This window comes from Diceros bicornis, chromosome 27 (assembly GCF_020826845.1).
Source record: "Diceros bicornis minor isolate mBicDic1 chromosome 27, mDicBic1.mat.cur, whole genome shotgun sequence".
Lineage (NCBI taxonomy): Eukaryota > Metazoa > Chordata > Mammalia > Perissodactyla > Rhinocerotidae > Diceros > Diceros bicornis.
The window spans coordinates 40888373-41028491 of NC_080766.1; the positions used below are offsets into that span (position 1 = coordinate 40888373).

The following is a 140119-nucleotide window of genomic DNA, read 5'->3' on the forward strand; positions in this document are numbered from 1 at the left end:
ATGATGGGCATTCGATAAGTATTTGAATGAGTCAATCACCAACCAATGGCATGGCTGACCTGGACAAGCTAAGAACTGAGCAGACCAAAACCTCCCAACTCTGCCTATTTAGCCTCAGAATTAATCCAATGCTGATTTTCACTGTAGTCATTTTGTACATCCCTACATATTATGTCTTACACACACACGCGCGCGCACACACACACAGACACCCTTCAGCAAAAGCCCTACTCACCCATTTCTTGAATTACAGGCAGTGAAAGTGCAGGAAAGGGCATGGGCGTGGGGGTGAGAAATTCCTCCATAAACGCCAACTCCTTCCCATTCCCATACTGCCACCTGCAAGCATCTCATGGGGGAAAAAAGAAATTTACAATTGTGTCTGCATATGGAACCTCTCAAAACTGAAGAGGGAAAACAAGGTTTTTTTCTCTATATATATTTTGAAATTGGCTCAGAAAGAAGTTTGAGAAAAATCTCTGTCCATCTGCTGCCCGGCCTTCACGCAGCCGCACGTTGCTCAGTCAGGGGGCGTGAAGCTGGGAAATAATGGAAATGCACAGAAAACCTCACCCCAACCCACGCTGCTGATCATTTTCCAAAACAGCGTTCTTGCCAAATGGGCTTTTGGCTTTAGCCACTCGAACGACTTTCTTGCTCACTGCTTAGAAGAGGCGTTTTGGCAGGGAAAGGGATCCATGGTGTGAGTCTGACGTGACGTTTCCATTTTGATGGAGAGAGTGGGGCAGGAAACAAAATTGTGACGCAGGTAGAGTTCACCTAGCGTTCTCTCTGCAAGGCGTTTCTACCCCAAATGCCTGTCCTCTGTCACCCAGGCAGCCAGGCCGCTGCCTCTCGGCCCCACGCTGCCCACAGCCAGCCGCTTGCTGTATATACTCATTTCACAAACTTGAGTGTTTAGAGCTACAGTTGGCCTGGCACTGTTCTAAGTGCCTCATGTATGGGAACTGTATAGAGCCTGTAAGGTTGATATTATTATTATGTCCATTCTACAGATAAGGAGTCTGAGGCTCGAGTTAAGGAATTCGCCCAAGGCCACACAGCTGGCAGACAGCAGAGCCAGGATTCCTGTGAGACCTCTGCTCCAGATCCGTCCACATGCTCCACCCAACATGGAGCTCTCTCAACCTCGAGGTGCACCAGCCTGGATCTCATCCATCCAGGGCCCAAAGTGGCCAAGGACCTGATCTGATCACCCTTCTGCTGATGGAAGGGAGTTAGAAGATAGTCTCCAGAAGCTTCTGCACCTAGGGCCTTCCAGAACTGACTCTCTTCCATTCATCCTGTAAACTGGGGGGCAGGGCTGCCAGAGGGAGATTTTTCTGGCTGCTTTAAACCAACAAACATATGTCAAGGGCCACTGTGTGCCAGGTTCTACCACACAAGTCATTCTAGAAAATCCAAGACAACTCTCCCCTCCTTGCTTTGTTCTGAAGACCATTTGACACACTAGCCTGGAGTGGGATTTGTGCATTTGGGAACAAGCAAGGTTTTCCCAGCACACTTTGAACTCTAAAGGCTGGCAGTGGGTCGTGTACTGAACATCAGGAAGGCACGGTCTCCAATGACCTTGGTCTTACCGCTATTAGTCACCACTAACATTTGCTTTGTGGATAATTTCAATATTTATTTGGTTATAAATGCCTGCCTGTTTCCCACATAGCTAGCTGTCAGGCCCAGGGCACCGTGACCTTAGAAAATTGATGCAGAAAAACAAACCAGGGAAGACGGTTGGCTATGTCTTCATTCGGAGAAAAGAGAAGAAGAGTTGGTAGTACAGATGTATCCAAGGCACTTCTGGAAACAAAGGGGGATGGGAAAGAGAGAGAGCTCCAAGTCTGGAAAATAAGCATGGCCTCACGCTCAGAAGGGCGGAGGGCTGTCCAGTACTACCTCTGCCCACTGGGGCAGGCCTCTGCCAGGACAAGCAGCCCAGGATGAAAGGAGAGAGCCCTGAACGACAAGCCGAGAGACAGATAGCAATGTGACCTGGGTGGCTTGGATCAATTGTGTACAAATTTTTTCCACCACAGAATCTTTTCTTCCAAAGAAATCTTACTGGGAAGCCTACCTAGACCAGCCAGCATGAGGAGGGATTTCCCTCGCTGATCCAGAAGTTTCAGGACCAGGAGCCACACACAGTGCTCAGCCTCTGCCATACGGGGTGTTTTCTGGCCCAGCAGCCCAGGAACCCCTGTCTCACCCAGATGCTGGGGTCAGTTGATCAAGGGGCAGGAGCGTGTTACACAGTCTTGGCACCAGTGTCCGTGGCCTGAGGCAATGGCCAGGCTGGCCCTGCTTCAAGGCGGTACAGGGTCATTATGCTTTCTCAGCACAGAAATGAGGGCCCAGAACTGAGCCTCAGGCATGATTCTTGTATGAGTGTTCTAGGGGTGCCATAACAAAGCACCACAAATGAGTGGCTTAAACAACAGAAATGTATTGTCTCACGGTTCTGGAGGCCAGAAGTTCAAGATCAAGGTTCAAGATCAAGGCTGGTTCCTTCTGAGGGCTGTGAGGGACAATCTGCCCCAGGCTTCTCCCCAAGCTTCTGGGTTTGCTGGCCGTCTTTGGTGTTCCTTGACTTGTAGAAGCATCACCCCAATCTCTGCCTCCATCTGCACACGACCTTCTCCCTGTGTGTATGTCTGTGCCCATTTCTCCTTATTATAAGAACACTAGTTGTATTGGTTTAGGTGCCACCCTAATGACCTGATCTCAACTAATTATATCTGCAAAGACCGTATTGCCAAACAAGGTCACATTCACTGGTACAGAGGGTTAGGCCTTCAACACAGAGATTTGGCAGGAGATACAATTCAACTCATAACAATTCTTTTTATTTTCTTTTCTTTTATTTTTTTATTTATTGAGGTCATGTTGGTTTAAAATATTGTGTAATTTCAAGTGTACATTATTATATATCAGTTTCTGCATAGACTGCATTGTGCTTACCACATATAGTCTAGTTTTTATCTGTCACCATATACATGCACCCCTTTACCCTTTTCCCCCACTCCTCACCCCTCTCCCCCTCTAGTAACCATTAATCTGTTCTCTTTTTCCATGTGTTTGTTTATCTCCCACATATGAGTGAAATCATACAGTGTTTGTCTTTCTCTGTCTGGCTTATTTCACTTAACATAATACCCTCAAGGTCCATCCATGTTGTTGCAAATGGGACGATTTTGTCTTTTCTTGTGGCTGAGTAGTATTCCATTGTATACATATACCACATCTTCTTTATCCGTTCATCAGTCGATGGGCACTTGGGTTGCTTCCACGTCTTGGCTATTGTGAATAATGCTGCAATGAACATAGGGGTGCATGTATCTTTACGCATTGATGTTTTCATGTTCTTTGGATAAATACCCAGCACTGGAATGGCTGGGTCATATGATATTTCTATTTTTAATTTTCTGAGAAATCTCCATACTGTTTTCCACAGTGGCTGTACCAGTTTGCACTCCCACCAGCAGTGTGTGAGCAACTCAGAACAATTCTTACTCAACATTAGGGCAGGTATAACTGAGGCATTCGATCCCAACTTTCTTACCTCATATCAGGAGCACAAGGGGCAAGGGCTTCTTTCCCTCTTCTTTAATGTATATTAAAAAAGCAAGAAGATTAATTTCTAGATAAAGAAGGATCCCCCAGTTCCTCCCAGCTGAGACTGGAACACACAGACTTTCACGGTAGCTTTATTGAGAACAATAGTCATTGTCACAGCCTCACTTCACCTCCTTCCACCGAGAAAGTGAAATGATGGCATGTTGAGTGTGCAGGGCTCTCAAGCCCTCCAGGAGAATTTGGCCAAGGATCTTTCTTTAAAAGGCCAATGTGGGAAACTGATAAAAGGGGAAGGTCCCTGGGGTAGGAGGGAGTGGGCAGCTGGAATATTTCACTGTGGAATAATCCGTTGCCTCCCACGCCAGCGGCTTGTAAACTTCCCTAGGCCCCTAGGAGTAAATGTGGGCATCATTGTCTGTAAGGTCCCTCTAGTTGAAGCATCAGTGTCAGGCCATCACACACACAGTCCGGCCACCTGCAGATGGAGTATAAGGGTTTCACTGGGTTCCTTCAGGGATGGAGGGCACTGCTTCAACAGAGGCAGGCCCAACTCCCTTGGTGCCCGCACCCATCCTGGGCTGCCCTGGAGCCACAGCACAGCCTCTCCCATCATCGCCTTCACCCCAAGTCCCATTGCAGACTCCACCAGGCAGCTGCAGAGATGCACTGCAGGGACAGCCACGGCTGTAAGAGCCTGGCCACAAACGCAGCCACCTGTCCTGAAGTGAGCAAGCCTTGTGGTGATCTCACCTGTGTAATTGGCTGAAGGGCTTTACCTAGTGTTTGACAAGTCATCCCAGCTGCGTGACTTGGAGGCACGTAATGCCTTCTATGAATATCACAGTCTGAGAGGTTATACAAAGCACTTGCAGGTCCTGAGGAAGGTGTTCCGTGTGTGTACATTAGGAAAGCTCAGATGTGTATTAACTACCTGGGGCCACAAGGGTCCCATCATCTGCCCGAAAATTGTTCATCAAATCACAATACTGGGAATTACACCGCCAACATCCTCTGACAAAACTGACTTCAGAACAGAGGGCCGAATGCCTTTCCGGTGTTGGCATAAACGGACAGCAGTGAAACGGTTGTCCAAAGAGCTTCATCTGTGGGTGCTGAGATCTGGTCTAGAGCCTTCCAGCCCCCGGGCTTGCATCGGCTCCACCTCCTAGCACTGAACACCAGCAGTCTCCCAGTCAGTGTAGCTTGGCACTTTGGAGAAGAATCCATCAGATGTTTCATTAAATATCCAGATTTCTCCCCTTCCATTTAACCACAGTAATGACCATGGCATTCGACCCACCCAGAATTTCAGTCTAAAAGCAAAGGTTTTCTGAATTTTCCCTGTTGCACACAAGGAAACACAGAGGGGACCTGTGTTCTGAGTTTAGTCATGTTGGTATTGCCATTTTTAAATGAGTGAGAGAATAAATTGTGTGTTTCGTCAGTGTCCTTGGGCCTCCGGCTAACGTGGTGGGAAGAGGGGGCGGAGGAAGCGAGGTCGCGTTGGAGGAGCCCTCGTGCTGGGCCCCGTGTGCCACGCTTCCTGGGGACAGCATCTTGCGTCTTGCTGTTCTGCAAGGAGAGGACTATTGCATCGAATCACAGAGGAGGAAACTGAGGGCCAGAGAGGGTGAGAAACTACCCAAAGTCCCTCAGCTAAGGAGTGGTGGCATCACCATGGCTCTGAGGCTTGTTTGGTTTCCAAGTCTGTGCCCTTTCTGGGACAGCAGACTGCCATTTATAACTCGATGCTGAATGCATTTGCTCCTCCAGACCTTTGTAAACACTAAGTCAGCAAACCAGCGGTGCCTCCAGAAAGCAGGGCTCACTCTTCACATCTAACTAGGCAGGAATGGGAGCAAACTCACGCAGGGCATCGTGATGAAATGCAAGTTAATTCTTCATGGATAAATGTGACTGTGGGGTCATTATGTGGAAAAACAACAGTGGACATCTGGGTTTTAAAAAAACAAAAACCCTAGTGAATGCAGTTTGAAGATTGATGATGTAAAGGAAGCTGGGACGATGATCAGGACCAGGTAACAATGGTACTGCAGGGAGGACACCAAGAAACGTGACAGCGAGGGCCTGCTGCTGGTGCCAGGGGAGCGGCCAGCTTGGGCAGGGGGCAGGTGACATAGATGTTTCCGGTAGCAAAGCTTTCAGAGATCACTTAGAAAAGAACAGAGAAGAAAGTATATCCAGTCACAAAACTGGTTTTTCTGGGTTTTCCTTACATCTCCATGGGAGCTCAGGAGCCTGGGGACAAAGCAGGCCTTCCACCCTAATCCAGCAGGGACCAGTTAACAAGATGACCCCACTCGTCACCAGCTGGTCCTCCCCTAGGACTCTTGCTGAAGTCCCTTCCTTATTTTCCACAATTTTCCCTCACTCCTTCCCCAATCCTGGGTGTGTCTCAGATCCAACAGCCATCACTCCCGTTTTCACCTTCAGTTCTTACCTGAGCTGACCTGCTGGACTCCTGAGCACGGATGCATCTCTTCAGGACCCCACACAGGTTCCTGGGCTCGCTGGGGTCCCCCCTCTGCTGAGCTGCGGTGGGCAAGCACACCCCGAGGGCCCTGTTCCTCTACCAGGAGCTCACAGCACACAGGGCTCTGTGACACACTGGGGGGACAGGACGTCAAGGTCACTGTCCAGTAAAAGGGGCCGTATTGCTGAGACAATCCCCCCGCGAGGGCTTCAGGTAGGAAAACAGTCACAGTGATTCCCTCCTGTTATTCCGTTAGGCTTAAATCACCAAATTATGTGACTGCTCCCATTTACTCTTCAGGAAAATCATCCAGAAAGCCTCTTTTCCCAGGTCATGAGGCGAGTCCAGCCAGGCCACTTTCTTCCACCAGCTTTGTCCCCAGGGCCACATCAGGGACAGCAGAGCCACCTGAGACTGTGTGTGTCAATGTATCAGCTTCCATGGAACAAACTGGAGAAAAGAGCATGCAACGCTAGTGCAAGGGGTGTGCTGAGTGTCAGAGAGGGTCTTGTGTCCCACGGGACATCTGAAAAACAGTCTCTCAATGGCTGCATCTGGTGGTGGGAGAATGGACGCATGTGCACAGGCATTTGTTTTCTTGTATCTATATCCAGAAACCATAATTTTAGGAAAGAAATTGAAGTCTATAGTAGAAAAAGTCAGACAATCTAAAATCGAATTCTAGTGGTGCTGTGTACGAGTTATTTGTGACTCCAAACAAATCATTTAGCTTACATAAGTCTCAGTTTCCTCAATATATAAACTAGAGATAATAATCCTTGCTCCTCCCTACCTCGAAAGATTGCTGAGACAATCCAATTACATTGTGAGTTGAATGTGGGTTTTTTTTAAATATAAAACACTGTAAAAATGCAAGGTATCTATTCTCGCCCTGCAGTAAAGAGAAAACGAGAGTGATTGGTGTTATTAGATTCACATTCTACTCTTAGGTTTTGTGATGGTAAAGATATAGTATGGGTTATATAATCCCCCCAAAAAGCTTTATTGTATTTTGATCAACAACAAAGAAATCTTTTTTCAAATATGTGAGGTCTGAAAAAAGCAAAATGTTTACTAAAACCTAATAAGTGCACCTTTAGTAAAATAATCCAGGGTCTGCCCATTTTCACGGGGCTGTTGTGAGGAGCAAAGGACATGGTGAAGCCAAAACCTTCTTGGAGCTCTGAAAAGCGATTCCTGTATCGGTTGTCGTTGCTGTCATTTGTGGTGTCAGCTGGGAGGCAGCGCTGTGGCGGGTTCTGATTACCTCCAGAGGGAGGTTAAAAACCACTGGAGGCTGAGGAAAGACGAGCTGTGAGGAGAAGGGATGACAACCTTGAGAGGGAGGAAGGCAGAAAAGAATGAAGGGGGACAGAGTGCACAGAGGTTCCCTGGACAGGACAGGGACCCTCCCTGGAGCCTGATGGATACCATTACCCTCACTCCAAGGATTGGACTCCAGGGCGCACCTGAGCGGGGCACCTCCCCGGGCAGAGGACAGGAGCATCGTAACCTCTGGCCCAGCGAAGGTCATGAAAGACAAGGAGTTCTGAGACACCTGTCCTACCTCAGCGAACACTGTCAAGCCATTAGGTCAAAATCCTAAAACGAGGTATGTGACCCCATTACTTCCTGATCTTTGAGACTGCAGCTGCCAAAACGCATCATCCTTCTCGTTATTGTTTTCAATGGATCCGACTCAGCTAGATAAGTGCAATTACAGTGTCACCCTTATGTTCCGGAACACCCCGCCAGGAGGGGATAATGAAGGGGGTGACACCTGAGAGGGTTGCCGGGCCAGCTGACATGGTCCCAGGAGCTGAGGACTGGGACAGATTCCTGAGGTGGGGGCAGATTGGGCTGCTGGGCTTCTCTGAGGGGCTGTGTCTTCTGAAAGCACCTTTATTCTCCCCCAGGGTCCTGCTGGGCAGGGAGGTCAAAGCTTCCTACTCCAAAAGGTCAATGGATCGTTAATTAATTAGCATGATAAAACTGGTATTTCGATATGGCTCTGAGCCAGGAGTTAAACAAAGCAGATGAAGCCTCCAAGGAGCAGGATGTGGACTGCGTGATCCCAAGGTCCCCATTTCAATGGACTGTGCTAGGAATGGGGGCGCCTAGGGTTGTCCAGTCCCAACAGGCTTGTGGGGGATCAGAATTGGCCATCCCAAAATGTGTCTCTTGGCCTGGGCTTGATTATTTTTAAGATTCTGAAAGAAACTTTGGCCTTCCCCCTACCTGCCTAAAAGAATTTAAGATAAAAGGCCTGTCCCCAGGACCAGACATCACCATAGATAACTCTGAGTATTGATAGACTGGGAGAGTCCTTGCTCAGCCCATTCTTATCAAAGTTCTGTCAACCAAACATTTGCTTTCCCATCTCCACATGAATTGTCTTCCTGCCCTTTGAAGTCCCAAACCACTACCCCCAACATCCTTCTTTGTCTTTAGCTCAAGAGTATATTTAAGATGAGATCCTCCGCCATTTTGTTGAGTTGCTCAGTTTTCCTGAGTTTCTTCCATGTATACATGTTATAAAGCTTTGTTTGATTTTCTCCTGTTATTCTGTCTCATGTCATTTTAATTCATAGCCCAGCCAGAATTTAATTCTAGCCCAGCTAGAGTGGATAGAGGATATATCTTCCTCCCCTACAGTCTCCATCCTGAGCTGGGTCTGGAAGTTTGGCTCCTACAGGCTCAGGTGGCTCAGGATGGAGAATGACCCTGTGCCTGTTAGTGGGGAGTTTGGTGGGTCTCTGCTGGGGGAGGAAGGAAAATAAGCAGTTTAGTAGGAGACATGGAATAAGGTTTATTCATCTCAACTCTGTTCTCCAAGTTCACATTCTTCGGCCACTTTCTTTTGGGAATTTCCTCACTTGTCTGGAAATACTCGGTCTCTGTTGTTCCTTGAAAACAAAGAATAGCAACACAAGAAACATCCTTTCGTTACCTGGTACAGTGCTACACACGGACACAAGAAAGGGGGAGATGAAAGCCGGGGCTTGTAGCAGAGCACAAAGCTGGATTCATTGACTCTGCTGAAAGAAATGCACACAGCACAAACCAACGTATGCTTATTTTTTTTTTTTCCAAAATATTCTAGCCAGGAAAAAAGAAGTTTAATTCAGAGGGAGGAAAAAATCAGTCAGGGACTGAACATATTCAAACTGATCTGATATCTGCATCCATGTTTTAAAAGGACCCCCATGCATACTCCCCTTGCCTGAGGAAACTGGAGACCCTGGAGAAAGTGAACTTGCCACAAAAGGGATTTCCCAAGATGGACCTGCTTATAAACTGGCCCAAGTGTCATTTGAGGTATCTTCAACTGTTTCTACAGTTCCGAAGGGGGATTGCAGACAAGAACCCGAGACCGTTCAGCAGTGGAGACCAAACCTACAAGCCAAAGAGAAAGTGCCAGAAGAACTGCTCAACTGGCCAGCTCTTCCAAGCCCCTTGTCAATTCAGTGTTTGGGAAACGGAGATAAATATTTGCAGACAAAATGTGGTGCAGGGTTTATACATTCTTATCGTGGGTAGATTCATCTTGGCTAAACAAACACTGTTAATTTTCCGTGTACACAAGGCATTTCATGCAAGTTAAATGAAGAGCTGCTATTGCTGTAATGGGGCACATGGGGGGTGGGACTGGCAGAGGGCTGCAGATTATCAGTGTGGGGGCGTGACTGAACCCCTCTCTGCAGGGCAAATGGGGCAGCTTCTCGGGTCAGTTCCTATCCCCAGGGCGACCCTGCAGTGTCCTGTGTTCCAAACCACGACCCCAAGTGCCCAGAGGAAGTCAGAGCAATCGTCTCTGCTGATGCTTTCAGCAGAATTGTCTTTCTTTTTATTCTAGAGGCACCTGTCCAAGTCAGAGTATAGGGCAGGGCCAAGCAAAAACCTGTGCCAACACTCTGAGAGCAGATGCCAACGGCTTATGGCTTATAATCCATCAATAGATTGTTTGCTCATGTATGTGTATGTGTGTGTGTATGTGTGGTGTGTGTGGTAGGTATGAGTGTGTGGGTGTGTGTGTGATATGGTGTGTGTTCTGTGGTGTGTGTGTGTGCTGCGGTATGTGTGTATATGTGGTGTGTGTGGTAGGTATGAGTGTGTGGTGTGTGGGTGTGTATGTGACGTGTGTGTAGTGTGGTGTGTGTATTCATGTGGTGTGTACATATTTGTGTGGTGTGTGTGTGGTGGGTGTGAGTGTGTGGTGTGTGTGTGTGTGTATGATGGAGGTGGGCAGAGGTCACTGTGGACTGGGGTGGTTGCCCCCCGCCCCCCGAGTGCATTAGGACATGGTAGGCCTCAAACAGGATGGACAGAGCCCTGTTTGAACCGCTATTGGGTGAAACACAGCCCAGTTCACTTTCAGCAACCAGATGGAGAGCCGTGAGTCCGGGTCAGCAGGAGCTGAGGACAGCCCTGCAGAAGTAACCAGGCTCTAGAGCCCGGGTCTCCTCACCTGTAAGGCAGCGAAGAGGAAGGGACCTTCGGCTGTTGTGGGAGTTAGGATGCATCTAAAGCTCCTGTTACATAGTGAGAGCTCCAGAGATTTGTCAGTGAAGCCTTTAATGATATAGTTAATCGTGCCCTACAATATTGCTTCTTTAATATTGTAAAATATTCATGCAGCAAATATTTTTTCAGGCATTGAAATAATCTATTCTTCCTACCCTCTGGAAATGCACACGTAACAAAGCTCTGATGCTTTCTTTAAGTCTGTATAGGATACCACATTTTGCAAAATACTCTCATATACAAAATCATCTCTTACCCGTTACCTACCTACCACTTACTTTCCAGGCTACTTCCTAACCCTTTTGCACCCTAGTTTCCTCTTCTATGAAATGGGGTTGATGGTCATGAATGTCTTAATGAAGGTCAAGTATCTAAATCTGTGTATACAGTGAGTGCCCAATAAATGCTAGCCAGCCTCCCAAGCTGGTCTCCATTGGGCATTGGGCAGGTTCTCTGTTCTACCTGAGATGCTTGGTCCTGAGGTTCTGGTCCTGGTTGATAGAAGACATCCATGAAAGTGAAACTCAGAAAGTGAGAAGGATAAAAAGGAAGAAGGAAGGGAGGAACGGAGGTTGGGAGGGAGGGAGGAGGAAGGAGGAAATACTGGAAGAAAAAAAAGCAGAGGAGGATGAGGGTCGGGGAGCGCCCTGGGCCAGGGTGGGGAGAAAGGGAGCTGGCTGCAATTAGAAATAGAGAGAGACTCTCTGAGCAAGGGCTTGAAGGAAGTGAGAGAGTACAGTTCTGTCCAGAGGGAGAGCATTCCAGATGGAGAACACTCCAGAGGGAACGCTCGAGAGGGAAGCACCGGCAGCAAAGAGGCCCTAAGGGTGCAGTGCACCTGAGCATTCCCTGGAATATCAATGAGGCTGCATGCCTGAGAGGTCGGAGAGGGCGGCTGCAGGGACCACAGAGGGCCTGGCAGGTCACCATAGGACGTGGGTCCTGTGGGAACCATTGCAGGGTTTGAACGGAGGAGAGACACAATGAGACATATTTTAACAGAATCACTGTGGCAACTGGGCAGAGAACAGACCGTGAGGACAGGAGTGGCAGCCAGGTTACCAGCCAGGAGGCTAGGGCAGGTGGGAGATGACGGTGGCTCAGACCAGGTGGCAGAGGAGGAATAAATAGTGAGTGGTCAGTTTCTGGTACATTTCGAAGGTAGAGCCAGAGGATTCCTGATGATTAGATACAGGGTGTGAAGGAAAGAAGAGTCCAGGATGCCTCCTCCACTTGTGGTCTGAATAACTACAAGGACAGGTGCGATATTAAATGAGGTGGAGGAGACAGCAGGCAGAAGATTTGGGGAGAGGAGGAGGATGATAAAGCAGAAGTTCCATTTTGATCGTGTTGAATTCGAGATGTCTATTAGAAATCCCCGCAGACTGTCAATGGCGCAGAGGGCATACAGTCACAGCGTGGGGATGCAGAGGGCATGTAGTTGCAGTGTGGGGCGATGAGGATAGGGCTGAGCTGGTACTATAAACTGGTGTGATATTTCAAACCACAGTTCTTGGTGAGACCAGACAGGGCACAGGAAAGGACCAAGGACTTCTCCCCGGCATCTCTAACACTAAGGGGTAGAGGATGGAGGAACCAGAACCTGAGATGGAGAGACCCAAGAGGAAGGAGGAAAACTAAGAGAGAGAGGTGGCTGAGCAATCAGGAGAAAAGGGAATGAAGGCGAACGGCCAGCCCTGGATACACTGCTGCTCAGGTCAGATGGAACTGAGAACTCGCCGACTCCACTCTGGGGCTCAGAGCCAAATATTATTTTCATGCCCTTGATTGTCCTTCCTTGGGTTGTGCAAGCTCATCCCCAGGGTTCACACTTGGTTTCCATCAAGGGACTCCGTCAAGTTCAACGTCCAGTGTGGTGACAGCAGAGACTCAAGGGTATGAGTTTATTTATTTAGCATCAAGCTTTGAGTACAAAACTCCCCAGCCCAAGGTTATCACAAGCAGTTAGAAAAATAAAAACACTGCAGCCATCACATTCCCGGGCAGAGAGAAAGGCAGGTTCACCACCGAATTGCCACATTCATAAATAGAAAGCAGCAGTCTTCAAGAACTGAGACAGCAAGGTTGTTTCCATTTCATGGGAGGAATGTTACTGTTCCACACCCTTATAATGTAAGGATGTATTAGACTATTGTCTTTCAAAACCAAATTAAAGTCTCACATAAATGGGAATAACCTAAAAATAGCAAGGAAGGGAAAACCTAAAGAAATATGTTGCCCGCAAATTCTTCCTGAAGTTACGGGGTGGATCTATTACTCCAGCGCTGGGGTCCAGTATCTCCTCTACCTACAATGGGGCAGGCTCCTTAACTTCTCCAGGTCAGTGGCCTCCTGTGTAGATTGGGGCTGATAATGCCCACTGCCCACAGTTCTTTAAGGATTAAATGAGATCAAGTATGTAAGAGCCTGGCATATGGTGGCTGATTAATCGCAACCATTATAATGGTGATTGTCTGGCTTTAAACATACTTCACAAGAAGATAAATTTCTACCAGAGGTCCTCCTCCCTCAACCCCAGGAAGCCCCAAAGGCCAGTCCCGAGAGCACCCCCCTGCCCTCTCTGATCAACACCCCCACGGTCCCTCGTGACTCTTAAGAGAGGGCTACCCCCAAGAGAGCACCTGGCACGGGATTTTATGAGAGAGACTACTGGGGACATTTTCTCCTCATCATACAAGGAAGTACAGCCCTTTGGAGGGCTGAAGTGAGCTACTAAGTACACTGTAGGCTTGTGATTCAAATCCCATGGCAGCGGTTTAAAGCTAACAGCTGCCACCCCACTGTGTACACAGGTCTACATCCTGCTCTTTGCCCCGAGGGAGAATTGTAAGGTGGTGACTTTCTTTGTCAGGTGCTTCATTGTTAGCTCTGGACCACGTCCCCACCCATCCGAGGGGGTGAAGCCCCAACCTCCTAGGAACAGCAAACAAACTCCACCCTCCAAACCCAACCCAGATCACGTCAGTGAGGTGCCATTTGCATTGCTTACTCAGGGACAGGACATACCCTGCAGGTCTTTACATGGAGTCCACAGGACTCCATGGAGGCACAGGCTTGTCACTGGGGTGGAGAACATCAAAATTCCAAACCCAGAACAGCGCATTGAAAGGGTTTCTGTAAGTTTTTATAACGGCTTAACTGAAGTCCTAGGGTTTTTTGTTTTTTGTTTTGTTTTCTTTTTTGCTGAGGAAGGGTCTCCCTGAGCTAACATCTGTTGCCAACCTTCCTCTTTTCTTTTGCTGGAGGAAGATTGTCCCTGAGCTAACATCTGTGCTAATCTTCCTCTATTTTGTGTGTGAGTCGCCACCACAGTACAGCCACTGACGAGTGGTGTAGGTCTGTGCCTGGGAACCAAACCTGTTCCCCAAAGCAGAGTGTGCTGAAGTTAACCACTAGACCACAGGGCAGGCCCCCTAGGTTTTTAAATTAAAAAAAAAAATTAAAATATAGTTGAACCTATATTTTCCTATCACCATCAATAATAATAATAATTGTTATTAGTTAAAATAATAGTTGGTGACTACGAAGCGCTTAAAACATGCCAGCTCTGTATGGGGTGGTCGGCATGTATTATGTCTTAATTTCACAATAATCAATGAAGTAAGTTTTATCTCCCATTTTACAGAGGAGGAAGCTAAGGCAGTGTGAAGAGGTGAAACAGCAGGGGAATCCTGCGTCAGGACCTGATCCTTGTTGTGGGACCTGCAGTGTCTCCTCTCCCTCTTCAAATAACCCCGAACCCACCCCCCTCTCATCATCCCAATCCAGCCCCATCCTCACCCAGGGGAGACTTGTGTGGACTCTCCTTCTTCCTCCTTGTTCCCACCCTGCCCCTCCCAGCCCGCCTGAAAGAGCTTGGCGAAATAATCTGGAATTGTGGTTCTCGGTTGTTACGTGGTTTTATTTTTTTACATCTTGCCTCCTCTGTTTCAAGAATCTTTTCTTAACAATGGCGTGAAGTTTTTCAGTCATATTATCCACAATCATCTAGATTCAATTCTAAGTTTTCTTTGTATCATTGCTCACTGTTTTTTATAGATTGCATCTTCCTTTTTCTTGAATTCCCCTTCTGATTCATTTTGTTTATTTGGTCGGAGTATTTCATGAGTAAGATCCTCTTCAGAAACGGCACGTGAAGGTGCACCATACTTTCTCCCCTTCCCTCCCACAGGAAAAACAGAATTCTGGGACCTCGGATAGACTGTTCTGTCTTCTGCCATTTGGTCTTCAAGAGACACTCCTGAGCCAGCCGGACACACAGTTTAAACAATTTTCCCTTTATCTTTGGAATTCTAAGTGTCTTTTTAGATAATTTCACCCTGCATTTGGGGAGCATTTTTTTTTTTTTTGTGAGGAAGATCAGCCCTGAGCTAACATCCATGCTAATCCTCTTTTTGCTAAGGAAGACGAACTCTGAGCTAACATCTATTGCCCATCCTCCTCCTTTTTTTTTTCCCTCCCCAAAGCCCCAGTAGGTAGTTGTATGTCATAGTTGCACATCCTTCTAGTTGCTGTATGTGGGACGCGGCCTCAGCATGGCCGGAGAAGCGGTGCTTCGGTGCGCACCCGGGATCTGAACCTGGGCCGCCAGCAGCGGAGCGCGCGCACTTAACCGCTAAGCCACGGGGCCGGCCCTTGGGGAGCATTTTTGACCCAACATTCTTCAGCTCAAAGAAAACTTCTTGTTTCTTCCATCATCGCTTCTCCCCCACCATTTCCATTCTCCCTCCCTGGAACCTGACGTGATGTGAAAGGAGAGATCTCCTGCATTTCCCTTCATCATAAATAGTGCTTTTCATGGTTGTCGCCTCTTTGTCTGTCTGCTCTGGGGGTGCAGCAATTCCTTAAACCACATCGAGCTGCTAATTCGTCACATCAGATTTGAGCTCTGTCCCTTCTGCCATTTACTGCTTCCACTGAGTTTTTCTTTTATTCTCAAAAATTATGTTTTTATCTCCAAGAATTCTTTTCTGAGCTCCAATTGTTCATTTTTTTAACAGTAAAAGCTCTTATTTCCTTCATCTAATAGCTTCTGAAATTTCCCTGAGGAAAAAAATTTTAGAATTATATGTTAAGTCTTCCACTGCCCTCCCAGCACAGTGACCCTCCTTAAGCTGCTGATTCTCCTCACGTGTCTGGGAATTTCTCATGATCTGCACATATTTATAAGTAAAAGCTAAGACTGATGGATTTGGTAGCTAGTGTGGGCTTTCTCTGTCAATAGGTTAGCAGGAATCTTTGGGAGAGAGTCAAGAGAACAGAATTGGGGGCCGGAGTCAGCAGACATGCTTCCGCTTGGGGATGGTGCAGAGGCAGGATCGGGGGGCAGGTGGGCAAGGGCTAAGAACCAGCTCGCAGGGCGTGGCTGCCATTTGAGCCAGATGGGTGTCTATGGGCCCTTAGTCTGCAGGCAGAGGCTGATAGTCACCCTGTGTGTGACAGTTTGGTGGAATTTCTGAGATTTTAATGAATTCTACCACAACTGCTCCAGGTTCGCCCACCTACCCTTCCAGCCTCTTTCTGCTGGTGGGATTTTAGTGGTGTCTCCCAGGGGTCAAGGAAAAGGCAGGGAAGCTCATGGCAGAGGCTGGCCATGCTTGGGTATTCACAGCTGCCCGGAGCCCTCGTCCCTACCTTTTTTATAATGGCATCCTAAAAGATGCCCTGCCCTCTCCCCTCTGGGTCCCTGCTATCTGCTAAGGGTCTTGCCAGACCAGATGTCCCACATCACTCAGCAGGCAGCGCACGGGGGTAACATGAGGTCAAATGCCACGGTTGGCTGCTTTATGTATAGGGAGGGCCCTGCCTGGTCTATTTGTCATTTGAGGTCCTTTGCCTTCCCATCCCCCTATCCCATCCCCACCTAGATGACCCACTAGGGGCTGCTGCACCCTGAGTTTGGGGCGGAGGGGTGTGAGGAGGAGGTTCTGTGCCCTGAGCTTGAAGGAGAGGATGGTTTCTGGGGCCACACTGCTTCTCTCTCCCATGGGAGATGAATCTGATCTGATTTAAACCGGACCAGCCAGGGGCTTTGAGACTCTGCTGGGCACAGAAATCTCCTGGGAGGCAGTGGGCCAGTGCAGATCCCCAGCTGTCCCCCGCTGCAGGCTGACTTGCATTTTCTCCTGCCCTCTCTTCCCTATTTTTTCTCCTTCACACCCTCCCTTCTTCACTTTTTTACTTTTTTCCTCCAACAAACTCATAAATCCACACAAAGGACAGGCCCATTCTCTAAATGGCCCCTGTCAAAACAGACGCTTTTGCAGGTGCTAGCTTGAAATTTGTCTTCCTCCAGACTTCTACCAGAAAAGGGAAGTGATTGAGACTTTCAGAAGGTGACCAAAATATATACAGCACATTAAGAAGACGTTTGTGCAGCCGAATGAGTCGGTCTGCGGCTGGCACCTCACATCTGATTTCCCCACTCATGGACTCTGCCTGCATTGGCACGAATATTAATTAATTATGATGATGCAAAAGTCACAGAATGAGAGAGAGCTGTGAACTCCAGAAGGATGCTAACTGTGCTAAAGAGGATCCCACTCTCTCATCTGTGGGATCATAACCAAACGACTCCCCATCTCTAGAAGGAGAAGCTGTTCCTAGTGCAATGGGAAGTTGGAAAAGCCCAGTTACAGAGTGAGAAAGAGGCTTCAGACCAAGCCCTAGAAACAAGTAATAAGGAAGGACTACAGTGGATACAGACACCCCAAAATCCCAGTCAACATAGCCAAGGGGTCAAGTCTTAAAATCCAGAACAACATTTTCAGGGGCGGAAAACTAGTATTTATCGCGCGACTGCTATGTAACAAATACTTCCACATGAGTTGCCCTATTTCACCAACTCTAATCATGGTAAGATATGCGTCTCAGCAGAAAGAACCATTACCTCATGTACCACTAAGAAGAAAAATGCTACCATTAAACCATGACATGATAATGATACTTTCTTATCACTTAAGATTTTTGTTTTATGTCTGTGAAAAGAGGTTTTTAACCCAATTTGACGTTCCAGTATAAGTGAAATAAACTGGTAAGTTATTCCTAAAATTTTCACACTCCCCAACTCTTCAAATGATTTTTGGACTCAGAGTCATCAATATCCATGCTTTTCCATACAATATCATCCTCTGTGCCATTAAAGTAAGATGATAGAGTTTCCTATGAGTGGTGTATTAGTTTCTTGTTGCTGCTGTAACAAATTACTACAAACTTAGTGGCTGAAAACACATGAATTTTATTTTCTTACACCTCTATAGTTTAGAGGTCTGACTCGGGTCTCACAGGGCTAAAATCAAGGTGCTGGCAGGGCTGCTTTCCTTTCTGGGGCTGTCGGGGAGAGGCAGTTCCCTTGCCTTCACAAGTTGCTCAGGTCACCTGCATTCCTTGGCTGGTGGCCCCTTCCTCCCTCTTCAAAGCCAGCAACATTGCATCTCTCTGACTGTTCTTCTATAATCATGGCTCCCTCTGACTTCAGCTGAGAAAGGCTCTCTGATTTTAAGGATGTACGTGATTAGATTGGGCCCACCCGGATAATCTGGGATAATCTCACCGTCTCAAGGGCCTTACTTAATCACATCTGCCAAGTCCCTTCTGCCATATAAGGAAACTTACTCACAAGTTCTTGGGATTTGGATGTGGCCATCTTTAGGAAACCATTATCCTGCCTAACACAAGTAGTTTCCTAGTGATGTCTCCAGGATACTCCCAACCTGTCACCTTCTTGCAAGCATTTATGCTGGGCTTTCTTGACATTACCTGACAGCATCAACAGAAAGTTTTAGACAATCCTCAAGGCTCATACACCTTTCTCAAACGATCCTTAAATGGTTTGATAAGTGAAATGTCGAGGGGAGTGGTTTTCCATCACGGCATCAGGAGTAACACCAACACACGGCCTCACAGGGTACTGCGTCTGTGTCCTGGCTTTGGAGAGGTTAAAGTGTGAACAAATAGAATCGAGGGACCATGGAATATAATTTAATCCTAACGAGGAGTCTGCTAAAGCAAGTAAATAAGCCACACTGATACACAACTTCAGGAGGTGCCCTTCATGCTGAGTCCAGGAGAACAGGCAGTAGACACACAAATAGGGAAACCAAGGCTCAGAGAGCGGAAGAAAGTTGCCTGGAGACCCTCCACTGGTCTGAGGCAGAATCAGAAAAGCTGGTCCCAGGTCTCTGAGCTCAGAGCCTAAGTGCCTTCCATTGGCTGTTACCTCCAAACTCATTGAAAGAGCAGGGTCGGTGCTAGACAGACACTTGGAAACCTACATGATTACGGCAGCCCCTCTCTAGGGAGAGCCTTGCCCAGGGGGCCCCGCTGATGTCATATAACACTGACGGGCCTTATTTATCCAACCAACGTGCTCCTGAAAGTGTACATGGCTTTTTGTAAGCAGGCACCTATATTAAATGCCTAAGCGCAAGTTAGTATTTAAAGGAAGTCTGAGGTGTATCCTTACTTCCCTCCATCCCAAAACATGCCTCAATAGTCATTTTAAGAAGGCAACATGGCTTAGAAAGAACATAGGCTTCGGCACTGACTGACCGAGTTTGAATTCAGTTCCTCATTGACTTGCTGTGATCTTAGGCAGACTGTCAACTCTCTGTGCCTCGGTGTTCTCCCCTGTGACATGGGCACATGATGCCTACCTGGGAGCGCAGAGGATAAGGGATAGAGGATGTGAAGCAATTAGCATCCAGGATGTGGTGGGAGCTCAGTGCTCCTGTCCCTCAATGTCCCTCATAAATGGAGATATCTGCCATCCCTATTCCACTGTTTGAGGATTAAGATGAGGCAGGATTAGTGACATTGCTCTGAAAACTCACCAGCACTGGCACCATGCAAACAGAGGGAATTTTGATGCACACATGTTGTGAAGATTTAATCTCTCAACACTAAATGCTAACTTCTCACTCTCTGTGCCCATTGCTACCACCCTCGTGGATTCTGGCAGTGGCCTCCCAACTGCTTTCCCGGTCTCCAGGCTCGCCAACCCCCAACTTTCCTCCCCCCCAGAAGCTGGAGTGGTGTTTCCAAAAAGGAAATGTATTTACGGTCTGTCTCCCACTAAACTGTGATTTCTGTTGGAAGGGGCTGTCTGGCGCTACTCGCCCACATGGCTCCGGCTCTAACGTGGTACATGGCACAGAGGAGGGCTCAACGTATGTCTGTTAAACGAGCAATGTGGATACTGTCTGTAGGGTCAACCTAGCCCGTTTCACCTTCTGTACGCTCCCCAAGCAGGTGTGCATCTGCAGGTTCTCTTCAGCTTGACCGTTCTGTGATCCTCAGAAAGGCCCCATCACAGGGGGTGGGCCCAGCCCTGTGGTGAAGAGCATAGGCTCTGAGATCAGACCCCAGAATCTGAATCCCATTCCCAGCAGTCAAGTATCGACTCTGTGCCTTGGTTTCTCATCTGTAAAATAGGAATAATAATGATGCCTGCTGATAGGGTTATTGTTAGGATTACACATTTCCCTGAGAACATTGACTGGCACATTCCCCCACCAACCCACATTATTTTGAAATAAATCTCATTTCATTCATAAACATTACAACACATATCTCCACTAGATAAGAACTCTTACACACACACATTCCATACCATTATTATATCTAAAAATAGCACCAATAATTCCATAACATCATCCAACCAGTGTTGAAATTTCTCTAATTGTCTTATAAGTAATTTTTTCATTTTGTTCAAATTAGGATCCAAATAAGGTCTCTATATTGTAATTGACTGATAAGGGTCTTGGGACTCTTTTGATTTAGAGCAGGAGTTGACAAACTGTCTGTAAAGGGTTGGACAGCAAATATTTTATGTTTTGAGGGCCATATATTCTCTGTTGTAACTACTTAAGCAAATGAGCATGGCTGTGTTTCAATAAAGCCTTATTTACAAAAACAGGCAGCGGGCCAGATTTGGCCCCCAGGATGTGGTTTGCCCACCCGTGATGTAGAGGCTTAGTCAGATTCAGGTTTGATTTTTTGGCAAGAACATGGCACAGGCATTATTGTGGACTTCCATCAGGAGGCACAGAACACTGGGTAGTCTCTCTGTTTTTGTGTGTGATGTTAGCAGCTGTGTATGCTCAATGCCCAGATCCAGTAACTCTTTAGAGCTGAGAAACCAGTGTCGAATGCGCCAAGGGGGGTGGGTAAGGATACAGATGGAGAAATGTCTACATGGCCTGTCAATTCCTGAGTGGAGCTTTGTAAGGTGAGGAGTGAGTCAAGGAGCAGGAAATTGAGATAAGGAGAGCGGGCAGCACTTTCAAGAAGTGAGGTTGGGGTCGGCCCTGTGGCGCAGCAGTTAAATGAGCGCACTCCGCTGCTGGCGGTCTGGGGTTCGGATCCCGGGCGTGCACTGAGGCACGGCTTGTCAAGCCATGCTGTGGCAGCGTCCCACATAAAGTGGAGGAAGATAGGCACAGATGTTAGGCCAGGGCCAATCTTCCTCAGCAAAAAAAGAGGAGGATTGGCGTGGACATTAGCTCAGCGCTGATCTTCCTCACAAAACAAAAACAAAAACAAAACAAAATAAAACAAAAGAAGTGAGGCTATAAGGGGAGGGAGACTTGGAGCAGTCACCTGCAGCAGGGTAGGATCAAGACAGGTTTTAAAATAGATGGGCCGGCCCTGTGGCTTAGCGGTTAGGTGCTCATGCTCCGCTGCTGGCGGCCCGGGTTCGGATCCCGGGCATGCACCAATGCACCACTTCTCCGGCCATGCTGGGGCCGCGTCCCACATACAGCAACTGGAAGGCTGTGCAACTATGACATACAACTATCTACTGGGGCTTTTGGGGAAAAAATAAATAAATAAATAAGTAAGTAAATAAATAAATAAATAAATAAATAAATAAATAAATAAAAAGACAGGTTTTAAAATAGAGAGAGAGAAGTGGGAGCTTAAAGCATGTTTATAAGTTGCTGAGAAGGAGCCAGGGGGCAGGCAGAAAATGAAGCTACCGGAGAATGAAGAGACGGGTTGAAAAGCTTCCACTGGGCTGCAAGTGGCTGGTGTCTTCCTCTTGCGAAGTCTGGGAGGTGCTTCGATAGACAAAGAAAGGCGCTCCTTGACCTAGTCTGCAAACCTAAGGACCATCTCCTATTTCGCCTTTTCCTCCCAGTTGATGACACAGTGCCTGATACGCAAGACTCCTTATATGTTGAAAATGACTTAAGACGCAAACCAAAGAAAGATGGTGGTCTGACCCTTTCGGGGGTCTTTTAGCTCAAAACAATTTTTATGATAATCTTAGAATGTTATTTGCCTTTTTCACAGTCATTCTCTCCTGCGTGTTGGGTAGAATTTTCCAGGGGCTTCCTGACAGACTGAATGCAGAGGCAGAGAGAGAATTCAGCTGCCTTCTATTAAGCCAGATAGAGATCTGCAAAAATGTAAAATAACATCATTCTTCTCACTAATTTTTTTGAAAATTATAGTTAGTTTTCATTAAAATGTTATTTGTGTTGCTGTGTAATGGGTTTATTATTGTCATTTTTAAATAAGTTATTACATATTGTTAAAATTTCTCAGTTTTGGGGGCCGGCCCGGTGGCGCAAGCAGGTTAAGTGCGTGCTCTCCGCTGCGGCGGCCCAGGGTTCGCTGGTTCGGATCCCGGGCGCGCACCAACTGCTTGGTAAGCCATGCTGTGGCGGCGTCCCATATAAAGTGGAGGAAGATAGGCACAGATGTTAGCCCAGGGCCGTCTTCCTCAGCAAAAAAAAGAGGAGGATTGGCGGATGTTAGCTCAGGGCTGATCTCCTCACAAAAAAAAAAAAAAAAAAAAAAAAATTTCTCAGTTTTATTTCCTAATTTGGTAACTATTGATTGATATGATTCACATAAACAAAAGCTCCTGGAGGTCCCCAGTTTTTAAGAGTGTAAAGGGGTCCTGAGACCAAAAAGTCTGCAAACTATTCATGTAAAAGGAACTCAGAGCTAGCAGCAAGAGCCAGTCAACACTGATGACAATCTTTCTGGCCAAGTACCACGTATTCCTGGAAGGAATCCCTGGTTATCTTCTTGGGCTGGAGGGTGAGACCCTTCCTTACCTTCTACTGTCCAGGAACTGCTAATGATGATCTCTGCTCTTTCCAAGGAAGCAGGGCCCATCTCACTGTAGGGTGTGGTTTCCCTGAGTGGACCAAGGAAGTGTGGGCTGAAAATGGAGGCTCTCACTGAGGCTGGAGGGAGCAGGAGGAAGAGGAAGGCGGAGAGAAGGAAGGGTGGAAGCTACGGGTGCAGTGAGGGAGAAAGGGCCAGTCTGAAGAGAATGTGGGGGTGCTATCGGCAAGCGAGGGGTTCACCTTCTCCTCCCTCCCCTTCTGCATTGCTCACCAATACCAGGGGAAGTGGCTTCTTTCTTGAAGAAGTTCTTTAAGGATGATATAAAAGAAAAACGATGCTACCCCGTCAGAGGATGGCCACATATGATTTCAATTAAAACACCGGGAAGGTAAAACTATTGTTTCCCAAATCCAGCCAGCACCATAGCTCTGAGTAGGGATCAAGCACTCTAAAACCATTCATAAAAATAGAGACAACCAAGGGGACAGTCAGATGCTGTCACTTCAGCCTGCATTATTTTCTGATGAGACAGCTCTGCCATCCATTAAAACTGCACGAGCTCCTCTGCAACTAGATCTTAATTCATCTGTTTACCCACAAACTTAAACTAGCCCTCCGAAAATGAAAAGCTCATAAATGCTCAAACTAGATGGAGTTAGGAGTTTCATGAAGGACAAACTTTCATTAGACTTGACTTTTTAAAATTTCCCTTGTGGTTTTTAATTATTAGAGAGAGCAAACATCTTTAATGTTGAACTTATGAGTCACGTAGCCCCTATGTCAATGTCCTTAATAAATTCCGTATGCTTTTTACAAGGTTACATTCTTCTGGGAGCTGTCTGAATATCTTTTTGAACCCCTCAAGACTGGACATTGAGGAGTATAAATAATAATTTTTTAAAAATTACACTTCCTCTACAACCTTGAATTTGAATGTGAATATAGGAATGTAATAGCTCTGGAATAACTATGCAGATTTATGGGGAATATCAATTTAGATTATACCACAGGATCCAGCTTGGCTTTCTTTGTGCGCCTGAGGATTTGTTAAAGTTGGGACACAGTTTGGGGAAAATGTGATTTATAGTTAAAGTCATCAAAAAATCAATACAGCTGAAGATCTCTGACAAAAGGGTCCCTTGCAGAGCTAGACCTGATTCTAAAATTGAGAAGACAGAAATAAAAATCAAATCTTGAGTACAGATAGCTGGAAATTGCACAGAGGAGCCAAGCTTTGCACCGACCTCCCCATTGTTTGAAGATGGGCTTGCATGTTTTTTAAAACAGTCAACATAATTCAGCTGGAGGAGGTAGACAGATTTTTCTACTCCGTGTTTCAGTGGAAATCGATGGACTTGAGGTGTATAATTGTCCCCCCTGCGTTTAGTACCTGAAATAAAATAACCCTCATTGCTTGCATTACTGAACGCATTTCTGAGGTCTTGGTGTCTAGGGCTAAACAAGTATTAATTAGATAATCCGCCAGGAGCCGGCAGGGGGAGGAAGGGGAGGGATGGAGGGCAGCGGTGCAGACTTGGCGGCCCTGATTCTGCATCCTAACACCAACTTGCCAGGTAGACTGAAGGAGTCCTGGGTGAGGTGAGGGGCAGCTCCCAGCAGCATCGTATCTGCAATACGGACCAGCGTGGGGCGGAGAAGCCCAGGCTCAGAGTCCACTGCAGACGCCACCTCCTCAGCGGGAAACGGTGGGCTCAGTCAGGCTGCAACAGCAGCCAACACATCCCCCCCCCCGCCCCCACCCCGCCCAGGATTTCTAGTGAGAAGTCCCCAAAGCTCTCACCTGCCTCCCCCAACCCTTAACCCTCCCAGCCTCCACTCAGACCTCTTCAAAATCACTCAGGGGTGGAAGTGGGAATGAGGAAGGGGGAATGGGCAGGAATGGGGGCGGGCGGGGGCTGGCAGCGCACGGGAAATGCCCCGAGAAGCAGCCAGACCCGGGCGCGCTGAAGTGAGGTAGGGATGTACTTGGCGACTGGAGGCGCAGACTCGCTGACTCCTCCAGATGCTCACAGCTCTTTTACGATTCTCTCCTCTCCTCTCTGACCCCCAAGTCACTGCTGGCAGTCCCCGCCGCTGCGGGACGATGGGCCAGTTCAGTCCTTCGCTGCCCCTTTAAGGGTTCCCGAAACTTTCCCCCTGGTATCAGATGAGCCTCGTCACATCCGTTGGCCGAGGCCGCCAGGGCGCGTTCCGAGGAAATTCGGGACTCGAGTTTCCCCGGGAAGAGGCGCGGCCCGAGACGAGCGAGGGTGGACAGGGCGGGTCCGGGGGGACCCCGGCGGACCCCGAACCCCGCTTTGACCTTGGCGGCGGAGGAGGGGCTCGGCCCTTGCGGGGCAGCCGCCGCCCGCCAGAGGGGGCAGCGGCGACCAACTTGCTCAACTTGGCGGCGCGGGCTGGGGCGGCTCCGGCGCCTCCTCCTCCTCCTCTTCCCCCGAGCCTCCTCCCCCGGTCCTCCTCCCATCCGCCGCCGCCGGCCCCGGTGCGCGCCCAGCCCTGCCCCACAGCCCCGCGCGCCGCCGAGTCGCTGAGCCGCCGCCGCCGGACGGGACAGGACGGGCCGGGCCGGGCACGCTCCCCGGGCCCCGCCGCGGGCATGGGCGCGCCGCCCCGGGCGCTGCTGCTGCCGCTGCTGGCCCAGTGGCTCCTGCGCGCGGCCCCGGCTCTGGCCCCCGCGCCTCTCACGCTGCCCCTCCGGGTGGCCGCGGCCACTAGCCGCGGAGCTGCACCCACCCCCAGGCCCGGGACCCCCTCCGAGCCCCGCGCCGTGCCCGGCGCAGACGGCCTGGCGTTCGCCCTGGAGCCCGCCGGGGGCGCGGCCAACTTCTTGGCCATGGTTGACAACCTACAGGGGGACTCTGGCCGCGGCTACTACCTGGAAATGTTGATCGGGACCCCCCCGCAGAAGGTAGGTCAGTGGGCGTCTGCTCGCCCACCCACCAGACCCGCCGACTCTGTCGTCCCCCCGGCTGCAGCCGAGGGCTTTTGGGGGGCTCGTGGGGGGAGCCCAGCGATGCCTCCGCGCGGCTTGGCGTTGCCCCCAAAGCAGCAGCTGTCCCCAGTCTCCGGAGAGCACATTGGAGTGACACCGAGGGGCTCCGCTGGGCCGGGAGCGGGGGCGCGCGCACTCGGGACGCGGAGCGATGGCAGCCCTGCCCGGTGCGCAGCCAAGGGGTGTGTGCAAGTGTTTCAGAACTTGTTAGCTCTCCCCCTCCTGGGGCTGGCGGCTGAGGAGAACTGTAACTTGCCTCTAAAATAGGATTTCCTTCTGGCTAGAGACACCTTCCAGCGGGGAGACTGTGGGCCTGGGGCGCGATGCTGTTATTACTGGGGAATCGCTTTGGGTTAATATTCTCCCTTCACTGCCCACCCTCCCCCTCCCCCCCATGCTGTCTCATTGCTAAGGAGGCTCTTGGCCGGCCTCCAAAGGCGCAGCACCCTTGAAAAGGGATTTTATACGTGAGCTCGGCTCAAAGCGACCGTGTCCGAGGAGGCTCGCTCGCCGCCCGCCGAGGGAGCCCCGTTTCCGGGCGCCGCTTCCCTCGCTCTGAGTTGGCTTGGCAGCCTCCTCCTGGCGGGTCCAGCTGCCCAGCCCCTCTGCACGGAGCGAAGCTTCTGCACACGTGTGTGTGGAAAGTAGTAAGTGCTGTAAAGATACTGGGAAAAAATAGGGGCTGAGCTAGGCTTCCGGGGACCAAGTGGTCTCTCAATGACAAAATGAAAATAAAGTCAAACAGCTTTCTTTTTCTCTTATTCTGATTTTCATTTATTAGCACTTTTTGTAGCAAGAAATAAATGCCCCCAGGCTTGGTAATCTTAAGAAAACAAAACCCCAGGAGTTGATTTGGCCTCCTCCTCCTTCCAAATTACCTGATCTGAGTATGATTTGAAGTCAAGTTTTCCTTATCAATTGAATACACTGTCTGAGGATACTTTATTTTTATTTTTAACATTGTCATTTGGGTTTTAATTCAGCTATGATTCCCCCATAAATAGAACATACTCATGACTGTGGTGTAATTCTAATTAAATTATTCAAGACTTTCTTAAGAGGAAAGACATGCCATGCTAATTCTTTTAAAAAAAGAAACTCTACTGAATAACTTCTATATTTGTTTAATTAGTTTTTTTGAAAACCTTCAAAAAATGTGTTCTGCTGAAAACCTTGATTCTAGCTGCCTTTCATCTAAGTGTGGTCTTTGCCATCTCCCAGGGGGCATGGTGGCTGGAGGGCAGCAGGAGGGGATGGGAAAGAGTCAGCTGAGGAAGCTTATCGCTACCACAAGATCTCTGTGCTGGTAAAAGCCACCACGTGGAAACATGTGCTGGTGGTGAGAACCTCATGCAATTTGCCTTTCACAAGATTCCTTTCATAAGATTTCACAAGATATTGAGGATGAAGCTCTTTTGTGGCCTCAGGATAATCTTTTGGAACAGGCCCTAAATGACTCACCATTAGGGAAATGGATGCCTGGACGAAAAAAAGCTCATGTAGATTTTGGAGTGGAAAAGAATTCTCTCTACTAACGTAAATTTGGGCAGTTTGGGTGCTGTGATGAAAGGATGCCCATCTCCATCCAGAGAAGAAGGGAAGGGAAAAAAAGCCTCGAGAAGAACTAAAAAATATTTCTCTTGGGCTCTCAAAAACAACAACAAAAAAGAAAGCTTGCATAATGATAGCTTGTCTTTATTAATTGATCCAATGACCTTTACTTTAAAATGATGAAGTTTAATTGATGAATAGGAATGTGTTGAGTTCCTTTGCTTATATATTTACCTTGGCCGAGGAAGTGGTTCATTCAAGGTTATTTCTCAGTTAAACATTTGAATGTTTCCAGGGAGGGCTGTTTTTAACAATCCAGATTTAATTTTTACATTTGGTGAGGAATGAAATATTCTGTGCCTCCTTCCTGGCCTGATTTAGTAATAAGTTGCTTTATAGCAAAATCCATGTGTACGATATTTCCAAATGCTTACTGTAAACTCTTGGTGTTACTGACAAGTGCATCAGGATTCTTTTCTTCTCTCTGAAATGTCTCCCTCTGCACTGTCTCTGTCCACCAGCAGGGTGTTTGCAGCAGGCTAGAGGGGGCAGCCGTGGGGTGACTTCTGAACCCGGAGTGAGCTTTCCTGCTCTGTTAATGGCCAAGAGTCATGCATTTATTCTCTGCTGATTCTCCAAAGCCTAAAATAAAACTTGCTTAGGTGGAGAGAAAAATGGAATTATAAATTCAGGCAGTAAATAACCAAGAATTTTTTGAGAATTAAGTACTAGTCATAGATGGTGTGAAGGGCTCCTCTTGTTAGCAGGCACTGTGTTGTGTGTTTTGTGTGTGCCATCTTGGGGATCCTCACAACCACCTCACTCACAGTTCTTATACCCATTTAGCAGATGGGAACACTGAAGCTTGGAGAGGTTGAATGACTTGCCCAGGGCAACAGGGCAAGAAAAGAAAGGAGAGCCAGCAATCGAACCCAGGTTCTGAACCACCAGGCAGATGCCTGCTCCCTTCCCTGCCTGCCTCCTGATTTCTTTTCTTTGATGTTTGGCTTCAAAGTATCCTTTCCAGCCAGAGATCTCTGAACCTTATACCCCAAGGCATTAGGGACTTAATGTATGACCCAAACTGGACTGTCCCACTCCCTGCTGTCCCCTCATCTCCTCCCCGTCCTTCAGGGCAATGCTTAAGGCATGACATAATGAATATATAGTTGGATCCAGGTATGCATGGGAAAGAAAGAGAGAGAGAAGATTCTTCAGCAGGACCTAGATCTCCACAGATCCCCACTCTCCCATGGGAAAGCCAACCGTTGGACATGTGCTCACTCCCTGAACGCTTTCATTAAGAATGGAGGTCCCTTGTTCTGTCTGACACTCTTCAAGACATCACAGTCATCTGCCCGAAGCCCGTGTGAGAGCCCGACCACGTTGGCATGGAGATGAGAGCCCGGTGTTTGATAGCATTATGTGACTTCTTTCTAACAGTAGAGAACCAGCATCTGCTTGAGCCATGCAATTTGGTCTTGTTAATAATAATAATGGTGTTCTAAAGTAATTATAATTACAGCAATTTCCATTTTTTTTTTAAAAAAAGGACTTTCATGCTAACACAATAAATCGTGGAAAATGCTCAAGTTCTGCAGTGCATACCTTGTAATGGCTTCAAAAAGGGTTTTGGGGTTTCCGTTGAAAGATTTTTTGTCATCTCCACTAATATGGATGAAACAGACAGCAAAACGATTTTCCTATTTAAACATTTGAAGGTAAAGAGCTAAGAAATTATTTTAGGGACTTGCGTTTTAATCATGGCACATTGGCTGAACGATCGCTTCTCGGTACGCAACTTTTTGGAAGACCTTGGATCGAAACTAGGTACCAAGCATATGCAGCTTAGGAGTTTGTCTTTTTCAGAATGAGCCATCCAGTGTCCCCAAATTACATTACGCTTACTGCAGAGGAGGTGGAAAAAAGGATGGCCAGCAAAAGACGTCTGATGGAACAAGGTGGTAAACTGATAAGAACGAGGAAAAAAGTGATTACTGGGGTTACAAGAACTAGCAGGTAAAAGCTACGTTCTCACCAGCTCCTTTGGGGGAAAGGTGGCAGCTCCTACGCTTTGGAGAAAGAATTCACCCTCAAAGACCCTGTGACAGAGGACCGTGCACGGCCAAGCCAAGGCATTGCTCAGAACAGCTTGGAGGGGCCGTCTAAGAAATCGTTAACAACCGTAATATTAATAACTAACGTTTATTTCAGGTTTATTGGGTGTTGGGCACCATGCCAAGCATTTTGCACATAGCACCTCATTTAATCCTCGAAAGAGCCCCATGAAGTACGGACAATTATTTGGCTTAATTTTCAGATGGGGAAACAGAGTCAGAGAGGCCAAGTAATTTGTCCACGGCTATGCTGGTGAGTGGCTAAGCTGGAATATCAATTGGGTCTGCCCAGCCTGAGCTGTTCACAGTCTGAGCGCTCCACAGTCCAAGCACTTCACCACTGCTCCGCGTGTGCATGCAGGCTTCCGAACAATAACCGTCTTCATTTATCTATGAATGATTTGGGTGTGGTGGGAATCATCCTGGACTGATTACACACGTGACCGTGGACAGGTCATCAACCTCCCTGTGCTTCCTTCTCCTCATCGATGGATGATTAAGTTCTTAGTTTTCTACGGCTGCTGTAATACATCACCACAAACAAGGTGACTTAAAACAATAGAAATGTATTCTCTCGCAGTTGGAGGCCAGAAGTCCAAAATCAAGGTGTGGGCAGGGCTGTGCTCCCTCTAGGCTCTAGGAGAGGATCGTTCCTGCCTCCTCCAGCTCCTGGTGGCTGCCTGCAGTCTGCCGTGTTCTTGGCTCTTAGCTGCATCACTGCAATCTCTGCTTCTGTCTTCATATGACATTCTCCCCCCCCCCGTGTGTCTCTGTGTCCAAATTTGCCTCTTCTTCTGAGGACACCAGTCATTGGATTAGGGCCCACCCTGATCCAGTCTGACCTCCTCTTAGCTTGCATCTATAAAGACAGGCACAGGGGTATAATTTTATAAGATTTTAACATATCTCTTTGTAGGGACATAATTTGACCCACAACAAGCTCATTCTAAGTTTATCATTCTATGGATATTTTTTTCTTTCATTCTATCCCATCTTTTAATTGCCAATAATTTTAATTTGGAATTTAAGTATAATTTTCATTAAAGGCAGTAGCAAATGGTGGTTTTGGTGTTGTATTAACATGGAGTCTGTGACAGGATAGTGTACTAGAAGACAGGGTGGAAGGAGGGGAGGGGAGGGTTTCAGATTCATTTCTGTATTTCTGGGTTGGTTTCCTCACTAGATAATAACTGCTTAAATGTCTTAACTGCTTAAATAACTTTAAATGTCTTTTGTCATGTTGTACCAATTCTACAATTGCTGGAATTCTTGTGTAACATGGGAAAAGCCCACTTGTGTGAGCTCAGATCACCAGTATTTAAATGCCTATGACTCACAAATACTCATGTTGGTAACAACTCAGAAATAGACGGCTTCAAAGCTTGGATTTCATGTTTTAAAGACCTTGTAAGGCGTCTTTTTTTAATCAGATCTATTTGATGTGAAATCCATACCTTTTCCCCTCAAGTACCTCTTCCCACCATGCCCCGCCCTTTCTAGACTTCTCTCCGATTTCCTTTGTTGTAGGTAGATGGGTGTAACCTCCTCTGGGGCTCCACCTTCCTCCTATGATGATTGCTGACAGCTTCTAACTGAAAGCCAAAAGGGAAAGGTTACTGATGGCCAATTCTTGCCATGAGTGATGTCTCCTCTGGGTAGGACACGGCTGTGTGGCACCTGTGGAGAGGAATTTAGAGACAGTGTTTTCCCTTCCCCATGGTGTCTGGCAGCATGCCATGGGGTTTATTTTATATCTCAGACACTGGATGGAGCAAGTCAAGCCCTTGGCCCCTGGATTCAGAGTGCACCTAGGCAGAGGGTGGAGGTGGGTGGCTGCTGACTCTTCCCCCAGCTCCATGCAGAGTGCAGCAGGAGGAGGTGGGTCCTGGGTGATGGAGACACTTCTCCCTTCAACCTAGGTAAGAGCCTCCTCTACAACTAACAACGGGCCTTCTGCTTACACTTGGCTCCATTGCCATCTGTCACAGATTCCTCCAAGCTGTCACTCTGTTCTGCTTGCCCAGCATCAGCTAAAAGTTGATGTTGGGGCTCATTGTACATTAGTGACCACAGACACCACCTGGGAAAACAGAACACACCTGTGAGGCAGGTGGACCGCCCACCTTCTGCATACGTATTTCTGGTGGAATGTGAGCAAAGGTGTGTGTTCCATATTCTGGGTGAGTTTCCCAGACTGTAGAGAATTGGTGTGTGATACACAGTTGGATTGGCTGTCACTTGGCTCCCCTTTGCCCTCTCCTGGCCGAAATGAACGATTTGATTTTTTTTTTTTGCCTATTGCTACTCAATAAAAAATGGTTGCTTTTTTGCTCTTGGGATTCTCAAAGAGGAAAAAATACTCTTGGTGTGCTGACATAACCGCACTAAGGAAGCAAAACTAGTAGGTTTGCTTTTGAGTTAATGCTTGCTACCCAACCCAGGTCTCAGGTTGGACGTTTTGGGATTTTTTTCATATGGCACATCATATACCTGTACCTAGAAACACACATTCTCAGCGCTGCCGTTTTAGGAAGATGACGAGGACTGTCTGAAGACAGTACAGCCTGTGACGCCCTGGGCCAGCTTCATCATTCCATGGAGTCATAAAGGGCGGTGGGAGACCTCGCTCCTTCCATTTCACATTAGACTGGGAATGGCAGAGGAGGAGAATTTATACCTGGCCTCGCTAAGGACAGCCTCGTCCCCCACTGCTGACCTCCAGCCCCTCGAATACACGCACTGGATAAATGGCCTTATTTAAATGGACTTACTGGCAGTGAGTGGGGACCTACTTCAGTTTGTCAGCCATGCAACCCCCTCCCCCACCTGCCAGAAAACAACCCACAAAGCAGCCCCCTCAGAAGGCAGTGCCATGGGGAAAAAAGGTGGAAAGTATGGGGAGCAGAGAGGTCGGGATAATCTGGTCTGACCTGTTTTCAAGGCGAGGCTAGAACAGAAACTGCTTCTTGGTGAAGGTGGGCGTGGATTCCAGAAGCCGCAGTGGGGCATTCAGAGCCCTTCCTGCTACATCAGGCTCTCTCCTAGGAAATGGGACAAGCCACGGGGAAGCTGGCAGAACTGAGTGGCTTGCAGTCATTTGGGAATTAGGCATTTTGGATGCTGATCCCAGATGTGCTGCTTGCCAAAGTCTTGGTGTGGGACAGCAAGTTCTTCAACCTCTCCAAGCCTCAGTTTTCTCACCTGTAAATGAGGGGATTTGACCAGGTGACCTGAGATCCCTTCTAGAAGCTCTAATCCTCGATGATTATAATCTATTTTACTTGTGAGAGCTTTCCATCGCTCTCATGTTCATCGGCTGTCTGCAGGTAAGCCACCTGGGGATGTGCTCCTGGCTCTCAGGCCACAACTGGGGTCCTTGCTTCCCAAACCCAGCTGGCCCCAGGAAGGACTAAGAATGCATGATAGATTTGGTTAAAAATAGAGATTCCTGGGACCCAGTCCAGACTTACTGGGTGAGACTCTCTGCACTGGGACCTGAGAATCTGCACTTTATCATGTCTCCAAGTCCTCCTTAAGCAGCCAGCCCTTGGATGCGATTTGGAGGCTGCCACAGAGGCCAGATTCTCCTCTGTACCGTGGTTTCCTGGAATGGGTAGGTTCTTTCATCTTCCTAAATGCTGTTGTTTGGTTACATGTTTCCTCTGCCCGTTTAGAAAATCTCCACCTCAAGCAGATTGTGTTCCAAAAGCATCCTCGTGTTTGGCAGGTTGGAAACGTGGGCTTCCTCCGGGGAAAGCTCTCTCAAGCAGGGCTGTTCAAAGTCTCCGTGCTGACTGCGTCCTTTTTGAATTTCCAGTCCGTCGTGGAGCAATAATTTGTAAATCAATAAAAATGAATTACTAGGAAAACAAAATGAAAAAAAAGACATATAAATACAAGGGCCACTTTTTAAATTATTAGATTCAGCAGACATCCCATTTCTCTCCTGCGCTGATCTCAGTTTCTGGGGCTTCCTCTCCTGTGGTTACCTTGTACTAACTTGTAACCATTTGTTTGTAGATTAGTGCTGTCAGCTGAGCACTCACGGGGAGCATGGCTCTAAAAAGTATACTTGTTCAATAAGAGGCAGGGCAAATTAGAAGTTGTTACAATGTTTCCAGTAACAAATTTGTTTTGCTGTCTCCTACCTTTAGTGGGACAGTGGTTATTTTTGCTAAAGCAAAAGGAAATGTGATAGCTTTGAGTTCTCTGCTTCCTAGCCCTCTGAAGAGGGGATGGGAATAGAGCCCACCGCAGGGATGGCAAATAGGTTTACCTCGGTGGTTCTCAACCCTGAGAAATTGTGCCCTCCAGGGGATATTTGGCACTGTCCGGAGACATTTTTGTTTGTTACAACTGGCATGTAGTGGATGGAGGCTAGGGATGCTGCTCAACATCCTACAATGCACAAGACAGCCCTCCGCCCCCAACAAAAGATTACCTGCCCCCAAATGTCAACAGTGTCAAGGGGGAGAAATCCTGGTAACTCAACATGTCAACTCAGCTGGGCTGGGAGCAGCTGCCCAGATCGGTGAGGGGAGCATGTCCATCTGCTGTGGGCACGAGTGGGGAATGGCAGCGTGCAGACATCTGTTGATCTCTGATCTTTACAGTCCTGTCTTATTCCTGACGTCATGGTGCTTAGTGCCAGATGCGATATGGCATTGGAAGAGTTAAAGATCACCTCTAACTGGAGTGATTGGGGATTAAAGAGATGAACTAGAATCAAAGGATGAGCATGCTTTATTCCTTCATTCAGCGTATTTATGAAGCACTTACTGTACGCCAGGCCCTCTGCTAAGCCCTGAGATGCAACGGTCCACTAGACAAAGATGATCCTTGCTTTTGTAGAACCTCTGTGCTTGTTGGGAAGACAGATCGTAAAGATAAGTACTGTGAGACAGTACAACCTGGTAATGGGCATGGGGAAAAAGGCTGCTTTAGAGAGGGAGGTTCCAGAAGACCTCTTTGAGGAGGTGCAGTTTGGGCTCTGGCCAGCAGGATGAGAGGACCCAGCATTGAGAAGCTGAGGGAACCAGGTTCCAGGTGAGGCCAGGCAGGTGAGGGCTCTACCTGGGAGGGCACACAGCGTGAGGGCACATGCGCCCTGGGGAGAACCTCCCACGTGCCCCACTTCTGGAACAGCTCTGCTTTCATCTGTTTTGAAAGTGTGCTTTGGGATTAGGTTTTATTAGAAAAAGGCCTTGCAAAGAGTGTGAAAACATCATACCACGCTGCGTATAGGCAGTGTGTTTATAGGGAGGGAGGGAGAGGTTGGGGGACGGGAGGGTAGTTAAACATGGTTTGCCAGGAGAGTCTCTGAAATTAAAAAGGAAAATTAAACTCAGAGATCCTGGGGCAGGTGGGGTGCAGGAGACCACTTAGACTATTGCCTATGTTTTCCAACAGTGTCTTCGGTTGGGTTCCTCCAGAAACAGACTGAAACAAGTATGTGAGTATGGGCAGTTTATTTGGCAGAGGATCCCAGGAATCATGGGTAGAGGGTGGGGAGGTGTGTGTGATGGAGAAGTTACAGGTGAGGGCAGTGGGGCTCAAGCCCTGGGGATCTCTGAGAATGTCGGAAAGACTCAGCTGTCCCAACGGAGGGGCAAGGGAGCTGGGCATCTGTCACCCAGTCCTGTCAGTCTTGGGCTGAGGGCTGCTCCCAGGGGCACTAACTCTTCAGCATTGTGGTTCTGCAGCTGGCCAGAGAAAGGCATCAGGCATAGTCACAGGTACATGCATGTGGAGGCTTCAGGGTCAGGTGCACAGAATTGTTGAGGTCCCCACAGAGTCTGCTGCGGCCACTGCATCCCTCCTACCTGGAAGTGTGGCTGGCACAGCTTACGCTAATATTTGAGGAATAAAAAAATGGATACCCTCTGCCACTGAATGTATTTGAGAGCATCATTTCAGCCCAGGAATCACAAACAGAGTTTTAAAGCTCTCCTTTAAAATCCTGACTTCCTAAAGTGATCTAGAATAACTCACGGAAGCCTCCGTGAGTTAGTCTGGATTGTGCCTCTTATTGTTGTGTGTACTTTGACCTTTCTTCTGGAAGATGTGATGTGTAGGCACTGGGCAAGGGAAATGGTTAGGGGGCAAAGGGAGATGATGTTTGAGGTTAAAAGCAACCGCAGAACCTTTTTTGAAGATGGAATGCTCTGAGCATAGGACTTTCAAAACTTTTCGAATGGCTGGCACCTTGAAATGCCAAATAGCAGTTAGGTTACAAAATAGCAAAGGTTACAAAACACTGCCAAGTTCCTGAGCCACTGACACTGACATGTAATCCATCATTAAGTTTACCAAGTGTGGCTCCCATAGCTTTTGTGTGCATGAGAATTTATTATCTAATAGTTTGCACATATTCTAAATAACTTCAATTCTTAAGTATACACAAATTTCAAAAATATATAAAATATTTTTTCTCATCCTTCAATCAGTAAATGTATGTACATTTTGGCTCATTAACCCTGCAGGACATGGGCAACTTCTATTACCCCACCTTCTTGCTCGCTCCACCCAAATAGGAGGGACTACAGTGCCCACTGGGCTGCTCAGGATGCAGGCCACATGCTGGGCTGTTTATAGAGGGTGGAGTCCCTGTGTGCCCCAAGACGATCCTCGCCCTCCCCTCCATGTCTGAGCTGTGCTTCACTTGGAGCGTTCTCATCTCGGTCTCTATTGACGCACAACTCATTCTTCTGGGTTTGAACCATGAGGCTGGCCGGAGAATTGAAAAATTCCAATATTTGTGTTTCAGACTCTGGGAGGCAAGGACCTGCTAAACCTCAGATCTAAGCCTCATGCTCCAGCCCAGCTTCGCCAGAGCTCTTCGCTGGGCTCCTGGGGGTTGGCACAGCTGATGGTGCACTGGTACACTTTCCCACTTCCTGTGGCCCCTTAGGTCTGCATTACCTCGGATCCCTACCCCGTGAGTTAGTGGAGACAGGGAAGCCCGGCAGTCCTGGCTTCTCTGTCCAAACAGCATCTCCACATACCCCTCAGAGTCTTGAAGCTATGTTTACCTTATCTTCTATATTGATGCTGTTGGTAAGCCCAATGCAGTTGTGATTTCTAATTCTTTAAATATGAACTTTGAATATATACAAGATATTGAGATACATGAGATATTGTGTATGCAATATTCTTAGACCTGTATTCTGAAATCTCCTGACAGTGCATTTTAGTATGGGTCTTTTCTTTTTATGCTGGGCACTTAACGAGCCTTTTCAGTCTAGAAGCTCATGACGTTAGGTTCTGAGACATTTTCTAGCAGTTGTCTTTTCTCTCTATGGGCCTCCTGTCATCCAGATGTTGGGCCTTCTAGCATAGTCACCCCCGTTTCCCACCTCTTTGTCATTGGTTCTGCTCTCTGTATTCCTTTCTGCCATCTTCATTTTAATTTTCAAGAGCACTTTCTTTTTCTCTGAATGTTCCTTTTTTTTGTTGTATCTTATTCTTGTTTCAGAGTGGCATATCTTCTATTTCTTTGAGGACATTAATTATCATTTTCTTTGAAGTTTTCTTTCTGCTTCCTGCCTTTTCTCTGTTTCCTCTGAGTTCCTTTTCTCGGGGCATTTGTCATGGTCTCTGTCTCATGCTAGTGGTTTTCCTCAAATATATGGTGATTCCTGCCTGTTCCTATTCAGAAGAGAAGCAGTAAAAGGCTGATTGGAAGTCCATGGCTGTGCATAGGCAGGGTGTGGAATATATTTTTATGCTTTATATCTATGTCTAGTTTGAGTCTGTTACCTGACCTGTGGCAGATAGTATCAATTGGGTGATCAAATTAAGACACCTTCCCAATCTCTTCTCTCTGGCCTGAAGCTTTGTGACTCTACAGCTGTGGACAGTGGGACCTGAATGTGGGTCTCCTGGAGGATTTCAGGGAAAGCTTATGGTTTCCTGATAAAAAGTGGCAGGTGTTGGGGCCGGCCCAGTGGCATAGCAATTAAGTTTTCGAGCTCTGCTTTGGCAGCCTGGGGTTCATGGGTTCAGATCCCAGGCGCAGACCTACGCACCTGGATTTGAACTATGAGGCTGGCCAGAGAATTGGCTGCTCATCATGTATGTGGTGGCGTACCATATACAAAATAGTGGAAGATGGGCACAGATGCTAGCTCAGGGCTAATCTTCCTCACCAAAAAAAAAAGTGGCAGGTGTTGCTGGGATTACAGTTTCTCCTCCTTCCTGCCTTTGATGAAAATGCAAAGCCTTCAACAGGGACGGCCAACTTCTGACCTTGAGTGAGAGTTCTGGGATTTTCTTGTCAATGTTGATCTAATATCAACTATCTCTAGAGACTTCTTGATATGGAGAAAAATAAACCCCTACTTGTTTAACACTGAATCTATAGTTCTCTGTTTACTTGCAGCCAAAAACATTCCAAATGATGCACCATCACAACTTGTTGGGAGTTTGGAGATGTCTAGGCAAATTACATATGCATTTATCCTTTGACTCAGAAATCCGCTTCTAGGAGTTTACACAAAAGTTAAATAGGGCAAAAATATGAAAAGCAATTCACAAAGCTATTCTTCGTAATGCTACTTGTAATAGCAATTGATTGGAAACAACCTAAATGTTATTGAAAGAGGACTGGTTGAGTAAACGATGGTACTTCTACACTGTGGAACACGATGCAACTGAAATGAATGAGGAATATCTTTAAAAACTTCAAGTGAGGAAAGCAAGATGGAGAAACGAGAGGATATATGTGTCTAAGAAAGTGGATACAGGGAGCTGGCCTGGTGGCCTAGTGGTTAAGTTTGGACACTCTGCTTTGGTGGCCCAGGGTTTGCAGGTTAGGATCCCAGGTGCAGACCTACAGAGTGCTTATCAAGCCATGCTGTGGCAGGTGCCCCACATATAAAATAGAGGGAGATAAGCATGGATGTTAGCTCAGGGCTAATCTTCCTCACCAAAAAAAAAAAAAAAAAAAAAAGAAAGAAAGTGGATACTGCCTCTGTCTCGAGATTGTCCAGGACAAACGTCTCTGAAGTTGGAGTGATTCTGCAGCTCAGCGAGCACGCCCTCTGCTCGCTCACATGTTCCTTTGCTTACAGCTGTCACAGCCATTTGCAGGCTTCAGAACATCATTGGTCTGGTTTGTTTTAAAAAACAAGACCTCTAGAGATGAGTTGCGTGCTTTCATTTCCCAGAAAGCCAGAGTTCCACATTTGCTGACTATTACTGTGATTATAAGTGGCTGGCAGCAGTATGCTACCTATTAGATACTGAAAAAAATAACACAAACATGTCCCTTTAAGGTGATATTTTAACAGAGTTAGAAACTGCTTTTTCAGAAGGAACTCCTGCTATGGAGAGAGTTTTTTGAAGATGATGTCTTTAAATGTTTCCATCGTTATTTGATTTCTACTACTAAAAATGATATGTTTGCTACCTACAAAAACACTTTTGAACCCTTAACCTGCAAACAGAATTTCCTGCCTGTGTAAAAATCTTCTAAAGAATTTAAGTTAAGAAAAAAAAATAACACACTATAGATAAATAGTACCTTCTGGTTAGTTTGCTAGAGGTACTGATTGACATTAGGGAAGATGGAAGTTTACCATACACTATCCCCATTTTACAGATGAGGAAACTGAGGTACAGATTGGCACATTGCTGAGGCAATATAACTCATGAGAGCAGAGCCAGAATTTGAAAACAAGTGGGCTGGTCCCAGACCATGCGCTCTGAGCTACCGCACTGAGCTGCCTGGTAGCCCCTAAGTTATGGATACATATGCATATAGGGGTTGAGTACTCAGAAATATTTTTCTTGATGGGGCAGTTTATCCAAAAATGTTCAGAGTCACTGTGTGTGAGAATTCAGGAGGCTTGTAAGGAATGGTGGGCCTGGTTTGATTGGAGAGAAGCTGCCCATTGTTGACCTGAGTCTGGTGTCTTGGTGCTCAGGCCAGTTCTTGGAAGAGCACAGATGCTGAGTAAACAGTCATCCGTTTGTTTGTTTGCCTGTCTGTTCCTGACACTTGGCCTTCTGGGGAATACACCGGCTGCCTTCTTTAATAAGCTCCTCTACCAGAGCAGTCCCAGAATAGAACTGAACAATTGAAAGCTTTATCTCAACCATAAATATCAACTCCCAACAGAGATGGCCATGCAGAGCGTGCGTGTGGCTACTTCACCCCTCTTTCCGATTAGCTGATGTGGATCACACCCCCTTGAATTTTAGCCCACTTTTTTTTATAAGAACAATCTCAGAAGTCAGGGTGTGGCTTGGAATCTGCTGCTCTTTTTCTGCCTGTGTATGTGGGCGGGCGGGTTGGCTGCCCCAGCTTCCAGCTCCTTCCTCCTGCCGCCATTATTGCCCTCTTCCCCACCATCTTCTGGTGGAAGCCAGAAGGAGGAGGAGAAGGGGGAGGACGCCAGGAGCAAGGTGCTCGGGACCCCTCTGGGGGTGGTAGGGGGGCCCTGCCCAGTGCCCAGCAGGAGGCATCTGATCTGGGTGCCGGGTGACAATGGCACAGCCTGGGGTCTCAAGCAGTAGGGAGTTTTCCTGAGACAGGTCCTTCTGTCCTATGTCAAGGCAGCCAACTCCCATGAACTGTACCCCACAGGCTCCTTTTTCTCCTGGCTTCGAATTGGGCTCAGCAGGGCAAGAGTTAGGACATGTGGTTTTCACAGGGCTGCATTCCCCTCCACCACCACAGCTTCTGACCCGGGTCCGCTTTCCAGCTCCTGCTCCCACGCTGCCCCTTTGAGCTGGGATGGGAAGGTTCCCACCGCTGCGGTCCTGGACACCTCAGCCTGTGCCATCCTTACCCCTCCCACGTGTCCGTGCACAGCTCTCCATCAACCCTGTGCCGTGAACTTCGGGGTAGGACCCCCTCTTCTGCCAGGCCCTGCTTAGTTCCCTGCTTAGTGCAGCTGGTGATGGTGACAGCGAGCAAAACTGTGTTTAGTTGTGAGTCTGTCCAAATCTTTTGAGGGTTAAATTCAGGCCTCAGTTTATCTCATTTGTAAAGGTAAAAACATAAAAATATTTTTTGTAAATATAAACTTTTTATTTTATTCAATATTTATTGTAAAATATAATTTTATTTTAAAATTTATATTTATTTATAAATTTATATTTAAAATATAAACATAAAATATATAAATATGTAAAGTGTATATTATAAAATATATAAATATTAAAGATATAAATATAAAGTTATATAGAGATATCTTATAAAATTATTCTAGTTTTATAATTTTATTATTTTATTTAATATTCATTTAAAAACATTATTAAAAATATGCTGAGCTGGAGAAACTCAGAGAAGCAGAGAAGCTAGGGTAGTTACCGAATCCATCGTCACCGCCTTCGCCTCTTAACTCTGGATTTGACGGCAGTGTTTTCGTACCCACAGGGTCTTGGATTGAAACCGTGTGATCTGCGGGGTCTCAGGGCCTTATCCCTGTACTGTGCTGGCCCGGCCCCCTGTTGTGGGCTGAATTGTGTTCCCCCAAAATTCGTACGTTGAAGCCCTAACCCCCAGCACCTCAGAATGTGACTGCATTTGGAGATACAGCCTTTAAAGAGAAATTAAGGTAAAATGAGGCCACCAGGATAGGCCCTAATCCTTTGTGACTGGAGTCCTCATAAGAAGAGGAGATGAGGACACCCAGAGAGACACCAGGGGTGCACGTGCACAGAGGGGTGACCACATGAAGAGGCAGCAAGGGAGCTGATGTCTGCAAGCCGAGGAGAGAGGCCACAGTAGAAACCAACCCTGCTGCCATCTTGGAGCTCCAGGCTCCAGAACTGTGAGAAAATGAATTCCTGTTGTTTAAGCCACCCAGTCTGTGGTATTTTGTTGTGGCAGCCCCAGCTAACTAATATACTCGGCTTACGCCCCAGCTCCTGAGCAGGTCCTAATGTATATGACCATTCTGGCTCTGGCCTCCCACCCCTCACTCAGATTCCATGGCTGGCATCCCAGGTGCCCATCCCTCCCCTCCCATCATCGCTGACCATCGTCATGACCATTTCATGTTGGCAAGAATGAGAACGGGGAATTATCTCTATGCTATAATATCCCTCCTGGCCTTACTTCTGAACCATACAAAATATTTGTCTTATTAAGTCTTTTGTTCTTCAATGAGTGAATGTTAATATAACAGACATAATACTGAGCACTGACTATGTGCCAGAAACCCCTCCACTCTTCCCACACTGAAGGAAGACTAAGGAGAAACACATTTAATAGAGTTAGGTTTATTTGTTTTTCACAAATCAAGACACAGCCACTTGGTGCAAAATCGTGACATTCAGGTGAATCGGAAAATTATGGTTTCTTTTAGAGCCAGTTATCCCAGGGCCAAGACCATCTAGCAGCCTGCCCCTCCGAGCACTTGAAACAAAAAGGATCGGAATGTTTTGTACAAAACCTGGCACTTAAGGCTATGAGGCTTTCAGCTGTGACTCTTATGGTCTCGTCTCCGTCTCAGCAGTTCATTGATCTCCAGACCTGGCAGCCTCCTCCGGGGAGAGAAGATTTAAGGCCGAGCAGCGGCTCAAATCTCCATTTTGTCCAGGAACGAAGAGGTGTGGCGGACGGGCTAGTTAGGAGTGTATTAACGCTCTGTAGTGAGGCTGCAAGACTCTCCTCATATCAATCAGAGTTCAGGAAATTGTGTGGTGAAATGTTGTTTCTAAAGTCTGCACTCAGACTCATTTCTGAGGGAAATCTGTTTTGGCAGTGAAGGAGCTAAAGTTTGAGTTAATGGTGGCAGTTTCAAACAGTAATCAATATTTGCCAAACCAGCAAACCCAGCATTTTTTAGGATCATTGTCCGTGATTAAAACTAAAACTTGATTGTTTTAAAACTTCAGTTGGATGCTAACAGTTAGAGGCCCTGATGGAACGGGGCAGGGTTTATTGGAGCTCTAAAAAATCTTTATCAAGTGCAAATCCCATCTTTGTCTGATGTCGGCTTTTATATACTTTTTAATGTTTTAGGGAATTATGAAATCATGTAATACAATTTTTACTCTGAATTATTTTCACAGGTCTTTGTGCTAAATGAGCAGGTGTGACTGCAATCTGATGTTTGTTGTGTATATCATGGAATGGATAATGTTTAGTGGAAAAGTAGGGAAATTAATAATTAGATGTTTGATTAGTGGGTTGTTGGAAGGTGATATGAAGGCTCGATATTGACTTAAATGGGATCCTGAGAAGCTCCATGATGGGAAGGAGCAGGAATCATGTCACATGACCGTGGCTTGGAGGATTCCAAGGAGATGTACATCCTGCCCACACCCTGAGGAGGGACTCCATGGGCTCATGGGTGGGTACATTCTGTCTCATTTCAAATAGTCAATGAGCTGCCTCGTGGAAGAGGGCATTCTGCAGAGGCCAGGTGGAGGGCTGCTGGGAAGCAGTGGGGGCTGTGAACGATTTAGCCAACTGGAAGCTCCCTGAGGACCATTCATCCCAGGATGGAGCATTGTGCCTGGCACAGGGTAGGTCCTCCATAGATATTTGTTGATTAAACCAAGAAGGAAGAACGTTCTAAAATGGATACCCTGAACTTGTAACAAGTTAAGACATAAGGTAATGAGCTTCCCATCACTGAGGCATCCTGCAGAAACTTGACCACCTGTTGGGGTGACTATAGACTGCATTGCTGCATTACCACGAGGTCAGACTGGATAAGTGGTCCCCACACCTGGCTGATCATCAGTCACCTGGGACCTTGTTAAAAGTACAGATTCCAGGCTCCATTCTCTGTGTTGGAGATTCCATATATATGTATTTTTAATTCCTGGGGTGATTCTAATGGACAAAACAATGACCCCTAAAATTCATTTCAACTCTTCAATTTTTGCGTCTTTTAATAAAATCTATTCTAGTGGCTGAGTTTGGTTATTATTTTGTTAAGGCAATTACTGTAATTTACATGTGACTAAATACATCCAACAAATATTTGATGTGCACTTAATACTTTCCTGGCCCCATTCTAGGCACGGAGGAGGCAGCAGTGAGCCACAGTAACAAAAACATCTGACCTTCTTGGATCTTCCATTTTAGTGGGAAGAGACGGACAAATCAAGTAAATATATTGTATTTGGATGGTAGAAGATGCTATGAAAAACATTAAAACATGGGCAAAGGTATGCAGGGCATGAGGAAGTGCTAGTAATTTATGTAGGATGGCTAGGGAAGGTGTCCTAATGAGGGAGCACTGGAGCAGAAACCTGAAGAAAGAGGGAGTGAAGTATGTGGGGAAGGGTGTTCCAGGCAGAAGGAACAACCAGTGTAAAGGGCCTGAGAAGGTCGTGTGCTTGCATATTGAACGAACACCAAGGAGGCCCCAGTCAGGAGTACAGAGGGTGAGTTGTGGGAGAGGAGGTGAGAGAAAAGGGGCGTGGGATGGCTGTTGATGAGAGTTATGTTATATGGCTGAGAAAGTAAATTAGGAGTTTAGTTTTGGAAATGCCAAATTGAGATGCCTTTTATAACATCCAAGATGAGTGGTCCAGTAGCAGTTGAATATGCGTCTGGAGTTCAAATAAGAGCTCCCAGATGGACACCTAAATTTGACAGTCAACTGTGCAGAGGAGACGTGGAAAGCCATGAGATTAGATGCAATCCCCCATGGACTCAGTCTAGACAGAGGAGTGAGCTCCAAGGATGGGCCCTGAGTTACCTCAAAACTTAGAGGTTAGAGAGGTGAGGAGGAATGAGCTCAAGGCTCTGAGAAGGAGCAGCCAGAGAGATGGGAGGTCTAGAAGATGGTAGCATCTCAGAAGCTGAGGAAAGTAGAGAGTCATAAACGGTGCCAAGTCCCATGATGGACCCACAGAGAGAAGGTCTAATGATTAGCTTTGGCCCATGAGGGTCATGGTTGATGTGGACAAGAGCTATTTCCATGGGGTGGTGGGTTCAAGTGAGAAAAGGAAGAGAGGATTTGGAGACCATGAGGGGATTTTTTGTAAAAGGCATGCAGAGAAGTGGAGCCATGGTTGGAGGAAGCTGTGGGGTGAAGAAGGTTGTGTGTTGTTGTCTTTCTTAAGATGTAAAATATAACAGCCTGTTTGTAAGCAGGAGGGATCCTGGTGGAGGAGGAAAAAATTGATGATGCAGAATAGAGATGGGGGAATTGAGGGCATGCTGTCCTGAGCGGATGATGCAGTGGGTCCAATGCCTATGGCGAGAGGCTGGAATTAGGAGGACGTGGATGATATCTGTCTCTACTTTTGCTGCATCAAATGTATTTAATGATGATACAGAGGAGCTCTCACATGTATGTTGGAGATTTTGCCAAAGTTAATATGTTGAAATTTTTTTGCCAAGTCTTAGTTTCTCCCATCTCTAGAATGTTCTGTAAGATTTCTGTGTGACTGTTCTATACCCTAATGAGGAAAACATCGGTATTTCACTGGCATAGAAGCAGAAGAGGGATGCATCCATCATTTCCCTTCTGGGTTAGCATTCTTTCAAAATATCTGGACACCATAAAAATGTGGATCAATGGAGATTTAAGGTCTTTCCTGGGAGGAATTTACTTGGAAGGGCTTTAAAAAAATCTTTCTAGCAGAAAATGATATCTTTGATCACCATATGCCTATTAAAATACCTTTTTTTTTCTCATGGGTTTAACAAGAAAAAAATATCAAAGCCTTTTACAAACCACATAGAAATAGCCCATTTCTTAAATGGCTGGCCTGAAATTAGCAAAGCGTAGCAAACCTGAAAACAATGGCCTTTTTGTGTTACACATTCCAAGTTTGGGCCGATCAGATCAGCATGCCAAGAGGTTATGTAAAATGGAGATAACATTTTAGATTTTAAGAAGATGTCATTGTAAAGACTAGGTCACAGCATTCCACATTGAGATGAAGATGAGGAATCTTAGATTATCAGTCCTTACCATTAACATATTCATGTGTTGTCAACATTGCTAGAAGGCCTTTGTATCTTTGTGGCACTTAGAACTTAAATTGCATTTTCTGCTTTCAAAGCACTTAATGATAGTATTGTACGTGTGTTTTCATAGATAAACTGTGATAGGCTAACCAAGCAAGGCTGGTTGGCAAGCCAGTTCTAAAACAATTCAACAGAGACTGGAAACCACTGTAAAAAAGAAGGCTGGTCTTTTGTCTGAGCTTCAAGTGGTGAATTCCACAAGGGGCATGTCTCCATCTTCTTTGTCTCCTTGGCCCAGGCACATGGTAAATATTCCTCATTAAATATTTATTGAAAAAAAAAAATCTTCCCAAAAGACTTGAAACAGGATTTCCAAGAGATATTTGTACACCCCTATGTTCATAGCAGCATTCTTCACAGTAGTCAAAAGGTGGAAGCAACCCAAGTGTCCATTGATGGATGAATGGATAAGAAAAAATGTGGTGCATACATACAGTGGATTATTATTCAGCCTTAAAAAGGAAGGAAATTCTGACACCTGCTGCAACATGGATGAACCTTGAGGACATTATGCCAAGTGAAATAAGCCAGTCACAAAAGACAAATAGTGTATGATTCCACTTATATGTGGTACCTAGAGTGGTCAAATTCATAGAGACAGAAAGTAGAACGGTGGTTGCCAGGGGCTGGGGGAGGGGAACGGGGAGTTAGTGTTTAATGGGGACAGAGTTTCAGTTTTGCAAGATGCAAAAGTTCTGAAGATGGATGATGGCAATAGTTGCACAATAATGTGAATGTACTTAACACCACTGAACTGTGCACTGAAAAGGTGGGAAGCTGGCCTGGTGGCATAGTGGTTAAGTTCACATGCTCCGTTTTGACAGCCTAGGGTTTGCGGGTTCGGATCCCAAGCGTGGACCTGCGCACCGCTCATCAAGCCATGCTGTGGCGGTGTCCCATATACAAAATAGAGGAAGGTAGGCACAGATGTTAGCTCATGGCCAATCTTCCTCAGCAAAAAGAGGAGGATTGGCTACAAATGTTAGCTTAGGCCGGCCAATCTTCCTCAAAAAAAAAAAAAAAAGTTAAGATGGTAAATTTTATGTTACATGTGTATTTTACCAAAATTTTTAAAAAAAGAATCTTAATACCTAGAACAATAGTGAAGAGTAACCCTTTTACAATAATCATAACTTGAAAATCTTGCCTGTTGTTGCAGCAAGTATAAGCACTTAATCTTTCTTTTTTTCTAATTTGCTAGAAAACAACATGATGTGAATGTTGGGAACCAGGGTGAAGTTAATCCCATGTCTTTTTTCTGAAAATTCAGATCTGAAATGGCTTTTCAATTGCAATCATCAATTCTTGAGCAAAAGGGAACGTTTAGTGAAACTCCAGAAATATCTTGAGAGTTAAGACATTACGCATTTGATGAGAATCTGTTTCAACTCCTTTGGAAAATGTGCAGAAAGAGCTGATTTTTAGCTAAAGTGACATCTCCTAAAATCCCTGGAAATGTGTCCTGGGTTTTGGGAAGTGGCTTTAGTTGTCTCTTTGGGAAGGAAAAGGCTAACTTGCCCTCTGTAGAAGAGTCCCTCCTTGGCCCCCTCCCCCCGTGATCACCAAAATATGGAGACAAAGCTTCTTTTGTCCTTTTAATAGTGCTTTCTTGAAAGAAGTTTAGTGGGAATTTTCTTTTCTGTGGGAAAAAAGATTGTTATTTTTATTGGCATCAGTGAATGAGGTCCAGCCTTGTGATTTTCATACATGACTGTTTAAATATCCGCCTTCATTCCTCAAGCAGTGGGATTGCATCCTGCCAGTAGGTAGATTGTGTAACCTCAGAGGCTGAGGGAAACTCCACAGCCCAGGGAGGTCCTGGGGGCTGTGACATCCTCTACAGAAAGGGCACCCCTTATGCTCTTTATCCTGCCCCCCCGCCGAGTTTGTCTACAGAGAGAGGGAGGGCTGGTCAGCAAATGGAAGCATCCAGCCCACCCATCACCCTATATCTCCTTGCAAACAAATAAGCACTCTCTGGCTTCCAGCTCTTACGTCCAGAGGCTTGGTTGACATGAGGCTGCTTACGGTGGCTCCCTTCTTCGTCCATGCTTGGCTTCTGCATCCCAGGTGCAGAGAACCAGGCCCTGGACTGTCGTGATCCCTGGAGATAATGCCACCATGTGCAGCCTCTTCGCCAACAGCCAGATGCCTTCTTCAGGTGTGATGCTCTCTGCCGTTAGGTGTGACGCCTGCTGCTCCATGAGCTCTGAGCCCAGTGGTGAATTGGCTCCTGGTTCTGGCCCTGGCTCTGCCGGTCACCGGTCTAGGGGCCAGACCTGGATACTTGATCACACCCCTAGGACTTGCATGCAATGACGATTCCGAGTCTCAGCAGCCTGAAAGATGGATGGAGCCTTAGAATATTAAGTGAAACAAGCCAGGAGTCAGCACTCACATGTGAGGATGAGACTGAGCGCTGGAAATCCAACAGACATAGCTCCATTAGGGCTGTGGATTGAGAGGATTATTTTCTCTGCTTTTCCAAGTGTACACTAATGCCATTGCTACACGCTGTTAAAAATTGTCCTTGGAGCCCAGGAGGCCAATGCTCAGTTTGGGCTGCCAGGGGCTGACCCTTATGCCAACTCTGCCTGGAGGAAGTCTGCCCGGCCTTGTGGGGTGTCCCTGCATATTGGGGGAGACCCACACTCCAAATGGCTTCCTTGTCTGAACTCTTTGGACAACTAAACTTAGACACACTGATTTTAAAGACTGACATGATTCTTTCCATTTTATAGATGAGCAAATTGAGGCCAAAAGATGATTGTCCAGCCAACTGGTGGCAGAGTGGAGACCAGATCTGACTGGGGCCTCCATCCCTGGCCGGTGAAAGATGGGTGGACACCTGGCTGGTCTGCTTTGGGAGAGCGGCTCAGACCTCTCTCCTTTGGAGACATACCAGTTAAGAACCAGGCTCAGACATCTAATAAGGTGGTGTTCAGAGGGGCGAGCTTTGAGAAGTGGTCATTCAGCATTTGTTCTGCAGAGAGGGGAGTCGTGGGTTGGGCTTCCCGGGAGCAGGCTCTGAGCAGAGTGTAGCTGCAGGGTGTTCATGGTGTGCTCTGGGGACCCACATCTGTGCAAGCGGGTGAGGAAGCAGGAGTGGGCAAAGAGGGATCGAGCTGTGCTGAAGCCCAAAGACAGCTTCGGCCACCTCACAGGGCGCTCGGAAGCTAGTAGGGCCCTGTAGAGTCGTCTTGAGTTGGGGGGTGATGGCCAGGCCTTTATTCTCCAATACTGATCAGTCATGACATGTGGCTGTCCCCAGGAAGGGCGAGACTTTGGACAACGGGGCCAGCTGACCTCTCTCCCACAGCTGGGCAGCTCAGCCTGTGCTGAAGGGGGTCTGGGCAGTGCATACGGGATCTGTCTTCCACAGTGGTGAAAAGGGTATCTAACATCTCAGATGCCCAGATGGCTCTCTTACCTTCTGGGATTTGGGGTAGGGTGTGTGTAATTCCCATCAGTGGGAAAATACATCTTTCTGCCGCTCTCCTGCACTCCCAGGAGCTGGTTGAGAGGAGATGTGAGGAGGGAAAAACTTAAAACTTCAGAGTCGTCCAGGCTGTTCACCAGGACAGGCCCTGAATAGTCCCACGTTTGCTCGGCAGAGACAGTAAGAGGATGCGGAGCTACTGCAGTGTGCGGGAGCTGAGAGGCAGGGCGGGGAGAGGAGGGCAGCAAGGCTGTGGCTGGCAGGCTGCTAAGGACAGGGGCATTGGACACCCCGCCCACCACTCCTAGTCTCTGCCTGGGTAACCCTAACTCTAACCCTAACCCTAGCCCTAACCCTAACCCATCACTGAAAGGATGTGAGTTCCATGCTGAGGTGGCCCCGAAGGGAAAGGAACAGCCGCTGGAAGGGCCACGCCAGAGAAATTGATAGCTCAGCGGAAGCTGATCCCCAGAGCCAGAAGAGTCACTGCGCTTGGGAGAGCCTGAACTCGCCAAAACCCCGGGAGGGCATCAGACCCTGGAAAAACCCGTCCAGAGAGCTCAAACTAACTGGATTTGAGTCTCTTCGGATGGGAGGGCCTCAGTGATGTGTGGGCACCATTCATTCATTCATTCAACAAACCTTTATTGAGCACTTACCGGGTGCCAGGCACTGTGCTCAGATCTAGGGACAGGAAGCCACTGGAGTGATCCAAGGAGGTGGAAGGGGAGAAAGAGGAAAACGAACAGCTTCAGGAAAGATGCCGGAAGTAGAAGAGACAGGACACTGGGACTTTATGGAAGTATAGCAGAGGGAAAGGGAAGGGAGGAGCTTGGGCTCCTTGGAAAGGAGACGGAGGGCTGCTCACTAGGGTGGCAAGAAGAGGCAGGCAGAGCGAAAGCAGTATTGGTGGCCCCGGGATCAAGGCGTTCCTGGATGGCACTCTGCCTTGTTCCAGCCAAGTGCAGGTGCTGCGGACACACGGGTCGCTCCCAGATGTTTCGTCCGTGCTCACATCCCTCTCAGCATCACCGGCTGCAGGACCAGCCGCTGTGCACCGGGGGAGGACTGCTGAATACAGCATGCCGGTTCTGGGGCTTACCATGCCACTTCCGGTCTGTGTCCAGACCAGCCACAGAGCGGAGACTCGGAGTGAAAAGGCTGCTGGGTAATTTGGCAAGTCATGTTCCAAGTCCTGTTCCACACAGTGATAGAAGTCAGCAGCCCTGTAACAAGAGGAAAAATAAAGCCACGCCAGCCCTCTTTGAGAAATTAAAACATCCCCATGTCCAGGCACTATTCTGGGTGTGTCACACATGTTATTTTTTGTCTGCTCAGATCAACACTCTTTATCATCCCACCTTAGAGATGAAGACACCAAGGCTCAGGGAGAGTGTGTAATTTTCCTGAGGCTCCACAGCCAATAGGAGGCTAGGCCAGGGCTCAAATCCAGGTCTAAGAGACCCTGAAGCTGGTACTTTTTCCTGCTGTTCTGCTTTAGAGAGAGTGCAGGGTGTATTCTGGAACCATAGGAAGAAGATGAACTTGAAGCCAGCATCTTATGAATGGACGTAATTGCCAGCACGTTGAAGGGCATTGCTATGGTGTGTGATAAAAGCTCCCCCCATCTTAGAATTCCAGCCATCTCACTCTTCCTAACAGGGATGGGTTGTTTGAAAAGTTTGAAAACTCAGTCGGGGAGCTCCCCACTCCCTCTGGTAACCACCTCACCACCCCAGGGAGAGGTTTCAGCTGCAGAAGTATCGGTAGCTCCCATGTCCAGAAGGCTTCTGATTTTGGGATGACTCTTAGGCTCTTAAAATGGGGACCCCCACGCCAACCCTAGATTCTGCTCTCTCAACCTCAACCTCCGCAGCCCGTCTTACCCTGCCAAGCCCTAAGTATCCATGGAAAACTTCACCACGTTCCTGCATCAGGCAGGTGAGCCCGTGCCCCTCCCACCATCCACCTGGCAGTCGTGGTTTTCCCAGAAAGAGCCAGGGAATCAGCACGGAGAAGGAGCCACTGCTGCAATGGTGAAAGTGCTCGCACGGGCGCGCGCGCGCGCGCGCGCGCACATACACTCACAGCCGGAATAAACCGGATAATCAAGCTGCTCTTAGCTAAGTTCTGTAACATCTGTTTGTGTTAAGGGGAGCCCTTTGAAAATGATTTTTTCCCCTTGTTTATAACAACAACTTTAATTTTAGATTGTGGAGAAATGGCGTGTGGCAATTATTTTTGCTTTCTTCAGCAAGACGTGTTTAAGTAAATGAGACTCATTTCCAGAATTGAAGAGCTGAAAGAACCTGATTAACAAGATCAGCGCCTACAATCGCACAGAGTGACTGTGAACAAACAGCCCCGGGGAGCCGGGCCGGGAAGATTCCCCGGCTGTGGGTTCTGCTCGCCTGCTGGCCGGCAGACATCAGCAGATGGGCTGCTAATGTAATTAGGAATCGTTGTGTTAAATGAGCCATTATTTAAATTATCTGCTAATTTTCCTATCTGTTAACCTGCTGAAAAAGAGACAGTGATATCTGAGAAATCTCAGGCTAAGCACCAACTAGATGCTTAACCCAGTTCTTCCCTTCACTGCAACATTGGACCTTATGGCAGCAGTTAGCAAATGGCTTTCTGTAGGGTTTTTGCCCGATGCATCAGCAGATTAAGGAGGGACAGTAGGAGACGTGCGCAGTCTGTATGTGGGTTTCCACCGGGTGGTAGAACCATCAGATGGTCCTTTGCCCTGGGAGGCTCTTAGCTCTCCTGACCACTTCTGTTTGTTTGCTGCTCAAGGACTCTAAATTAAAGGGTATTTGGTATTTGGGGCGCATAAGGCAAGGTTAGCCTGAGTCGACCCTCTCTTGTTTCTGCCTACCCTGAGACACTGGTGGCGGACAGGGAAGTGAGGGGCAGGAGGGAGGACAAGGTTAAAACGGGGCACACGGAGGAGCAGGTTACAGCAGTGGGCTCAGTCCTACCGGGACTTCTGGGAGGTGGCCCAGGGCACACTCGGAGCTGCCCACCCGAGGAGCAAGCAAGTGGAGGTCTCAACCCACCAGCTGTTGTGTATTTTGAGTTGGGGGCTGCTCCTGGGAGCGTTCACTTCCTAGCATGTCAGGCCTGCCCTGGACGCTGCGGGGGGAGCTTGCTCCTGCAGTTAGAGAAAGCCCCAGAAGCTGGAGTGAGTACCGGGGCATGTGGTGGGCACCAACAACCTCTGCTATCTCCTCGCTTCTAACTTTGCTTATCCTTGGATATTTAAGAGGTAAGTGCAAGATTATTTTATAGAACAGCTGGAAAGTTAAGTTAGCCACTCTAGCCAATTCTAGAAAATCTAAATAAATTCTTTGCACAGGTGTATCAGGAGTTTGGCCTAGCGAACTCTCTCTGGCTTCCTTCAGCTTCTTGGCAGGTTTGCCTCCTTCTCTGCTTTCTCTCCACTCCCCAGTGGAGCTCATGCATATTTCTTCTTCATCTTATGGGTCAGGTGATTAGCGAATTCCTATTAGTTGTCGTCATTCTGGAGATCATCAAAAAGAGACTAAGAAAAAGGGTTTTGCCCTCAAGCAACTTAGAAGCTCATTGAGAGAAAAGATATGCAAGGTGGAGAAATGAGAGGCCAAAAAAAGACACCAGATAACCAAGGGGCCAAAATCAGGGACAGGGGCTATCAGGGGAGAGAGGAATGCATCATGTTGCAATGGGGAGGCCTTTTGGAGGATGTGGGACAGCTTGGGTCTCACAGACACCACCTGAGTGTGGTTTGTAGTTTACTCTTGGCCGGGTGGCAGAGAAGGTGAGGGGTGGCTTTTAATCGAATCAAGGAGGAAAATAAAACCCCACAAAATGCACCACTTTAAAAACAAGCTTTGTCTAGGCAGAGCAAGGCATGGTGATAAAGTCCTGACTGTCCCTGAGAACATTCCTAAAGGAATGTTCCTGGAGAATCTGTTAGATTCAAATCGCTCTGGAACAAGCCCTTGACCAGAGGTTCCTTGGGATGTCATGGAGTTTGTGTTGACGGCCACCAATGACTGACCTCAGTCTTCCCACCTCCTGCCAAAAATTTCACATGTAATCAATGCTAGCATTTATTGCTCACCCTCAAGAGCCTGCACCATGTGAGCACTTAACTCACATGCATTTACCCCTCACAAGTGCCCCAGGAGAGCAGTGATCGCCCTCTCCCCAGATGAGGGAGCAGAAGAAGGAACTGCCCAGGCACAGGCACGTGAGTGGTGGAGCGCCACTTGATCCCAGCTGCTGACTTCCACACCCTGCGTGCTCTGTCACTCATGGCCCAGCAAAGTGAAGGGCCATGTTGACATAAAGACAAGACTGCCCTCTCCACATGGGAGAAAAAACTGTTGACATTAGAAACGTCGTGTCCAGTTTCCACTCACCAGTAACTTGTGTGTAATGGTTGTCCCTGTTTCCTGATTATTTTGTAAAATCTCATTACGCAAATTTGGGTGGGAGTGCTAGAACTGGAGAACACTGTCAAGGAAGCATGCTGCAAAGGAGAAAGTTTTCATTCGGGAGTACTAGAATTTTCACGTCTTCTTTCTTGTCTTCTAGAATAGGTCATCTAAGACCTTTTGGCCTCTCAACATTTTGTGTGTAATGGGTAGGCATGCAATACACATTTGTTTGTATAAATGAATAAACACGTTCCTGTTGCCTGGAATATCTGTCTCTCCTACTTAGTCTTCACTCAGTGAAAGTCTCTCTGTCTCCACTCTTGTTCTGTTATGTAACATCTGTTGATCGAGCACCTACTGAGCCCTGGGCACTGTCCAGGGTACTGAGGATAAAGAGATGACCCACATGTGGGTCCCCCTCTCCTGGAGAGTGCCCTGTGCTGAGGATGTTATCTGGAGAAGACAGGTAGACTCCTACATGAAAACGATGCGTCAGGGCCTGGTGACACAGAATTCTCGGGAACGACGTGTAAGATGTTTCCAAGAGCACAGGAAGGAGGTATCTGTGACACAGACTGAGAGGGGAGGGCCATGGCGGGAAAAGCAGGAGGTGGTGTTTCCAAAGCTTCAAGGAGGGACTGGTCGGTAGTGGCCAGTGGTGTTTGCAGGCCGGGCGAGTAAGTGGAGAGCTGGGAGGTGGCCGTGGATTTAGAGTACGGAGGTCATTGGTGGGTTTGACCAGCACTGCAGCAGTGAGGCAGAAGCCCCATTTCAGTAGGTTGTGGAAAGACAGGGAAGTGGAGAATTGAAACAGGAGCTAACCCACTGGTGCTCAGCTGTGAAGGGGATGAAAGGCAGGAGCTCCAGGGAGCGTGTTTTGGGTTTTGCTGTCTTTAAGAAGTGGACAAAAAAGTTGCCCTGTCAACTCCCGCAGCTCCGAACCTTCCTAGGTCTCATCTCACGACTTGGACCACAGGCAGCTTTGGAGGGCAGGCCCACGGACACTTTGTTCTATCCCGATGGATGCTAAACTCTGCAGGGGCCGGGATCACGTGTCCGTCACCTCTGCTGATCTTGCTCACTGCAGGCCGGCACAGGGAGGACCCGCTTCTGCCCTGCAAGGGCCCCTGGGACCCTGATGCCGCAAAGGGCTCTGAGTCGTGAAAAGCCAGTGACCATTGGAATACAGGCCCTCGGCTCCTCATGGAAGCAGATTTTTGTCACTTGGTACTATTTTTTGGAAGAAATGGAATGTGAGTTCTACAGGAGGCTGCTCCATGTCGGGAAGGAAGTGGTGACTCCCAGGGTCTGGTCTGGGACATTCCACCTTTGGCAGCGTTTCTGCATTCCTCGTTGCAAAGCCGTGGTACTGTCTTTCTTACATGCATCTGAGTCATTTTCTGTTGTGCTTTGAAAGGTCAGAACGTTCTCCGAATTTGAGACTACGTGTGTATTTTCCATGTCCCTTTATGGGGCTGAATGACATGTCCTGGGGTTAGACTGTCGTGTGTGCGTGGAGTTGAACCCAAGGAGGCAGGAAATAATTTAGGAAATTCCCAGGATAAAGGAAGCAGGAGAGGATGGTGTGTGGAGTGGAGGGAGGCGTCCAGAAGAAACCTGCACCCTGACCCTTTGAGTGTCAGTCATTTTAGAGTGGATCATGTAGAATTTATAGGACAAGCGGCATTATTTTTTTTCCTTTGCGGTTGAGACTTCTTGTGAAAAGGGCGTCATGGCCTTGGCGAGAAATCAACGTGAGAAATGTCCATTTTCAGCGTCATCACACAGAAAAAGGTGTTGGCTTCTTTGTGGCTCAGAAACATTACTTGACAACCCAGAGTGTTTACTGCTCCCTGGATATCCATCCCTTCCTGACTCTGTAGCTGCCTCGTTTAGTGGGGCAATTTCTCTCCTCAAATCATATATTCTAGGAGCGACCGAGGCGGCAACCAGCTTTGCAGAGCTGTGACTCCAAATTGAATTTTCTTGAAAGCTGGCTTCTGCTGAAACAGCTGGGGGAGATATGGTCCTACCAAATGCCTGGGAAATTAGAAGAAGTCACTGTGTGAAATAATGCCATCTATGTTTTGGTGTAACTTGCTCCGCTTTTGTGTCCCCTGCCTCTGCAAAGCGGGGACAATGTGCATCGTGGCAGAAGTGAGGACGGGGGTGTGGAAGAGGACTCGATTCTGATACGATGTGGAGGCTGTGGGTAGAATTCCACACCCAGGAAAGAAGAGTGAAATGTCGACCAAGATAGTCCCACGTCACTGGGGCCATTATGCCAAGGACAATAGTCTTGTGTCTGCTTTGACCGTGCCTGGTTTCGCAGGAGCGTTGGGTGCGGATGTGGAATGCCAGTCTGAGAACCAGGCTGCTGGGGGCCTGGCCTTTCCACACGTCCTCCTGGGCTGTTGGGTGTGTGTTTGCCAGCGAGACCCAGGAAAGGCTTGTAAAGATGGCGCTTTCCTGACTGACCAGGACCATGGGGAGGAAGGATGGCATTGTGCAATAATCTATAGGCTTTATTATTCGTGACCTTTAATGACCGAGAAAAAGTATTTCTCACTGTTATGCAATTGTTTTTTCTTTTTTTCCTTAAGATGATTGAAGTGTCTTGCCTAACTCCACACTCTTCTTTTAAAAGCCGGAAATTCCCTTACTTGCCTCCTAAAGGAATTCTATTGTTTTCTTTCTCCTTCACTTCTGCTGCTTTCTTTCACCCAACAACTTTAAAAGCTTATCTTGCCTCCAGGAGCCATTTACATCTACCTCGAGGAGACAGTGATGAGGACTCAGGGCCCCGTGGGTCACACAGATTAGCTTATGCCAGCTGGGACCCCGAGCGTCCGCTGTTAGAACATAGCCTTGGTCCTTGACAAGTTGCATGTTGGGGCTTCATTCCAGTGACGGGCAAGGTCCCGGGTGGTGCTGCTTTCACACTGACGTCTGTGATACTGTGATTTATAAGAAGAAATATGTATTTGGTCTTCCCAGTTCCCAGCACAGAGCTCCTGAAACTCTTGGACGTTCCTAAGTGATTAGAGTGACAAAGGTGTCTTTTGTTACTCATAACGAGCCCCTTTCAACCACTGTGTTATGTTAATGAGCTGGCTTTGGGAAAGCACCTAAGGATGGGGAACCAACCCTGTACTCAGAGGGTTGGAACTTTCAGCCTCACCTCTGGGGAGGGGAGAAGGGTTAGAGGTTGAATAAACTACCAGTGGCTAACAATTTAATCAATCATGCCTAGTGATGGGGCCTCCATAAAAATCCTAAATAACGGGATTAAAACAGAAAATGTGTCATAGGAAGTGATAGAATTAAGAAAAATGAGTATAATTGAATGTAAATGGTCTAAACTCATCTCTTTTTTTTTAATTTTATTTATTTATTTTTTCCCCCAAAGACCCAGTAGATAGTTGTATGTCATAGTTGCACAGCCTTCTAGTTGCTGTACGTGGGACACGGCTTCAACATGGCCGGAGAAGTGGTGCGTCGGTGCGCGCCCGGGATCCGAACCCGGGCCACCAGCAGCGGAGCGCGTGCACTTAACCACTAAGCCACGAGGCCGGCCATAAACTCATCTCTTAAAAGAATTGCAGTTGAGGGATTTTTCAAAAGAAAACAAAATCAGAGATTCTGATATGCCTACCCCCTTCGAGAATCGTGTTGTGGGGAGCCACTGAAAATGCGAGTGTTTGGGAGCAGAGAGAGACAACTCCATCTATATTCCTGTAGGAATATTGAGCCCAGCGGGACTGACCGACAGACCATCCCCTCCTCCTGTTTTTACCTGTTGGCGACCTTTCCATCTGTCGACTGACGAAAAATCACTACAGTTTAAACAGCGATATTTATTCGAGTAACTAGAATTGCAATTCAGGGAGCACAGATTCAGGTAGAAACCCAAAACGTGTTCCAATTACAGGAGAGGGGCTCAGGGTTTTTATGGGAAAAGGGAAGAAGATGAGGTGAGTTGTATTAAGGAAGAGTTCATTGGTGCCAGATGAGACGAGGCTGGGTTTGTACTTCATTGATTGGTTAGCGCTTTGGTCATCAACAAAGTCCAGTTTTATCAGTCTTTACAGACAGGATATTCTTGTCCTCCTGACTTCTTGGAATGTGGGTGGTTTGGTCCAGTTTGGAAGATAAAGAAAACAAGGCACACAAGTCCATTCCTCTGGAGTGACTTCTCTGGTTCTACAAGGCTCCACTCATGTCTTCTTTCATAGAACCATGTGAGAATTCCTAGACATCACCAATTCCTCTCCAGTAAAATCCAAGTACACGCAGATAAACATTTATGATAAATTCAGATAAGATTCAATCCCAGTTGTGGGATTGGGGACTTGAGCTGTTGGGCATCAAATATTTGAATGGAGAACCAGATAATAGATGTCTTTAAATTGCATTCTATCTAAAATCAATCCAACATCTCTGAAGGGGAGCGAGACCCTGCAAATTTTCTAGTGACTGTGTGTTAGTAAGTGGAAATTAAGGGGAGAGGATTCATTTCCTAAAGTAGAGATACATAAAGTGACATTTATAGTCTCTAGGTATGTCATCACCATCCTTTTAGATATACTTCAGGCCTGAGTCCTGAAGTGGAGCAGAATTTGATACCCCAAAATATGCCTCCTTTCATAGGATTATTTTCGGCTGATTATCTTTAAGAAACTGCAGATACAGGAGAAGCTCTGAAAACGGATAAGTTACTCTTTTGTAAGAAAAATTAATATGTATAAGGGAAATCCCTATTTGTAAGGGTGTCTCCCTCACTGTACCAGGAAGAGGGAGATGACTCAGTCTCTAGAAACTAACTTATCACTGGAGAAGGCAAGGACTTAAATCTGCATAACCACCTTACCCTTGTTTACTGTGCTTTTCCTGGTCACCTGCCATAACTGACCCCTCACCCCCAATGTCTTTTTTCTGTGGCTGAAGAAGGTATTTGGGTGATGGCTTGGGTCATTTCAGTGAGTTATTCAGTTTTCCTGGGTCTCTCCTGTGTTTACAGGAGGTGTACATATTATTAAACTTCTGATGTTAATCTTTCTTTATTTTCAGAGTCTCAGCCAAGAACCTACAAGGGTAGAGGGGAAATTATCGTTCTTTCCCGACAGGCCCCAGATCTGTCTCTCAGCCGTTCCTGCAGAGTTGTCATGGACATGACCTTCAGCGGTGGGGAGGGAATTCTCTAAAGTAGATTCTGGTTTGAGAAAACGTGGGCATCGCATTTGTTGTGTCCACAGCCCCAGGCAGGTGCTCCCAGGATAATTGTTCGTTATTCTTCACTATTTCCAGAGCCTACTGTGGGGAAAGGCCTCACACTTAGTAGAGGAGGGGAGCTCTGTCTGGAGGGAAGCAGGAACCTGCTGTGGTATTTAGCGAGCAGCCCAAACACTGTGCCTCTGTGGAACCTACACGCAGCGGGTTCAGGTGCATGGACTGTGTCTCCTTTGTTTGTTTTTTCCTGAATCTGTATTTTCTTTGTATCAAGGGCCAAGTTAGTGTCTTTGACTTTACCTTGGAGAATAATTTAGTTGTTCATTCAACAAATATCTGAGCGCCTACTCTGTGCCTGGCCCTGTTCCAGGCACTGGGGACAGAGTGGTGAAGAACATGGCAACAGTCCTTGCCTTCTCGAGTGTTCATGCTAGTGGATGAAGGGCAGTGGGTAAGGTAATGAGCGAGTAAATTGTAGGATAGCTCACAGAGCCCGGGGAGTGGTCATGAGGGGTTAAGAGAATGCATTTGGAGTAAGACAACCTCAATTTGAGGCCCAGCTCCGCCACCCGCCACTGCATGAGCGGACAGGTCAACCTCTCTGCACCTCAGTTTCCCCATCTGTGAAATGAGTTGATGATGCTGCTGTCCTCAGAGGACCGTTGTAAGGATTAAATAAGTTAATATATATGAAGCAGTTCCAGGAGGCCCTGGCAAATAGTAGGTGCTGTTAGATGGCTGCCATGCTGTAATTGTGCCAGAGGTGGTGAGGGTTATGGGAGCAAAGGGAGGAAGGGAAGGGGGTGCCAGCTGGGACTGGGAACTGCAGGTCAAAAGGGATGATCAGGGGCCGGCCCCGTGGCTTAGCAGTTAAGTGTGCGCGCTCCGCTGCTGGCGGCCCGGGTTCGGATCCCGGGCGTGCACTGATGCACCACTTCTCCGGCCATGCTGAGGCTGCGTCCCACATACAGCAACTAGAAGGATGTGCAACTATGACATACAACTATCTACTAGGGCTTTGGGGGAAAAATAAATAAATAAATAAAATTATTAAAAAAAAAAAAAGGGATGATCAGGGTCGGCTTCACTGAGAAGTTCTCATTGACTAAAGCCTTGGAGGAAGTGGTGGAGTGTGCCACGTGGGTATCTGGTAGGAGCACTCTGCATCCGCAAAGGCAGCTGGTGGAAAGACCCCAGGGGAGAGCATCTGGCATGCTCATGGAACAGCGTGGCAGTCAGCAGGGACTGACCTCACTCCAGGCCATAGGGCAGGGATAGAGTGAGGTCAGGGAACAGGCAACAGACTTGGCAGCCAGTCTAAGGACTTGGGCTGTTACGCTGAGAGACATCTGGGGCCGTGGGAGGGCACAGGATGGCAAACTCTGAATTATACTTTAATAGGGTCATGGTGGCTGTGGAGAGACTGATTAGGGTAAGATGATGGTTCCATTGACCACACTGGTGGAGGTGATGAGAAGAGCTCAGGTGCCTAATAAACCTGAAGGTAGAGCCAACATGATTTCCTGACATGACTGGATGTGGGGCATGAGGGAGAGAGGGGCATTAAGGATGACTCTGAGCTGTTTTGCCTGAGCCGACATGACAGAGCCACCAATGACTGACGTGGCGAAGTCTGTGGCTACAGCAGATTTGGGGGACCTAGGGGTTCAGTTCTGAACATGTCAGACTTGAGATGGTATATTTGTTTCCTGGGGCTGCCATAACAAAGTACCACACACTATGTGGTCTAAAACAACAGAAATTTATTCTGTCACAGTTCTAGATGCCAGAAGTCCGAAATCAAGGTGTCAGCAGGTCCATGATCACTCTGAGATCTGATTAGAATCCTTCCTTGCCTCTTCCAGCTTCTGGTGTTCGCCGGCACTCCTTGGCATTCCTTGGCTTGCAGCCGCATCACTCCAGTCTCTGCCTCTCTTGTCACATGGCTGACATGGTTCTCCCTGTGTGTCTGTGTCTTCACATGGCGCTCTCCTCTTCCTATAAGGACACCAGTCATATTGGAGTAGGGCCCACTCTAATGACCTCATCTTAACTTGATTACGTCTGCAAAGACCCTATTTCCAAATAAGGTCCCATTTGCAGGTACCAGGTGTTAGGACTTCAAAGTATCTGTTTGGGGGACATAATTCAACCCCTGACAGATGGCTGTTAGACGTCCAGGTGGAGGTGTGGAGTAAGTAAAGCCTGGAGCTCAGGGAGAGGCCTGGGTTGGAGATGGAGTTGGGGAATCATCAGCACTCGGGAGGCATTTAACGCTGTGAGACTTGATGGGGTCACCACGGGGGTGAGTGTGGATGGAGCCCAGAAGTGGTTCCAGAGCTGGGAACCCTGGGAAACTCCAGCACACTGGGGAGATGAGAAGCGCCCAGCAATGGGACTGAGATGGGTAGTCAGAAAAGGAGGAGGAAAATGAGGAGAGTGTAGTGTCCTTGAATCCAAAGGGAAGAACTATTTCCAGGAGGAGGGAGTGACTGAGTCAGAGTCTCCCAATGGGTCAGTAAGAGGAGGACCGAAAACACTGGATTTAGCAAAACCGTGGGTTTTGACAAGAGCAACAGCACGATCGGTGATGAGATAATCTAGGTAAACTCTTACCAACTTGGATTTCCTTATCTATAGTTTTTTAAACTTGATTCTCAATATTTGGGGTTATATCTACATATTCTGTTTATTTCTAAAAGATGTCTTCATTCTGTAAGGAGTTGGCTATGTGTCTGTACTTGGGATAGATGCTGGGCATAAAAAGATGGATATCATATACTTCCAACCCTTGGGTATCATTGTCTACGAGGGGAAACGATGAAGCAACTAAAATACAGCGCAGTAGCTCAATATCCTTGGTCACTGGGGAAATACAAATTTAAACCACAGTGAGATATACCATTGCACACCCACTAGAATGGCCATAATAAAAAAGACCAACACCACCAAATCTAGAGAGGAAGTGGAGCAAATGAACCAGATGGACCACTGATACATTGTTTGTGGGAGTGTAACTTGTCTTATCTACTTTGGAGAACTATTCAGCAGTTTTTTAAAAAATATTAAAAATATATCTATCGTATGACCCAACAACTTTCACTCCTGGGTCTTTACCGAAGAGAATGGAAACATAGGTCCACAGAATGACTTATACAAGGATGTCCATAGCAGCCTTCTTCGTAATAGCCTAAAACTGGAAACAACCCAAATGTCCATCAAGAGGAATATAGATAAGTTGTGATATATCTGTGCAAAGGAATACTACTCAACAGTAAAAAGAAGCAAAGTACCGATACACACAACAATACGAGAGAAGCTCAAAAACAGTTTGAGCAGAAGAAACCAGACTCAAGAAAACCCCCCACGATTACATTTAGATAATGTCCAGGAACCAGGGAAACCGATCCATGGTGACAGAAGTCAGAAAGTGGTTGCCTGTGAGGACCAGGAGGGATTGCCTGCAAAGGAGTGTAAAGGGACGTTTCAGGAATAATAGAAATTTCTGTGTCTTGGTTTGGGCCCATACCTTGTCAAAGCTCACCAGTCAAAAATCTAAGATCCTGCATTTTTATTGCATGTAAATTACACCTCATGAAAACTAAAAAAGAATACCTGTGACAGGTGTTCTCAGGGCTATGCGGCAGAGATGAGGGAATCCCAACCGCCAGGAGGAGGCCAGGGAGGCATCCTGGAGAGGGGAGGCCCCGCTGGATCAGGATTTCCAAGTGAGATTGGAAAGACAGAAAGAGGGCTATCCCAGCCAGGTGACCCACCTGGCCAACAGCCCAGGGTGAGGAAGGGCTCCACCTTGTTAGCAAGTACCGATGGCTTAAAAAGGAAATTCCAGTTATTTCACTGAATTTATTTTTTTTAAGGCATGTATGTATCTTGGGCAAAACTGTTTCCCCCTTCTGCTGCAAGCTTCTTACTGGACTATGTTCAAATTTCAATTTTGTAACAGCGTTTTTAAAATTTCTAATCAATATAAGTTTTTTCCAAGTAACAAATTGTTCTTAGTACTTACCTTTGAAAAGAATTATTTAAGAATGTTACCTGATTCAAGTAACCTGATGGTTTTTATTTTTTCCCCTTAAAAGCTGCAGATTCTCGTTGACACTGGAAGCAGCAACTTCGCTGTGGCGGGTGCCCCGCATCCCTACATAGACTCTTACTTTGATGCCAAGAGGTGAGTGATGAGTCCGTGGCTGGGCATGGCCAGGTTTGGGAGTGTCACACAAATACCTCAAAATATGCTGGAACAAAACAGCCAGAAGTCCATTTCATTTTAAGGGGGATATATGTATGTATATATTTTGTGTGTTTATGTGTGTATTCGTATGTATATGTATATATTTGCGTGTACGTGGATATGTGTATATGTGTATATTTGTGTGTATATGTAGATATTTGTGTGTATGTGTAGATATTTGTGTGTATGTGTAGTATATGTTTGTGAGTATGTGTATACCTTTGTGAGTATATCTGTGTGTAATATATATATATATACACACATGTGTATGTTTTCATTCCAGGGAAATCTATAAGGGGATTCTCCTGATAGCCTTGGCGCAGTCTCGTGAGATTCACTTTATAAAAATTCAAGTCAGACAGAAGTTTTGTGGTTGTACCTGAGTTGCAGAGAGCGCTGATCCTTTGATGTTATTCAGGCCCTCTTGTCCTAAAGTGGAGGTGGCCTCAAGCAGAGAGAGGAGCTTGGGGGTGAGTGTGAGACTGTTCTGGGCGAGGCCCTGGGGTCGCTTGGAAAGCCACCTTTGCTGTGGCCCTGAAGTTCAGCAGAGGTTAAGGTGTGGCTCATGGAAATCATTCCTGTGCAGGGAGGTGTTTCTGGGTGAGAGATGTCCATGCCTTGTTAGGAAAGGATAAGTGTTGTAAGCACAAAGCCTTTAGGCCTAAGACCAGGGCTCCAAGCTAGCCGTTGTGGGGTGGGGTTATGAGAAAAGATGGGAGCCAGATGGAGGTCTCCGGAATAAAGCCAGCTCTGCGCCCTCCGTGCCCTCTGCCCTGCAGAGCAGCCCTGGTGGTGGTCCAGGGAGAGTTGGGGCCTCTTGTCACCGTTCAGCTCCAGAGGAGCCCGTGGGGTCCCGGAGCTGCTCTCATGCTGTGCACGTTTTGATCTCACATCTGTTTTTGGGACCCTAAAATTTAAACTCAACAGATAAAACAAGTAGGCTGACATGTGGTGGGCTTTTAGGTTCTTGAACTGGCGACAGACTCAGAACTGTCCCATCAGATTTCCCTCCTGTAAGTCCTCTTCGTGTTTTCCATTCTCACTTTCCTCAGCCGCAGTGTTTTGTTCCCAGGAATAAACCTAGCTAGGGGAAAAAAGGAGGGAAAAATGGAAGTGGGGGGGATAACAGAAGTTTCTGAAAATACCAGCCTATTTCAATAGGCAGAAGGCTTTGCCGTGTGTAAAAGTAGTGCTTATCTGCTTTCTGCCGGTACCATATCTCGGTCTCCCATTGTGGTGGCACAAAGAGGTGTGGTCTCCTGTGTGTACAGCTGGAGGGGAGTGGGAGAGAGTGCTATACAGAGATAGCTAGTTGGCCCCTCCTTCAAGGAACTTATAGTTCAGTTTATGACTCAGTGTATTGATAATCTTTCCTCATTGATATTCCAGGATGAAACTCCTGGCCGCTGGTGGCTTTGTGATCAAGGAGACTAACATGTGCCCTGAAGCTGTGGCTGTAACCACAAATACATGTCAAGTGGGGGAAGGATATTTCTCTGTGTGTGCAGGCAGGGGAGGGGGTGGGCTTATGATGCATGGGCACCCCTTTGCCCTTTCCTATTCAGATTGGTGGTTCGTCCAGATCCTCTGCCCTAACCAGCCCCCACCCCCAACTGCTCACTCTGGCCTGCTTCGTTGTAGAACAGAACTTCGAGTTGGTCCAGACCTCTTGTTTTCCCTCATGTAGCACAAGAGATCGAGGAGGCCAAGAGATTTGCTGAGGTTCAAGCTTTTAGGTCAGCGGTTCCCAAACCTTCAGCCCCATCACCCCTTTTTGATAATGAGTGCTTTCTGATGCCCTGAAATGAAATGCAAAGGTATCATAAATCACCCACATACATGACTCTAAATGCCCCAGTGTGATATAGGGAGAGTAAGAGGTAATTGATAGAAAGGTGATCAGTACCTCAATATGTAAATACTCTGGGTCGACTGTAGTGGAGACATGTGAAGCCGGAGTATGCACGAGGCTGTGAGCATCACCGCGAGCGTGTGGCACCCAGTGTAGACTAACAATGGTGGTTTATTAGTTTTTTGAAATAGACTCAGACACCCAGAGCAGCTTGGGTTGGTGATATGGTTTTCCAAGTAGGTGAAGAATCTTGGTAAAACTCCCCCCAAAGTATCACCTTCCCCCCAATTTATAAAGTATTTGCAGTCCTTGAAAATGCAACGTATATCGAAACTACGTAAAAAATGTTTATCTCGGTGACAAAGCAATCCTAGCCCTATATCTTTTCCACTAGGAGGCTGTAGTCTCTACATTTACCCAGGTTCCCCACGCCTACCGCAGGGCTCAGAACACACGGACCTGGAGCTGAGTTCCATGCCATGCTAGCAGGTTTCCTCCCCCTGGAGTAATTTTGGTTTTCATCATGCATCTATAGACACATGATACAACAGAAAAAAAAAAAAGAAAGTACAGCCTAGTAAAGCCAAAGTTAGAGTGATGTGTATAGTTCCCTTATAGATTTAAATGTGCAAATTTGCCACCATGGATGGTTATTTCCTTCCCAGTAGGTAAATGGTAGTTCTTTGGCAGCTGCCCATAGCCAGGGTTTGATAGAGGTCAAAGTGCACTTTTCAAGCCAGACACCCTTTTGCAGATGCAACTACTGAAACATTCAAGGGTCAATAATAGTCAACAGTACAAATACTGTGTACAATGCCATCTAATACGTGTACAGTATTTAATCAACTATAGACAACTGGTGTCTTTCTCATTTACCTTCCACTTTGTTCACTGTTTGGTTGGACCATGGTTCTCTTTCAGGCTTTGGTAGGACACATCTTTCTAACTTACCTGCTAACCTTGCTAACTAGGTTTGTGTTCAGGTAGCAGATGTCCTTCTTTTTCATACTTAAATATGGAACTTCTCTGGCTTCTTTGCACCTGACTTAAGGTGGAAACACCTGAGAACATCCATAGCTCCCCAGATGGCTAGGCCTTCCCTCCTGCTAACCCCACAAGAGAATTTAGGGCTCCCTTCAGCTTTCTGGGCACTCAAGGTTCTCATCTGTTTCTCCTTTCACTGACAAACAGAGAAATAACAGAAGCCACCGATGTGCAGGGGAAGCCCAGATGTCCCCTCCGTTGTCAGTGTCATCCACTGGCACTTCCATCATTCAGACTTCAGCTGGCCCTCCTTATTTGCAAGTGTTGCTGAAATTTACTTGGTACCTGTAGAACATCGCCCACATTTTGGGCCTCTAGCCCTAATACTGCCTTTCTTTTAGAGAGAACCATTCTTCGACGGCCTGTCATGTTTCTTCTTAGCTGAATCAGATGTGAAGTGTCACATTTCGGGGTTTTGGGCAAATTCTGTTCCATCAACTGCACCCCTACTAACATGCGTGTTTTGCAGGTTAAGTACCTGCTTAGATTGGTGTTCTAAACCTTCTTTTTTCTCCTTTCCTCTGTTTTTTTCCCCATACTTCTCATAGACTTATGTATTTATTATTGTAAAGATATGAACTAGGAACATAATGTAAATTATGTATGATTAATTTGTCTAATGCTTTCAGCTAACTTTAGAGTTGGCCTAAGGTACACTTTCCACCATCATATTTGATGGAAGCCAAGAGAATGTTCTTACTTCCTCAATTTTTAACAAAGCCTTCTTTTCTGAGATGTGGCTTCCTGCCCTATGATGTTTCTGTATTTGCTTGTCCCTCTGATCTCCCTTAGTTATAATAAGGTTTAGGTTGGGTTTGTCACCCTCTGATTCAAGTCCCCCAGTCTTTGGATATTCAGGTTTAATGCTTCCTGAAACATTTCCCAGTAATTGGAGATTTGGCTTGGGGTTCTTTGACAAGATCTCTTTGATTTATGGAATGAGATGTCAGGCTACTGTTAGTCATTTTTGTAGCTTGTTCCCATCAGAAGCCCGCTTTTCATGGCGGTGAATGTTCCAGTGAATTACTATATAGCAAAAAGACAATGGTGTGGTTTTTTAGATACACTTCTTTTTTAGCCAGTAAAATAGCCTCCAGCCAGTCAGCTTGATGAGATGTCCAGTATACTCGTCCATCTGACCTTCTCCTAATCTATTGAGTAAATTAAGTATAGTTCCTTTAAAGTATTCCTTCTCCCATACTCCATCTGGGGTGAAGCCCACAGAGTGTGGTTGTGGCAAGGGAGCAATTTCTTTTCCTCAACTGATGCGTGTAAGTAGAATTAGGATATCAGAGAATTACCTGGTGACCTCCTTAAGGAAGCTGAACTGGACCCTGGAGACCAAATGCCTCATCTCCCCACGTGATGATGACAGACATTTTTGCTTGATTATTTAGATAATTTCTCAAGTCCACCGTTGTTTGCCTGTCCAGGACGGGACTTGCCCTATTGGAGCTCTTGAGCATTTGCCATTGCTGAGGATGTTGATGAACCTGCAGGTTGGGCAGGCTAGCTGAGCAGCCCTTGGCTGTCAGTGGCCCAATCCACTCTGGTCTGGTCACTTCCAGAACCGTGGAAGAGTAAGAGGGGTATCTTGTCTCCTGGACCAGGCCAGCAACCTTGAAGGTAGATTCTGAACTCTGAAATGTGCAGAAGAGCCCCAGGGAAGTCTCGGGCAGAGTTCTTTAGGATGTTCCCTGGTGGGATGACTTAGGAGAAGCAGAGCTGCGGACCCAAGGATTCAACTCTTTTGAATTCTGCCCTTCCAAACTTTCTCTTTTTATGTTCTCTGAAAACAATAATGGGGTTCTTTTAAAATAATAAAATATTCTGTGGCTCTTCCCTCCTCAAGTTCAGTTAATTTCACTTTTCAATCCCGCGTTCCCTGAACGCTCTCATCAGAGGCAGAACATCTCCTGAATTTGGTTTGAAGTGATTTTATTGCGGTGAGCAGACTTTTTCCTGGCGACCCACATCCTTGATTGGTTGCTGTTTCTGAGCACTCAGGATGGACGCTACAAAGGAGAAGCCAATCTAGGGTTCTCTCTCAATATAATCACTTAATGTGCAGAGCGATTGAGAACCAAAGCGTTTTAGCACCAAGAGGTAGAATGTTAGAACATGAAGACGGAGGAACGCATTTTCTTTTTAAGTTTTGTGCTGGAAACTATACATTAATAGCCCTTAGAGCTGCTCCCAGTTCATCTCTGGGGTTTTTGCTCTTTTAGGTTTAGTTTAAGGAGCTCAGGGAATATGAGCTTAGAATTACTTTTTTCTTACATTATCTAGGACTATGCTTTCTACAAAGGTAACCTCTAACTACACGGGGCTGTTTAAATTTAAATTAATTAACTTTAAATGAAAGTTCAGTTCTTCAGTCACACTATCATCACATTTCATGAGCTCAGTAGTCACTTGTGGCTACCATATTGGCCAACATAGATGGAGAATATTTTCGTCATTGCAGCAAGTTCTCTTGGACAACACTGGTCTAGAAACCTGGAAGGCTCCCCCACCTCCCCTCGGTTAAGGTGGACCACCTTAACCAAGTCATCCCCCCCCCACGTGCCCCTTTGTCATGGGGGTAGTTGGATTTCAGAATGGGACGGTCTTGGATATTCAGTAAGAGTAACTCTATAGGAACATTTTCTAGAAAAAAAAAAGTTCTTACCTTTTCTAACCTTTTCTAATGGTAGCTCATAGATTGAATAAAGGTAGCAAGTGATTAGATAGTTACAATAATAGCTATTTTTGTTCCAGGGTTGGATCTAAATGCTTTATAGTATTAACTCTTTTCCTCCTCAAAATTAGCCGCATGAGGTGTGGTACTATGTTCCCATATTTCAGTTGAGGAAAGTGAGGCACAGAGAGGTTACGTAACTTGACCCAGGTCACACACAGCTAATAAGTGGTTGAACTAGCATTTGAACCCAGGCAGTGTAACTCCAGCTACCTCTCATATCTCTGCTAATGGCACCAGAATATCCAGAATGTTCCCCTCATGAGGGGAATAGCAACCTGGTCAGGAAACTATAGAAGACATGCTAACCAGATGTTCGGGCTCTTGTTGTTAACATTAGCAGATTCTACTGAGTTTTCTGTAGCCTGGACAGAGTAAAAATATAACTGCTTCTCCAAAGAAAGGCATGGTACTTTAGACTGTTTGGGGAATGGCAAACCAGGGCCCACAGGCTACATCTGACCTACTACCTATTTTTGTAAATAAAGTTTTATTGAGACACGGCCACGCGTGTTTGTTTATGCACTGTCTGTGTCTTCTTCCTCATTAAACTTGCAGAGCCGAGCAGGTGAATGGAAATCATGTGACCCACAAAAGCTAAAATTTATTTTCTGGTCCTTGGCAAAAGAAGTTTGCCTACCCTATACTAGATCATGTTCTCCAAGCATCTCAAGATAATTAGCCTCTCCTGTGAGCAATAGTGTCTTCTCGACCTTGAAGAATGACCCCAAATTATCAAAAGGGACTGAATGATTGAGTATTTTCATTGCTATTCAATATTAATGTGTGTGGCCCCTGCTGTGTGCCAGCACACCCAAATCAACACTGGCACTAAACTTGGCATTCAGCCAATCCTCAAGTGCCCATGTTTCAGTGACCTGACTGTGCACTTCACCTGTGTCATTTCTGGTGGGTCCCTTAGTCCTCCCTGTATGCCCAGGGTCCAACCACTGTGACTTTTCCATCTGTGTCTGCCCTGGTCAGGAACTGTGCGCACACCAAGTGTTCGCTTAATGCTGCTCTCACTTTAAGATCATGGTGGAATGAACTAAAATAGTAAGAAAATATTAAAATTAAAATTTTTCATATTTTATATTCCATTATGAAGTTAGAATAAATTAAATTTCTCCAAAATTTGTCTGCCAGACATTTTAAAAATAACTTTTTCCCCCTTATTATGAAAGTTATATATGCAGAAAATGTAGGCGAGCCTAACCATAAGAATGAGCATCTCCCCCACAAAACCCCACCATCCAGAGGTAGCACTGTTAATATCTGAGTGAATAAGTTGTTTTGAAGAAGATTCTGCCACATACACAATATTTTCTTTTAACTCAATTTTTTTTGTCATTGAAAATGTCTTAGTAAATAGCATTTTTCAATGCTACATAATCTCATCATATGGCTATACCATAATTGACTAAACCATTTCCTTTTTGCTGGGTATTCAGATTGTTTCCAACTGTTTGCTATTATAAATAAAACATAATGTCTCTCTTTGTACCTGAACCTCTGGATCAAATTCTCAGAAGTGCAATTACTGAATTAGTGACTATTCACTTTTTTTATTTTTTTTGAGGAAGATTCTCCCCGAGCTAACATCGGTTCTAGTCCTCCTCTATTTTTTGTATGTGGGATGCTGCCACAGCATGGCTTGATTAGGGGTGTGTAGGTCCGCGCCTGGGATCCGAACCCACGAACCCAGGGCCGCTGAAATAGAACATGCAAACTTAACCACTACGTCACCGGGCCGGCCCCAAGAGTGTTAACTTTTTTTTTTTTCATGAGGAAGGTTAGCCCTGAGCTAACATCCAATGCCAATCCTACTCTTTTTGCTGAGGAAGACTGGCCCTGGGCTAAGATCCGTGCCCAACTTCCTCTACTTTATACAGGACGCCACCACAGCATGGCTTGACAAGCGATGCATCCGTGTGCACCTGGGATCCGAACCCACGACCCCCGGGCTGCTGAAGCAGAGTGCGTGCGCTTAACCACTGCACCACCAGGCTGGCCCAAGGGTGTTAATGTTTTTAAAGCTTATAAGATGTACAAAAAAAGAAAAAGATCATATCATCTCTGACTTAATTTCCTCCCTGAAGCCAAACAAGACTGTGCTAGTTGATGTAATCCTACAACAAAGACTTATTACGTATTAATGTTCAGAGACTTAATATTAAAACAGAGTGAAATGAAAACGGCAGGCAAACAGGAACTCTTTACAATGATCTGTTTGCTGATCTGACATTTCTCTTAGGAACTTGATCCTTTTCCTGCGGGGAGGGTGGTGTGAACGCCCAGATGTTTGCCTAGAGATTATCTTTGGGTTCCTTCCCAGAGTCCAGCAGAGTTTTCAAACTCAAATGGATGTAAGAATTACTTTATAGGATTGGACACCCCCGGGCCTTGACACCTGCTGTCCTTTCTCCAGGATGTCTCTTCCCCAGAGAGCCACATGGCTGATTGTCTGCACGCAGGTCACACACAAATGTCACTGCCCTCCTTCCCCCTGCTTCCTTTCCTGGATAGCTCTTATCACTCTTTATCACTGCCTGGAATTTTGTGTATTCACTTGTTTGTTGTCTGTCCCTGAAATCCCGAGGGCAGGATTTTCTCTGCCCTGTCCATTGTCTGATCTTGTTAATGTTATTCTGTTTCAGTATCTCTTACCCTTAGAGCTGTATGCATGTGGGGTTGTAGACAGTGTCACAGCGATTTGTGTCACAGCATGTCATTAGCGTCATCCCCCATATTTTGGTGTGAGTATAATTAGCCTTGGGGCATTGGGGGACGGCCCTGAGAAGGAAGCTGTGACATCAGGAGGTATGTGGACTCTGAGGAGGAAGGCCCGTGGTGTTGGCGGGTATGGCTTAGTCTTTATTCATCACATTGGTTGGTTGTGTAAATCTGAACTCCAGGCCACTACTGGCACAAGCTGGTGGCACCTGTTCTAGGCTGCCGGCCTCTCCCTGTGTCACAGAGCAGCAGCGCAGGTCCCTGCAAAGCCAGAGGGCCAGAGGTGCCCAGATTTGGTTGCACCTTGAAAGGCTAATGCAGTAAGGAAAGCACTGGACTTATGGGGTTCAACTTGGGCACAGGGAAGAGTTAAACTCAGGGGCTACGTGTTAACCCCAGTACTTCCCTTCCACATGGCACAGAAAACACTGTTAAATGTTAGTGATGATGTTTTGTGAGAAGTGTCACTTCGTGAACATGAACACTGTTAATTATTAAGAATTGCTTACAGTGGTCTCTCTGTGTTCAGGAGAGCTGTCTTTGCCACCATGACCGGCCATTGGGTCAGACATGGGTACGTGGACAGAGTACCATCGATGCCTTTTCTCTTTTTTCTCCAGGTCCAGCACCTACCGCTCCAAGGGCTTTGACGTCACCGTGAAGTACACGCAAGGGAGCTGGACCGGCTTCGTTGGGGAGGACCTTGTCACCATCCCAAAAGGCTTCAACAGTTCTTTTCTTGTCAACATTGCCATTATTTTTGAGTCAGAGAATTTCTTTTTGCCTGGGATTAAATGGAATGGGATACTTGGACTTGCTTATGCTACCCTGGCCAAGGTAAGAAGAATCCAGGATCTACGTAAATCAAGTGATGGGATGAGATTCTGAAAACCAGTCATTGGAGGGGCCGACAAATGAGTCTAGGCTGTCAGAGACAGTGAGAACCTAGTGGTTGAAACAGACCAGTGGTCACACAATTAATTGTATTTCTGATCATTTTTAAAATTTAAGGTAAATGGCACAATTTACCAAGAACCTTCCTGCAAGATCTACTTATAGGATTCCTTTTTTTTTGTTTGTCCTTTGCTTTTATTTTAGTTGTATTGTTTAAAAATGTTAACAGAATCTGAATCACTTTGATTATGGTGTTTTTTAGGAGTTTTTATTAGGGTAGGATTAAAAGAAAACACATTTATTAAATTCATACCTTCGCATGAAGATGGAGCCTGCAGGTAACCCTGGAACATCAGCAGAGAGAGGTCTCGGCCCCCACCAGGCCTAGAGCATCCTGCTGCTTTTCTGTCACTCAAGAAGCCCTCTGAGGAGACACCTGGAGCCAGAATATGGGCCACTTGAAAATGTGCCTTGGAGATCACCAGCCATTCGAAGCAGTGATGTGCCAAAGAGGAAGTTGGGAACCCGTGCTCACATGAGCATCAGAACCTCCACAAAATGGGGAAAGATAGAGTTGAATGTTCTTCAAATATCTGTCCTTGGGCCGACCGAAAGAAAGTAGTGTTGGTGTGCAGGAGGAGGGAGGCAGGCTTGCTCATGCGCTGGGAATTTCTACCAGAAGGGTTCCGGTGGCAGGAGGATTGGACGCCAGGGTGTGTCCCTGTGCTCTGGGAGACCGGGGCCAGTTTGTGGGTACTTCAGCAGAGCAGAGGAGGTCACCTCTCCTGCCTGTAACCGGACTCCACACCTTGGCCTCTCATTGTTCAGTCTCAGGCTTTGAGCCAGATTCAAGTGTGAAACAAAAAGGAAGCTGAGTGGTTACAGAGCAGCAGGCCCAGTGACAACAGAGCCCGCCCTGGTGCATGAGGATCCAAAAGGGAGGGCCTGTTTTCTCTCCCCCTGAGACCATTTGTTCCAGCTCAAGTTTACTAGCAAATGGTTCAGGGAGGTGAGGTGAGGATGGGGGTGAGGGGCCGTGGGCAGGGACAGTTCCCCAAGCCTGTGGCTTCTCAAGGTGAAAGAAGAGCCCATCAGGCACTAGACTGAGAACATTACAAGATGCTGATGCCCTTGATTCTCACAACCTCCCCATGAGGCAGGCGTTGTAAGGCCACATTACCCCCATTTTAGAGATGTGCAGACTGAGGGTCAGAAAGGCAGCCAGAGCACAGATCCCAGCAGCACTCCTCATTCTGGCTGCAGAGCCCGAATGGGTTCTGGGTCCCCTTTTTCCTTAGTACGGTAGGGTGAGCTTAATGTGAGATTTGCAGACTGGTTATAACTTACATTCCTAAATATATTTTCACTGACAATGTGACCTAGGGCAAAACATTTCACCTTTTTGTGACTTTGAAAATGAAAGATGAGAGTATAGTGGATTTTGTGCTGCTTATTTGGAAGATGGCAGAGTAAAGCTAAATGATTTGGAATTAACAGTATGTAAAACTTCCTTGAGAATAAACTATTTCGGGGTTCTTTTGGGAGTCCAGACTCCCCACATGACCTTTTATCTTTTCATCTATGAAATTCCAAGATTACCAACAGTTGGCTTCAGGTTCCTGGGTTTGAGGAGGCAGTAACAGGGTTCGTAGGAAGCATGGCTGGAAACAGGACTGGGAGGGCAGTCTGGGTTGGCGTTCCAAAGGTGTTTCCGAACTAGCTTAGCTGAGCGCTCAGTGGTGGTCACAGTGTGTGGTGGCCTCTGGTCGATCTCAGGTGCTTCCCACCAAGGATGTGCATCAGAACCACCTAGGCTCTCTTACACTGCAGATGTCTGGGTCCAGCTGCACACCTACTGAATCAGATTCTCTTGGGTTAGTCCTGGGCAACTGTGTGCTTTAAACCTCTAGAGGGATCCTGAGGCACAGTCCTGCTGAAGAATCACTTGACAGAATAATAGATCCTTTACCGTGTACCAGGCACTATTCCAAACCCTTACTATGTATTGACCCATTTAAGCCCCAGAACAGCTCTTGGAGGCTACTATTATCCCCATTTTACAGATAAGGAAATGAAGGAACAAGTCACTCGGTTAAGTGGTGGAGCCAGGACCCAGTTCCAGATGGTGTTGACTTTCCTGCTTCTCAAGCAGATGGACTAAAGAACACCAGACTGGGTCACCAGCAGACCCACCCATTCCAAGACAGGGCTTCGTCTCACTCACAGACACAAACACAAAGTGTTTAGACAAAGATCACATATAGAGATTGTGCCAGATTCTGCCGGAGATTCCACAGAAGCTAAGAAGGAAGCAAGTAGGAGGCCACATACAAATGAACTAAACAAGTGGGAAGATTTATATATATTTGATAATAGGGCTGTAAGTCTCACTCCCTCCAGAATTATAGTTTTAGTTCTTACAGATAATAAATAATTGTTCCTATATTAACTATAGGTGATCAGACTATGCCTACAGCATCTATGCTGCTACAGTTATGTTTTCATCAAGAACTAACAACTCGTAGGGACTAACTCTACTGTGTCCCAGTTGTCAGAGCTAAATCTAACCTTAAGTCTATTACCTTCCCTCATGACCACCAGCACCCGAGGCCCACCCCCAACTCAGAACTGTTCACAGGCCATCCCTCTTCCTTTTGAGTCCTGGGGAAATGGGGGCGTCCTCTGAATGTATGGCTGCTTGCAAGGGAGGCACAGATCAAATTAGGTCTACTGCAATATGGTAATGAGGAATAACAGGGTTTTTCACCTTCAGGAGTACAGCATTGTTCCTTTCCTGCTACTTTCCTGATCACCATAGTTCAGTAGACAGCTGGCAGAGCTAAGCTACCTCCCAGGGTCTGGGATCAGAGATGAACTGTCCTCATGGGTCATCATTTGTTTGAGGGATGACTATGGCTGAAAGAAGTGAATACAAACTTTTTCTAAAGCTGCAGAGGCAGCTCCTAGAGACACTCCTCTCCTTACTCTGACGTGTCTAAGATCAGGATCCACCACCTACCCTGGTAACCCACTTCCACCTCTTCTCACGCCCACCTCACAAGGCAGTCGTGGTGATGAATGCGACAGTCTCTTCATCGCTTCTGGAAACACTCTCTTATTGTTACAACAGAGCCGTACCAAAAAGGAAAAATACCAAGTAGTAGGAAGTTCTGCTGGAGGTTTCCAAATTGTTGTACTTAATCATAAGTTTGTTTATTGTTTAACCATAAAAAAATTAAACAGAAAGAAATATAATATTGTGTATCATGCCTGGTGTCCACGTTGGGTCCCTCCATGGCCTCATTGTGAGTCATGAAGCTGTTCTTTTTCATCCCCCTGCAGCCATCAAGTTCTCTGGAGACGTTCTTTGATTCCCTGGTAACACAAGCAAAAATCCCCAACGTCTTCTCCATGCAGATGTGTGGGGCGGGATTGCCAGTAGCTGGACCTGGTACCAACGGAGGTAGTCTTGTGGGTATCTTTTAGTCTTCAAGGGGTGAAAAATCACAAATCCGTGGGGCTGGTTTTTCTGTTTTATTAAGACCCTGATAGAAATAATTCAACATGTAGGCATACATCAGTACTGTAAAATTGTGTTAATCCTTGTTACAGAACCTTTACAAAAATGGATAAAATTAGGTATTGATTTTAATCTTTGCTAATCATCCTGCCATCTAAAAAGATGATTCTCATCACTTCCCCAAATTCCACTAAAGCTTTTTAAAATTTTCCTTTGAAAGGGAACTGGTTTTGTGGGCGGGGGAGGGGCCAGTGAGAAACAATGGAGGGTTTGGTGAGGGGCCTTACTCTGGGTAGGGGAGGCAAATAGGAAGGAGAGGGACACCTGTCTGTGCTTTCTCCTCTCTCTCTCAAGACACACAGACACACAGACACACACACACACACACACACACACACACACACACACTCGGAGCAAAAAGTTTTCTTTTGAAACAGAATGAAGGCCATCAGCACTAGATGTGCTGTAGCCAGAGCATCCTCTTGAGGGACCCTGCACCCGGACCTCTAAAGTAGGAAGTGACAAGGAGGATGCACAAGAAGGGCCCCTCTTGGGGTGGGTGCCGCTGGCCCTTTTGCTCTCTGACCGTGAAAAACAGGCTCAGCAACTTTCATTTGCTAACACTACATCTGCTCTTAACACCTATTTTACCCCCTTTTCAGGGGAGAGGGTAGCCTAGGATTTGTGGGGTAATGTTAGAAAGTTTTGCAAAGCGAAGTTTTAATCAGGGAAGCTTTTTTGTTCTGCTTTCCATGCAGATGTGTGGGCCAGGATGTCATCCTCTGTCTTCTGAGGAGCTAAATTATTGTCAGTCTAGGTGGTTAACTATTTTATTGCATTTCTTTAGGGCGGAAATCTCAATATTGTAAAGCTGGAATTGTACACATTTCCTTTAGGTAAGGGAGACCACCAAAACATCTTGACTAGACTAGGGCATAAAATTATTTGACCTTTGGATATGTGGCCCCAAAACATTCACTGTTTAATTTTCAAGCATATATATTTGTTTTATAATATCACAATAAAGGGAAAGTACTGATTCAGTGAAGTTTCATCTTACGAGTCATACTTCTCTGTGTAGCTTGTTATATGCCTGCATATTTTTTCTCTTATACGTGTAAATATGTTCCTTCCTAGGTCTTGGGTGGAATTGAACCAAGTCTGTACAGAGGAGACATCTGGTATACCCCTATTAAGGAGGAGTGGTATTATCAGATAGAAATCTTGAAATTGGAAATCGGAGGCCAGAGCCTTAATCTGGACTGCAGAGAGGTATTTACACTGTGATCTCTTTGTGTCTACCTGTCTGTGTGTGCCTGGGTCACTTAAATATTACAGCTGGGACCTGACTATGAAATCAGAAGGTACATTACTCACAAGATAAATCAGATTCATGACATGAAAGGTTAGAAGGCCTTTTTGTATGGCAAGTTTAAATCAGTGACCCCCCCGCCCCCACAAAAAATATTGCTTCCTTACAACTACTCGGCTTAATAGGGAAAAATTATCATAAGATGGTGAATGAGGAGAACTATCTAGAGTTACACCGTTCACCATTCATCTTGGCCCGATGGTCCCTGAACTCTGTTTAAGAGGATGATATAAATGGGTTTTTATCAGTGCAAGGGGACAAAAAATAAGCAAAATGAAACCAAAAATAAATCATCAGCTTTATCATCTATTCACAGCTAACCCCCCTTTCCCTGCAGCAACAATTCTTACTCGAAGAAAAGTTATGCTCTAAAGATGTGCGTGGCTTCCTGGTGCTAAAAGGAGGCAGATGTGCAGAGCTGTGAAACCAGATCTCTTATTAACCTTCTTGACATCCTCTGACTGCATTTCAGCTTATTTCTGGCACGTAATGACATGAGGAGGAGGAGGACTTGAGGCAGCCTCAGTCTTCTACAACATTTCCGGGATGGTTTATAAAAACCACCAACATTTCATTCTATTTCTACCTGTCACCACTTCCTTTCATAGTAACCATCACATTCCTCCATCAATTCTCATATACACGGATGCCTCTGAAAAACCAGTCAAATCTTCATGAAGTGATGGTTCATTCCACGGTGAGAATGTTTCAGTCCTCAAATCTGTTTATTGTCAAAAGACACTTATTTTCCGATAAAGAATCCAATGGTAGCATCAAATGTGAGGGCCTATAATAAAACACAAACTGTGTGTGTGTGTGGTTGTGTGTGTGTGTATTAGAGAGTATAAGCATATATTTAGAGGTTTGATTCTTAGATTCTTGGTTCTTTCCTGCCCCCCCAATAGGCCGCCCACCCCACAAAAGAACAAACAAGACCCGGAACATCCCACCACAGCATTTCAGCTACAGGCCTTTCATATATTTTGTTTTCTTATGTATACAAAAAGTGATAATTTTCTGAACTAGCTCATATTTAAATCAACTTTGTTTCTAAACTGAAAATAATTTTACATTTAAAGAGAGTAAGAATAAATTGGTATATTTCAATTTCTCGAAATTCTTCGTTCCTTCCCCCTGCTACCTAGCAACACCTTATTTCCTTTTGACCTGAGTGGTGTATTTGGTCCTGACTCATGGATTTGCCTTAAAAGCGGGAGGATTACATTGCCCATGACTTATTCCATTCCTGGGTGGCCTTGCTCGTAGTTATGTCCCTGGTGGTTGGAGTGGCTTGTCTTGGTGTTGGCCCGCTGACCTCCGTTCTCCTGACTTGGCCCCATAGAGGATGGTGGAGGTGAGGACAGGGCTGGCAATGCCTCTGGGTGTGTGTGAGATTCTCTCACTGTATCTAGCTCAGGTTTCGTTCCAAATGCAAATATCGGGTATAGAAAAACTACCATTCCTTCTTCTCTTTCTCCATTAGTGGGGTAATAGAGAGTTGTTTTTGTATGATTGGTGTAAATGGCCTTTAATGTGTCGTTTCAACCTCTAAAGACAAACGGATCTTCCCTCTTTGCCCCTGGGGGCTCCTTGACGAGGGAATTTGGACATCTCCAAATAAGAGAAAAGCGCTGCCTTGGGAGGGCTGTTGATTTTGGTCATGCCACTTCCCTTTCCTAGCCTCAGTTTCCTTATCTGTGAAGTGAGACTGTTGGGTTAGAAGATCCTTAGTTCCCAAGTTCCGAGAATATAACATGAACTGTAGCCACTGATGAGTGATGAGGTCCCAGGGCTGCACGAATTTGTACAGAGCAGATGCACAGGGGTGGCGGCCTAGAACCATGTGTTGATATGGAGCGCCACGTCACTCATGTGCCTTCTCCCCCAACTCTCCCCCATTCTAGTACAACGCGGACAAGGCCATCGTGGATAGTGGCACCACACTGCTGCGCCTGCCCCAGAAGGTGTTCGATGCGGTGGTCGAAGCCGTGGCCCGCACATCTCTGGTGAGTCCTCAGGATGCTGAATCTTGGAGAACGAGTCATGACCACATGCTGGGGAGTGTTACTGTGTGTTATTCTAGTAGTCTCCATCTGAGTATTATGAGGAGTTGGAGTTTTTTCTTAACTATTACTTATTAAGTTCACAATCTTATTCTTTGACACTAACCAGCAAATAAGTCCTTCACTTTAACCTCAGAGGACTTGGATCTGAAGGTGCAGTGCTTTTTAGTATTTCAAATAACAGTGTAGTTGGTGTAGCACTTTTTTTTAATCTAAGAAAAGAAACACTTGGTAATATACTTCACTCGGGCCTCCATCTCCACAAGTTCTGTCTCCACGATTCAACCACCTGCGGATGGAAAGGCCTACGATGGTTGCATCTGTACTGAACACATACAGACTTTTTTCCTTGTCGTTATTCCCTAAATAATACAGTATAACCACTATTTACATAGCTTTTACATTGTATTAGGTATTACAAGAAATCTAGAGATGATTTAAAGTATATAGGAGGGTGTGTATAGGTTATGTGCAAATACCACGCCATTTTATATGAGACTTAAGCATCCACGGATTTTGGTGTCCACAGGGGTCCTAGAACCAATCCTCTGCAGATACCAAGGGGCGACTGTATGTTAAAGTAAATAGTAAACCAGGCATATGTTTGTAGCCTTTAAAACAAAACAAATAAACCAAAAATCTTACTCCTTTTTGGCCTTCACCCAAGCCATGCTGGGATTTTAATTCTTACTTTTGTAAAAGAACGTAGGGGGCCCGCCCCGTGGCTTAGCGGTTAAGTGCTCACGCTCCGCTACTGGCGGCCCGGGTTCGGATCCCGGATGTGTATCGTCGCACAGCTTCTCCGGCCATGCTGAGGCAGCGTCCCACATACAGCAACTAGCAGGATGTGCAACTATGACATACAGCTATCTACTGGGGCTTTGGGGAAAAAGAGGAGGAGGATTGGCAATAGATGTTAGCTCAGAGCTGGTCTTCCTCAGCAAAAAGAGGAGGATTGGCACTGATGTTAGCTCAGGGCTGATCTTCCTCACAAAAAAAAAAAAAAAATGTGGTCCCCAGAAGGCAAACGTCCATCAGGCAGATATAATAATTAACTTATGGTCATTGCTGAAATACAATTAAAATCATGGTCGAGGACGACATGCCTTTGGGGGACCTGGGTGACAGTATTCCCAGTGTGACCCCAACTTGCCAGTTAATTTAAGGCAGCAGCATGGACCAAAGGGCATTGATTGGAAGGAAGACAGCTTCGGAGGTCAGACGGAACTGAATTTAGTCCAGTTTCTGCCACTTATGAGCTGAGCGCCTGGGAGAAGGATATTGTGCCCTCTGAGAGCCTCCATCTTCATCTGTGGGTGGTTGTGAGGGCTTGGGGTGACATGCCTGGCACAGTGGGTGCATGGTAAAGAGGAGCTTCTATTTAATGTCCAAACCACGGCTCGACTACTATTTGTTTGGACATGAGATTCACATTTTTCTCTTGGATGTTTTCATAAGCATCTGTCCACGCAGGGCTACCCACGCCAGGTCACCAACAATGAGTGTTTCCTGCACAAAGCCTTTATCCTGGTGCTAACACAGGGCTGACTGTGCCACCGCTCTGCTGGGATGGCTGAATTCAAAAAACAATTGATAGGAAAGTGCACAGCAGCTGCCTTGATACAGGTGACAGCAGAAACATGGAAAGAAGAGAGGCCTGTTGGTTGTCCTGAACCAAAACTTCAAAAGTCTAGAACTGTGGTGGGAAGAACAGCAGGCAAACCAAAAGGATGCAGAGGGGAAATGAAAAAGAAATAACACAGAGGCCCTTTTTGAACTAAAATCTTCAAGGCAGCAGCCTGGAGCAGCTGCAGCCAAGAGCAAAGCCCCTACCTAGTCTGATTTCTGCTGAATCAGAGAAAATGGCAGGTAGTGTTTTGGTGCCTTACATTGAGAACGCTGGCTGGAAATCAGACCGTGCTTGAAATAAGGGGCAATAGGCTGATTTTCTTCAGTAGTGAAAATGTCCTCAGCAGAATTAACATGAGCATCTTCAAATTTAATATTCCGAGCTATAAATGTCTTAGACTGTCCCAAGGACACGCTTGTAACGTCACCGTGTGACTCCAGCAAGCCCTTGACCAGCCCGGGTGTCTGTGGAGTCTGAATTCAGCCCTCCTCCAAGCCTGAGAAAGCGGGCGGCCCCGACAGGCATTAGCCCTCCTGAGGTCACGGCCGCATGTGTTCAGCAGCGACTCTAAGAAAACCACAAGGCAGGAGGAAGGAGATGACGAAATCTGTTTGCCTTGTCTAAAATTATTCTCTGATTTCAGTGCCTGCATCAGGAAGGCTGTTTGTCTCGGGCAGGGAAAGCTCAACAACGTGGATGGTGTCCGTGTCTCATTCTGTGGGGACCAAAGATGTGTTTGTTCTTCTTATCTCCTCGGTTCATCTCAGCCGGCTCTCTTGGCTTGGGTTTTCTTTCTAACTAAGGAAAGGGCTGGCTTTGGAGAGTTAGACACAGTACAAAGGTTGGGCTCTCTCTCTTGGCCTGGATTGTTTAGATAGGACTTTAGAAATGAATGATTTGTAGGTTTGTATTTTGAAATGAGCCTGATGGGGAGTTTTGTGTACGGCGGAGTCCTGGGATCCCTTCCTGCCCAGCCACGGCGCCCATGTAGCTGGGTCCCAGCGCCTCTCCATCTGTAAAATCCAGAAGCAGGATGACACCCACTTTAAGATGACTTCTGACTTTAGAACTCTGCAATCTGAGAGTCGAAACTGTCCACCAAGGGCACATGGCTCAGCCCCTAGGGAGGCCTTCCAGACTTACAGTCACCTCTTTGGAGGCAGACGGTCCCCCATCGAATTCTGTGCTGTGTCCCTTAGGTGAGTTACTTGGCCCCTCTGAGCCTCACCTCATTCTTCATCTGCAAATGCAGCTTGTCATAACGCCCACGCTGGAGCTCTGTGCCCTCGGTGCAGGCCCAGCCACCCTTAGATCTTCCTCGAATCCAGCAAAATGACTGCCCCGCCCCTTATCAACTCATCTGGCAAGGAGTTCATTCCTGTGATGCATATTTCAAATCGACAACTTTTATAAAAGGTTAAAATATATTAATGGCAGCATTAGTGTGCCCTGTAGTCTCTTCGCCCACCTACAATGGACAAAGAGACCTCAGGGCATTTTCCCCCCATTGTCTGCCCTGGGAGGGGGGTCGGCACCTGCCATGTGTGGTTGTGTAGCACGTGGCTCTCACTCAGTGTTCATCCCCTGACACCCACAGTATTCTCAGTTCTTGTCCTGCTTCATCTCCACAGCATCCCTGCTCACCTGGCTTCCTCCATGGATGGTCTCTTGGCTTCTCTAACACCCTCCTCCATGGATGTCTTCCATCCTGGGCCCCTCTTCCCAGAGGTCTCCTTTGCTGGCCCATTTCTTAGGGTGGGTCCTAGGCACCTCTCTGCTCCCTGAGCTGCCTCCTAAGCAACACCACCTGCCCCTCAACTCAGCCCATGTGTCTCTTCCTCAGGGATGCTCCCTTGACAGACACCCCTTTCCTCCCAGCACACATCTGCACCCCGGCCCCATCACATACACCTCTAGCTCTGACCTGAGCAGGGCACTGGGCTGGACGTGTGAAAAGAGGCACAGCCACCACAGTCCTTCCCTCTGGGAGCTGTAGGCATGGGACAGGCTCTGCTCGAGAACCTTCACTGGGCCTGGCGAGATGGTGTGGTTGCAATCTGTGATTAACTTGCAGATTCAGCAACTAGTGGACATGAGCGGGTGGCATTGCCTTCTAGTCCCCTGATGAGAGGCACAGGTGGACGTCTTGTGTTCTTGGCCGATAATCTTTTCCTATAAAGATTTCCTGAGTCTCTCCTATGGGCTAAATGTTAGCACTACAAGGGGAGGCAGACAACAGACGTCCGTCCTTCAAGGGCTCAGATCCTAGCAAGAAACAGAAGTTAACCAATCACATCAATAAATGCAAAACGACAACTGTTATAAGGAGCAAGGCCAAGGAGAAGAGATACACGGTGGGCTACAAGTATTATGTGGGGCAGTCAGGGAGGGCTTCCTGGATGAAGTGGCCTCTGGGCTGAGATCTGGAGGAGGAGAAAGATGTTCCAGAAGGACAGGGAGCCCACACAGGGCTCTGCATCAGGAGAAAACTTGCTGGGCCTACGGAATTCAGAGAAGTGATGCCGGAAAGGGCCTTGAGGGCCACATTTAGGATCTGGTCTCTCTTCTAAAGGGTCGTTGCCCACTACTGTGTGACCTTGGGCAAGGTACTTCACCTCTCTGTGCTTTGGTTTCCTCATCTGTAAAGCGGAGGGGATAATGTCACTTACACTCATGGGGGTGTTTGAGGATTAAATAATTAGTGTTGCAAAGGGCTTATAACGGAGCCTAAAACCAGTAAGTGCTCCACGTGCCTGAGTAATGTGAGTAATTGTTATTTAGTCATCACTGTTACTCTTCCAGGGGACTCATGTCTCCACTGAGCTGTCCAAATGAAACATTGTTGATCCTTGTGGGCATCTGGTGAGGCTACTCGGAGAACTGGGAGCTGCTTCCTGTTGATGTGCCAGACTAGTCATTGTCTCTCACACGATCCTGTTTTGTCTAGATTCCAGAATTCTCTGATGGTTTCTGGACTGGGTCCCAGCTGGCGTGTTGGACAAATTCGGAGACACCTTGGTCTTACTTCCCTAAAATCTCCATCTACCTGAGAGCTGAGAACTCCAGCAGATCATTCCGTATAACCATTCTGCCTCAGGTACGAACTCGGACTGGTGCTTTTCTCTGTTTAACATGGAACACGCAAAAGTAAAGCACTTCATGCATGATGCGTGTCTTCAGATATCACTCCTGCATTAGATGTTGATTGCCACAATAATGCTGCATAACAAACAACCACAAAACCCAGTGGGTTTAATCAATGGGCATTTATTCCTGGTCATGGGTCTGGGCAGGTCTGCTGGGCGCAGCCAGGCTTGCTCAGGTGTCTCTGGTCAGCCAGTGATTGGCCTCAGTCTAGGCTGGTCTAGGATGGCCTCACTCACCTATCTGGTGGCTATGTCAATGGGGGGGGGGCATTGTCTCTCACTGTCCAGCAGCTGACCCACACAGTGGTGGCAGGGTTCCAAGAGAGAAGAAACACCTGGGGCCCCTGGAGTCTAGGCCCAGAACTGGCCACTATCTCTTGCCCAGTGCTGCCCATACAAGGCCGAGGCCAGCCCAGATTCCTGGGGTAGAGAAGTAGATGCCACTTCCCAATGGGAGGAGCTACAAAGTCACATTACAAGGGCATGACTACAGGCAAAGGTCAAGAATTAAAGACATTTTTGCAACATCTACCAGAACACCAATATATATGTTTTTTCCCATTTTCTTATAAATAAGGAATAAAACTGGATTCTCAGGGATGAAGACATCCTTTTCTTCCATATTCAATAAATCATTGACTCCTTCTTCTTCCTAAGCATCTGAGTAAGCAGACTAAGTTCTGCCTTCCTTAGTCACGTCTCTCTCCTCTTCCTCTTCCCTCCTTCCCATAGCCCTCACTCATGTCACTCATGTCCCTTCCCCACCACTTCAAGAACCTCCCGAGTGCCCTCTGTGTATCCCAAGTCCCCACATTCTCTTCCTGTTAAAACTATTACCAGATTAATCTTCCTAAACCACAAGTCTCGACCCAGCCTCCCTGCTCAGACCGGTGAGCTTGTCCCCACTATTTAAATGCTGAAGGACTGATTCCCTGGTATGGCTTCCCATGACCCTGGATGCTTCCTTGCTCGCCAGCTACCCCCTGGACCCTCCACCCATTGGTCACTGTCCTCCAGTGCTTCCTGCCTGCTCCTGTCTCCTAACCTTTGCTTCCACCAACCCCCCTGCCTGAAATGCCCTCTCCTCCCCACTCCTCCTGTGCTTCCGAATTCTTCCCATCCTTCAAGACCCGGCTCAAACAACTCCTCTTTTGTTGAACCTCTGCTGAGCAGAATAACCCATTTGTGAGTTGCCCTTCAAACTCAACAGCACATTTTCTAGTCTACTCATCTGGCGTGAGATCATATCTTCAGGAGATATGCTATGCTGTTGCCTTGTTCATCTGACTTCTATTTTCTTAAAACACATACACACTTATATTTCTTCCTCAATTAAATTTTTAATTCCTCCAGGATGAGAACCACGAGTTTTAAAAATTATCTTTCCTTCCCTAGCACTGCCATGCAGTAGAGGGCGGTGCCTAATAACCATTTGTTGAATGGATAAATCAGCGTGTCTTTGTTGTGATTTGGTGAAATTGGCAGAAAGGGGTGGGATTTGGACGATAGGGAAGGAGGAATAATTGCAGAAGAGAAAAAAGTAAATGATAATCCTGCCTTTACCGCATTTCCACCTTTCTGTGTGGGGATGTGCATTCCAGAAATAGAGAGTGGTTGGGGAAAGGATTGGAAGCCTCAAGACAAATACAGCCTGACAGAGGACACACAGGCTGAGCATGAGAGGCTGGAGTTACACCCTCAGCCCTGCCCTTGACTCACACTGTCACTTTGAGCAAGTCTGTTAGCCCTTTCTGTGTCTGTCTCTTTAACAATAAAGGAGAAATAATCATACTTGCCAAAGACATTTTCAAAAGACTGCAGTATCCTTGGATGAATGGCACGGCATAGAGTGATGTTAGAATGATATGTTTGCAGCATCTTTGAAATAATGTGCTCTTTATGATTCAATTTTGGTCTGTCAAACAGCAAAACGTGGACATTGTTTCGTCAATGTGTGGTAACTAAAGTTGAAATCTACCTTGAGGACAAAGGTGAATGTGTACTGGTAAACAAATGGCACGTGGGTTGGTTGGCACAGTCAGCGACTCATAAGAAGCAAGAGAAAGAAGCAGGCATTCAGGGGAAATGTAGTAACACCAGGTGGGGAATAGCCATCAGAGCTGAAGCTTCACCAGGGATCACAATTGCTTTTAGGACTGAGCCTGGGTGAGCACAGGAATATTATGAGGGAAGGTTGGGAGTGTTGCATTTGATTTGCATATCTCTACATAAGAATTCAGTATTCTTATCCCTTATGAGGCTGTAGATATTTTTTGGTTGACTTGGACATGTTCACTTTTTTGATTTTTAAAAATCTGCTTTCCCTGTTGTTTTCCTGATTTCTTATTCAATGTCCTGTTCCATTTTCTTTTCATTGCCATGTTGGAAAGGATTTAGCTAGCTGGCAGTTGTGAACGATCACCTGATGAGAACCTCATAAGCCCTATGAGGCTTATGCCAGTGACACGCCCCTTAGGGTCAGCACTGGGGGGGTCATCTCCTAACACCACAGCTCTGCCTGCCCAGCCTCCTCCCTAATCCCTTTAGGGCAGTCACCAGGGGTGCTTGTCACCAAAGGTTTAGAATGGGGCCCCTACCCAGGACCTTCCAGGCATCAGCAGTAGTAGATAGGCAAATGATTACTAGTACAAAAAAGTCAGGTCAAAGGCAATTATCTTAAATTTTGCCTGTCCCCAACACTATTTTCCAGACACACAGGGGCTGGACCCTGTTTGCAGCCCCCAACTCTAGCCCACAGGCGAATTCTGATTTTTTTTTTCACATAACCCTAAAAACGTAAATAGTTTCAGTCTAAATACCACTGGTTTGTCAGTTTGTGCTATTTTAGTTTAAGGCGGCAGTTTATTCTGAGATCCAGCAATACTGCTGCTTTCCCAACATGTTACAAAATTTACAGCCTGGAACTTTTATTGCAAGTCAGCTGGGACACACATAGGAAGGACAGAGTAAAAGATGCAAATTCAGTTTTCATCTTGTTTGCATCAGTATCATCAGTTGCATCATGTTTGATAATTGTTTGGGATTTATTATGGAATTAGTTCATTCTAAGGTAGGAGTGTGTGTAGATATGTGTGTGTTCATGTACATTCCTACGTCCTGCTTATGGAACCTTAAATGAAAGTGTTTCGGTGGCAGCTAAGTGTCCCCCACCTTTTCCTAATTTAAGTGGATCCTGAGAAGTTGGGGATTTCATTTAACACGGATCCAGCTTAGCACCACTCATTCACGTGACCCACATGTATGGAGGCCCTCCTATATGCCTTGCATGCACTAAATGCCTCGGTTCCAAGAATATAGTGAAGAACAGAATGGTTCCATGCCTTGATGAGGGTTTACAGACCATCAGTGAGAGGTTCTCACTGCCGGAACAGTTCTCCGGACACAGCAGCTGCTCAATGTCTAGCTGTGCACTTGCTCACCTCCCTGCCTCAAAACCCTCTCCCCCTAATCATACCTGCATGTGGCAAGTGCAATGACCTTCATCTTCTTCAGGTGTTGGCTTTATCACATACGGTTTCTCCAGCAAGACTTCTTTTTTTTTTTTTTGTGAGGAAGATCAGCCCTGAACTGACATCCATGCCAATCCTCCTCTTTTTGCTGAGGAAGACTGGCCCTGGGCTAACATCTGTGCCCATCTTCCTCCACTTTATATGGGACGCCGCCACAGCATGGCCTGACAAGAAGGATCGGTGCGCACCCGGGATCCGAACCTGGGCCACCAGCAGGGGAGAGCACGCACGTAACCGCTATGCCACGGGGCCGGCCCCCTCCAGCACGACTTCTGATTTCCTTTTCTGTTCAAATTTTAAATACTGTTCGTGTGCTTCCCAGTCCTAACGACCGCTGCTCTGCCCCGCCGTGGTGATCTTCGGGTTGCCTCCTACCTGGCATCGTCTGCTTCAGAGTCATCACATGGCAGCCCCTCCCTGCTGGTCTCCCTGTGGTCTTTGCTGCTCCCTCCAAAATCACCACTTCCCCAGCCCTCTCACACGCCCTCCAGCCACGAGGCCCAGGACTCTGTCTATGTGAGTCGTGCCTTTTTCCTCCAAGTCTTTCTTCGTGCTTTTGCCCTTCAGGGCAAACCATTACTCAAAAGGTCTTTTGTCTCATTTATTTTACACTTTATTGCTTTCTTTAAAATATTTGGCATTTTGTCATGCTAAGCCACTCTTTTCTCTTAATTGCCTACATTTAAATACTTTGCCATTAAAAAACAGAGGGATTGTTATTCCTGATAGGATACTGATTTGCTCGCTAATTGTTTTTTAAGTTTTGACTCATTTCCCCACAGACTCTTGCCTCCAGGGAATCTCAAGAGCCTGATCTTGTGTTTATTTAACACTGCACAGCACCTGCAAGAAGTGGTCCTAACACATGTCAGAGCTGCTTATCTGTTGATGCTGTGTCTTCTCTCTGATTCTGATGGCTTCTCCCTCTTCTACGGTGGAAATCATCCTACCTCCGTCATGCTGCCTACTTTGAAGTTCTCTTTGGTAGAAGATGACACCATCTCTTAGGAAAGATGGCATCCTGGGGCCAGTTAGGAACCACTGCAGTAGCTCATGAGAGAAGAGGATGGTAAAGACCTGGACCAGGGTGGTGGTGATGGAGATGGGAGAAGTGATCAGATTCAGATTCAAAGGAAGGCCTGCAGGCTCTGGTTATGGTTTCGACGTAGGGTAAGAGGTACTGACCAAGTGCTCTAGGGCCTGAGTAACTGGGTGTATCATGGATTCACTGAGACAGAGAACCTTGAGAGAAGAGCAGATTGGGGGCGATATCCAAAGTTCATTTTTTAAATGTTATGTTTGAGAGGCCAATTGAGTGCCGAGTGGGCAGGTAGACATAAGACTGTGGAAATGGCAGCAAAGACCTGGGCTGGAGATAAAGATTTGGGAGTCTCAGCACAGAGCACACCGGTTGTACTTAGGGCCATGGGGCTGCATGGGTCACCCCAGGGAGGAAAGATAGAGAGGAGGCCAGAGCACAGGAGGTCTCTGATGCTTATAGGTGAGGAGGTGAAGCAAACTCAATACAGATCCCTGAGAAGGAGCAGCCAGTGAGTTAGGAGGAAGGAGAGAGTACCCTCTCTTAGAGGGCAAGTGAAGAAAGAGTTTTGAGGAGGAGAGAGTTAGTTTGTTCATATTACCAACAGATGGGGCCTATTGGAGCACCTCCCCCTCTACGTTTACTTACCTGCCTCCCCCGTAGATGGGAAGCATCTCTGTCATTCATCCTTGCATTGCTGGTACCAAGGACAGTCTCTAGGCCATGTTAAGTACTCAGTAAATAACTGGTGGGTGGATGGATAGATGGACGAACAGACAGATGGACGTCTTCCGTGTGGGTGTACCTATGTTCCGTTACAAGTGGTATACATATTCCTGTCATTTTCAGTGATGTTTATCACCATGCTCATAATCTCAACTCCGGCATGGCAGAGTGGATATCCTCCTCTTTCTTTCTGTAGCTCCCCCTAGCACCTTGGAGGGTTCTGAGCACGCTGTGACCTCCACGATGCTGTGATGTTGCCTGATTCGTGCTTTTCTTGTTTGTTTGCTTTTTCCTCTGAAATGAACAGCTTTACATTCAGCCCATGATGGGGCCTGGCCTGAATTATGAATGTTACCGATTCGGCATTTCACCTTCCACGAATGCGCTGGTGATTGGTGCTACCGTGATGGAGGGCTTCTATGTGGTCTTTGACAGAGCTCGGAAGAGGGTGGGCTTTGCAGCAAGCCCCTGTGCAGGTAAGCAATTCTTCCTAGGACAGGGAGCCCTAACTAGAGTACTCTGTGTCAATTAACTAACTTGGAAGCAATTCTTGATAACAAGTCAGTTGCTGTTGAATTGTTTCTCTCCTGCCCATCATTGGTGATCAAAATTCTCTCAATAAAGTGTACTGTGGGATTGCTAAGAGCAATAAGTGAGATAATCCATGTAAACCTTTCAGTCCAGTGCTTGGCACATGGCAATGCTCAGTAAATGTGGGTCATTACAGTTGTCTCCCATATTAAACTTAAAATGGCTTCTTGTACTGGGAATAAAAAAAACTCTGTGGGGCCTTAGGGATGAATTATAGTTTTTTACAGTGAAAGCAAAAAGAATATAGAAGACAATTCATAGATAAGATGTGTGTATTTTTTTTCCTTAAAGAAATCCTCGTCATGAAATAAGAAGTAAACACCTGTCATTGCTATTTCTCGAAATCCTAAAATAATGAGACCAAGGAGCCCATTTTTCTCATAGAATTCCTTTGAAGAGATGGTATGAGGAAGACACAGCAGCAGGGTTCTGCCAAGTCTCACTTGAGGATTGGGCAGGTCTTCAGAGAAACCAGGAGAACACAACAAAGTTGACAGGATGGTTAAACCCCTGAAACCTGGAAAATGTCCTCAGATTTAATGGTTTGCTTGAAATGGAGTGTTCCCACAGCACACATTTTAGTGGGAGGATCAGCCCAAGTTAGCAAGGAAAAGGCAAATCATAGAAGTGGGCATGAGATTGAATTCTGGAGACGAGCGGAGAGAGTATGCAACAGGTAAGTGGCCACCAGGGCTAGAGCGTTTCAAGCTAGGATTTCAAAGGACTGAAAAAATTCTGGTACATTGGATTTGGAGTCAGGAACAGAATGAGATCCCAGAGTTGTGCTGATAACATGCTAAGGGAGAGGAAAAAATACGCAAATGCAAGGTAGAGAAAGAACTGATGACAAGGAGGTGGCACAGAAGAAAATTGCAGGATGGGGTCGTTGTGAAATACAAGACCACCATGAATGAAGGAAAGGAAATACGAATTTGATGAAAAAAGCCTTAAATATTAGATCTAGTTGTAGGACAGACAGGAATGCTCACTGACCATGCTGGTGGCCTCAACTCTGACCAGACCTCACTGTGATCTAGAACCAGCTGAAAAGTTTGGAGGAGAGCCACGGAGATGAGGGTGTGATGGCAAAATGCCAAATGATCACAGGTAATTAACTCAGTAGGGAGAGTTTTCAGTTATTATTTCTCACTACCTAAATCATGGTCTTAAAATGGGAATTCTGGACAAGAAAGCAGGTAAGCGATGCTTCATATCATTGTTTCAACATACTGTCATTCCTGAAAAGCAAAATAATAATTTGGAGACCGGAAGAAGAGAAATAGTAAAAGGAAAAAGTTACATCTGGAATATTAGGCCAGTTCGTATTCCATATAACTAAAATCATCCAACCCCATGTACACATTTGATAGGTTGCGATATAGCTTCTTAAATAGGATGTCGACTTCTTTGACTTTGTATTAGTGAACAGACTCAGAATCCTTGAGACATATCATTTTTTTATCTTAGTTGTGAGTAAATAAATGTGTACCTGTCAGATGTGCATTAGCTCCTCCAGCCCATCAGTTTGTCATCGAGGGAGACCTGGGGCTGTACAACCAGAAACACTACTGTATCTCCCAACTGTGAATATTTTACTTCTCTTAACCCAGAGAATCTGAGAACTAAACCAATTTTCCCCACAATTTCTGTTGTCTTGTTAAATACCATTAAAGCAAGGGCTACTTGCTTTAAAGCCGTAGGGCTACTATGGCAACAGCCGGTACACGGTCCACTTTACTTAGTACCACGGACAGCGTAATTACCGTACCTTTCCTAAGTGGATTGCTGTTGGACATGGTTTAATATTAAGTGTCTCTAAGCAGAGAAACATTCTTTTCCTGCATTTCATCATGAATTCTTTGTTAGGTGCTCTTATGTAAGTTTTTTGTTGCTATTTTTAAAAATATTTAAGGTTTTGGTTCTTGAACAATAGATTTTACTAACGGTGGGAATACACACGGCTGTGTCTCCTCTTCACTGCAAATTCTTTAACCATTAAAGTAATCACTTCGCTCAGGGCTGCAATTAGAAGCGAGACAGTGGTCTATAGCACCATAATAAATGGAATAGATAGCTGGCCTTTTTTCTTTTTAAAAATTGTTTATTTTTAATTTATAACATGTTTGATAATAACAAAATGTTTTAAGTTGCAGGAAATCATGTATTATGTACACACTTATAGAACATCCAGATTTAACAAATGCTAACATTTTGTCATATTTTCTTCAAGAATTTGTCATAGAAATAAAAAATAAGTATAGCTAAAGGCCCACCCCACCACTTTGCCCAGAGTTACCCTTTATCTTGATATTGGTGTATATTCTGTTCTTAATTACTGCACACTTATAATTTCACTCCCTAGTTATGAGTACCTTGGATTCGTTATCTATTGCTGTGTAACAACTTACCCCAAATTTAGCAGCACTTTGTGACCTTGGTGTTTGCTGAGGGTCAGGAATTGAGGAGAGGCTTAGCTGGGTGATGCTGGTCCAGGTCACTTCTGAGGCTGCAGCCATCTCAAGGCTGGAGGGTCCATTTCCAAGCTCACTCATGTGGTTGTCAGCAGGAGCCCTCCATTCCTTGCCATATGGACCCCACCACAGGCCTGCCTGAATGTCCTCAAGACAGGGTGCGTGGTCATCCCAGAGCAAGTGATCCCAGAGAGAGAGAGAGCAACAGAGCACCCAAGACAGAAGCCACAGTCTTTTTATAACCTAATCTTGGAAGTGACATACTATCACTCTGCCCTATTCTGTTGGTTGCACAGAGCAACCCTGGTACAAGAGTAAATAACGGGAAGCAGAGATCATTGGGAGTCATTTTAGAGGCCACCTGCCATATAAAGTACTTAAAACACAAGTTGGTTGGAGTTTTTTGGTATTTTTAATTTATAGGAATGCAGTGGTACAGGGTGTATCCTTTGTTCACTTGCTTTGATTGCTCAACATTACATTTTCTAGATTTTCCATATTGGTAGGAATCCTGGGTCATTCATTCTGACTGCTGTGTAGTATCCCATTGTATGAATATACCCAGATATTTACCCAGTCCCTCTTTGATTAACGTTGTTTCTAATGTTTGCAATTGTAAACAGTACTGCAGTGAACATCTTTGTGCGTGTGAATGAGATCTTCTGGAAATGGAATTTCTAGATGATTTGGTATGCCGGTCTTCAGTTATTGGCTACTGTCAGATTTGTCTTCAAAGTAGCTGGACCACCAGGATTATATAAAAATTTCCATTCCCTCAAAGTATTATCATATTTGTTTTGTTTTTTGCCTATTTGTGTGTTACATTGTAATTGATTACTTCTGAGATGATGCAACTTTTCAAATCTTTATGGGAAGTTTGAGCTTTTTCTCTGATAGTGAATTTTTCTATTATCAGCTTGTGCACATTTTTCTACTTATCTTTTTTATTGATGTATATGAGTTCTTTACATAATTGATATATTAATTTTTCTGGATTATGTACACAGCAAATATCTTCTCCTAATCCCTCCGGCTTTTTTTGCTTGCTTTTGGTGTCTTTTATGTGCATTTTATTTTAATTTAGTGAAATAAAATTTACCAGTGTCTTCCTTATGGCTTTTGTGTGTGTGTGTGTGTGTGTGTGTGTGTGTGTGTGTGTGTGTGAGGAAGATTAGCCCTGAGCTAACATCTGTTACCAATCTTCCTCTTTTTGCTGAGGAAGATTGGCCCTGGGCTAACATCCATGCCCATCTTCCTCTACTTTATATGTGGGACACCTGCTATAGCATAGCTTCATAAGCGGTACATAGGTTCGTGCCCAGGATTCAAACCTGTGAACCCCAGGCTGCAGAAGCGGAATGAGCGAACTTAACCACTACGCCACCAGGCTGGCCCCCTTATGACTTTTTTTTCTGTACCTTATTTATGAAATTCTTCTTTAATCTGAGAAAATAGAGACTTTTTTTCTTTTAAAAATACTATATACTTTTTTTCATTTTCTTCTAGAGTGTGAAGTAGGAATCTAATTTTTATATGGACATTCAATTTTCTCAGCATCATTTATTGAATATATGTGTCCCCTCTGATTTTTACAATATTTTATTAAGAAAAATTTTAATATACAGAAGAGACTTAAAGAATACAATGATACTATGCATGCTAACCATCTAGATTTAATAATTTTTAACATTTTGCCATATATCAGTATATGTGTATATTGTGTATATAGTTTTTGCTGAACCATTTGCAAATAAGTTGCAGATATCATAACATTTCACCCCTAAATATTTCATTGTGTATCTCTTAAAAATAAGGACATTCTCTTACATAATCATAATACCATTATGATATCTAAAAAATTAACAATATTTACCTCATATCGTGTAATACCTACGCCATATTAAAATTTCCCCACTTGTCCCAAAAGTGTTTTCCTTAGCTTTTTTTTGACGACCACTTGTTTTGTAGAATGGATCATATTCAGATTTACCTGAGTATTTCCTAATGGTATCATTTAACATGTTTATTTGATGTCATATTTCCTGTAAACTTGAACTTAGGTCTAGAGGCTTGATTAGATTCAGATTAAATATTTTTTGCAGATTAAGTGTTTAATTCAGATTAAATATTATGCCTACTGAATATTAATAACATCTTTGTCATATACCAAGACCCAAAATATATGTGGGTTTATTTCTGAGCATTCTATTCTGTTCCATTGGTGTAGTTGTCTATCCCTGTGCTATAACATATGGTTTTAAATTACATAGTTATAATAAGACTTAATATCTGGCAGGGGCTTGACTCTTCTCCTTACCCTTTAAAATTCTCCTGGATACTTTTATCCTTATATTCAACTTGTCAAGATCCCTAAAGAACCATATTGGGATTTTGATCAGAACTGCACTGAATTTATAGATTAACTTGAGAAGAAATCAGATTTCTACTATACTAGTCTTTTCCCCATGAATGTGCTAAATCTCATTTGTTTAGGCCTTCTTTTATGTCCTACAGCAATGTTTTGTAGTTTTCTCCAAAAAGGTCTTACATGTATACTTATTACTAGCTCTTACTGTTACTATAAATGAAATTATTTTAAATTGCATTTTCTAATGGGTTATTTGGTATATAGGCATGCAATTTTTTTGTATATTAATCTTCTATCCAGCCACCTTGTTGAATTCTCCTTTTTTAAATAGCCGTTCGAGTCACTTGGATTTTCTATGAAAGCAGTCATAATCTGCAAAAAAATAATGTTTTTTATCATTTCTAATCTTATATATTTTATTTTATTTTTTCTCTTCGTGATACCTTTAGAGACAATATTGAATACAAATGGTGAGGATGGACATTTTTGTCTTTTTTCTTACTTTACTGGGAATGCTTATCATATTTCACCATTGAGCATGATGCATGGAGTAGGTTTGTGGAATTCCTTTCTAATCCTTAAGGGATTCCCAGTTTGCTGAAATTCTTTAGTATGGATAGAAAAACTCACTGACAGTTTCTACTGATTTAAACATATTCCTACTCGATGACCCATCAGTTTCACTCTTAGGTATATACAAAGGAGAATTCAATGTGTATGTCCACCCAAAGACTTGACCAGAAGCAGCTTTATTCATAAAACTAACTAAAGTACTACATCATTTAGTAATTACATTAATTACATAAAACTGTCATTTTCATCAAACTAAAAACAGCCCAAAGTCCAACAAAGGAGAATGGATAAACAAATTGTCATCTATCCATTCCATGAAACGCTACACAGCAATTTCCTTTCTGCTGAAGAATGTACTTTAAGATTTCTTTTAGGGGCCAGCTCCATGGCATAACGGTTAAGTGCACGCGCTCCGCTGCTGGTGGCCCAGGTTTGGATCCCAGGCACACAACAACGCACTGCTTCTCAGGCCATACTGTGGCGGTGTCCCACAAAAAGTGGAGGAAGATGGGCACGGATGTTACTTCAGGGGTAATCTATTTCTTCTCTCTGGTTGCTGTTGAGACTTCTTTTGTTTTAAGTTTTTAGCATTCTGAAATTTTACCATGATGTATCTAGATATGAGTTATTTTTTCATCTTGCTCAAGAAGACTTGTTGTGCTCTCTGAATCTGATAATTCATGTTTTCCATCATCAATCTTTTAGCTGTTACCTCTTCCACTATTGCCTCAAACCCATCTTCCTATTCTCTTCTTCTGGATCTCCTATGAGATAAATTTTGGGATTTCTCATTATTTCCTCCATGTCCCTTGACCTTTCATTCATATTCTCCTCTCTTTATCTTTGCTGCATTCTATGTGGTTTCCTCAGATACATCTTATGTTGGCCTAGTTCTTTCTTCAGCTGTGTTCAATTTACTATTTAACCTATTTGGTGAGTTTTTAATTACACTGACTATACTTTTCATTTCTAGAAATTCCATTTTGTACTTTTTCAAATATACTAGTTTATTTTTCTGTAGTGTTCTGTAATTTGTTGTGGCTTTTATTTCCTTTATCTCTGTTATCATTTTTATTTAATTAACAAAGCTGGCTAGGTAATGTTCAAAAGGTACAAGGAATTACATAGTGCCCCATTCCCTCAGAGATGCAGTTATGTTTTTTGTTTTTATTTATTTGTTTTTGAGCATGATCTTCTATTATATGGATGTTCTCTAGTTTATTTAACCAATTCCTTATTGATAGACATCTAGGTTGTTTCCAGTCTCTTGTTATTACAAACAGTGCTGCAATGGATACTATTTATATATGTTCATTCACCATATGAAAGTATACTTCTAAGTTAGATTACTAGAAGGAGAATTTCTGGGTTAAAGGGGATAAACATTTGTAATCTTGATGAATATTGTCACACTGCCTTCCAAAGAGATAATACTCGTTTATCACTGGCTATACCAGTTCTCTAGCAATGTATATGATGGCCTGTTTCTCCAGTCAGCCTCACCAACATGGTGTTGTCACACATTGGGGAATTTTGCAAATCTGATAGGTGAAAAAGATTATGACAGTGTGGTTTTAATTTGTATTACTTTACATGAGCAAGGTGGAGTTTCTTTTCAGATGCTTAAGGGCATCTGTTTTTCCTTTTCTGTGAACTATCCACTCATGTCTTTCCCATATTTTTCTGTTGAGTTTTTAGTTTTTCATATTGGTTTATAGGAGCTCTTTATGTAATGGAGCAATTAACCATTTGTCTGGAGAAAAAAACTACAATTCATCTCTCAATTGTAAATTATTTTTAAACTTGGCTTACAATGAATTTTAGTGTAAAAATGTTTACTTGTATGTATTTAAATATATCAATTTTTGCTTTAAGACTCTTGGGCTTAATGTCACATTTTAAGTGGCCTTCCTCTCTAAATTCTTTTGTAATTTATTCAAATACTTTTGTGTTTGGTTTACTTTGACATAAGAATATCTGGGTTAAACCTTTATTCCTCAAGATGACTACCCCATTGTTCCTATAACACTTATCAAATAATCCACCTTTTCTTCACTAATTTGAAATCCCACTATTACATACCAAATCCCACAAATATTGGGGAAATATGTATTTATATTTGGATTTTCTATTCTGTTGCATTGGTATGTCTTAGAGTATTAGTTTCTCTTTTTTCTTCTTTTTTCAAAACTTCCCTGCTATTCTTTCATTTTCTTTTCCTTTATGAACTTTTGAATCAGCTTGTTTAGTTAAAAAAAAATTTTTTTGATATTTTAGTGAATTTTTAATCACTTTAAACACAGCTTTGTGTAATCTCAAGCAAATTGTTCTATTTTTCTGTCATTTATGGAGAGCTCATCTCCTTGTTTTTGTGTCTGCTGACTGTTCTCTCATGATGGATTTTTTTCTCACTTGCTTTGCAACTTTTTTTGGGAGTTTATCTTTAGTGGGAGTGCTTATTTTCCTTCTGAGAGAGTTCAGTGTGCCTTGAGTTGTAAAAATGTTGCTATAAAGTAATTTTGCATTTGTTTCAGCTGAGTGTCCTCAGACCATGAGAACTTCAGGGTTTCGACACCAAGCTGTGTAAAGTTAGATGCCGGCCATGCTTGGGGTAGAGGTGTGGATGCTTCATTTCTCATAGGAGATTCTTCCTTGCCCTCCTCGCCCACTCCACCTCAGACCTCGGAAAGAGTCAGCCTTTCTTGTTGGTAGAATTTTCCGGCTCCTTCCACCAATGGACCAGGCTTTCACTGGCATCTCGGCTCTAGGACCCATCCCCTTGGTGCTGGGCTCAAGTCTTCTGCCCACCCTGGGCATTGGAACGCCAGCCCTAGGGCCTATTTCTGGGCTCAGCTCCATAGTTTAAAATTCAGGGTTATATTGTATCCTCAGTTCTGTGTGTTATGGTAGGAGGAAGTTCCACCTTTGCACTAACCAGCACTTGATGCAGCCAAAACCTTTGGGAGCTGCCTTTCTCTCCCAGTGTCTTGCATTTTGGTTTTCATAATAATTTGTGCTTCTCAGATAATACTTAGCTTATAGCATTAGGCTTTTCTATAAGGGTTGGGGCAGGGTGGGGAAGGGAGTAACAGTACATGGGAGCTCTTTGATTAGAGTCCCCAGAGGAGCTTTTTAAACACCACGTGGTCTACATCCTCACGTCCATTTCAACCAGGGGATATCAGAATGGTGGTGGGTAGGGGGGTGATGGATATTTTGGGAAAAGGTCTTCAGATGCTTCTCTTATGCTGCCCCTGCCTCTCCTCAACTCACCCCCCACCCTACAGAGAGTCACTATCTAGTCTCACGTCAGAGACAGATAAATAAGACAGCGGTGGTCGCGGTGTGCCATGGAGCTGGCCAACCTGGGTCTTCAGCATAGACTGTCACACAGCTGGACCAGATATTGGGGACTGGAGCACTTACAACTGCCTGTGTGTTGCCAGGGCCAAGATTCCTATAGCAAGAAAAATAATAGAGTGTTAAAATTGACAGCTCTCTTCACGGATCCAAAGCTTCTGAAATACCACCCATCTCTTTTTATAGATTGAGACATTTAGCACCCAAGAGCTGTCTAGATTTCAGCTTATACAGCTTGAGGCATATCATGGATTGTGGCAGTCATTTCACTGTGAATTTTCCTTGCTGCAGTTTGAAAGTGGATCATCTGGTACATGTTCCTGTTTAAAATAGGAAAGTTAGCTGTTAAGAACAGGGTTTCAGGGCCGGCCCCGTGGTTTAGCGGTTAAGTGCGCATGCTCCACTGCTGGCGGCCCGGGTTCGGATCCTGGGCGCGCACTGACGCACCGCTTCTCTGGCCATGCTGAGGCCGCGTCCCACATACAGCAACTAGAAGGATGTGCAGCTATGACATACAACTATCTACTGGGGCTTTGGGGGAAAAATAAATAAAAATTAAAAAAAAAAGAACAGGGTTTCAGGGATATACTCTGCCATCTACTTAGAATACAATCAAAAGATGCCAAAGGCAGGAGCCCTCAAAGACAAAGATCAGGCGGCCCCACTTTCTCATTTTAAAGAAGAGAACACTGAGGCTCCGGATAATTAAGTGGCTTTCACGTGGTTGCAGAGCAAAATAGCCCTGGGTCCACAGCACCTGTCCTGTAACTCCAGAACACTCTTCCAAGTGAACTGTGTCCACTCAGAAAGCATCTCAGTACCAACTAATTTGTCTGCAGGGATAGTTCGCTTTATTTTGTAAGCTATAGCAAAAAAAGACCCGACCATTATAATTTTTATAGTTGGTAAATGGACATATTTTTTTCAAGCATTCATTATCAACTGTGTCCTGACCTTCTGGGGGTCAAGACAGAGAAAATGCATCATTAAAATTTTAACCCAAGACATTGATGAAAGAATTTAAAATGACAGTATGTTGAAACGTAGGAAGCACTGACCTTCCCCCAGGCACCATGCTAAGTGCTTAACTCCTAATAACTTGGTTATCTGTACAAGACTGTGACTTGTAGACACTATTATTATACCCATTTTACAGGTGAGGAAACTGAGGGGCAAAGAAGTAATTTGGCTAAGATAACACAGCTCATAAGTGGGAGCTAGGATTTGAACCCCAGAGGTCTGGCTCCAGGGTCCAGGCTCTTCATCACTGCATAGTATGGCCTCTCATAAATAACTCTAATATAAAAAATGAAAATCTGTTCTATGGCCATAGAATTAGTGGTGTATGTAATAAATGCCCAGTGAGTGGCATTGCTAGAAAATATCCTCCAGAAGTAATTTTAAACCATCTTTCCTTTAATGTTGAGCAGCTAGTTAGCAAATGTGAGAATGCAGTTGTTTCCACATAACGCATTATGTCTGACAGCCTTAAATTGGTGCTATTTTTCAAAAACTTAAAAAAACATATATACAACCTTTCTGATTATAAAATTAATATATATACATTGAAGAAATTTTTATTTTGTTGGGTTTTTTTATATTTTTATTGTGTGTGTGTGTATATATATAATATAAGAAGAAATGTGCATAAACTTGGGCCTTCCACTTAGTATTTTGTTGAAGAACAATACTAAAATCAATCCCCATGTACCTAGCATAACTGGGTTTGGTTACGTTTTTCGTTTTTAACCTAAATGTGATCATATCACATGTGTTATTCTTTAACATACTTTTTTGACTTTCTTGTTCTTTTGATTTTTTTTAAATCTTTCTTTTAAATCAAGCTTTATTGAGATAAAATTGGACTGAAATGAACAGTTCATGTTCTAGGGTACACTTAATAAGTTTTTACATATATATGCAACCTTGAAACTGTCACCACAAACAAGTTGATAAACATTTCCATTAAGCCCAAAAGTTTCCTCCTTCTTTTTTGTTCTGCCTGCCTCCCAGCCCTCGCTGACCCCCACTCCACCCCCAGGTAATCACTGGTCAGCCTTCTGTCACTGTAGATTAGCTTCACTTTCTAGAATTTCATAAAAAGGGAACCACAGCATGCATTTCTTTTTTGTCTGACTTGTTTCACTCAGCATAATTATTTTGAGATTTATCCGTTTTGTTTCATGTATCAGTAGTTCATTCGTTTACATTGCTGAGCAATGCTCAATTGTATAGACATACCACAATTAGTTTACTCCCATCACCTGTTGAACTTTTGGGTTGTTTCCAGGTTTTTTGGCTATTATAAATAAAGCTACTGTGAACATTAGTGTAGAAGTCCTTGGACATATATTTTCACTTCTCCTGGGTAAATATGTCAAGGAGTGGAATGACTAAGTCACATGATAGGGATATATCTCACTTCCTAAGAAACTGCCAAACTGTTTTTCAAGGTTGGCTGTATCATTTAATGTTCCCACCAGCAGTGTATGAGAGTTCCATCTCCCTGACATCCTCACCAACGTTTGATGTGGTCAGTCTTCTTAATTGTAGTAGGTATTTGGTGGTATCTCATTGTGGTTTTAATTTGCATTTCCGTAATGGCCAATAATCTTGGCATCTTTTCATGTGCTTCTTTGCCATTCACACATATTCTTTGGTGAAGTGTCTTTTCAAATTTTCTTACCCATTTTTGTATTGAATTGTTTGCTTTCTCATTACTGACTTTGCAGAGTTCTTTATATTCAAAGTACAAATCCTTTATCAGAAATGTGACTTGCAAATATTTTCTCCCTGTCTCTTCAGTCTCTTTTTTTTTTCTTTTAGAGAAATTCTTATTTTTATTTATTTATTTATGTTTTTGGTGAGGAAGATCAGCCCTGAGCTAACATCCGATGCCAATCCTCCTATTTTTGCAGAGGAAGATTGGCCCTGGGCTAACATCTGTGCCCATCTTCCTCTACTTTTGCCACGGCATGGCTTGACAAGTGGTGCATCGGTGCACACCAGGGGTCTGAACCCACGAACCCCGGGCCGCCGAAGCGGAGTATGTGCACTTAACCACTGTGCCACCGGGCCGGCCCCTTCAGTCTCTTAATATAGTCTTTCAGAGAGGAGAATTTCTTAATTTTGATAAAATAAAATTTATCAATTTTTTTCTTTTATGGATTCTGCTGTTTGGTGTTGTAGCTAAGACATTTTTTGCCCAACCCATGGACACAAAGATTTCCTCCTGTGTTTTCTTCTAGAAGTTTTATAGTTTTAGAAATGTATTATGTGGTTTCCAAATATTTAGGGATTTTCTGATATCCTTCTGTTATTGACTTCTAATTTAACTCCGCTGTGGTCAGAAACATAGTTAGTATGAACTGAAACTTGTTTTTTATGGCCCAGAATATAGTCTATATTGGTAAATATGCTCTGGAAAACAGTGTAGAATCTGCTGTGTGGATGGAGTATTTTATAATTGTCAATTGGGTCAAGTTGGTTGATAGTGTTGTTCAGATAGTCTATATCCTTACTTGTTTTCTGTCTACTTGCTCTAACTATCATTGAGAAAGGGATGTTGAAATCTCTGACTCTATTTGTAGATTTGTGTATTTCTTCTTGAAGTTTCATCATTCTTGTTTCATGTATTTTGAAACTCTTATTAGGAGCGTGAATGTTTAGTATTGTTATGTCCTATTTGTGAATTGAACATTGTATCATTATGAAATTACCATCTTTATCCCTGGTTATACTCGTTGCTCTGAATCCACTCTGTCTGTATTAATATAGCCACTCTGGGTTTCTTTCAATTAGCATTAGCTTGATACATCTTTTTCCATCTTTCAACTTTTAATGTATTTGAGTATTTACATCTGAAGTGGGTTTCTTGTAGGCAGCATAGAGTGAGGTCTTGCTTTTTATCTAACTGACAATCTCTGCTTTTTAATTAGGCTGTTTACACCAGAGATCGGCAAACAATAGCCTGCTGGGCCAAATCTGGCATGGAGCCTGTTTTTGTATGGCCCGTGAACTAAGAATGATTATCACATTTTTAAAGGATTATGTAAAAAAAATTCAAAAAGAATATGTGGCAGAAATCATATGTGGCCCAAAAAGCCTAACATATTTACTATCTGATCCTTTATAGAAAAATCTTGCCACCTGCCTGTTTATTTATATTTAATGTGATGATTGATATGGTTGTGTGTAAGTCTGTCCTCGTGCTCTTTGTTTTCTCTGACTCATCTGTTCTTTTTTCCCTTTTTCCTCTTTTTCTGCCTTCTTTTGGATTGAGTATTTTTATGTCTTTTTATCTCCTTGGCTAGTTTATTAGCTGTAACTCTCTGTTGTGTTATCTTTAGTGGTTGCTTTAGTGTTTGTAGTCCACACCTTGAATTTGTCACCGCCTACCACCTCATATAGAATAAAAACCTACAAGACCATACTCCATTTTCCCCCTTCTGTCCTTCGCATTGTTACTGTCATACTTTTTACTTATGCATATGTTATGAACCACCCGGTACATTGTTATTATTTTTGCTTTGTTCCATCAATTATCCTCTTAAATATTTAAAATTAAAAATAAAGGCGTTATAATTGCCTACGTAATTACCATTTCTGATGTTCATCATTCCTTTGTGTAGATCCAGGTTTCCACCTGATATCTTTTTTCTTCTGCTTGAAGGACTTCCTGTAGTGTATTTTATAGCGCAGAGCTGCTGTGATGGTTTCTTTGCCTTTTTCAGCTTTATTGTGGTATAATTGGGAAATAAAGGTTATATATATTTAAGGTATATAACTTGACATTTTGATATACGTATACATAGTAAAGTGATCACCACAATCAAGCTAATTAACATACCCATCACCTCACATAGTTATCATTTTCTCTCTCTCTTTTCTTTTGGTGATGGTGAGAACACTTAAGATCTACCCTTTTAGCGAATTTCAGGTATACAATTAAATATTGTTAACTATAGTCACCATGATGTACATTAGATCTCTAGAACTTATTCATCTTGCGTAACTGAAACTTTCTACCCTTTGACCAGCATCTCCCCATGTACCCCTCCCCCAGCCCCAGGCAACCACCGTTCTGCTCTCTGCTTCTATGAGTTTTTTAGATTCCAAATATCAATGAGATAATGCAGTATTTGTCTTTCTGTGTCTAGCTTATTTCACTTAGCATAATGCCTTCCAGGTCAATCCATGTTTTTGCAAATGACAGAATTTCTTTCTTTTTTAAGGCTAAATAATATTCCACTATGTATGTGTGTGTATCTGCTTGTGATGAATTCTTGCAGCTTGTGTATGTCTGAAAATATCTTTATTTTGTCTTCATTTTTGGAAAGATACTTTGGTATAGAATTCTAGGTTGACAGGGTTTTTTCCCTCTAGTACTTTAAAGATATTGCTCCATTGTCCTATAGCTTGTGTTATTTCTGACGTGAAATCTTCTGTAATCCCTTTCTTTGTTCCTTTGTATGCAATATTTCTTTTTTCTCTTAAGATTTTCTCTTTATCACTGGTTTTCAGCAATTCACTGGTGTAGTCTATTTCGTTTCTTTTTTTTTTTTTTATTGATGTTTTAATGGTTTCTAACATTGTGAAATTTTGGGTTGTACATTTTTGTTTGTCCATCACCACATATATGACTCCCTTCACCCCTTGTGCCCACCCCCCACCCCCACTGCCCTGGTAACCACAGTCCAGTTTTCTCTGTCCATGTGTTGGTTTATATTCCACATATGAGTGAGATCATACAGTGTTTGTCTTTCTCTTTCTGGCTTATTTCACTTAACATAATACGCTCCAGGCCCATCCATGTTGTTGCAAATGGGACGATTTTGTCTTTTTTTATGGCTGAGTAGTATTCCATTGTATATATATACCACATTTTCTTAATCCAATTGTCAGTCGAGGGACACTTAGGTTGCTTCCACTTCTTGGCTATGGTGAATAATGCTGCAATGAACATAGGGGTGCATGAGCCTCTTTGGATTGTTGATTTCAGGTGCGTTGGATAGATTCCCAGTAGTGGGATGGCTGGATCATAGGGCATCTCTATTTTTAATTCTTTGAGGAATCTCCATACCGTTTTCCATAGAGGCTGCACCAATTTGCATTCCCACCAGCTGTGTATGAGGGTTCCTGTTTCTCCACATCCTCTCCAACATTTGTTGTTTTTTGTCTTGGTGATTATAGCCATTCTAACGGGCATGAGGTGGTATCTTAGTGTTGTTTTGATTTGCATTTCCCTGATGATTAGTGATGTTGAGCATCTTTTCATGTGCCTATTGGCCATCTGTATATCTTCCTTGGAGAAGTGTCTGTTCATTTCCTCTGCCCATTTTTTGATCGGGTTGTTTGTTTTTTTGTTGTTCAATTGTGTGAGTTCTTTATATATTATGGAGATCAACCCCTTGTCAGATGTATGTTTTGCAAATATTCTCTCCCAGCTGGTTGGTTGTTTGTTCATCTTGATTCTGGTTTCATTTGTCTTATAAAAGCTCTTTAATCTGATAAAGTCCCACTTGTTTATTTTTTCTTTAGTTTCCCTAGTCTGGGTAGGCATGTCATCCGAAAAGATTCCTTTAAAACCAATGTCAAATAGTGTGTTGCCTATATTTTCTTCTATGACTTTTATAGTTTCAGGTCTCACCTTCAGGTCTTTGATCCATTTTGAGTTAATTTTTGTGAATGGCAATAGCACATGGTCCACTTTCATTCTTTTGCATGTGGCTGTCCAGTTTTCCCAACACCATTTATTGAAGAGACTTTCCTTTCTCCATTGCATGTTCTTAGCACCTTTGTCGAAAATTAGCTGTCTGTATATGTGTGGTTTTATTTCTGGGCTTTCAATTCTGTTCTATTGATCTGTGTGTCTGTTTTTGTACCAGTACCATGCTGTTTTGATTACTATTGCTTTGTAGTATGTTTTGAAGTCAGGAATTGTGATACCTCCTGCTTTGTTCTTTTTCTTTAGGATTTCTTTAGCTATTCGGGGTCTTTTGTTGCCCCGTATAAATTTTAGTATTCTTTTTTCTATTTCTGTGAAGAATGTCCTTGGGATTCTGATTGGGATTGCATTGAATCTGTAGATTGCTTTAGGTAATATAGACATTTTAACTATGTTTATTCTTCCAATCCACGTGCATGGGATATCTTTCCATTTCTTTATGTCATCGTGGATTTCCCTCAATAATGTCTTGTAGTTCTCATTGTATAGGTCCTTCACCTCCTTGGTAAGATTTATTCCTAGGTATTTTATTCTTTTTGATGCAATTGTAAATGGTATTATCTTTTTGAGCTCTCTTTCTGTTAGTTCATTATTAGCATATAGAAATGCAACTGATTTTTGTAGATTGATTTTGTACCCTGCAACTTTGCTGTAGTTGTTGATTGTTTCTAACAGTTTTCCAACAGATTCTTTAGGGTTTTCTATATATACAATCATGTCATCTGCAAATAGTGAGAGTTTCACTTCTTCGTTACCTATTTGGATTCCTTTTATTCCTTTTTCTTGCCTAATTGCTCTGGCCAAAACCTCCAGTACTATGTTGAACAGGAGTGGTGAGAGTGGGCAGCCCTGCCTCGTTCCTGTTCTCAGAGGAATGGCTTTCAGTCTTTCCCCGTTGAGTATGATGTTAGCTGTGGGTTTGTCATATATGGCCTTTATTATGTTGAGGTACTTTCCTTCTATTCCCATTTTATTGAGAGTTTTTATCATAAATGGATGTTGTATCTTGTCAAATGCCTTCTCTGCGTCTATTGAGACGATCATGTGGTTTTTATTCTTTGTTTTGTTGATGTGATGTATCACGTTGATTGATTTGCGGATGTTGAACCATCCCTGCGTCTCTGGTATAAATCCCACTTGATCATGGTGTATGATCTTTTTAATATATTGTTGTATTCGGTTTGCCAATATTTTGTTGAGGATTTTTGCATCAATGTTCATCAGCGATATTGGCCTGTAATTTTCTTTCTTTGTATTGTCTTTGTCTGGTTTTGGTATCAGGGTGATGTTGGCCTCATAGAATGATTCAGGAAGTGTTCCATCTTCCTCTATTTTTTGGAATAGTTTGAGGAGGATGGGTATTAAATCTTCTTTGAATGTTTGGTAAAATTCACTGGAGAAGCCATCTGGTCCTGGACTTTTATTTTTTGGGAGGTTTTTGATTACTATTTCAATCTCTTTACTTGTTATTGGTCTATTCAGATTCTCCATTTCTTCTTGGTTCAATTTTGGGAGGTTGTATAAGTCTAAGAATTTATCCATTTCTTCTAGATTGTCCAATTTGTTGGCATATAATTTCTCATAGTATTCTCTTATAATCCTCTGTATTTCCATGGTATCCGTTGTAATTTCTCCTCTTTCATTTCTAATTTTATTTACTTGATCCTTTTCTCTTTTTTTCTTAGTAAGCCTGGCTAAGGGTTTGTCGATTTTGTTTATCTTCTCGAAGAACCAACTCTTTGTTTCATTAATCCTTTCTACTGGTTTTTTGGTCTCAATATCATTTATTTCTGCTCTGATTTTTATTATTTCTCTCCTTCTGCTGGCTTTGGGCTTTGTTCTTCTTTTTCTAGTTCTGTTAGGTGTAATTTAAGGTTGCCTATTAGGGCTTTTTCTTGTTTGTTAAGGTGGGCTTGTATCGCTATGAGTTTCCCTCTCAGGACCGCTTTTGCTGCATCCCATATGGTTTGATATGGCATGTTATCATTTTCATTTGTTTCCAGATAGTTTTTGATTTCTCCTTTAATTTAATCAATGATCCGTTGGTTGTTCAGCAGCATGTTGTTTAATCTCCACATTTTTGTCACTTTCCCAGTTTTTTTTTCCTGGTTCATTTCCAGTTTCATAGCCTTATGGTCTGAAAAGATGCTTGTTATGATTTCAATCTTCTTAAATTTATTGAGGCTTGCTTTGTTTCCCAACATATGGTCTGTCCTAGAGAATGTTGCATGCGCACTTGAGAAGAATGTGTAGTCAGCTGTTTTTGGGTGGAGTGCTCTGTATATGTCTACTAGGTCCATCTCGTCCAGTTTTTCATTTAAGTCTAATATTTCTTTATTAACTTTTTGTCTGGATGATCTATCCATTGCTGTAAGTGGGGTGTTAAGATCCCCTACTATTATTGTGTTGTTGTTGATTTCTCCTTTTAGGTTTGTTAATAGTTGTTTTATGTACATTGGTGCTCCTATGTTGGGTGCATATATATTTATAAGTGATATGTCTTCTTGATGGAGTGTCCCTTTTATCATTATATATTTCCCTTCTTTGTCTTTCTTAACCTGTTTTATCTTGAAGTCTACTTTGTCTGATATGAGTATGGCAACACCTGCTTTCTTTTGTTTGCCATTAGCTTGGAGTATTGTCTTCCATCCTTTCACTCTGAGCCTGTGCTTGTCTTTAGTGCTAAGATGTGTTTCCTGAAGGCAGCATATTGTTGGGTCTTGCTTTTTAATCCATCCTGCCACTCTGTATCTTTTGATTGGAGAGTTCAATCCATTTACATTTAGGGTAATTATTGAAATATGAGGGCTGAATTTTGCTGTTTTGTCACTTATTTTCTGGTTCTTTTGCATTTCCTTTGTTTCTTGTCCCATTTGTTTTGGACTGTCAATTCAGTTTGGTTGTTCTGTCTTATGATTCTTCTAGTTTTCTCTTTGTTTATCATATGTGGTTTTGCTTTGATTATTTGTTTAGTGGTTACCTTGAGGTTTGGGCAAAAAATCTTGTGTATGAGATAGTCCATTATCTGATAGCCTCCTATTTCCTTATACTAAGTCAATTCAGTCACTTTCCTCTTCCCCTTCTAAGTTGCTCTTGTTATACCTTATTCTATCTTGTGTTGTGGCTGTGTATTTACAGTGATGAGGTTAAATTTATTTTTGGTGAATTTCTTCCTTTGATCTTTGAGTTTAGTATTTAAGTGGTTGCTAACCTATTCCGGTAAAGATCTACTATTTCTCTGATTTTGTCTACCTACTTTTATCCTTGCTCCAAGCTTTGTGTTCCCTTTCTCTTCTTTTTTTCAGGCCTGAGGGCCTTCTTGAGTATTTCTTGTAATGGGGGTCTCGTGGCCATGAACTCCCTTAGCTTTTGTTTATCTGGGAGAGTTACTATTTCTCCATCATATTTGAAGGATATTTTTGCTGGATAGAGTATTCTTGGCTGAAAGTTTTTGTCTTTTAGTATTTTGAATATATCATTCCAGTCTCTTCTAGCCTGAAAAGTTTCTGTTGAGAAATCCGCTGAGAGCCTGATGGGAGTTCCTTTGTACGTTATTTTTTGTTTTTGTCTAGCTGCCCTTAATATTGTTTCTTTGTCGTTGACCCTGGCTAGCCTTACCACTAGGTGTCGTGGTGAAGGCCTTTGTCTGTTAATATATATAGGTGTCCTGTTGGCTTCGCTTACTGGTATTTCCTGCTCCTTCCCCAGATTTGGGAAATTTTCAGCTATTAGTTCCTTGAATAGGCTCTCTGTTCCTCTTTCCCTCTCCTCTCCCTCAGGAATACCTATAATTCTTATGTTACATTTTCTAATAGAGTCAGATATTTCTCGGAGTCTTTCTTCATTTCTTTTTAGTCTTAGTTCTCTCTCTTCTTCCATCTGGAGTATATCTGTATTCCTATCCTGTAAAGTGCTAATTCTTTCCTCCATATTGTCAGCTCTGTTCTTTAAAGATTCCAGATTCTCCTTTATCTCCTCCATCGTGTTCTTCATCTCCGTCAGCACTGATTGGTTTTTCTTTATGATTTCAATCTCTTTTGTGAAGAAACTCCTAATCTCATTGAATTGTTTGTCTGTGTTGTCTCGTATTTCGTTGAGTGTTTTTATGATAGCTATTTTGAAATCTCTGTCATTTAGATTATGGATTTCTGTGTCTTCGGGGTTGATTTCTGGGTGCTTGTCATTTTGTTTCTGGTCTGGTAATTTCATATATTTTTGCATTGTGGTTCCTGTGTTGGTTTTGATTTTCCTCATCCTGGAAGTCTCTGGTTGCAATTTCCACCTGCCGCCACTGTCTGGTGGTAAAGGGCTGTGTCGTCTAAGCCCCCTGCGCGCTGCCCCAGTTTTTCTGCTGCGATCCGCAGTTTTGTTTTGTTTTTTTTTTTTCCCGCTGCGATCCACGGGTCCAGTCCAGTTTGTTCAGGTCTGCCTTGGATCGCTAGGTCTGGTCCAGCTGCAGACTCCGGGTTGCGGGGAGTGGGGAGCTCTCTCTTTTGCCCTCTGGGTCCCTGACGTGGGAGGCTTCTCGTTTGCCCCTCTTTATCCGCTCTCTGGGGTGCTCAGATGTTGATGGTAGCCCTGTGGCTCCTCTGAGCCCTCTGTGCGGGAGTTTCCCACTGGCTGAGAGAGCCCGAAGAGCTACAGTTTCCCGCCGAGGGCCGCCCCTCCCCCCTCTCTGGGAGCCGTGCGGACCGGGATCGCTGATCTGATGAGGAGGGAGCGGAGTTCTCCTTACCTCTCCCCACTTCCTCCGGGGGGCGCAGCACGTTCCGCTCTCAGATGTGCGGCAGTGTGGATCCCTCCGCTCTAGGTTTTCACTGTCTGGGATTCCGTTGTTGGTCTGTGGCTGTTGCTTTTGTTGTATCTTGTGGGGGAAGAATTCACAGGAAAGCTCACTCCGCCATGATGCTGACGTCACTCTATTTCGTTTCTTATGCTTGGCGTTCTTTGGATCTGTGGGCTTACGGTTTCCAACAAATCTGTAAATTTTTTGGTTATTATTTCTTCAAATACTTTTTCTGTCTCCCATCCCCTCGTCTCATTTGGGTGCTCTGATTACATGTGTATTTAGCCACTTTAAGTGGTCCTATAATTTATTGATGTTCTCTATCCCTTTTTTTTTTTTTTTGTATTTTGCCCTCTCTGTGTTTCATTTTGGATAGTTTCTATTGTTATGTTTTCAAGTTCACTAGTCTTTTTTCTGCAGTTATATAATCTGCTATTAATACCTTGCAGTCTATTTTTCATCTCACATATTGCAGTTTTTATCTCTGGAAGTTTTATTTGGGTCTTTTTTATAGCTTGTGTGTCTCTATTTAACATGTCTAATAATTCCTCTAGCTTCTTGGGTGGAAGACAGTCACAACAACTGTCTTAATAGCCTCTCTACTAATTCTATCATCTGTGTCCTTTCTTGCTAGGTTTCAATTGATTGATCTTCCTGCTTGTTAGGAGTTGCTTTCCTGCTTCTTTGTGTACTTGGTAATTTTTTATTGGATGCCTCACGTTGTGAATTTTACCTTTTTGGGTACTGAATACTTTTGTGTTCTTAGAAATATTCTTGAGATTTGTTCTGGGTTATAGTTAAGTTACTTAGAAAGAGTTCTATCCTTTCTTTTCTTTCCTTTAAGCTTCATTAGATGGGATCAGAGCAGTGCTTAGTCCAAGGTTGATTCTTCCCGTTACAGAGGAAGGACCCTTAGTCTCTAATTGATGCCCTGTGAATGGGATTTGGGTTTTTTTTTTTTTTTTCACTCTAGGAAACAAGAGTAAACAGGAAACAGTTGGCAACAGGCACTATTCTCAGCCCTGTCTGTGAGCCCCAAGCACTGTACCTTCTAATCCTCTCAAGTGGTTCTTCACTGGCCTTCACTCATTTTTTGGTCTGTACTCAGCTGAGGGCTCAAGGGAGGCCCTCTGGAGAGACGTGGAACTTCTTTCTGTGCAGCTGTCTCCTCTCCATTACTCTCCCTGCAAGCTCTAACTCTGCTGGCCTCTGCCCATGTCCCCGTCTCCTGTGCCACACCCCAGACACTTTCTCAGGGCAGTAAGCTGGGGCAACTGTGGGGTTCACTTCGGCTGTTTCTCATGTCTCAGGATTAACTGTCTCTCCTTGCCCAATTTCCAGTATCTTCACAGCCTTTTTTTTTTTTTTCATATATTGTGTCCAATGTTTTAGTTGTTTCAGATGCAAGGCTAAATCTGGTCTTCTTACTCCATCTTGTCTGGAAACAGAAGTGGTTTCAAGGCATTTTTCATTTCTTTATGCTCTGCTGTATTAGGGTGTTGTTGAACTAAGCATGGTTTGCACTAAGCACGTTTCACTCAGAATTATAGTTGTTAAAGCTTCTCTATTCATAAAGTAAATATGTAAAAAAAGACAAATGACCTACTGTGGAAAGACATTTGTAGCATAAAGTTTTACCATATAAAGAATTCTTACCAATCCATGAGAAAAAGATAGAAATTATAATAGAAATATAAATGGCCAATGAGTGTATTTTTTTAAGTGATTTCCCCAACTAGTAATAAAAAAAACTTGTAAACATTAGGATCTTGGACTGAGGACCATCATTCCTCTTTCTATTTGGCAGTGCTGGTGAGAGTGTGGGGACTGGGCGCTCCCATACCATGTTGGTGGCATGTATACTGCCATTCTTGGGACCATTTTTCCAGCATATATCTGGATGTGTAAAAGTGAGCATGCCTTAACCCGTAATTTTACTTTTAGTAACTCATTCTGAAGAAATTAAGAATGTGAGCAAAGATTTAGGTGTAAGATGTTTCATTAGGGGCCAGCCCCATGGCCTAGTGGTTGAGTTTGGCGCACTCCACTTCAGTGGCCCAGGTTCAGTTCCCCGGGCATGGACATACACCCTACATCACTCATCTGAGGCCATGCTGTGGTGGCGACCCACATACAAAATAGAGGAAGATTGGCAACAGATGTTAGCTTGGGGTGAATCTTACTCAGCAAAAAAAAAGAGATGTTTCATACATTAGTGTTTATGATGGTGGAAATATTGAAACCACTTAAATGGTCACAAATAGGAATTGGTCAACAAATTTGATATGTCTAGAATATGGTTTTGGTGTTGTCATAGAAACAGCATGGTTGAAAATTAAGTGACACAAAAAGATTTTTATCACATATGAAGTAAAAATACAGTTTACAAAACAGCATGTGCTACAAGATCCCATCTTTGTTTGAAAATTGATGCATAGAAAAAGATAATCCTCTAAAATATGAACATTAATTATTTCTGAGTGCTGAATTTATGAGTGCTTTTATTTCTTTATTTTTATTTAGTCATATTTTCAAGTTTCTACCATAAATATGTATTGCCTTTGTAACAAGAAGAGTAGGGTTATTTTTAGTTATTTAAAATGTTTGTTCAATATTTGCATTTTCGTGCTATAGGCCAGGGGTGGGCAGACTTTTTCCGTAAAGGGCCAGGGAGTGAATACTTAAGGCTTATGGTACAGGTGGTCTCAGTCAGAACTGTTCCATCGCTGTTATAGCACAAAAGTAGCCACAGCCAATATGTAAATGAATGGATGTACATGGCTGCGTTCCAAAAGAACTTGGTTTTTAAAGAGAGATAGATGGCAGGCTGGATTTGGCCTGTAGGATATCCTTTGCTGACCACAGCTATAGGCTCTTGGGGGTCTAGACTAGCTGCGGGCTAGCATCCCTCTGTGCTTAGGTATTTTCAGGCTCTTGTTCATTGCTTTTCTCTTCCAGCGTGCTTAAGAAAAAGCCGTGAACCTACAAGAACGGAATCCACATTTGTAGAAAATGTATTAATCAAGTTTGTTTTTCTCCTCACTTTAAAACCATTCTTTTAAGGTCATTATTCCATTGTTATTTTGACTTTTTCTTTCCTCAATATAAAAGGATCTTATTTGGTAGGCCTTGGGATCTTGAGGCTTTAGTTACAGAAAAATTAAATGCTTAACAATGCTATTTTCTAGTGCCTAGGTATTCATTTCTGCAATTAAATATGGATGAAATGGGTAACAAGGCCTATCTATGTCTTTTTCTTTTTCCAAGTAAAGCTTAAGATATCAAACAAATCCATACTCTCGAAAGGAGTAGGTAAGTCTAGTGTAGATAAATGAAATATTGATGACCCCCAAACCTGCTTTAAGAAATCCTTACAGCTTCCTTCCCAGTAAAAGCATTATCTGAGAGTCTGCTAGCAGAAGTCGCTGATGAGTGTTAGCTCTCTTACTCTTTGTTACCAGTGATGTCATGAATTCAAGGGTGCACCCCTTTACCACTCTGGATTCTGGGTCCTCTGTACACTGTAGATGTGACATAGGTCAAGGGTGGGGCGGGGTAGGGTCTCCTGGGCCGGTCCAACCCAGGTGATCTTGGAACCCATTAAGAGTGTGGAACAGGCTGATGTGAGGACACTATTCTAGAATCCACCAGAGAGCACGAACTAGGGTTGCCTCCGCCAGGGGACAGCCCCATGATTCAGGCAGTTTCGGCTGAGATTTCTGCTACAGACACTACTGCCCTTCCTTCTTACTCTTCCTTGCTCGTCTCCACTTCTCCAGGAAGCACCACCAACCCAGCTGTCCCTACTGGGCACTGACCCACGATGCTCTCTCACCTGCATAGCCTTGCTATGCAGCCTTGCTAGCCCTCCACACAGCCCCTGATGCTTCCGTATATGCCCTTCTGCACATTGCTGTCCACCACACAGCTTCAGCACCTGCAGACCTTGAAACATGCTGTTGTTCCAGTTGCAAGGGACTGGACCCTCTGAAGGCACGCAGCCACCGAGACCTCCTCGGTGCATGCTCAGATGCCTGAGCCGTTGGAACCTGAGTGCTGATATGACTGTGGTTTGATAAGGCAAGGGGTTATCTCTTTTGTCATATGTTAGAGATGGACTGCTCATTTCATAGCTGTGGATTTCCCCCCTTCTGTCTCCTCAGAAATTGCAGGTGCTCCGGTGTCTGAAATTTCTGGGCCTTTCTCAACCGACGACATAGCCAGCAACTGTGTCCCCACCCTGCCTTTGAATGAGCCCATTTTGTGGATTGTCTCCTATACTCTCATGAGCGTGTGTGGAATCATCCTTCTTATCTTAATCATCCTGCTGCTACTTCCATCCCGGTGTCAGCAAGACCCCCAACACCCTGAGGTTGTCACTGATGAGTCCTCTCTCGTCCGACATCGCTGGAAATGAAGAGCAAAGCCTGAACTCAGGCAACCTTGAACTCAACTATTAAGAGAAATAAATTTCAAGTGCAGCAAGCAGGGGTTATAAGGCAAGGTTTCTTCCTATGTCAATTACTCTTAAATCTCTGTTCTGCTCCCAGATGCCTTCCAGACTCACTGTATTTTGATTCTTAATTTTAAAGCTTCCTCCTTCTCGCCTACTTCCAAGAAAAATGATAATAAAAAACACCTCATTCTAAACCAAAACAGAGTGAATTGGGCTTCAGACTTTATGTGACTGGTTATGCCAAACTGTCTAGGTGTGCCACCCAAAAAAAAAAAAGCAAGCCTTGGCTAGTTCTCCTCTTCTCCCCATCTCTGGAGAAATGAGTGCATATCGTTTATAACTCCTCTTAGCTAATGGGAAGCTTTTTGTATTAATTGCATTTAAGAGTATTTTGCACCAAGCCTCAGCCTGAGTCAGAGTCATACAAGAAGGCTTGCAATATGATGGCAGAAGAAGAAGCTGGAGCCTGATGATATAACCATCCTGCCCCCTTCTGAGTTGGAAAAGAAGCAGTAAGCCCCTTTTCTGGGTCTCTCTGTGCTCTGAATGGGAGCTAGAATCCTCAAGGAGGAGATCATCACCAAACAGCCTTCACCAGCCTCCTCTGAAGATAGAAGGCCTTCTGTCCATCGTGGTAGAGTGGGAAGGAAACCTACTCTTTTGTACTTGCTACTTTCATAGTATTGTTGGTATAAAAGTCTACCTCTGTTGAGACTTTGCCTAGGGTCCTGTGCCTGGGTGTGAGTGCAGGCAGCCTGGTTCCAGCTGCTGCCCTCACCTAAAAGAATCCTCATTCCAACAGGTGAGATGTAACAGGTGCTGAACTGCACATCAACCTGGAGAAGTTCTGTCACCAAGCTTGTCATTATTTGCATATGCTTAGTCTCCCTTAAAATTAATAAACAGGGTTTTAATGCGAAACACAAATTCTATTTCACTAGCTTAGTTGTTTCTTTCTCCAAATTTTCTCTGAAGGTAGGTTGATTGTTACCCTTTGGGGAAATAGGGAAATGGCTAAATGCCCTTACTTCTAAGCAGCTCTCAAGGGAAGGAAAATGCAAAACCTGCAAAGGACGGGAAGGGAACGCGCACTTCTTCCTGTGCTTTGAAACCATGTGTTTCTGTTTGCAGAATCCCCTAGACTCAAGCACACCCATCTGAATCAGCTTAAATAAACCTGTTGAGCAGTTGACCCACATCCTTCTTCCCCTTGGAATGTTCAATCTTTGGTGATGAGTTGGATGTGCAGTGGTATCCTTATTTGAGGAAATTTCCACTTGCTATCATTTATTTAAGGCCTTTGCCAAAGAAAAGCAGAAGACTTTAACTCAGTGTAGTCAGCTTTATGTGATCTGAGGTAATTAGGAGAAGGGTTCAAAGCCAATAGCCCTTCTCTCTTGTTCTTGTGCCATGTTCGCTGTTCACTCTGCGTTGCTATTGGAATGAGTTGGGTATATAATAAAATTCCACTGGAAGGGCTAACTATGGAGCATCTTCTCCAGCTGGAGTGTTGTGTTCAAAATAGGCTACATGTGGATGTTTCAGCTATCTGGTCCTCACTGGCTCCCCAGGTCACCTCCATATTTAGAAATATATGACCATGCCAAAGAGATGTGGGGCCACTTATACGTGCCATGGTGTCCTTGCAGACTCTCCAGCAGCCAGAAGGATCTGTGAGATTGTTGTGGAGAAGGTTTAAGTTGCATCTTAAAAAGAACATGAGTCTTCTGTGTTCTTCAAGATATAGCTCAAGCATGGCAGGAACAATGCCCTCTTGGAATGGGACGCTAGGAGGGGATTCTGTCGTCAGATGCTCATTATCATTTCTGGTCTCGGCTAGTTGACGGGATAATTTCAACATACATTTCAGAGTTAGAAGTCTCTGGAAGTCTGATTCTCTTCTTGCCCTGTTGGCTTTTTCACTGGTTCCTATTTTGTGGGCCACTTTGCACACACTTGAAGGCAACACCCCTAGACTGTGCTTTTTCCCTTTGCTGTGAAAAGTCTGAACCCCTGAAATGAAAAGAGAGAATTGCAGATATGACCCAGTTAGTTTTGCTCCGTATTTCTTCATACAGGTGTCTTCTGTTCCCTTGTCTTATGTTAGATTCTGAGCTGGGGAACATTTATGTTGCTGCATATTAGCAGGCACTGTTCCCAGAATACATGATAATAGCAAGTTAGATGTCAGGCTAGGGTATTTGAATGAAGTTTGCTATAATGCTCTGTATTTCCTATCAAATTTCTCTACCCTTTCATCTCAGATGTCATTGGATGTGACATTTTAATGGAAATACTTAAATTACAAAAGCATAACTTAGCGACAGGGATGAAATAGACGATTGAATGTGGGCTGTTTTCCTGGCATGCTTTGCTGCTGAAAATTGGACTTTGAGTCAAAACCCTGTTAGTGACACCCACCTCCTCGAGTTACGTAAATTGATACTTGGCTTGGAAAACTTTCAAGGAGGCTTGCTTTGAACAGGAAAGGAAGTAGCAACCATTTGAGGGTGTCATTTTTACCTTGTAACACACTGTGGAAAATGCTGGAAGATGGTCCTTTCCTGAAAGATGCAACTTAACATTAGGTTGTTGTCAAAACCTTGTCAACTCTCTGATGGGAAATGGATGCTTCTCCATGAGCAATTTTTTTTAAATAGGGTGATGCTTTATATCCTTGATAAGTTATTCGGAAAGCTGAAATGAAATCCTGTCTTCAGCAACTGAAGCTGTTTATGGAAAAGAGCAAGAAATGAGTTGGGGATTGATTCTATTTTTTTCCTCCAGAATTTAAAAAAACCACAAGGCATTGGTTGACCTTTATCGTACACTATTTTGTGTTTCTTAGAATCAAAAACAAGTACCTAGCATTAAAGAAACAGATTCCTTGAGTGTGACAGTGGAGAATGTTTCCCTGAACACAGTCTGCTCCCAAATATTTGGAAGGATTCTCTACTGATTCATTGTGAAATGCAAAGCTTTTGGTTGGAGATAAATTTTGGGTCAATTATGGTTCGAAATTATGAAAGGAATTCCCAGTGATGCAGCATTAACAACTCTGCAGAGCTTTGAGAGTTTTTTTGCAAAGCCGTTGTGATTTGGAAATTCCATTAATTCACTTAAGAGGTGAGGAAGGATTATTTCACTATTTAATAGGTTCTTCACACTAATGAAAATTTGCTAAATTCCTCTTACCAGATCCCCACATGGTGGAGTTGCTCAGCATAGTTCAGTTCTAAGTTCTGGCCTGGTGTCACTTGATGTCTTTGGGAATAAATCACTGCCCAACACCTGTTCCATAAACAGCAATAATTGAGTTTCACAGACTTCATCCTTTTCAGTGGAAACCAAGTAATTGGATGGAATCCCAGTGCATTTTCTCTTGCACAAACTTATTAGAATTGATTACAGAACTGTTCAGAGGAAAAAACTTGCCACTAAGATTTTTTCTTTTTTACGAAAAACAACTAAACACCACAAAATGTAAAATTACAGGTTTTGCCAAGAGACTAGGTTTTTAGTGCCAAGAAAACTCCACACCACAGAAGTTACTGTGTACATTTCTAGTGGGTTTTAAGGATTTCAGATTTGAACCTATGGCAGTTTACCAATTAAATAGCAAGCTGGAAAAATACATTTCAAAGTGGGGAAGGAAAATAAAAATATAATCAAAAGTATGCTAACAAAATAAGAATTTGCTGTTTTGGAAAAGTAGCTTTAATTGCAGGAATCCTCAGATTTCTTTTACCCTTAAAGTTGCTGAGTCTGTTGGAGATGTGATTTATTTTACGCAGCCACAAATCCCAAACTTCAAGAATATTCAAGCTGGAGTCGTGTGTTGGATATCAGCATGGACAAAGTGAAAAAATGTGGCCCCTTACGCTTTGCATTGCCCAATCCAGGCGAAGATTGGTTCATTCAAGGAACAGAGAGTAGAGGATGGTTGAGACTTGGAAAATTCTAGAATCTGGGAAAGGAGGTTGGGTAAGAAGTCATATCCCTTGGTCAGCAGATGACCACAAAGGTCTGGAGGGGCTGACGACATCCCTGTATGTCGTAGACTACACACTTCACCCAAGTTTTTGGCACAGCCTACTTTTTAGGAATTATCCAAAGGAACCTCTTAGGATTTATAATTTGTCAAAGAGAAAGTTGCTTTGTAGCCGTATTTAGATCCCCTCTGTCCTAGTAAAACTAGAGGTGCCTGAACTCCCAAGCAGGACACGGTCCTTAGGCTGCCAGTTCAAGATTGTGCACTAGGAAGTTCATAGGGCAGGGTCAAGAGGCTGGAGCCAAAGGGGAGGTGGCAAAGTTTGAGATCTGAGCATCTGGGAGAGGGTCCTGGCAGCCGCTGCCCTGAGAGTCTCATTGAAAGCCAGAGCAACTCAGATGCAGCCATTTCCCCCCAACCATGCTGGGCCAGCCCACTGATGTGGAAAGACTCCTGCAGGTTCCTGACCACACTGCTCTGGGAACCCCTTCTGTCAGAGACACCTCCAGGAAGAAGAGCTTGAAGGGGAGCAGAAGGCTCCTTCATGTCACTGCTGTCAGCCTCTGAGCCCCTGTGCATCAGTGTGGCCCAGGGGCCACCAGCATCCCTCGCAGGTCCATGTCATCCCGGAGCTCACCCTGGTCCTATTCAGAGTCAATGCAGTCATTAGTCTCCCCTGGAGAGTCTAGTGAAACACAACCCATGACTTTCAGCCTTGGGCAAGTGCCCTGGGTTGGTGAGAATGTCTTCCTGGGGGCGGGTGAAGACAGCCTGACACAGCTATTAGCCATATTTGAGGAATGGGGAAGTGAGAGCAAAGCCAGGCCTCGTAAGTGACATCCATGTGTCTGTAAAACTTCTGGTCACATTAGTTGTTTGAGGACACACAACTTCAACCAATCCATACTGTGTTTTCTCCCCTACCTGAGCTTTCTCTGGGTTTTTTATAATCAGATATCACATACAGATGTCCAGTCTTTCTAAACTACATTGCACTGTGTAATTTTACAGCACACTTGCTCTTCAAGAGCAAGCGCCCAGTAGCTAAAGGCTGGGTCAAGAGGCACATAAAGGTTCCTGATACATTCAGATCCAGCCCAAGGCAAGAGTGACTCCAGAGTGCCTGATCTTTGATGCTCCAGGGCCTCTACGTGTCCCGTGAAGCCTTTGGGTACTTGTTGTGTCCAGTTAGCATCTCAGGTTACAGGAGAGGCTGTGCTGGTAGAATACCTGTCTCGCCTCTAGATATCCGCTGGTCAGGGTCTGCCCGTGCTTACCGAGCAGCGATGAGAAGTGGGCAGATCCCTTTACAGGTGGAGAATGATTTGTATGGGACCAACTGGGTAAAGTCTGAATTGTACGTAGCACACAGGTGTACCCCACACATATCAATCTGAGTAGAATATTTTGTCAATATAGATTTATAATTATATAGTTACAAATTATAGATTTATAAAATCGAGTTCAAATGAGTTAAGCACAACTGTCATCTTAATGGTATTACTAAAAGGAGACTCAAAACATTGAGCATCTTGGAAACCTCGCTTCCTTTACCAATAATGTTTTTCCACAGAATTTTCTTCATTTACGTTGGACTATATGTGTTTTTATTCATGGTGCATGCACGGATCAGAATATCGTAAGAAGGCAAGAGTGTCCAAAAGGCAGGGCTTATTTTTTTTTCTCTAAGTGCTGTATGTAGAAGTTGTTGAAAATTTCCTGATATAACTAAGATTTCAGTTTGCCTCATTTTACCTTTATTGAGGTAAAATTTCACGTTTTTGAAGTTAACACTTCTGAATGAAAATTAAGGAAACATTAAAAGATTATCTTTTTGAGATAAAGAAAATATGAACGAAGCTAATTAAGGATCTAATGATCTATAATGAAAATCACCAAAAGTAAACTTACTTAACTCCAGTTTCATATACAATTTTGTGTTCTTTGTAGCTAGTGGTAACGACTTGGGATTGTTTTTTCTCATTTTCCTAATTGTAGATATAATGTTTTACATTCTCATCAGTGAGTTTTGAAATTCTACTTAGCGTTGGAATTACTTAATATAATGAGAGGAAAGAGGATGAATGAGATTTGTCACATGCTAATAAAAGCTGAATGTTTGTAATCTAAAAGGATGTATTTCCTACTATTTCTGTTAATTTGCACTAGTATATAGTTAAGTATATGAGTTATATATAAAGTATATAAGTTAAATATACTTAAAGTTTAAAATCCCTATGTTCGGTCACTTAAAGCAGCCACTCATTTTTTCTTTAAAAAGGTGACTTCTGCTGCTCTAGCAGTGTTTCTGTACTGGCCAAAGAGCTGTAAGCCTTGTATTCTAAAAAGGATGCTAAATATAGTGCTTTGCAAAATGGATTTATGTGTGTATCTCAGATGAACATCCTTTAATACACAATTCTTCAGTGTAATTTGTATTTCTGAAAATGCTTAAGATTATTTTCTATTTGCCTTTTGGAATTTTCCTCTGTTTTTAGTATACCGTGTTGATTTAAATTCAAGTCATGGTAGGACCAAGAGTAGCAGTTAAAGAGGTATCCATTCCATCCTAGAAGTGGCCCTGTAGCTACTGACCTGTGTCCAAATTGTGCGCTTCAAACCTGGAGTTTTCTAAAATAATCTTATTTTTATACCTGTATGTTCCACCAGTTTAAGATGTTGTATACCATTGAAAAGGAAATAAAAGAGTTTGGTTTGTTTGAATAAATAATACTTCCAACTTGTTGGGTTTGGCATTTTTTTAATACTAGGTTCAGGTCACACGCCTGAAATTGCTGTTGGTGGCGTGTCGTGGTCCGCTTACCTCTATCACTTTATTGTGGGTTCCTGGGAAGTATCCAAGATAGAATCGAATGGAGGGAGGGTCCAGGGCCATTCATTAAGCTGTAAACTGTTCTGAAAATGAGAGAAGGATGAAGTCCTGTAGATGTGAGAACCATCCCAGGAGCAGAGAGAAACCGAGTATGGAACAGACACCCAATAAGCAGATGTAAGCAGCCACAAGGATTGGACAGGGTATTCAGCCTCGTCCTGGGGACCAAATATGTCCAGACGGAAATGCCTGTGCCGTCTCCCTCACACGGTCACCCCGCAAAGAGATGGTTTTCTCCCTATTCTCTAGACGGGAAATCAGCTCCAACTCACGTACCGAGGAAAACACAGTCAGGAAAGTGTTTGCCATGTAGGTGGACCCAGCTTTGTCCACCTCCAAAAGCCAAGCTCTTTCTCTGCACCACATTCTAGCCCAAGTGCAATGCGGAATCACACCTTCCAGAAGTGTGATGTATCATTTGGGCAGTAAGGACCCAGCTGAGTGGGTCAGTCTAGAGAGGGGTGTGCGCCAACTTGTGCAAAGCAGAAATGGCACTTAATTAATGGAGACGGACATCATCCATGAGCCGTGATCTGGCTGCTACACAAATCCTTGGGAAATATGCTTCTTTCAATGACTAGACACTTCTTGTTGGACAATACCCAGACAAAAAAAAAAAAGAAAGAAAAGGGATTTCAGCCTGTTATGAGGTGAAGAACTAGTTACTGGAGAAACAGAATTGGATATTTGCTTCCTAATAACAAAGGAGAGAATTTTATTTCATTTCACTTGTGTTTTCTATGCTGGTTTTTCCTATTTTGCCTTCCCTAAGTGGTGGCTGGCATTGCAAATGTGATTTAGCAAGTTTGTCACTAGGTGGTGCTGTTGTAAAACTTTGTGGTCTGACGTTTGCGCTTCTATTTTTTTCATTCTGTGTGGCTTTCAAAGGCAACTTTTATCAAGTGTGTGTGTGTAACTAAAGTTTATCCCAGCAACTATCCAAGGATGTCTACTCCTCCATTCTTCTCCAAAATATAATCTGCAAAATATGCTAGCTAGATGCATAGGAAATCTTGGAAATAATCCCCAAATACACATCTCCTGCCCCTGGCCTGTCTACTTGGCTCTTGCAGAGGGAAGGAAACTGAGTCACAGAGAGGGGCTGTAAAATCTCCAGGTTCTCCCCGTCCATGGCAGAGTCCAGATTCAAAAAGCCAGCTTGTCTGATTACGAGACCTATGGTCTCAACCATTTTGCTACTGTCTTGATAAGGTTAAAAACTGGAAATTGAAAGAAAAATTATTTTTAAAAATTAAACATGATGTATGCTAAAATCAAAATGTTACAAGGGAAAATATTTGTAACAACTGTAAGGACAGAAGCTAACATTTATTAAGCAGCAAATTCTGGCCATGCATACTAAATGCATTATGACATTTCATCCTCAGAATAGCCCTATGCGGTACACATTGTTACTAAAAATATTTTTAAACTCTGGAGTGGAAGGCAGGGGGCACAGAGAGGACAGAGTCAAACAAGTCAAGGAGTAAGGGGAAAGGAAGGTCTCACCCCACAGGATGAGATTCCACAGGCCGAGGTCTTAAATGTGTCATCGTGGTAAACAATATGAAACAAAACCAAAAGGCCCTCTGTCCTTTGCATATAAAAATCTCATACAAATAAGCCAAATGTGTGGAGCCGGCCCGGTGGCACAAGCAGTTAAGTGCGCACGCTCCGCTGCAGCAGCCCGGGTTTCACCGGTTTGGATCCCAGGCGCACACCAATGCACCACTTGGCAAGCCATGCTGTGGCAGCTTCCCATATAAAGTGGAGGAACATGGGCACAGATGTTAGCCCAGGGCCAGTCTTCCTCAGCAAAAAAAAAAAAAAAAGGAGGATTGGCAGATGTTAGCACAGGGCTGATCTTCCTCACCAAAAAAAAAAAAAATCTCATACAAATAAGCCAAATGTGTTAACTATGTCTTTTATTTTCTGTATTCTGGTGCTTTGACATCTGGGACCTGGCTGACCCAGGAGAGATTGGACTCCCAGGGTTAGCCTATTCCTAGAGATAGCAAGCAGCTCACCTGGGAGAAAACACACCTGGGCATGTGCCTTTCAAATGCAAACCAACGTATCCAGAGCCCACCCTCAACTGCCTCGTTTATCGGCTCTCACACTCTGGGCCACCGTCCACCACACTCTCGGCCACTATCCACCTGCCCCAGTGACCCCAAGGTCAGGCACCAGATGATTGCAGACAGCCTCTGTGCCCTGGAGCTGCTGAAATTACTCAATCTAGCCCAACCTAAGCCTGATTACCCTGCCTCGCCCATTCCTTCCTGGAAAACCACAATAAAGGCTCATTTTCTGCTCCCCCTCCTTCTGCCTCCTGACTGACCCTGCTGCTCCTCCATGCGGCCCTGCATGGCCTGCCGTGCCTGCTGTTTCTAGTGATCTGTGAGTGTAACAGACTTCTTCCCTCACGACAGTCATCCCTGCTTCTGCCTGTCTTACCATACTTCATTAAAACAAATCCCAGGTACCCTGAAAACACCAAAGAAAAAGAACACGAGAGCCCAGTACAAAAACAGGCAAAGGCCATGAACAAAAGCTGACAAAAGTGGGACTACAAATGGTCAAGAAACATGAAAAGTGTTCAATCTTATTAATAATGTATGCAGCAGGTTTAAGTACAGTCATGCATCACTTAATGATGGGGATACATTCTGAAAAAGGCGATTTTGTCATTGGGAGAACATCATAGAGTGTACTTACACACACCTAGATGGTGTAGCCTACTACACACCTAGGCCATATGGTACTAATCTTATGGGGACCACCATCATACGTGCAGGTTGTTGTTGACCCAAACGTTGTCATGCGGTGCATGACTGTAGTTAAAAATCAAATGAACAAAGTTCTTAATGACAAATAGCTGCTTAAATGCTGAGCAATCTCCTACTTTGCTGATGGAAAGTATACATTGGAACCATCACTCCAGAGAGCCCTAAAAATATCCAAGTCATCCCCGAATCAATCCTTCTTTTAGAAATCTATCCTAAAGAAATAGACAAACCAGGAAACAGTGTAGAGCAAAAAAAGCAATTTGCTGAATAATATGCCAATGCTACATCCATTTTTAAAGAGAAATATGTTAATATGAATGTGAGAGTACAAAAAATAAGAGTCTAGCAAGCATATGAAATTCACACTAACCTGTCACCCCAAGAAGCAGGAATCATGGATGAAAGGGATGGTTTAGGGATTTTTAAAATGATTTTTATTTTCATTAAAATAATACATTGACATCGTTATTAAAAAATTCAAATAATCTCAAGAGGCTTATCACAAAAAACAGTGGTCACCTGCCTCACCACTTCCCACCTTTAGATCCTGCTGTGGAGAGGCAGCCCCCCTCCCAGTCCTCTTTGCCCTGGTACTTCCATGTTTCTAAATAATGTATTCATGCTATGTTTGCTATATGATCAGCCAAGAGGCTTGACCCTATTGGTCGAGTAATTGCCAACCTGAGCACTTTCTAAATTCCTACATTTCCTAGGGGCCATTTCTGGACTCTTCTGATCCATGTGTGTATCTGCTTTGAGCCCACTGTCTCAGTTATTGCCACTTATCAATGCGATTTGAATATATAGGAGGGCAATCCCTGCCCCCCCAGCTAGTACTCTCACATAATATTATCATGTATTTATTCTCCTAGATATCCTTTAGAAATATTGGATGATGTTTCTAAAATTGTCCTGTTGAGAATTGTTTGGAAATCATGCTAAATTTATAGATGAAATTCAGGAGGATTTACACTGTTACAAAACGAAGACTTCAAATTCAAAAGCATGATGTAGTTGTATCTTTAAGTCATCTATCATGTCCCTCAGAAGAGTTCATTTCATGTAGGAATTGAAAGCCTATTTCTTGATAACTCAATTCCCAAGGACTTTGAATTTTCTGTTGTCATTATGAGTGGGATTTTTTAATGATGTTTTAAAATTGGTTATTGCTCATGGATCTGAGAGTACCTATGTTTGTATTTTCCTCCTGTAGTCCACAACATTAGTAAACATTGTTTCTAACAAGTTTTTGTTTTGCTTTGATTTTCTGACGTTTTCCAAGAAGAAAATTATATCACCTGCAAATGATGGTAACTGTATCTTCTTTCTAATATTGATGCCTTTTATTTCTGTTTTTACTTTTTATGCCTTATTTATGTTTAAAACCTTTTCTTCATTTAATTTTTGACTAGGTTATACATTCACAAGGTTCAAGAATCAAAACAATATATGGTGAAAAGTCTCCTTCCCACTCCTGACCCCTTGTCTGCCTCATTTCAACCCCTTCTCCGCTGCCCCCACCTCTGCCCAGGTAATCTGTTAGGAGTTTGCCATGTAGCCTTCCAATTTGTCTTTAGGCATTTGATCAGCATGTATTTTTATTTTCCCTCTTTTTTACATAAAAAGGTAACAAACTGTATACACCGTTCTGTTTTCTTCCTTTTTTGCAAAGTTTACCTTGAAGATTGCTCCATATCTTTTTCAAAAATGCATCACATTCACTCTACGTGTGTGCTAGTCTTTATGTAACCTATGCCACGGTGACAGCATCTGGGTTGTTTCTGATCTTTTGTTCCTACAAAGGTTGCTGCAATGAATAGCGTTATACAAACATCATTATGTGGGCAAGTCTGCCTGTAGGATTCATTTCCAGGAGGAGAATTGCTGAGTCAAAAGACACCTACATTTATAATCCTCACAAGCCCTGTCAAATCGCCTTTTATAAGAACTATTCCAATTTACACTCCCAGAAGTAATGCATGAATGTGCCTGATTCCCTCCTCTCTCATCAAGAAGTTTTGTAATGCATAGCATGGTGCAGACTATAGCTAATAATAGCGTTGCATATTAGAAAGTTACTAAGGGAGATCTTAAAATTTCTCACCACAAGAAAAAAAAATTGTAACTATGTATGTTGACAGATGTTAACTAAACTTATTGTGATCATTTCACAATATACGCAAATATCAGCTCATTATGTTGTTCATCTGAAATTAAGATAACATTATATGTCAATTATATGTCAATTAAAAAATCAGAGGCATAAAAAAATACTTTTAGATTTTTGCCAAGCTGATAGGTGGGAAATGATACTTCAGTGTAGGTCTAATTTGTATATCTTTTGTTATGAATGACTTTGGATATCTTTTCATTTATTTAAGAGCCAACTGGAGTTTTTTTTCTATGAACTCTTCAAATCTTTTGCCCATTTTTCTGTTGGGCTGTTGGTCATGTACAAGGGTCTCATGTAAATATTGGTATACATATTACAGACATTACATATAAAGGTCTCTTTATATATTGGCTTCATACTACCTGTGTGATCCTGGCAAATTACTTAACCCTTCCTTTAATTTCCCAGCTGTGAAACTGAGTTAATAATAATACTGTGTCACAGGGCTGGTATACAAATTAACTGAGCTAATCTTCAAAACGTGCTCAGTATAATGCCTGCCACATAGGAGGCACCATATGCGATGGTTGAATTAAAAAAAAAAAAGGGAGGGGGGATGGGGCTGGCCCGGTGGTGTAGTGGTGAAGTGCGCCTGCTCCACTTTGGTGGCCCAGGATTCGCAGGTTCAGATCCTGGGCACGGACAGACACACCACTTGTCAAGCCGTGCTGTGGCGGCATCCCATATAAAGTGGAGGAAGATGGGCACAGATGCTAGCCCAGGGCCAATCTTCCTCAGCAAAAAGAGGAGGATTGACATCGGATGCTATCTCAGGGCTGATCTTCCTCACAAAAAAAAAAAAAAAAGGAGAGGGGAGATTATCAGTTGCAAATATTTTTTCCAGTTTGTCATGTCTTTTGACTTAGCTTGTGTTGTTTTTTTTGTTTTTGTTTCTTTTTGCCTTTGAGAAAGGTGTATACACACATATTCAAATTTACTAAATGTTTTCTAATAAGTCTTCTAGATTTTAGTGTTGGAAAAGACTTCCCAACCCCAAGTGTATAAGGAAACATAAACACGTTTCCTTCTAGTACATTTATGTCTTTCTTGAGTTTGGTCAGCTCAAATTTCACCTCCTCCTGTTCTTTTGCCACCTACCTCCAATTTTTGCATTTCTTCTTTATGGGCCTCCTTCATTGAAGGAATTGTTTCAATAAGTTGTTGTTTTTTTAAGTTGACATAAAATGCATGCTTATGTTTTTCATCGGCTCTCTGAAGACCTTTTTCTGGTGAGTGCTCTTCATTAGATGCTAAGTTTTGCCGCTTTTTTCCACATTTCTTTCCTTGTAACATCCGCTCATCAATTCTGCTCGAGTTCTTTTTTTATATCACTCACTCACTCACTGTGGAATTGTGGACCGGCTATTTGCAGGAGGTTCCAGTGGGACGGAGAACGTAGGTTTCACCTAACCTCCCAGGTTTCACAAGTCTAATATTACATCTTTCTCAGCTGCCAGGTAAGAGGGTGTTTTCTGGAAATTTGGAACTTGTGTATACATAGTTTCGCAGCTTCTCTGAGGAATGTCACCAGCCCTGTTAATCTCCTTTCCCATTCCCATTGCTGAAAAGAAACAAGTCTTTTTCACCTCACGGTGAGTCCCTCATTTGGGGAAATGAATGTTTACTGGTGCCTTCTGAGATTGAATGCTGCTGGACCCTATACTCACTTACCATCCTTTGTCTCTTCATTTCTTCCCCGTGACCTCTGCCCTACCTCAGCTGCTCTTGGCAGCTTCTACACATTCTTGCAGTCTGCAGTTATCCTCATTTCACTAAAAATGCAGGGTTCGGGACTTTGGTATACATATTATACCAAATATATGGCTTCTGGTTTGTTTTTTTGTTTCATTTTTCTTGTTTCTCTTCTATGATTTCCAAGAGAAAAAGAGAGAAGTTGCTGATGTATATGCCCATGTTCATATTGGAAGTCTGGTCTTCAGTTCTTATCATATATATTTAGATATCATTTTAAGGTTTGTTTGTTTTACTATTTTTTTTTTCTTTGTGAGGAGATCAGCCCTGTGCTAACATCTGCCAATCCTCCTCTGTTTTTGCTGAGGAAGACTGGCCCTGGGCTAACATCCGTGCCCATCTTCCTCCACTTTATATGGGACGCCTGGCACAGCATGGCTTGAAAAGCGATGCGTCAGTGTGCACCCGGGATCCGAACCTGTGAACCCCAGGCCAACGCAGCAGAGCATGCTGTCTTGACATGAGTACAGCCATGTTTGGCCAATCCATTAACCTACAGCCACCAGCACACAAAGAAATATAAAGCTGCTTTCTGTGTGGTGGGAACTGGCCTTTTTCCCAGGAACTAGCCTTTCTCCCATGGAGATAGTTGCAATTTGTAAGAATTTCAAGGTCCTTTGGGCATCACAGCCTGGGGCAGACTGGCCGTCTGTGCTGGGCTGGAATGATAACCAGGGAAAACAATGCACGTACACAACTCCCGGGCTGGAACAATAGCCAGGAGGCTCAGTGCACATATGCCACTGATAACCATTTGTGCATGGGAACACTGAATGCTTGCTCTGTAAACTCTGTCGCTGCTTATATAAACTGCTGGAAACTGAGGCCTGGTGGGAGTCTCACGTGTGGAGGGGACACCCAGCCCAGGACCTCTGATGATGGGATTCCCGCCCAGCCATGTCAGTTGAAGGGACTCTCCCCGGCAGTGGGGCGTGGATGTTGTGAGTAACTGATCTGATATGTTCCTTTTTCGGTCAACCTGGTGTTTCTCTTTCCGGTTGATTTGTGTCATTTCCCTTTGGTTGATGTGGATATTTTCCCTTTCCAGCCAAGCTGATGTTTTTCCCTCTTAATATTTGACCTATTTGGATCTGTTTGCAGACTATCGCCTTTCCTATCCTCTATATAATAAAATATACCTTCAGTCCATTTATTTGGAATGGAAAGTTTCTTTTATGTCTCCAAGTGAATCCCCCGAACCTCTCATAACACACGCGCACTTAACTGCTTGTGCCACCTGGCCAGCCCCTCTTTAATCCTTTTGATTCTACCTCCTAAGGAGCTCAGATCTCTCCACCCTCACTAGGATTGTTCTGAGGATTCTGTCCTCTGGACTCTGGAGTTGGTTTCCTTCGTTGGCTCCTAGCCCTCAACCTCTTCTACCTTGAAGAACCACCTTCTCTATGGATTGCACCACTCCCAGCCTAAACACTTCCCATGGCTCAAGGCCAGCCCGAGTCTGACCGGAATCTACCTCTCCCACGACACACCTGCCACACCCCAGAATCTAGGTATCCTGCCTTCTGGCACTGTACCTGGAGTCAGGAACGACTTCACAGTACATCATAACTGGCACACAACAGGCTCCAGTGGTCGCCGGCTGTGCCAGCTGCTGTGGGCTGACTGAATCTGCACAGCCCAGAATATAACAGGTGATGGATAGATGTGGCTTGAGTGCATGAAGCATGGAGAAAGGTCATTCGGTTTAGCACCCAGTTCCAGATAAAACCAGTTCTGAGCCATGCAAGAAAAATGATGACTTGTCCAAGCTTAGAAGTGTGAAAGAGTAGAAACTCCAGATTCCTGCAGGACAATCACTGCAATATCCAATTAGCATTTTGATTCTTTGAACAGTGCTAGGGTCAGGAAATGTGCATGTTATATGTTATCTCTATACACGTTTTTTCTGTACTTTCACTATTTCCTTTGATCCTTTGACAACTGCATTAGAGAGCTGGAGCAGACAGCATCCCTGTGTTGTAGGAAACAGGATCTGATGGGTCAGAGCCTTATCTGGACCCTTCTCCCATGAGGATATCCAAATTCACATTCCACTCAGCAGTGGATGAGATTGGTCACCTGACATATTAATATTATTTGTTAAATCCTTGCTAATTTTGGAGGCATCTGCTTATTTGTAAGATTAATTCTTTTCTTCCATGTATCACGTATTTTGTGAACCACTGCTTCATTTCCTTGGCCCATTTTTTACTCGGGGTTTCCAGTTTGCTCTGCCTTAAGAGCACTGATGCTGTAATTGGCCAGCTGAACTCTGTGCATACATGAGGAAGAAACATTCCAGCAGAAGTTCACATCCACGGCCCAGAACCAGTGAAAGAGGAGCCACGTTCTCTGCTGAGAGACACTAAGGCCGTATCTTGTTTATTGATTGCATCTTTTTCATTTGAAACATAGGGACAACTGCAATAGAGGAAAAAGAAGATAAAACACTGAACTGGATGAGAGTCAGGGAACTCAAATCCCAGCCTTGCTGGTCTCCCTGTAGAGGTAGAAAGATAGACTGGGAGCAATGATTTTCAAACTTCTCTCTCTCCAGTCTCACTCACCCGCCCACATGCAGGTTTGAATTTTGCCCCCAGACTCAATCTTGCCCCCGAGACTTTGTAGATTTGTTACTGAGCCCCAAGGGACAGGCAACCCACGAGTGGGTCCTTTTGCCCGGAGCCACCCACGCCAATAGAATGAGACCGAGTTCTGAATAGCGGAGCAGAAACGTTATTCCTTGATCAATGAGGGAGGAGGCAGAGCTCACGCTCTAAAACACCTTCTCCCCAAAGGGAAGGTGAGCAGGGTTCTTACGGGATGTGAAGGAGGAGGGGTCTCCGTGTCATTGCTCAGGGTGGGGGCATTTAGGGCATGCACAGAGCTTCCCTTCTTGCACATGGCACCTTTTGCACATGTTTCATTTTGCACATGGCACCCCATCGCCATCTTGGACCTTTCTGGTCTGGACTGGTTTCCCCTATTTGGCCACCTGGCATTGTTCTGCCTTGATTCCTATAAACAAGCACAACTTAAAACCAAAGCATTAGACATGGAAAATGTTTTAGGGACTTACGTGGGTGGCAAAATCCCTCCTCTGACTATATCATGCTCTTCATTCTTGAGGGGCAATGGATGAAGGTCCGTCTTCCATAACTACTTCCAGCTGACAGAGGCATCATCATAGGGGCCCATAGAGGAGCATAACTTATCCCTAGCAACTTTTAGATAAGTTTGGTTGTCATCCGGTTGGACTCTCAACCTCTCATATCCCTGGTTATTACCATGTGGAGTCTAATTAGTCTTTTGCTAACAAAGGAAACCAGACAGTTCATAATGCAAGGTCCAAAGAGTAGAAGCAGCATAATATCCACCAGAGGCCCCCAAAATGTGGTAGAAACCAAGTCAGGCTGGGAAGAGCCTGTTCAGCCCCATTCCAGATAGCCTAGGGGTGCCGTAGATATAGGCACTCCAGGGGAAGCACAGGTCAGGGTGAGGATAAGTATAGTTATGAGAGATGACAGAGGAAGGAGTCCCAGCACCTCCATGGGGGTGGGATGCCAGGCCAGCAAGGACTTATCTTTATGTCTCCAGAATAAAGAGGGGCTCAGAGGAGAAGTCAGTATGGCTTGGAATTTCCAAGTCTTCCAGTTCAAGGGCTCTCTTGACTCAGGTATGGTGCACCTGATGGTTGACTCCCTGTAATTTTAGGGCAGAGTGAGTGGTTAGAATCACCAGATGAGGCCCATTCCACTCAGGAGAGGGCTGGTCCTGTGGGCTCCCAGTTTGCCATGGTTTTAGGTAAACTCAATCACCAGGCTGGAAGGGATGGAGGGCCAGGTCAGTGGGGCCAGGCAGGACCTGGTTGCCTTACACTGTGAGTGCCTTCACTGTTTCCCCTACCTGAAGGATGTACTCTAGTTGTTCTCCTGTACCACCAGTATTTCCCCATTGGCTTTTTGACCAGAGAACTGGAGTGTTGCATGCCAATTGGCATAGCCTGATGAGGGCTTGATCGATCAAGTTCTTTATGACAGGGGCCGTGCCATTTAGGGCATCCTGTCTGAGAGGATACTGTTTAACATTGCGGCACTTGTGCCCAGGCTTTAGTTCAACAATCATGGGGTGGGCTCAGATGCATGTGCCACTTGGACCCAAACTTGGGGATTTACCTCTGGTAATTCCATTGTTTCCCTTTAAATCTTTTCACACAGTCCCTTTTGTCGACAGCATAATTAACTGGTGACCAAAGGCCGAGGGGACATTTACCTCCACGTGGTCCCCTTTCAAATAAATGGAGACTCTTAATTTATGTAGTAGGTGTTTACCCAGCAAAGGAATAGGGCATTCTGGCACATATAGAAAGGAATGGGTTAACTATTTTCCACCTAATTTGTAGCTTAAAGTTTCAATTAACCACTTGTTCCCTTGGGCCCTTGATACCCCCACTATATTACATCTCTGGCTAGTAAGTTTGGAGATTTGTAGCCAGATATTTGAGGAAACTAGAAAAATTTAATATCCAGTCCAATTTACAGGTAGGGAAAAAACCCTCAAAGATAACTAATAGAACTAGAATCTAATATCCACAATTATGTATTATAGTTTCTACTGAATATAACTTTTCTTTCTAAGATCACCCTCATTATTACCAAAGATAGCCAAATTAAGACTCATTGGTTTGTAAAATGTCTAGTTTCAATAAACTTTGCCAAATTATTTACATAAGTACAGCAAGAATAGCAATTGATCATATAGGCTCTTTTATTTTATTTTATTTTTAATTTAATTTTACTTATTTATTTTTTGTGTGAGGAAGATTGGCCCTGAGCTAACATCTGCCAGTCCTCCTCTTTTTGCTGAGGAAGACTGGCCCTGGGCTAACATCCATGCCCATCTTCCTCCACTTTATATGGGACGCCGCCACAGCATGGCTTGACAAGCAGTGCATCGGTGCTCACCCGGGATCCGAACCGGCAAACCCCGGGCTGCCACAGTGGAGCACGTGCACTTAACCACTTGCGCCACCGGGCCAGCTCCAGGCTCTTTTAAATCTGTTTTGCTGGAACCTTTTGTAAGGAAACTCAGATTGAACTTTAAAGGCTGCTCAAGGCCAGGAAAGCCAAGCCAAGGACTTGTCATCAAACTCCACCTGTAATACCTATAGATTTGGGTGAATTCCTCTCTTCTCTTTCGGTTTCCCCAAGATATCCTAAGATTCCTTGCACCTGCCAGAGAAGTGACCTTCTTTACTCACCTGGTAAGGTTGATGGGAACCCTTTAAACAAGGTACCAGGCCAATATTTCCAGGTGGTTTATTCCATAAAGTCAACCTTTGTTCCTCAAAAGCTGTCTTGTCACATCTGCGTCTGCATGTTTTTCTCAAATATGCCATTCCAGTCAAAGCCTTGGGAATATAACCAATGTTTCCAATTGTGTCCTGCTATAAGGAGATCAGATTCTTATTGAACTTATGAAAATAATAACATTCACCTATTAAGTGTTTCCAAATTCTGGAGGGATCAGGTAGGGAGAAAAAGATAAATGTTTCAATTCTGCTTACACAAGTATAATTTACCAAATTGCCATAAGTCATAGTTAGCTTAAGAGAAAAGAGAAAAGTATTTTCTTAAATCTGAAAAATAAAACATTAAAAAAATCACCAATATTTCAAATGAAAAGTCATAACAATTATAATCTTCTTCATCAGTTCATTCAGTCCTATATAACCAATTCTTGATCTTGATCTTTTCTTAGCAGTTTCATGAAGTCATCAGCTTCTCTGTTAGAGTTCTATAATTCCTTACCCAACTCAGTCTTATGATTTGAAAGTTTATCAGAAACCTGTATTATAGAGCAAGTGTCAGAGTCCTTTCCATGAATCTCTCTGAAGATGAAACCTATTTGCAAAAATATCAGAGTAAAACAACTGTCTGCAAATAACAAAACACTCAAAAGTAGCAATTGACAAAGACATTTGGCTATTTTTGTGACATACAACACTTTGAGATAATAACTAGAATTATGACTGACAACCAGGATAGATCAGAATTTTTGGAATGTTACATAATTTTTTGAACAGTTATGTTAATAAAATTTACCCACACAATATAACCTAGGAAAGTTTATCATCATTTATTTGACAATGTTTCCCATGTAATTTAACATACAGAATAAGTCTAATTAGTTTAATATCTTTCTCTTTACAGAAAGAGAATAAATTCTTTGAGAAGTCCCAGGGCTGTTTGGAACTTCTCAAAGTTTCCTTTTTTATTTTTTTTAAGTCAAAAGAAAGACTTTGGGGGCTGGCCTGGTGGCATAGCGGTTAAGTTTGCGCATTCCACTTTGGTGGCCTGGGGTTTGCCAGTTCAGATCCTGGACATGGACCTGCTCACCACTCATTGACTGTGCTGAGGCAGCCTCTGATGTGGAAGAGCTACAACTCTAAAACTATGATATATGATTGTGTACTGAGGCTTTGGGTATGAAAAAAAAAAAAAAGGAAGATTGGCAACAGATGTTAGCACATGGCCAATCTTTCTCAAAAGAAAAAAGAAAGACTTTAATTTGGGGGGAGATTCATCAAAAAAATATATCAAAAAGTTTTAAAACACTTGGTGAAATAGGAAACAATGCTTGTTATCCATTCAATCAAAGTGACAACAGCAACAGTCAAAAAACATAATAGAGAGACTACAGTCTTTTTGAACATAGGAAATTATTTTAGCAAAACATAGATTTTTCTGTCTTTTAGGTAGACTTACTCAAAGGCAAGGAAAAACCTTTTATAATCTCTTTATCAAGAGCAGACCAAAAGTTCAAGAAAATTATGTTTTTAAGAGAGAAAGCCAAACTCTAATTTTTGCACCAGTGTATTTTCTATATTAAAATTCATTTAATTAATTAAATTCATTTCAATCTTAGCCAACTTGACCATGCACAAAACTCCTCAGGGTTTTACTTCCATCCCCCTTTCTATAACTTACTTTTTACATTCAGAATTTGTCCCCTGGCCTTCCTTTTATTTCCTCCTAGTTCTTTAGGACAAATTTATCTTTCTTAAAAAACAAACAAAAATATTTCCATTATTTATACCCTCTTTACTGAAAACATATATCTTACTTTCCTTGAATACAAAGATGTTTTCCTTATTAAATTTTTAGTAGTTTTAATTACATATATTAATTAGAATTCTTAACCCTTACAAACCTTAATTTTTAGTGAAAATTGAAAAGCAAGCATTTATGAACTGTCCTTTACATTAGCATTCTGTGACTTGGCAAACTCATAAATACTTTTTTTTTGGGGGGGGGGAGGAAGATCAGCCCTGAGCTAAAATCCGATGCCAATCCTCCTCTTTTTGCTGAGGAAGATTGGCCCTGGGCTAACATCCATGCCCCTCTTCCTCTACTTTATATGGGATGCTGCCACAGCATGGCTTGACAAGTGGTGCGTCGGTGCACGCCTGGGATCCAACACTGTGAACCTCAGGCTGCCAAAGTGGAGCACAGGCACTTAACCACTATGCCACCAGGCCAGCCCCCATAAATACTTTTTTTTTTTTTTTTTTGGTGAGGAAGATCAGCCTTGAGCTGACAACATCCATTGCCAGTGTTCCTCTTTTTGCTAAGGAAGATTAGCCCTGAGCTAACATCCGTGCCCATCTTCCTCTATTTTGTATATGGGATGCCGCCACAGCCTGGCACAATGAGCAGTGCATAGGTCTGCACCTGGGATCTGAACCCACGAACCCCGGGCTGCTGACACAGAGCATAAGAACTTAACCACTATGCCACTGGGCCAGCCCGATGAATACTTTTTATAATTTCTAGAAACATGTTACCTTTGTCAATGCAAAATAACCAATAACCATTCTATAGATAAGAGAAATCAGGTGAGTTTTACTTGAGCCAGAGTGAGGATTACAGCCTGGGAAGGCCTTAGAAAGCCTTCCAGAGATCTTTTTAGAACAAACAACATACATTAAACACACCCAGGATACATTTTCATTAAACTTTCAAAGAGGTATTTAGTTGCAAATTAGCAGGTCAACATGATGGTGATGTCGGGAAGGGACTAATCTGGGCATTACTAATAGGGTGTTACTAATAGGGCATTACTAATAGGGCGTAGGAGGGAAAGTATACATTCTTATCTTACGAGATGCATTCTTTACTTTAATGGTTAAGCAGACGTACAATGTATGTTTGACAGGCCATAAATCAGGCTTCTTTAGTTCAAGCTGAATCAGTTTTGAACCTGAATAGTTACCCTATATACCTCAATATGTGAAGATCTCTTGTCACCTTATAGTACAATTTTTTAATAAAATGCAGGACATGTTTACTAATAGACCCAAACATCTTTTGGTTTCTCTGTAATAAGAAGCCAAAAGTAGATAAACCTATATTTAATAATTAGTGTCTAATATTTTATCTTATTTGGAAATGATCTAGATACTCAATGAATTTTTATCATTTAATTTAACCTAGCAAAACTTTGAAGTTTCAAGTTACCAAAGAGATTTTGAAGCTGTTTTAGGTACTCATGTCATATTATTGCTAAAAGTTTATCTATAAACTCTTATCTCACTTACCTCTAGACCATTTGTTTGTAACATCATATTTAGACTACTCACAAAAACTTTATGTGACACTAAAGCAGTTAGCCATCATCTAAAATTAAGTAAATACATGGTAACACATAATCATTGTTTAAAAAGTTTCCCCAAAAACTTTTACCTTTTTTACATGTATTTAGTTTACCTGTTTCCAAAAATCATTTAGATTGCCTATAAAGACTTTGAGACATTAGACAAAATCAGTTATCATTTTAAGCTATTATTTCACTGACAAATTTGTAACGGGGTTACCATGAGTTTGTTTGACTAGTAAACCTAGGCTGCATGTCTGCCTTATATCCAATGCTGATAACTCTGAGAACATGCCTATTTTAATCAAACCAACAAACTTAAATAAGCTTTTATTTACCAAAGGTTATTTCATATCAATGTTAACTGCAAAGACATTTGGGTTAGTTTCTACTACATTTAGAAATGATTTATGTAAGCGCTTACTTTAAGCCAATTAAACAGAGCTCCTTTAGAAATTATACCATCTCGAGTAGAAAAACATCACATATATAACATGTATATAGACACACACAAACACACAGACAGATGCAACAAAGATTTTATAGCTTCTGTTTCAAAAAAATTTCCTTAGATTTTTGGGTAAGGGTGCTTTCATAACAGTCTGCATCTCCAAAAGAGCTTCTTCCCCCCTCCGCCTTTTTTTTTTTTGAGACTTAGAACTCTGGGATGGTCTCTATGATAGCTCTCGGAGAGGTCACAAGTTTGTTTTGAGATAAACAGGGGAGGTTAGTTACTTATCAAAGCCCTGACATGCCCACCCAATTACATTTTCCTTAATTTGCTTCTTTCCCTCTAGGTACTTAGTTTTGTCTTAATTTAGGGAAGAAGGCCTAAAAAATTCCTATCAGGCTTTAAATATCAGCTTCTGATTTGGCCAAGTTTCTGGTCATAAGTTACTAAATCCTTTCAAATACCTTGCGAAGTTTCAGCTAGGACAAACAGTAACTATTTCAGACAGCATTAAACAACTCCATTAATTTTTTTTTTTAATTTTAGTTTCTCCTTGACTGTTTAAGGGTAGCAGTTTCCCAGAAAATCCCTCAGAGTCTCATTAACCCTGGGAGGAGCTCATATTGGGTCCTCCTTCGAAGGTAGATTACGAGGGTGTCTGTAAAGCTATGACTTAATAAGTGCTCTCCTTACATGATCTTACCTAATTGGAACATTCCTTCTAACAGCCAATGTACAAGTTTTGGAGGCTTAAAGGAGCCCCAGAGTGGTCACTGTAATTTTAAATTATCCTGGTTATCTTGATCCAAAGATTCTTTCCTTTTTGTGGTAAAGATTCTTTTTATAGCTGTTTTTGAGGTCAATTTGACCATTTTAAAGTGAGACCTCCTTTACCGTGTTTAGTTAACATTGCCTGAAGGAGGGATTTATGTGCCCCCCAAATCAGGCAAGGGAAACATTTCCCAGTGAGATACAATATTTATCCCCCAAATATAATTCAAAATACAATCAGGCATAAGAGATGTGATAATTTTATACAAAGCCCATCATCATTCCCGGCGGGTCCTGTGGGAAGAAAATTAGCGCAAAGACAAAAACAAAACAAAGAACCTGAACAGCTGTTCTTACCTCCTTGTGTTGCCACTCGAAACCCCCCAGTGAGGCATGTTGGCCACAAGGGCTGGGTGCCCCCAACTGTGACCTGGGGTGACCAGGCGTTCCTGATCCCTCACCCAGTCCATCTCTCATGGACTGGGTGCTGGTCCTCGGGAGAGGGGCTCCGTTAAGGGACAGGCAAAACTGTTCCTGGGAAGAGAGGCCCCCTCAGTCCATTCCTGGGGAGAAGCCCCTCTTCTCCCTCAGTCCTGTGTGTGCACACACCCTGCTCTGATGCTAAACCAAAGGTAGACTTGATGTTGGCTCACCGGAGATCCCCCTTGACTCGGGCAAAGTGACAGAAGACAAAAGTCTAAGTGCGGCCACTGTCGCTAGTTCGAGGAGATTCCCGCAGCCAAGCACTGGGCAGGACAGTCCTGGTTCCCTCCAGTTCACAAGCCTCCAACAACGTAGGTGAGTCGCCTGGGACATGCTGCTGCAGCCCATTGCTTCACCTGTTGGGGGCCAAGAGGTTGGGATTAAAGAGAGGAGCCAACAACTATTCCAGTCCCACCAGAGCCCCCATATTTTGTTACTGAGCCCCAGGTGACCGGTGGGTCATTTTCCCTGCAGCAACCCGCACCAATAGAATGAGATCAGGTTCGGAGTAGCAGAGCAGAAATATTATTCATTGATCAATGAATGGAGGAGGCAGAGCTCATGCTCTAAAACACCTTCTCCCCAGAGGGAGGGTGAGCAGGGTTCTTCCTGGATGTGAAGGGGGAGGGGTCTTCACGTCATTGCTTGGGGTGGGAGCATTGGGGACACACGCAAAGCTTCCCTTCTTGCAGACGGCACCTTTTGCACATGGCACCTCATCACCATCTTGGACCTTTGTGGTCTGGATTGGTTCTGCCATTTGGACACCTGGCATTGTTCTGCCCTGATTCCTATAAGCCAGCATAGCTTAAAACCAAAGCATTAGACATGGAAAATATTTTAGGGACTTCCCTGGGTGACAGATTCTCTTTGCACAGAATTCTGTTTTTTTTTTGTTTTGTTTTGTTTTGTTTTGTTTTGTTTTGTGAGGAAGATCAGCCCTGAGCTAACATCCGATGCCAATCCTCTTCTTTTTTTGCTGAGGAAGATTGGCCCTGGGCTAACATCTGTGCCCACCTTCCTCTACTTTATATGGGACACCGCCACAGCATCCGGTGCATTGGTGCGTGCCTGGGATCCAAACCTGCGAACCTCAGGCCGCCGAAGCGGAGCGGGTGAACTTAACTGCTGCTCCACCGGCCAGCCCCTGCACAGAATTCTTTAAGTCAGGGCGTCTCAGGGTCTCATGTGCACACAAATCACCTTGGGATCTTGTTAAAGTGCACGTTCTGATTCTCTAGGTCTGGGGCAGGGCCTTTCTGACAACTCCTGGTGATATGATGCTGCTCCATGGGCCTCCCCTTAGGTAGCAAGGTCTAGGTTACACCCACTCCCCCAACTCCACCTCCAGGAAACACCCTATCTGGTTACTGCCTCTCAACCATCAGACCCCAGCGCAGCCTCACCTTCCCCTAGATGCCCTCTGGGTCCCCCTGAGATGGAATGAAAACCAAGCACCCCCCTGAGGATTAGCTCCACCTGTACCCCAGCCTGTTACCTGCTGGGAAGTAGGAATGGGTGCAGTTGCCATCGTTCCACCAGAATCCTGCACTGTGCCTGGCTTGGAGAAGATGATAACTCTTTTCTGGATGAGTGGATGAATGGTTGCTTGTATTTCACTATGCTTTTTACAATCTCATTAAAACATTTTGAATCCCCAGGCAGTAAAAATCTTATATGTACTAGGTGTGTGTGCTGAGATCCATTTCTGTACTTTGCACTTGGTAAAAACATGTTGGTTTCACTCTTGGAGAGCTACTGGGATCCTCACCATGGATCCATCTGTGCCTTTCAGCCCCTTCCAAGCTCCCACTCCCACCTACCCATCTGTGTACCTAGCAGGGAACAG

At 44.3% G+C, this 140119-nt stretch overlaps 1 protein-coding gene and 1 long non-coding RNA gene across 4 annotated transcripts; one reads left to right on the top strand and one right to left on the bottom strand.

Annotated features, from left to right (window-relative positions):
* Nucleotides 1-15263: 15263 nt before the first annotated feature.
* On the bottom strand, nucleotides 15264-23411 carry LOC131393034 (uncharacterized). The gene is made up of 3 exons (XR_009215830.1): nucleotides 22699-23411; nucleotides 19858-20051; nucleotides 15264-15673 (listed from the first exon to the last, which is right to left on the bottom strand). It is a non-coding gene; the product is annotated as an uncharacterized LOC131393034 (long non-coding RNA).
* Nucleotides 23412-25030: 1619 nt separating this feature from the next.
* BACE2 (beta-secretase 2) lies at nucleotides 25031-121059 on the top strand. 3 transcript variants are annotated; one of them, XM_058523132.1, is made up of 9 exons: nucleotides 25031-25643; nucleotides 62540-62628; nucleotides 71681-71897; nucleotides 75297-75425; nucleotides 76612-76746; nucleotides 78751-78852; nucleotides 83487-83636; nucleotides 89288-89456; nucleotides 89863-91770. In XM_058523132.1, exons 1-9 carry the CDS (start codon nucleotides 25332-25334, stop codon nucleotides 89880-89882), a joined length of 1323 nt encoding a protein of 440 aa, XP_058379115.1. In that variant the 5' UTR covers nucleotides 25031-25331; the 3' UTR covers nucleotides 89883-91770. The 3 variants fall into 3 exon arrangements, with proteins under 3 accessions (XP_058379115.1, XP_058379114.1, XP_058379116.1); XM_058523131.1 differs by lacking the exon at nucleotides 89863-91770 and adding an exon at nucleotides 114020-121059 and having other exon boundaries at nucleotides 25032-25643; XM_058523133.1 differs by lacking the exons at nucleotides 25031-25643; nucleotides 89863-91770 and adding exons at nucleotides 31321-32721; nucleotides 114020-121059.
* Nucleotides 121060-140119: the final 19060 nt, after the last annotated feature.

Excerpts from the sequence above, each read along its gene's own strand:
- BACE2 (XM_058523131.1), top strand. The coding sequence starts at position 25,332 with ATGGGCGCGCCGCCCCGGGCGCTGCTGCTGCCGCTGCTGGCCCAGTGG. Across the intron at positions 62,629-71,680 it reads TCTTACTTTGATGCCAAGAG|GTCCAGCACCTACCGCTCCA; the intron begins GTGAGTGATGAG and ends TTTTTTCTCCAG. Across the intron at positions 76,747-78,750 it reads TTAATCTGGACTGCAGAGAG|TACAACGCGGACAAGGCCAT; the intron begins GTATTTACACTG and ends CCCCCATTCTAG.